Source organism: Astatotilapia calliptera, chromosome 4, assembly GCF_900246225.1.
Source record: "Astatotilapia calliptera chromosome 4, fAstCal1.2, whole genome shotgun sequence".
NCBI classification, from domain to species: Eukaryota; Metazoa; Chordata; class Actinopteri; order Cichliformes; family Cichlidae; genus Astatotilapia; species Astatotilapia calliptera.
The window spans coordinates 1,992,563-2,103,527 of NC_039305.1; the positions used below are offsets into that span (position 1 = coordinate 1,992,563).

The following is a 110,965-nucleotide window of genomic DNA, read 5'->3' on the forward strand; positions in this document are numbered from 1 at the left end:
CATTGGTGAAACACTCGTGAAACCAGCCGCGTTAAAGATGGCAAATCTGATACTTGGAACAGCGGCCGAAGGTAAATTATCACAAATTCCTCTTTCAAATGACACCGTCAGCGACAGAATAGAAGACATGAGTAAAGACATCTTGGCTCAAGTAGTCGCCGATCTGATTTCAAGCCCGGCAAAATTCAGCCTTCAGCTCGATGAGAGCACAGACGTTGCTAATCTAAGCCAGCTTACTGTTTTTGTGCGCTATGTGAAAGATGACATGATAAAAGAAGATTTTTTATTTTGTAAGCCTCTTACAACAACAACTAAGGCAGCCGATGTGAAGAAGCTTGTGGATGACTTCTTCGGAGACAACAATCTTTCATGGGACATGGTTTCTGCAGTTTGTACAGACGGAGCTCCCGTCATGCTGGGAAGAAACTCTGGTTTTGGTGCGCTAGTAAAAGCCGATGCACCACACATCATTGTGACTCATTGTATTTTGCACAGGCATGCATTGGCAACAAAAACCTTGCCTCCAAAAATGACAGAAGTATTAAAAACCGTGGTGGAATGTGTGAACTATGTGCGAAATAGTGCTCTGAGGCACCGCATCTTCAGTGAGCTGTGTAAAGAAATGGGCTCTGAATTCGAGGTACTTCTGTACCATTCTAATGTTCGGTGGTTGTCCCGGGGACAGGTGCTGAATCGTGTTTTTGCCATGCGTGTGGAATTAGCCCTGTTTTTGCAAGAGCACCAACACTGTCATGCAGATTGCTTCAAAAATCCTGAGTTCATTCTCATTTTAGCGTACATGGCTGATATATTCGCAGCTCTCAATCATCTCAATCAGCAGATGCAGGGTGGTGGAGTCAATATCATAGAAGCGGAAGAACACCTGAAGGCTTTTCAAAAAAAGCTAACGTTATGGAAACGACGAACAGAGAACAACAACTTTGCAAACTTCCCCCTTCTGGACAACTGTGTAAGTAAGGTCGAAGATGTGTCTGGAATCGGAGATGTTTCTGTATCCACGGAACTGAAGCAAACAATTGCAACGCACTTAGATGAGCTTGCAAAGTCTCTCGACAGATATTTCCCTACAAGAGAGTCATATCCAGCATGGGTGAGACAGCCGTTCACGTTTGCTGTTGAGACAGCAGATGTCAATGATGAATACCTTGACGAAATCATTGAAATTCAGCAGAGCCAGGTTCAACAGCAACTCTTCAGAACAACAACACTCTCAACGTTTTGGTGTCGACAAATGGACGAGTATCCAATTATTGCTAAGAAAGCCGTGGATTTTTTTTATACCATTTGTTACAACATATCTTTGCGAGCAATCCTTTTCGACGATGCTGGACATAAAAACGAAGAAAAGGAACAGACTTTTCTGTGAAAATGACATGAGACTGGCACTTGCCAAGGTGAAGCCACGCATATCTGAACTGGTCTCTCAAAGGCAACAGCAGAAGTCACACTGATTTGCAGGTATGTAATTTGTTGTAAGTTCATGCATTGTGTTGGTTTTGTTCTTTGAACAAGGTGATGTTCATGTACGGCTCATTTTGTGCACCAGTAAAAAAACATATCTATGTCTTGAATTTGAAAAAAAAAAAAAATTCACTAAAGAGGGGTTCGGTGAATGCGCATATGAAACTGGTGGGGTTCGGTACCTCCAACAAGGTTAAGAACCACTGCTCTATGCTGACGATGTCTTCCTCGCAGACTAATCCCAAATGGAGCTGCAATGCCAAATGCAGCAATGGAAGATGTTAGATTTATATTGTTGGATTGTCATTTATGCTAAGAAATATCTACTCATATATGCTTAGAGTTTTATAATTAATGTCATGTTGGTAGAGGTTTGATCCTTAATAGTCTGCAAAGACTTTTGTGTGCATTCCAGAGTGTTCTGCCGTTCACACCCACATCCTAGGAGCATGTGAGAGGTCGTACCTTCTCGTATTGTTTTGTGGTAGGATAAACATATCTACATCTGTTTTAGTCTAAGTGCCTTTTGTTTAGATGAACTGCTGGACTTCCAGACCACCAGGTTTAGGGAAGTCGTTTATGGTTTCACATTCTGACCCCCCCCCCCCCCACACACACACACACACACACACACACACACAATGTGTGCACAGCCTCACAAATGTCCTCCTCCTGTGTCTGGCATTTTAGTGGTATCAGCGCAATCATTTCTTCTTGTGGTGGTGCGGCTTCTAATACCTGACTATGTCTTGAGCGGCCATAAACCTTGTATACATAGCTGAATTTTCAGACTTCATCCACTTCTTGAATTGATTTTTTTCTCAGACCAGCCTTCCGCATCAGTTGTGAAACAGCTTTTTTTTTCTCTCTTCTCCCTCCGGATACTTCTCAGCAAAGGCTGTGTGTTTATTTTGAAAGTCTCTTACTAACACCGAGCAGTGCTGATTTTCTAACACTGGAAAATAATTCAAAATGTTAGAAATATTCCAGTGTTAGAAAATCAGCACTGCTCAGTGTTAGTCGTTGTAAATCTTCAGAACTGACTAGGTTACTTTTAAACATATAACACTGTCAAAAGTGTTCATTTAACACTCAACAGTGTTATATTGAACACTCAGAGGAGTGGACACATATGGACACTCTGTAGTGTTAATTTAACACTGGAGATTTTGCTGTGTAGGCAACTCTCGTCAAAAGTAAATGCAAATGAATCTGCTCAGGTATCGTTAAATGTTGTATGTTCTCTTACATTTCTCCATACTTGGGGTTGAAAGTCCTGGTGTTTCGCCCGGTACACCGGCTTCTGCGAATGTGACACTTGTTTTGAGTGCCGAAAAATAATAAAATATAATTTTATTTTAATATTTCAAGATGACAATAATGTTTCAATTTAGAACTACATTTTTTTTAAAACTAACACAAATAAAATAGACTTCAATTAAATACTTATAATTTATTTTCCCAAGCCGTGTGGAGCAGCAGTATAAGGATGAAAGAGCCGCAGGTTGCCGACCCTGCTTTAGGGTCATCAGGACAAAATCTGAATGCACAGGCTCATCAGTCAAAGCTGATAAAAATACCTTAAAATTTTCCACCAAAGGGTTTTAAACCATTTTAAAGAGTTTCATTTAGTTTCTCAACATTTGGAGCATTTAGACAACTTTGTTTAAAGCTTCTGATAAGCAGCTGAATGACAGGATGAGCTCCTTGGTCTCCACCCCTGGGCAGAGCCATCATCTCCTGCAGTCCTGCACACCTGAGGCTGATTCTGGGTTGAGGATTTGAGCTCCACTCAGACTGTCCTTCACTGCCAGTTCGTCAACGAGCTGACGTTGGTATCGGCTCTAAGTTTGATATTTGTCACATTCAGCGTCACCTCAAAGGGGTTGGATCCATTTAGCTTCAGACGCCCCAACACGACAGTCCACTCGGACGCTACAGGGGAGCTGTGGGAGGAACGAAGCACACAAACATAATCTTCATCAGCTTCAAACAAAATCTACACCTTTACGCCCTAAACTGTAATTAAACAATGAATAGTAAAAGTCTGGCTGAAAGGATGATCCCAATACATACACTGCTTAGTATGTCTCTGCACTATAGGTTCTTGGTCATTCTGGTCATGATCATGTAAGGAGAAAAAAAAAAGTTGGACCTCTTTAAGGGATAACTTCCACTAGGGCTTAAAATGTGGGACTCCATCATTTGGTGGAGAAACTTATCGGATGAGAGGTGAAACATCTTCAAGAAACTTAAAGAAGTCCAGTCGCTTTTCTTTCCAAGCTCCTTAGAATTGCTTCTTAATTCAGATCAAACTGAGGTTATTGTACTCGGCCCTGAAAATCTTAGAAATATGGTCTCTAAGCAGATTCTTACTCTGGATGGCATTACCTTGGCCTCCAGTAACGCTGTGAGGAACCTTGGAGTCATTTTTGACCAGGACATGTCCTTCAATGCACATATTAAACAAATATGTAAGACTGCTTTCTTCCATTTGTGCAACATCTCTAAAGTTAGAAATATCCTGTCTCAGAGTGACGCTGAAAAACTAGTTCATGCATTTATTACTTCCAGGCTGGACGACTGTAATTCATTATTATCAGGAAGTCCAAAAAACTCACTGAAAAGCCTTCAGCTGATCCAAAATGCTGCAGCAAGAGTCCTGACAGGGACTAGAAAGAGAGAGCAGATTTCTCCTGTTTTGGCTTCCTGTTAAATCCAGAATTCAAAATCCTGCTCCTCACATACAAGGTCTTAAATAATCAGGCCCCATCTTATCTTAATGACCTTGTAGTACCATATCACCCTATTAGAGCACTTCGCTCTCGCTCTGCAGGCCTACTTGTTGTTCCTAGAGTATTTAAAAGTAGAATGGGAGGCAGAGCCTTCAGTTTTCAGGCCCCTCTTCTGTGGAACCAGCTTCCAGGTTTCTTCCTGTTAAAAGGGAGTTTTTCCTTCCCACTGTCGCCAAAGTGCTGCTCATAGGGGGTCATATGATTGTTGGATTTTTCTCTGTATCTACTGTACAATATAAAGCGCCTTGAGGCGACTTTTGTTGTGATTTGGCGCTATATAAATAAAATTGAATTGAATTGAATAGAATAGAATTGCTCAGAAATTACTGCTCAGAAAAATTAAAGATTAGAGTAAAGCATCAAGTCAATTAAACTTGGATTATTGATCTTCTCATTTAAGCAGAGAGGGTTGTTAATCAGTTTCAGCCTCTTTGGTGTGAATGAAAGTAACAAGACGTTTTCTAGAAGGGCAACAAAGTGTCACGACGAGCTACGCCGATGTGTTTGCTAAACGTACACACTGCAGGAGACAGAACTCAACTTGAACCAAAAACGAGCCTTTATTTAGGCTGATGGCAGAAGCAAACATGAAAACTAAGGCGACAAAAGGTACAATAACTAAACTGAGAAACTGGCTATGAAAACTGTGATAACTATCGCTTGGCAAAACAGACGACCTGACAACAAGTGAATGGAAACACACTCCTGAACTAGGAAACACTGAGAAAATCTAGTCCCATAGATTAGATCTCTTTATGTAGTCACCCCTGTGTTAAGTGTTCCCTGTTGGTTTGTGTCCCCATGTTTCCTGTTTTATTTTGAAAGGTCTCGTGTTTAGTGTTACTCTCCTCCTTGTTGTCGATATGTTTCATTCTATTCAGCTGTTTTCCTCATGTGTCTCCACTTCCCCTGATCACCTCATGTGTGTATTTAAGTCCTCCGTCTTCCCGTGTTCAGCGTCGGGTTGTCTGTGTATCTCCTCTCATGTTACGTCAGGTTTCAGGACTCCGTGCTGGTCATGTTCATGTTGCTTATTCATGTATACGTTTCATAGTTCTTTCATGTTCCAGCACAGAGTCCTGCTCATAGTCGTCACAGTCACCTTGTAATTTCCTTCCTAGTCTGCTTTAGAATCAGAATCAGAATACTTTATTAATCTCGAGGGGAAATTTAGACTGTGGCTACATTGTGAATGTCAATCCACAACAAGGGGTCAGCGGGGGAGCTGGCCCCAGGGAGGGGTCACTTGCCCCTCCCTTCCTTCCCTCCCCATCTCCAGCTGCCTCCCTCTTCCCGCCCCACCACAACCACCCACACATGCAGGGCCTTGGAGTAGGGGTATGTCACCAGGGTGCAGAGGAGGCTACCCCCCCCCCCCCCCCCGTCCCCTTCTGGCTGCCTCTGCCTCAATTTTATCCCACAACTTAGACATTCACATTACTCACACTCTCATTACACATACATATAGGATCTTGGGGGTGGGCACGATACACGGAATCCAAATTACCATCAGGGTGTACACCTCACCCCTGACGTCGTTGCCCACCTCTCAATGTTAAATACACGTAGACATTGAGGGCCAGCAGGAGGGACCATGCGCTTACCTGCTGCTCTCTGGCAGGTAGCTCCATGCCCTCCTGGGTTTTAAATGCACCATAGAACACACATGCATCAACACTACAATGAGCGGGTGGAGGGAGGTTTGGAGTCTTCTCTCACCCCCGTTCTCTGCGACCTGCTGGAGCGGGGGGGCTAGGAGGAGGAGTTGGCCGTCCGACTGCGGTCTGGAGTGTGGGGCCTCCCTGCTGCTGCGGAGTCGGGGCGGTCTGCCTCTCCCCACCGCAGGGAAAAGGGTAACACCACCTGGGTCTGGGTGCAGTTCCCCCCTCCAGGGGCAAGGGTACCTAGACCCGGTTCGTAGAGTACGCTTGGGGAGTGTGATCGTGTGTACAGCGTCTCTTTATGTCTGTCTCCACGTTGGTTGAGTGTGGAGTAAGTGCATATGAGAGCATGAGGGTGGGAATGGATGTTTGTGTCTGTGTGTGCCTGTATGTCTGTGTCTATATGTCAGGCTGGGTATCAGACGCCACCTCTCTGGGGACATCTCAGGCCCTCCAAGGTTTGGAGGCCTATCTCCACCTACCACCACTTCCCCTGCCAGTGGCGGACTCCCTCAGGTGTCGGTGCGTTGGTGGTTCTTTGTGTCTGGGGGTGGGCGTCCAGGTACACACCGGCTCACTCCTTGGCGGCCGCTTATCGGGGCCTGGAGCCTGGGGCTCGCTCGGGCCCCTTCGGGGGTGGGGTGCCCCCGGCCTCTCGGCCTGGGGCTCGGTCACTCAGGCACGGCTGGCTGCCGGCGGAGCTCACGGGCGCGTCACTGCAACTCCCCCTGGCTTCTGCTCCGCGGCTGCTGAGTGAGCCCTCATCTGGGACTCTCCTCAGCTCTTACTGGAACAGTGGCGCAGCTGCCCCTCTGTTGGTCTTCCTTGGTCTCTTGTGTTCTGGGGGCCTCTGGATGTCTGGAGTTTTGATCTCCTCCATACCTGCTTCATGCCCTGGAGGACGGGGCTGTGGCCCCCCCACACTCCCTAGCAGATCGTTACATGGAGAAACCTTTGGAATGCAAGCATGCTGATCCACACAGGTATGCACACAGGTGTACACACGGGTATTCACAGACGCGGACTACAGCTTTCTTGGCTGCTGCCTCAAAGCACATTGTGCGCTGTCTATCTTGCGTGCTGCACAATATCGTTTATTATTTAGTATCTACTGATATCTACTGCTAGCTAGTTTATTGTGATGGTGCTGTTTTTTTTATTATGTTGCTCTTTGTTGTTTGCTTTCTCTTCTGTTTTTTTTCTCCATACAGGTGACCCAGGTGTTTGTTTGTTTTTTGTTTTTTTTTCTTTCTTCCCCCCCTTCTCACCGTCTCTTCTCCCCTTTGGTTTTCTCTCCCTCTCTTTCTTTCATTCTTTCTCCCTGTCCTATCCCACAGTCATGTCTGTCCCATTTGTAGCAACTGAAAATAAAATAAATTCATAATTATAATAAAGGAGAAACGAGCAACAGATGCAGGTAAGCAGATGTGTGATTGGATAATGGCAGGTCATCCTGAAACAATCAGAATCAGAATACTTTATTAATCCCTGAGGAAATTATGTGGGTTATGTCGAGATGAAATATTATTTTACATTCATAATCTATGTTACTATTCATGATCCTTATTATTACTGTTGCATCATTTATGATTTATCATTATTGTCATGTCATTGACACATTTATTGAAACTGGTGAGGTTATATTAAATTCTGTATTTCAGGTGTTAGCATAAGCATATAATAATCTTTCATTGCAGGTGCAACTGTAATCATGTTATACACATATTGCATAATTAAAGGGTTGAAGCTACGGGCAGCGCGATGTCTGGCCGATCAATGGAGCAAAGTTCAGCTATTGAAAGGTTGCCTACATGTTTACAGTATAATTTGCTACATATTGCCTGTGTGCATTCAGCAGCCTCCTGCATTGAAGTTTGCCTGGTAACAGATGACGTAGAGGGGGGTCATGTACTGAGGTTAACAACACAGACACATAGCCTGTCTGGGTAAACTGATTGCAAATGTTGTCTAAGTCTGGAAAAGTGTAATAACAGGAAGCATCTAGAGGAACAGAGGAAGTAGCGGTTCCTTTTTAGAATATGTCCTTGCTGGAGTTACTGGTCATCATAAGTATAAATATCACACCCACCTACTGTCAGGCGGGAGATGGAGCCTGATGTTTTGCAGAGCCCATCTTCACCACATATATGTGTTTTAATAAAATCATTTGTGTTGACCCACTATGGACTTTCAGTCATATGTCTCTTCCTCAAAAATTTGAACCGCGACAGTTCTGGTGCCGAAACCGGTTTGAGGAGGGACTAATGGGGTTTGGCTGAGGTGTAGTGGTGTCAAACAGACAGACAGCCAGGAGGTCGACTGAGTGATGGGCCCGAAATAGGAGGTAAGCACCACCTGTTGATTGATGTCCAAAGGTGCTGAATTGGAAATTAAGGTAAAATTAAATGTTCACTCAGTAGAGCTTCTGGTTTGTGTCCGTGGTCACTTTGGGGTGTTTATGTTAAGATGTTATGTGTTTAAATGTTGAAGTGATAAGGAACTGTTGAATAACTTGTCTTGGCATCTGGTGTCTTTTGTCATGTTGTTACAGGCCTGAGTATATAAATAAAGTGTGAATCGCCTGTGTAAATTGCTAATATTGGTTATAACTGCGTGTGCTGTGAAAATGATTTAATACAGAAGCTGAGTGTGTGAGGATTGAATAAAAGTGTGTTTGTGGTGTGTAGAAATCGCGGCAGAAGGCCGTGTCGCGAGTTGTTGTAAATAGTGAAGTCAGTTGGGGGGTTGTGTTTGGTTTTATATTTTTAAAAAGCAGAGAAACTGCAGTATTGAGTCCATGGCGCAGTTTGAGAATTTGTGAAGTGCATGAGAGCTCTGTGTCTGTGAGAGAAAGAAAAGGTGGGGGCTGAGTGCTCAGGCTGTGTGAGTTCCTGCATGACAAAAGAGGAAGGAGAAGTAGGTCCGTTGATTTTCTGTGAAATTATAATGGTTAGAAATCCTAGTGATCAAAGAGGTGATAGTGAACTGAAAATAAATAAATAAAACTAAAACAGTGGTTTAGTATTCAGGTAATGATAAATAAATAAACTTAACGGTGACATTTAAGGTGATCAGGTACTCAGGGATGAATGGAGGATTTGATTGCTGACTGCATGAGAGCTGTTGGGGTGAAAGGAAAATGAGGTTGGAAGAGTGAACTAACAGGTTAATATATGCGTGTAAAAAAAAGAGAGAGAGAGAAAGAAAGTGATGAGAGCAAAGAAAATAAAAGTGTGTAAGTGTGAGTGAGAAATTGTCTCCGACTGGGGAAGCAGTGATAGTAGAGGTGACCTTCTTCCCCGGCTGGACACAAAAAGAAAACATGATTTGGAGTGAAGAAGGTTTTTGTGTCAAATTTCATTTTTGGGGTTTGAAGTCAGTAGAGTTCAAAACAAAATAAGTAGAGATGTGTTGCTTCTTCACCACATATATGTGTTTTAATAAAATCATTTGTGTTGACCCACTATGGACTTTCAGTCGTATGTCTCTTCCTCAAAAATTCGAACCGCGACAGTTCCAGTTGCTCCAACAAATGGTAAAAATAGTAACAGTAACAGACTAAACTCCAAACAATACATTATGTTACAGATTTTAATATTAATTAGTCAGTGTCAATTGTTGATTTGTCCTGTTCTCATTGTATGACGAATTATGATGGCTGTTTGGTAGCTGTTTGCATACTATGCATACTCTCTCTCCCTCTTCGACAACAGTTTTATGTTAATGTACAATCCTTAATACGTTTTGATAGGTTAGTAGCTTAAACCTATTCGCTGGAACGTTGAAGACAATGTAATTACACAGCAAAGCAAGACACGAGTAGGCAAAGTTCTTCATGTTTCTCGTGCACGGGAGAGAACCGGACAGGCGCCGTTCCTTCGCTTGACCCCAGTCGCTCTCGTCCGCTCCCCCGTAACACTGCTCTTTTATTGAGGTTACATGAATATACATAGGTGCATTAACATATGATGTCTACATACAAACAAAGAGTACCTTGCCTGTGTGTGTGTGTGTGTGTGTGTGTGTGTGTGTGTGTGTGTGTGTGTGTGTGTGTGTGTGTGTGTGTGTGTGACCCCATGAACGACTTCCCTAAACCTGCTGGTCTGGAAGTCCAGCAGTTCATCTGAACAAAAGGCACTTAACCTAAAACAGACATAGATACGTTTATCCTACCATAAAACAATAAGAGAAGGTACGAGCTCTCCCACGCTCCCAGAGTGCTCTGGAATACACACAAAGTTTGCAGACTATTAAGGATCAAACCTCTACCAATCTACAACTAATTATAAAACTCTAAGCATATATAAGTAGATATTTCTAAGCACAAATGATAATCAACAATACAAAACCTGACACGTTTTGTGTGTGCGTGTGGGGGGGTTAGCCTGGGGCACCAAGCAGGCTAGGACCGTCCCTGGGAGGCAGTCCTCAGCAGGTGACACTGAGGTCACTGTTGATCCCAGTGGACCTGAACGTCATGAAGCCCGGCTGGTTGGAGGAGATCTGGGTCCTGATCCAGGTCTGGTACTGGGATACTCTGGTGTAGACTCCTGGAAGATTCGGCCTGGCACAACCTTCCCCAAAACTGACGACTCCCGCCTGAATCCAGCGACCGCTCTGCTTGCTCACCATTGGACCTCCTGAATCCCCCTTTGAGAGCAGAAACATTTACTGTTAGCTGAGGAGAAGAAACTGTAGAAGGTGAAAATGTGCCAAACACAGGTAACAACAATCACCTGACAGGAGTCCTTTCCTCCTGCACTTAACCCGGCACAGATCATGTTGCCAGTGATTGATCCCACTCCATAGTTACAGTTACACTTCCTGTTTCCCACAACAGGAACCTCCACCTCCATCAGGTTGGGTGAAGGAGCGGACGCTGAAGGGGTAAAATAAATATATCAGTTTGTAATAAATAACATGTGACTGATTAACCTTCAAACAAAAGGGCGGCTCCACCAAACTTAAAAACAAAGTGTAGTCATGTGTGCAAACAAAGATGGGGAAACATGTTTGTCCGCTGGGGTTGGAGCTCTCTGCAGAACACAGTCACATGACTTTGATGCCGCTCTGTCATCTTGTCCTGTTTTATGTTATTTGAGTATTTTAGATGAAGCACAACAGCTGCTGTTTTTAAACGTGATACAGAAATAAACTTGACACACAGACAGTAGATGGTCGTCATCATGTAGTAACTGTCTAACACCACCTGGGGGCAGTGTCAGATACACAGAAAATATACTTTCTTTTAACCAAGGATCATTTTGACCTGACATCATCGTGCAGACAGCATGTTTGCTGCAGGTCCAGCACTTCCAGACTGTTTAATTCACATAATTATTCTTTCTGGTTTTGAACTCTGCACAGATTTAACCTCATGGAAACATCTTATTGCTCTAAATATTTCTGAGATAGCAAACTTGTTCCCTGTATTATTGTCATCATTTCTCTAAAAACGATCAGGTGTCTTTATGACCCACCTCCTTCTCTAGTACTTCCCCAGCCGGTGACCCAGCTGTTAACACCGCTGTAGAAGATGCTGTCTGAAGCTGCCAGGCAGACGGGAGAAATGTAGTTGTTGAAAGTCACCGGTGAGGAGAGCTGCAGGAGGCAGACGTCATTGTTGAAAGTTTGAGAGTTGTAGTTTGGATGTTTGATGATCTGTGTTACTGTCCGAGACACTGCATTGGGATTAGATCCCTGTAGACTCTGAAGGCCCAGATTCACAGTCAGACCGGTTGGAGTACTGCTGAGATCATCAGGAGCGACACGAACAGTGCACAGTTGTTACAATTGTTATAGACGAGAAAACATATATAAAGTTTGACTTCCCACCCTGTTAAATATTTATCCTGTTACCCCCCCTGAGCCCCCAGATTAGCACCTTTCACAGCGTCTTTAAATCATGTTTAGAGTGCAGCTTCAGCCTCATTACTCACGTTTGAAAGCAGTGAGCAGCAGTCAGCACCCACTGACTGTTAATGAGGGATCCTCCACAGAAGTGGGACCCAGATCTTTGCAGACTGACCTGCCAGGGCCAGCTGCCAGCGCGGGCCGCCTGTCCTCCTACAATCCTGGTGTTGAGCTTTGGCTGACCACAAACTGAAGACCGACATTAAAACACAGAGTGAGCATTACTGTAGGAGCTGTAAACTCTCAGCACTACAAACTGCTGAGTGAGGACACAGTGATCCTGGAGTCTACAGTTCACTCACAAACTAATATTCATATGAAACTAAAGATTTATTAAACATAAAACTAAATCATTACACAAAGAAGCTTTTTCTTACCACCCAGCTGTGACTCAGACTCTGAAACACAGAAACAAACCATTTTAAAACTAAAAATCTTCATTCATCGTTCTGTGATTAGTTCACTGTCTGTAATTACTGTGTGAAGTTACAGTTAATGTAACCCATTTGAAAAAATGTGAGATAAGAAATTTTGAGGTTCCAAACACTACGTCCTGTGTTGTTGGTCTGTCGTAAAACCTTCTTCTTCAAAATATATATTAAAGTTATGTTTACTGAACATTGTGAATTTTAACTGAACACATCAAATTCGTATTAAAGAAACGATTTCTTTAATGTAAAGGTTATTTTCCTGCAGTGTCACTTTAAAGTGGAGCGCTGTGCTCCTGAGTGTTTTCGCCCTCTGAGTTGTACCTGATGCAGGTGTGTGCAGAGAGCTCTTACCTTGGGTCAGGAGCATCAGCCCAGCAGCCAAACACATCACTTTGTAGAAAGCCATCGCTGTAAGATCCAAACCTGCAGACCTGCTGAGGCTTAAATACCCTTCCTCTCTCTCCCTTTCGGTTTGCAGTAAAACACACCTTTCTCAAACACCTGTCTGACGACACGCCCAACACCTCACTGCAGGTTACCAGACCTGCTTCACATTACAATCATCAGATTAAACAGGAACTTTTTAATCATTTTTCTCAGATTACTCATTAATTTAACACCAGGAAACAAAAGTCTGCCCTGCTGTGTCAAATAAAAGTTATTTAAAGGTTTCACAGTATTGACTGATGTGTACAGGTGTAAGAAGGGGCGAGCTGAGCAGCAGCGTTTGTATTGAAGTGAAATGCATTAACTCGACCAAAAACTACATAAATAAATCCTGTTGCTGACGATCATTGAGATATTTAAAAAGTGGTTTTGTTTTTTTGTTGGAAACATTTAGAGATGTTTGAATCTGTGACAACAGGCGCGAAAGAGTGATGATCTAAACTGGAGGGTTTCACAAACACACTGCCAGTGCAGTGGAAACATACCTGGATTGAAACAACACAGTAGAGCACCATCAGGCATGGATGGGCCTCCCCAGAGCCAGAAGCTCAACATCACTGAAGCAGTGTGGGATCATCCTGACAGAGACCAGAACAAAAAGAAGAAACATCCAAAGAAGAGACCTGAATGTCCTTCAAGATGAAGAAGAAAGTAGAGAAAGCTCAGACTGTGCTGAGAATAAAGGCGCTCACACCAAACGAGCTCGTTAGAGTCGTACAAACTCTGTTTGACCCATCAATAAATCGCTGCACATGGTTCACATTTTACTAGAAAAACAGAAAGAAATGAGGCTCAAAACTTTTGCTCATCACTGTACAGTTTTTAAACATTAACGTCATTATTGCATTTTCATGATGACTTTCCGCAAAATAAAAACTGCTTCTCTTTAATGTGGTGTAATTACATGATGATGTTTTACTATTTCCTCAACTAGATGAAAACGAGTCAGTTCTTCAGTCTGATGAGCGTTTGTTCACTCGTTAGATCAGCACGAACATCGAGCACAGAACTGTGACAGAACTACATTCCTGTAAATCTGTGAAACAGGAAGTTTTATTCAAAGAAGCAGCTTCACAGTGAGATCATGAAGGAGAGATACACCACACATCTGCTCTGTGAACGAAAACAATACATCTCCATCATTCATTAATCTGCAATGACAGTGGGACTGGCACAGTGGGGGCTGTCCACTCGGGAAAAAACTGGTCAAACTACATCAGGTTTCGCTGAATGAACAAATGAACAGGAAGTGTTTCAGAACCAGTAGAACCACAAAACACTGACGTTTCCACTGAGCACATCACAAACATCTGTCATGTCAGAAGTATTTCTTTCCCTTCTGATGTAAACGAGAGTTACAAAAAGAGGCAATAACAAGTCAACCCCAAAGAGGCAGTGGTCCAGCAGACTACCGCCCTCTCACTGTTCTCACTGAGACTTCCCTGGTTTTAGTTTTTGTTAGTGTCTTTGACACTGCAGGTAGCATGAGAGGGTAACTGTTACTACTTTAAATTAAATCAGTGGTTGAAGTGAGCACTTCATAAGTGGGTAAAATGTGGACTCACTGCACCAACTGGACTGAACAAAGAGGGGAGGTCATCAAGTGTCCCTCATGATGTTGTACTGACAACTGCCTCCCCCTGTCCACTGATAAAGGACAAGGGGAGGCAGCGACTATATATACTATACTATATATTATATATACGGGAGGAAGTGGCTTTGACTTCCCAAATGCCTCAGCAGCGTTGGACTCTACAACAACGGGATGCTGTCATTGCCTATCCCTAGCCTGGCAGAGGAGTTTAATCAGAATCAGAAAGACTTTGTCTATCCCCAAAGGGCAAATAACATACAACAGAGCAGCATAGTGTTGAAGATAACAACAATAAGAACAGAATACACAGAATATGCAGTACGTACAGTTTTAAAATTATACAGTTCAAAATTGAAGTGACTGAAAGATGAATAAATAACTTTAAGTAAGTAAAAGTAAATAAAGTGTCAGTAGTATAAAAGAGTGTAGAGAAGTTTGTGTTTCTGGTGGGGGAAATGTTCTTATCTGCTGGAGTTAAAAAGCAGAGCTGCTTTGGGGACTAAGGTGGCGCTCCTCCTCCTCTCAGTCCTGCAGGAAATGCAGCGGAGGCGTCGCCCAGAGGGGAGCCATTAAAATGTGAGGTGAAGAATGTGAGAGGGGTCGTTGATGATTTTGGCTGCCTGTCTAAGAGCCTGTTGGCTGAAAACCTGAGCCAGAGTTCTGACAGGCCAATGATTTTAGAGCTGCAGTCTGTTCGTGTATGAAGGCTGAGGGAGTGGAACCAGCTGGTGATGGAGAAGGTCATGATGCTTTCCAGGAAGGCGTAGTGTGCAAAAGTGAGGCTTGAGATGTCACTCATGGACTCCGAGACCCTATAGTGATAGACGCTGCTCCCACCTTAGCAACAAGGAGGGAATGGACCCCAACCACATTTGTGCTACAGGCCAAATCTGCTCTTCACCATCCTGACGTGGTGGGTCACATCCAACAGGGCAGAGGAGGATTTGGTCTTGGAACAGTAACACCTCTCTGGCAACAGGTGTCTGTACCCAACGGTCGAAAAATGGTAGGGGTGGAGGTGCGTGGACAGAAGGAAACAGCCAGACATGCCAGAGCCGTAGCACTGGAAGCATCGCTGGTGAATTGGGAGAGTGTTGAAAAGAGGAAACTCACATGGAAATCTGGGGAATGGAGGCGAATAGGCTGCGTTTCATCATCAGAGCCACATATGATGTGGGAAGGACCCATCCTGTAGATCATTGGTTAAATCAGTGGTTCCCAAAATTTTTTTGCTAGGCCCCCCTTTGTTTTACAAGAAAAATGTTCGCGCCCCCCCTCCCCCATGCGCGCGCACACGCATGCACGCGCACGCACAAACACATGCCCCAACCACACACGCCCATATTTTGCTCCATTGCGGTTTATTTCACATCTCAAACATTTAGTAAACAATTAAGCAAATACAAGTAACCTGCAGATAAACTACTAACTCTTTTACGCTACGTCCGCACCTACACGGGTATTTTTGAAAACGCAGCTGTTTCGTCCACGTAAACGGCGTTTCGAATCAGCGAAAACTGAGATTTTTTTAAAACTCCTTTTTTGAATTTACGTGCGGACGAGGAATACAGAGTTCGTCACGCAGCGTCAAAGGTATGTGCCTTATTTCACGTCACGCTGTGCGCCACGTTATTGTTTACATGAGATGAACTGCCTGCAAACATATATTTGTCATTAAGTAGGTCAGTTTACATTGGTCTGATTTCATTCTCACAGCTGGGCGAGTGTCAAAAAACTGCACAACATGAAATTTAATGGCAATAAAACATGAGACAGTCCTGTGAGGTTGGAGTTATTTTTAGATACTCATAAGTCATAGTTTTAGAAACACTTCTGCAGCTATTTCCCCATGTCTTTGTTCTCCTGTCCGTGTGACGACAAACTGCATCTGCCAGTAAGAGAATAATAGCTCATCGGGGAAATGTAATGTACAGTCAGTTTACAGGCATGCAAAAGTGTCAAGTCGTTGTTGACAGTGTTGTCAGTGCCAAGAAAAGATCTGAAGATAAGATACAAAAATGTCCCTGGTTAAATGAGTTAATATATCAAATTCAAATTCAAATTTTCAAATTTGAATTTGAGAGACCATGGACGGCTGGCGACAGCAAGTGGCCGTAACTGACCCGAGGGCAGAGAGCTAGGAACTTTGTTCCGAGCACAGATGGTACATGCAGCGACATACTCCTGGACGCCCGTCGCCAGAGCAGGCCACCAGAACAAGCGTTGTAAGAACGTGACGGTACGGTTCTTACCCGGGTGGCAGGAGAACCTAGCTGTGTGCACCCAATGAATGACCTTGCCACGGACAGCTGTGGGAACATACTGTCGGCCCACTGGGCCCAAACCGGGATCAGGTTCCAGTCGCAAAGCCTCCCTGATCAACTTCTCGATCTCCCACGTCACCGCACCCACCACACAGCTGATGATATTGCTCTCCTCCTCCACCTCCCCCTACCCACTGGGAGCAAACTGGCGTGAGAGGGCATCCAGCTTGGTGTTACGCGACCCTGGCCTGTAAGTGATGACAAGATCAAAACAAGCAAAAAACAAGGCCCACCTGGCTTGCCGGGCGTTGAGGCGTTTGGCCGTCTGCAGATACGACAGATTCTTATGGTCCGTCCAGACCAGCACCGGATGCACACTCCCCTCCAGCCAGTGGCGCCATTCGTCCAAGGCCAACTTGATCACCAGGAGCTCCCGATCCCTGACATCATAATTACGCTCCGCCTGAGAAAGACGATGGGAGAAGAAGGCGCAGGGATGGAGTCTACCTTCCACTCGTTGGGAAAGGACTGCGCCCACACCAGAATCCACTTCCACAATGAAGGGTCGAGACAAATCTGTTTGAACGAGAATGGGGGCAGACGAGAACAACAGTTTCAGTCGCACAAAAGCCTGTTGGGCCTGGGGCGACCACACAAACTGCTGTTTAGGAGAAGTGAGAGCAGTCAACGGCAACACCACAGTGCTAAAGTTACGAATGAACTTCCGGTAGAAATTCGCAAAGCCCAAGAATTTTTGGAGTGCCTTCCGAGTCTTAGGCTCCGGCCACTCCACCACTGCCTTGACCTTAGCAGGATCTGCTCTCAACTGCCCCCGATCAATCACAAACCCCAGAAAAGACACAGTTGGGACGTGAAATTCACACTTCTCACCTTTGACGAACAGGCGATTCTCCAACAGCTGTTGAAGCACCAGCCTCACATGTTCAACACGCTCCTCACGAGTCTTGGAAAAAATGAGAATATCATCCAAGTACACAAAAGCAAAGTGGTTAATGAAATCCCGAAGCACGTCATTCACCATAGCCTGAAAGACAGCCGGAGCATTAGTAAGACCGAAAGGCATGACCAAATATTCGAAATGGCCCAAGTGCGTGTTGAATGCGGTCTTCCACTCGTCCCCTTCTCGAATACGAACCAAATGATAGGCACTGCGAAGGTCCAGCTTAGTATAAATGGTGGCTCCCTGGAGCAACTCAAATGCGGACGCCAACAGAGGGAGAGGATATTTGTTCTTGATGGTGATCTTGTTGAGACCACGAAAGTCAATGCAGGGGCGAAGGGATTTGTCCTTCTTGTCGACGAAAAAGAATCCTGCCCCTAGTGGAGAAGTCGACGGTCGAATGATGCCAGCGGAGAATGAGTCGGTAATATAGCGCTCCATGGACTCGCGCTCAGGCTTGGACAGGCTTGGACAGGCTGTACAGGCGGCTGGTGGCCAGTGTAGCTCCTGGAAGCAAATCAGTGCCACAATCGTAAGGTCGGTGAGGCGGAAGCGATGAGGCCAAACTCTTGCTGAACACTTTAGCTAGATCATGATATTCAGCCGGAACAACAGAGAGATCAGAAGCACAGACAGAGTCCTTCGCCACAGTCGGCGTCAGATTGGGAACAGCAGACCGTAAGCACTGCTTATGACACCACTCACTCCATCCCCCCACACTACCCTGGGCCCAATCTATCTGAGGGTTATGACGTTGAAGCCACGGGTAACCCAACACTAATGGAGTATCAGGCGCCTTAAACAGAAACAAACTTAGCTTTTCAACATGATTACCAGAAAGAACCAGCGTGATTTCATGCGTGCGATGCGTGACTTTGGCCAGCACTTCCCCATTGAGGGCAGACACATGTAAGGGAAGATGCAGGGAAACAAGCGGGACCCCCAATCTCCTGGCTAAAGTCTCGTCCATAAAGCTTTGTTCTGTGCCCGAATCCACTAGTGCGTTACAGGAATGAGTTATGGACTGAAAGATAAGCTTGGCGGGGCAGCTGAGGTGGGGTAACACATCTCCCGTCGCACCCATCAGTAACCCCACCGCTACTGACGGGCCGAATCTTTTAGCCGGGACGGGCAAGAGTCTGCAAAGTGCCCCTTCTTTCCGCATGCAAAGCACTCACCCATCTGGCGTCTCTTCCTCCACCCCGGCTTGCTGAATCTAGCTCGCCCTAGCTGCATCGGCTCCTCCCCCGTTTCCTCAAGTTTACGCTCCCCCTGTCCTCCCCCATCGGAAGAAGCGCTCAGCCAACCACCTGGGCTTCCTGTTGCCTGGCGGGCTTCCTCAGCCTGCCCTCCGTATTCTCGCATGTGGTCATCAAGGCTGATACACATATTAATCAAAGCATCCAATGATGTAGGTAAGTCGTTGGTGGCCAACTCACGTCTGATTCCGTCATTCAGGCTATTGAGAAGTGCTTTGTCCTCCCAGCCAGTTTCCTCAGCCAAGATCCAAATATCCACAGAGAAATCCGCCACACTCTTTTTGCCCTGTTTTAAAGAAAACAACCAGTGAGCAGCTGCATCCGGATTAGAACCTTTATCAAAAACACTGCGGAATTTGGTCAGAAAGTCAGGATAAGACACATTGGGGTCGGAACGCAGCACTGCCTGAGCCCATTTCAGTGCTCTCCCAGTCATGAGTTGCACCATGAGGGCAATTTTGGCACCGTCGGTAGCATAGGCTTGAGTCTGTTGGCGAAAACTCAAATCGCACTGGGTTAAGAAGCCGCTACACTTATCTAAATCCCCTGAAAACTTTTCAGGCACAGGTAAGGTGTGCTTGTGCTCACGCATGGGTGGAGGTGGGGAGGGAGGAAGAGGGCAGGCGGCCGCAACACTTAAGGAGGACAACTGAGGCGAAACATTAGCTGCTGCTGGGCCAGGGGATTGCCACATACCTTTTAGTTCCATTACTACCTGAAGCAGGGTGCCCTGTTCCTTAGAAATATGCTGAAACATCTTCTCGTGTCATTCCAAGAAGAGATAGCTCCCGTTGTACAGGATCGGAGTCCGCCGAGTCCAAGGCTGGTTGGATCATTCTGTCAGGGTGGGTGTAGAAAAGAGGACTTTATGCAGGACTCCTTTGGGAGAAGACAGTGGATTTATTTAAAGTGCGGTAAAGGTGCAACAGTTCAATAATATATATAAATATAATGATGGGTGTCCAGGTGTGGTCTCGTCCCTTTCCTCCTGGCAGTGCTCGTGGCCGTGAAGTGAAAACACACGTAGCGACTCCTTCCAAACAGTTATCCCAAGTGGCGGTCCAGCTCCCGTGATCTCTCTCTCCGTTTCCCTCCTGGTGGCAAACACACAAACACACACGGGGTAACTAAACAATCTTCAGATCAACGTAACTGCCACAAAAACCATCCGCGCTGCTCTACCGTGCTTCACACAATGATCCAGCGCAGACCGAAGCTCGATCGCCCTGTTAAGAAGGCAGCCCGGGAGATGGCGGATAATTGGCTACAGCTGGTCGGCTCCGATCGACAACAGGTGCGGCCAGTCTCTGCGCGGGAACACTCTCGGGAATGCTCGTCATCGCTCGGAGGTAAACAATCCCGTTCCGAGAGAGAGAGAGAGGGAGAGGGGAAGGGAGCGACATGCACCCAATAACACATGGGCAGGCAGCCAGGTGAGGGCTGTCGGACCATGACAGCCACTTTCATGAGTGAATCATATAAGGCTTATATGATTCACTATATGAAGTAAGCCAAATCTTATGCAAGTCTTTTATTAGTTTTTCCTATTTCTTTTCCATATGGGCTTAATATATACTAGCAAAAAGGAAAGTTTTAAGCCTAATCTTGAAAGTAGAGATAGTGTCTGTCTCCTGAATCCAAACTGGAAGCTGGTTCCACAGAAGAGGGGCCTGAAAACTGAAGGCTCTGCCTCCCATTCCACTTTTAAATAGCAATGGACCGATCTGATATTACATATCGGTATTGGTACTATACTGACCTAAATATTGGAGAGAAATAAAAATATATAATCCGATTTATTAAATATCACAAAAGCACCTCACAAAACTTGCGACATGGCATAACCCAGCACGTCGGAGCAGTATGCGTCATGTGATAGAGCGGCTTTGGCACGCGAGACCTGTTGGCGGTTTGGTTAAGCATTTGGAGCCTCGCTACCAAACCGGCATTTCATCTCTGAGGAAACTATCCCAGAGTAAGTAAATAAAGCAAGTGTGTAAGTTCATCTCTGAATGTTTGTAAAGTATTCCCACATTAAGCTTAACAACCGATATTTTAAGCGACTGGATTTATTCTGCGTCGTTATGCTGTCAGCTCCCCCTTCTCCTCTCATTCTCTCCCCTCCCTCTCCTGTTGCTACTTTAATCATGAAACTGATCAATGATCAGCTGATCGGCTTTTCTCTCTTGTTTGTTTATCGCCCACTTTGCGCCAGAAACAGGAAACCAGCGGATGTCGCGCTAAACAACAGCAGCACGTTTAAGCTTGATCAGCTGTTGTTAGAATTTATTTAATATTAATTTCTAGTATCAGCTGATGTTTGCTGGAGCCACAGCTGTAAAGCTGCTGGTCATGATGTTGGTTTGGATATGTGGTGAGAGGGAAACATGAAGATGAAACCAGGAGATGTCCTTACTGGATCATCAGAGCTGAACAGGTGATGGAGAAACAGGTTTACCTTTTAGGTGACACGAATAAATTGAAGGTAAGACAAATAACACCAGGATCCTTTTCTAAGTAGCTGACAGCTGGTAACTGTGCAGGGGCGGATCTAGTAAAGTTTTTGCCAGGGGGCCAGGTAGGCCATTAACAGGGAGAGGGGGACACAAAGAAATACTTTTCTTTCTTATTCTCATTTAAAATGTCTAGCTTTTAATAAATAATTATCTGAATCTTACAACCAAAGTTTTTATCTGATATAAAATGTATAGAAATCACACATATACCAACAAGACTGTACATCACTGTCACAACAGCATTTGTTTTCATTCAAAGGCTTTATGGCTTTGAATGAAAACCTGGTGAAATACCTTGTGGGCCGGTCTCTCTTCAAAATGCCTGGGCCGGTTTTTTGTCCCAGTCCAGCCCTGATGATTAAGAATGTATCAAGTTGTATGTCAGTATGATCAAACAGCATGTAAGTTGGCAGATTACAGGAACCACCTGAGTGAGACAACGAGGATGTGGACAAGTGGGTGAAAAATTTGTCTAATAGACAGCTCACCCAAACAGAGAAAACATCCTTGCTAAAGGACTGAATTTTGCTGTCACGCCGAGACAAATCCCACTAGTGGAGCTGATCACAGCCACAGAAACAGCAATTCGAAACAACAATATTGCAGAAGTGGAAGCAGAGCAACTACAGACGAAAGTTTCAGCCTGTCTCAGCAATGCAAAACCCCCAGCATCCAACATCACCATGGAGGAGAGGAAGGCACGCACATCACTTAGTAATGACAACAACATCGTCAACAACAACATCGTCAACAACAACATCGTCAACAACAACATCGTCAACAACATCATCAACAACAACGTCATCCTTCCGGCAGACAAGGGCAGGTGCACAGTATTGCTAAACCAGAAAGACTATCATGAGAAAATTCTGTCACTGCTCAGTAGTGGTGCAGCGGATCATGGTTGATTCGTTATCCGAACCGATCCCACGCCACGGTTTGGCACGCACGTGATCCGAAGATTCGAAAAAGAAGAAAAAAAAGTATGTGTGTGGTGCACATGGTGGATCTGTCAAGCGATAGCAATGGTCAGCGCTAGCGGTCCAAGGGGAGGAGCAGAGGAGTTCGCTGTATTTAAGCAGCCCTTTGCTGCCCAATCCAACCGGGCTAAAGCTATTACAAAAGCTATTGCGGTGTTTAGCTGCAGACGGGAGGCCGTATTCCGTTGTGCAAAACAAGGGTTTAAACTATGATGAACATGCTTGAGCCACATATGATATCCTGTTGCCCGTCCACTTTAGCGGCAAGATCGTTCCAGGCATGTATGAGCAGGAAAAGCTTAAAGTTATGGCTGAACTGTCCCAGGCATCTTCTGTTGCCCTACCTACTACAAATGGGTGGACCTCCAGGGAAACGGAAAGCTACGTGACTGTGACAGCTCATTACCCTATCTCGGAGGGAGATAGGGTTAGACCATTCATGCATCCTGAGACCATTCATGTGTGGGGTTGCTTCTCATCCAAGGGAGTGGGCTCACTCACAATTTTGACAAAGAAAACAGCCATGAATCAAGAATGGTACCAAAACATCCCCTGAAAGCAACTTCTTCCAACTATCCAAGAACAGTTTGATGAAAAACAATGTCTTTTCCAGCACGATGGAGCACCGTGCCATAAGGCCAAAGTGATACCTAAGTAACTTGGGAAACAAATCATTTTAGGTCCATGGCCAGGGAGCTCCCCAGACCTCAGTCATATTGAGAACTTGTGGTCAATCCTCAAGAGGCAGGTGGACAAACAAAAACCTGCTAATTCTGACAAACTCCAAGCATTGATTATGACAGAATGGGTTGCTATCAGTCAGGATTTGGCCCAGAAGTTGATTGACAACATGCCAAGGCCAACTGCAGAGGTCTTGAAAAAGAAGGGCCAACCCTGCAAATATTGACTCTTTGCATAAACGTGATGTAATTCTCAATAAAAGCATTTGAAACTTATGAAGAGCTTGTAATTATACTTCAATACATCACAGAAACACCTCACACAAAGATCTAAAAACACTGAAGCACCAAACTTTGTGAAAACTAATATTAGTGTCATTCTCAAAACCTTTGGCCACGACTGTATGTATGGTCAGCAAGGTATCATCTATCTTAAGTGCCCCTTGGGGATAAATGATTTTTTTTTCCCACTTTGACTGTAAATTGACTTGATTATGTGTAACCAGTTGGAAATTATATATTAGTGTTTTTCAATCAAATCAATCCTTTTATACAGTTTGTGTCTCAGACTTTGTTGGTGTAACATTTGTGTTAAATACTTGTGTATTTCACCCAAAACCCTTTTTTTAAAAAAAAAAAAATTCATTTTGCATTTTAATGTCCTGCCTGTATGATCTGAGTCTGTGTGCGTTCGTGTGTGTGTGCGCTGCATGGTTGCCCACGTCACAGCTCCTTTCAGCATGGCCGGAGGAGAGGTGTCCTGGCAGGCATGTGACACACAGATCAGAGCTGTATTTCTGTGTTGCAGATGTGCAGTAAAGAGCCAGTGCTGTCTCCTGCCTCTTACTTTCACGCCAGAACACAACACAATCACAGGCGTATCACATGAAGGGGTTACATTTACATTTCTACATTTACTTTGTTTTACTGCCACCAACTGTCAGCCAGTGGAACAGCACAGGATGACCTACAACAGACAGATGTTTCCCATCGTCGGTTACACCAGTGGTTCCCAAACATTTTTTGCTAGGACCCCTTTGTTTTACAAGAAAAATATCCCCCCACGCACAAACACATCCGCCACACACACCCATATTTTGTTTTTCCAAACACCAAACATTTTACAAGGGTATTTGTGAAAACGCAGCTGTTTCTATGCGCTTGGACATTTCGTCCACACGTAAACGGCGTTTCGAATCACCGAAAATTGAGATTTTTTAAAACTCCTTTTTTGCGTTTACGTGTGGACGAGGAATCACAGAGTTCGTCACACAACGTCAAAGGTATGTGCCTTTATTCACGTCACGCTGTGCGCCACGTTGTTTACATGGGATGAATTGCAGAATGGCAGATAGAGACAAAATACTGTTAATCTGACTGTCTGCAGGTTTTACACGCAGTTACTGTCCCTCCATTTAGAAAGGCAGCGGCGTCACGGTGTGATTATTTTACGTGTAGTTGTTTTTTTCCTGTATAATCAATACATTTTTCAAAAAATGCCTCTCTGTGCAAAATGGGTTCAAAAACATAAACAGCTGTGGGATCCTGTTTGTCCGTGATTTGAACAGCCCAGCGCTGCTCCCGACAGGGAAAACTAATTCTGCAGGGAGACCTACCTCGGCACTTGTGCAGGTGAAGCCAAAGTATATGAAAATATGCTTCACCATATTTTCTAGTCTTTGGCTTGGAATGGAGTTGGTTTGGAAACATGTTCAGCGATGCTTCATCTCCTGCTTTGCGTTTGTGTGAACCTGTCCATTATGCTAACATTGTCCAAGCGTTTTGTTTTTTTCCTTTTCATACCACGCTGGGGAGCACTGGAATAAAAAGCTGTGACGACAGCAGGGCTGTTTCCAATGGGGTCTGCTGGAGCAGGTGGAGACTGAGAAGAGCTGGATTGGCACCAAAGTGACGGAGTACCTGGCCTTGCTCGCCCCGCTGCTCTCCTTGGTTTCCTGAAGACAGCCTGCGTCAGAATCCGTTTGGCCAGATTGTTCTTTAAAAAAACCAGTGTTTAGGGTTTACCAGGGTTTATTTCTGTTTTCAACAGACAGGAGAGCTTTGACTGAGCGATCGCAGGCAGCTCCGTGGACACAAACACTGTTGTGAAGTCGAGAGGTGTTCTGAATACTGGACAGGTCCCTGCTGATGCAGCGATCTGGTGAGTAATGAGGCATCTCTTCAGCCTTAAACAACATGAAAAGCAGGTGAGATGACCAACAAACCTCCTTCAGCTGAGAATTTGACATGAGAGCAGCGAGACCAGCAGGGAAGCACCTATGAAACAGGTAATCAGAGGTAATCAGACAGGGGAGAGAAGGGAAGTGAGCAAAGGAGGCCCAAAAGCAACAGAGACGGATCAATGCACCACAAACTGGAAGCAAATTATTCACGTTATTTTGTCTCTTTAGTTTGTGCGGAGAGTAAAAAAAAACAAAGCTCTTTGTTGTTGTTTTTGTATTTTTACATTTACACATTTACAAGAAGTTTTTTAGTTGTTTATTCTTCATTTAAATAACTTTCTTTTTCAGTGCAATTTAACAGTTTTCAAAGCAAATATTCTTTAAGTGCTTAAGTGTTTGTGGCCCAGATGCGAGGTAGAAGAGGGACAGTCCGATCATGTCCCCTTGTTTCCAGCATCTCTAAATGATGCTTCTTTAAATCTGATAAAGGCTACGTCCACACGTACCCGGGTATTTTTGAAAACACAGATTTTTCTATGGGTTGGCACCTTTCGTCCACACGTAAACGCCGTTTTCGGTCACTGAAAATGGAGATTTCTAAAAACGCCTGCCAGGGTGGATATTTTCGAAAGCTCTGTTTTTGCATTTAGTGTGGACGAGAAAAACACAGAAAACGCAGCGTCAAAGGTGTGCGCCTTTTTTGACGTCACACTGTGCGCCACGTTATTGTTTCGGTGAAATGACAAAATACTGTTACTTGTACTCTCTGCAGTGTTTAAATGCTTACATATACACACAGTTACTGTCCCTCCACACATAAGACTCGGTTCTGCTTCTATGCCCCAGCTTTGTTTACTTTTTCCCACTGAGGCTTCTAGACTTCTGATTGGCCAACATTTCTACACGGTTAGGAATATATCGCCACCTGTTGCTTTGGCATGTTCCTAGCAGCGTTTTCCTTCACTTCTGCGTTTACGTGTGGACGGGACTATTTTTTAAAACGAAAACGGAAAATCTCCGTTTCCAAAAATACCCGTGTACGTGTGGACGTAACCAAAGACTGCAAGAATAACTTCAGTTCTGTCTGTAATCATCAATATGTTTGTGACTGTAAGGTTACAAGTAATCTATTCTGTCCTGAAAACAGAGTTCACAATGATGATCAGGTACAATGATCAGTATCTGATAATAAAAAAATTAAATAAATTATAAAATATGCAGATTTCACATCTTTCATTGTTGCATTAATTAAAATCTAGAGATATATATGAAACAGTAACAGTGATGCAGACACACTAATGATCTGTTTAGCTTAAGAAAACATGAACTTCTAAACATTTGAGCTACCGTTTAATGTTCAGTGCAAGTTTAAAGAACTTCTTCATTTTTACACCCTTAAACCAGAGTCCAGCTCAAAGCCCCTGTCAGTCAGAGCTCAAGCCACACATTGTACAACCAGCTTCCTTTTCTTGGAAGTGGAGCACCTAAGGCGCCGTTAGCCGACAGTAAACTCGCCCAAACGTCACCACTGAGCTCTTTGTAGATAATCAGTTCAGAATCAAGTCAAAGATTAGCAGGCAGAGCTTTAAGCCTGTAAAGTCTTAGAGTCAAAGCTTGTTCACATTCATTTGTGTCCATTACATGTCGATCAAGTCAAACTCTCTACAGGAAGAGCTGGAGACAAACGGTGAGGCTGACGAGATGGAAGAAGACAAAGATGAAGGAGTGAGCAGGACGACCCCCGCTGCTTTGTGATACGGGGCGTGAGGTAGTTGTGGTGGTGTTGGTGGTGGTGTTGGAGGCGCTGGTGGGGTTGGTGGTGGTGGTCGTGGAGGGTGGAGACAAGAGTGTCCCCAGCGTCTTCGTCAGGAAGGAGTCAAAGGTGCTCACTCTGGTGAAGGTCATGACTGAGCTTCGTCTCCTCCTGGCAGAGGAGCTTGGAGGTGTTAACACGACTGCCTGGAACCAAGAGCCGCCCTGCTTACACATCAGTGGGCCGCCAGAATCACCCTGAACAGACGGAAAGGGTCAGTTATTATTTTAATGTTATATGTTATATTTTCCTGCGACTCAAAGGAAGAGTTTAATACACCTTTGTTACCAGAAAGTTTGGACTATGATTATTATATTTACTTTTAAGCAGCTAAATCCAAGATCCAGAATAAACAACATGTCAGCAGACAGTGTTATAAGAAGAAGAATCCAGTCATTTACCTGCTGCAGTGCAAACACGTCTGTACAGATGCTCTCACTCGATGATGAGTTCCCACAGTTTACCACCGAGGTCTGAAACTGCTGCATAACTTCCTCAGCTAACATCATGAAAGATAAGAAAATCCTGATGTTTGACTAAAGAAACTGTAAGTGCAGTGGTCCACATGTGTAATCTGAGAGATGGACTGGTGCAGAGTCTGGGCAGAACTCTGTCAGCCTTCATGTTGCTGACTCACCTCCTCCTCTTCCAGGACTCCAACCGGCCGCCCAGCACGCCAAGCCCTCGGCGAAGGTTCTCCCGTTGTCCAAGCAGATGGGCTGGATGTAGTCGGTCAGGGTGGGCTGGGCAGATAGACGGAGGATGGCTATGTTGGTCCCGGTCGTGTTGCTCAGAGTGATATTTGTCACATTCAGCGTCACCTCAAAGGGGTTGGATCCATTTAGCTTCAGACGCCCCAACACGACAGTCCACTCGGACGCTACAGGGGAGCTGTGGGAGGAACGAAGCACACAAACATAAACTTCATCAGCTTCAAACAAAATCTACACCTTTACACTCAACTTCATGGGACCCAAGTTTTACAGACTTGATCCTGGTGACATTCAGGCCTGGTTCTAATTAAAGAGGTGAAGCTACAACGGCCCTGAGAGGTCAAACAGACTTCAACTGAAGAAAGAACTAGCCAATTGAAAACCTGCTACAGCACAAAATACAACGGAAGTTAAATGATGTCATGAACTGTCTCATAGGAAGTGACAAGGAAAGAGTCCACACAAGAAGTTCACCTAAATTTGAGACACTTTATTAAACATAACCAATAGACTGATGCCTATGGAAGAGAGAGGCTGAGCACTTCATCTGAGCCAGCTTTAGCCGACAGTCCTCCCGTACTAGCTAAGAAATAACAGCAGGTCATGGCTTTCTTGAGTGGGAGCATCTTGAGTGGGAGCGTCAGCATCACAGACTGCATTACGGATTACATGAACTTCTGTGTGGACAACACCGTACCCATCATAAAGGTACGGTGTTTTTCTAACAACAAGCCATGGATGAATCCTGAAATTAAGGCTCCCCCAAGGAGAAGAAGAGAGTCTTTAGATCTGGAAGTGAGCGCTGTCCAGAAGAAGCTGAAATGAAAGATAAGGCAAGGGAAGGAAAAATACAGGAGGAAGATGGAGGAGCAGCTGCAACAGGACAACATCAGTAACCCAGTGGATACTGGACTACCTCACAGGACGCCCACAGTATGTTTGGACCAGAGATGGGCAGTAACGCATTACTTGTAACGCTTGACTGTAATCTGATTACTTTTTTCAAGTAACGAGTAAAGTAAGGGATTACTATTGCAAAAACAGTAATTAGATTACCGTTACTTTCCCGTAGGAACGCTGCGTTACTGCGTTACTAAAACCGTGATTTTTTGCGAGAATGTCTCATGACAGTGACGTAAGCGAGTGCGACGTTCGTGACAACAGCTGTGTGCAGATCAACAGTGGATCACATATCGAGTGCAGAGAGAGTATGAGCGTGCAGCGTTTAAAGCGTGGAAGTACTGACCTTACTTTGAGTTTGATTCCATAAAAAGTGACAAAAACATTAGTGTCCGCTGTGCGTGGGAAGAAAACTTCTTTTTACAGCGAAAAAAACCCCTAAACTTCCAACAAGCACCGAGTAGCTACGACGTAATGGGAAACTCACAGAGAAACTCGCGGATTCTTCCACTGACCGCGGCACACCTGCACCAGGGTAAACCTCCGCCTACCCTACTCCTGCTTTACAGGTGAAAATAGAGCAACAGGACCGCTGAGTCTTTGACTTTATTTATTTTCTGCTGTGTTTTACTTGCATCTATTTGAAAGACTGAGTGTAAACACACAAAATATTTTATTTTATGTTCTGGAATGTGCAGAAAATAGGTTTCAATGTTAAACTAATTTCTTCCAGTCAGAGAATGTTGCAGATAATTACATTTTTGCTTGATGCATAAAGTTAAAAGATTAAAACTAATAAAACAAGTTTTAAAAAGAGACTTTTCCATTTGATTACATTTTGTATGATGGATTATGCAGAAAAAGTAGAATTGGGCTGAAAGATCTATCGCTTTATCACCTCTTCAGGTTGTAAATCGTGTTTTTAAAAAGTAACTAAGTAACTAAGTAATTAACTCATTCACTGCCAGCCATTTTCAAATCAGGTAACTCCCCACTGCCAGGGTTTTTGAGCATTTTTACTCATTTTTGAAGAGCCACAGAAAACTGTGTGTTATGATCATATAAACGCTGAACCTACCAAAATGAAGAACAGACTCTCTTCTTTCATCCAAAAAAAAAAGCTTGTTTCTACCATTTTCCATTCTTTAGTAATCAGCTGTAGAAGAGAGGTGGGTTCCACCAAAAATGCCTGTTTTGACCAAAAAAAGGGAGAAAACGAGCTTTTTGTGAAAAATACATTTCAAGCAGAAAAGTGCCTTTGACACTAATATTTCTTGGTTTGTGACAAGGTTGTATTATAGCCCCTCCCATTGAAAAACGTAATTGACGTCTATAGACGTCAATGGCAGTGAATGAGTTAATTACTTTTGAAAATAAGTAATCAGTAAAGTAACGGGATTACTTTTTTGGGGAAGTAATCAGTAATTAGTTACTGGTTACTTTTTTCAAGTAACTTGACCAACACTGGTGAGGACACAGGGCTGTGTCTCTGATACGCTGGTCTGCAGTACGGGGGCCCCACAGGGAACTGTGCCAGCACAGTTCCCTGTGGGGCCCCCGTACTGCAGACTTCTCCATCAACTCCCCACGCTGCCACCTACAGAAGTTCTCTGACGACTCTGCCATAGTCGCCTCATCACAGGTGAGGACGACTCAGAGTGCAGACAGTGGACTCTGGACTTTGTGGACTGATGTCAGCAGAACCACCTGCTGATCAACACCAGGAAAACCAAGGAGTTGGTGGTGGATTTCCGGCAAGGGCGTAGATTTGGCATGGACGGAAGGGACATGTCCCCACCAATATCCAGCGATTATTGAATTGTCCCCACCAATAATTTGATCTCTTCGAGTAAAGAAATCAAACCCGATAGAAAGAAAAAAAAAAGATCTGTCAGCGTCTCATTCACCCAGCGGTGCAGAAAGAGTGAAATTACATTCTCTACTGGAGTCCTACGTCATGTGACAAATATGGCCAATGTGATTGGCTGAGCCTTTCAGGGAGCTCTGTTTAGTTTTAGCAGCGGCAAACCTGCGCTGCGAGGAGGAGGACGGCAGCAAAAAGGAAGAAGCTGGATATAAGAAAGTGTTTTTCAAAGAAACCTGTAAGTCACTTAAAGCCAAGTTCACTCATAAAATGTGTCCGTCATAATAACGTTACAGGCTATGCTAGGCATTGGCCCACATGGTGACAGTGGCAGAGAAAAGGACATTAAAGAAACTGATGGACATTATGGACAATGCTGGCCATCCTCTGCACACGGCCATTAACAACCAGAAGAGTCTGTTCAGTGACAGGTTGCTTCTCCCAAAGACAAGAACTAACAGACTTAAAAACTCCTTTGTCCCACACGCCATCAAACTGTTTAACTCCTCCCTGGAGGGGAGAGGGAGGGGAAACAGGAGGACAAAGGAGGGGGGAACAACTAAGCTGTAGTGCCTCTTCACCTCACTGTGCAATACCTTGTGCAATACTTTTGTAAATAGTCAACAGTGCAATAGACTCAATACTTGAAATGTGCAATTCACTTGTATTTTTATTTTTATTCCTATTTATTCTATTTATCCCCTTCATATATTTTATTTATATTGTCTCTGTATTTATATATATGTGTGTGTGTATAACTCTGTAACTTCTGTCGGTGCTGTGCTTTTTTGGAAATCGAATTTCCCAGAGGAACCCACCCGAGGGATTAATAAAGTTCTATCTTATCTTATCTTATCTTACATCAGTATAAAAGTGTATGTAACCATGAATAACGTGTTTTGGAAACTAACTGCACAACAGGCAGCACTATTGGTTATCTCAGCCTCGAGCAGCATTTCTAATTTTGATTGAAACTGTCAGAGAAAACTGCAGCCTCGAGCAGCCAGGATATTAGTTTACAGAGGCTGTACCATGTACACCAGGAGAGGCTGGACAGTATAGATGTAAAACCAATATGCCAGCAGTTTATCTCAGTTAACGAGAGGAGCAGGCCTGTGTTTGGCTGCTTCACATAGTGAACATTGAGTTGTTGTGTCCATGTCTGTTGCTGTAACAGTAGTTCATGTTTAGAATAAAAAAAATCCAGCTCACTGAGTTGATCGGGGCAACAGTGCCTAAAATGTTGCATAATTTTGCTGAGAGATCTGTTACTTTGTGGTCATCTTAGATGAGTAGTTTTATTGACAAAGCCCACCAGGTCATTCAGTGTTCCCTTACTGCTAATGTATAAGACATGTTGGTGTACTATAACTGAGGTAATGTTGTTAAATCCTTAAAGTCATATTCTTTTATTGTCATGACTGTATTTGAAGCTGTTTTTATTTTTGTATGATACCTGATTTGTATGGAATATGGTTGAAGTAACCTAAAGTCTAAAATACTTAGTCATTTGTTTAATAGTAATTTAACATTATATAATTCACATATAAAACTATGAATTGTAATTTTAAATGGTTTAAAAGCATGTAGAATAGCATATGTAGGCAAGTATATTTCTCCTTTTATCAAGAAGCAAAAACAAAAAGGACAAAAAAGAAACAGGGCGGGGTTTGGTGGTTGAATCATCCGTCCCCACCAATGCCAAAACCAAATCTACACCCTTGATTTTCGGAGACGCAGACCCACCACACTGACACCGGTGAACATCCAGGGAGTGGACATTGAGATAGTGGACTCTCATAGGTACCTGGGTGTTCACCTGAGTAATAAACTGGACTGGAGCCACAACACTGATGCTCTGTACAGGAAGGGTCAGAGCAGACGCTACCTGCTGAGGCGGCTGAGGTCATTTGGAGCACAGGGAGCGCTTTTAAAGACCTTCTATGACTCTGGTGGCATCTGTCATTTTTTTTTTTTTTTTTTTTTTGGAAGTGACATCAGAAACAGCAGCATGTGACATCACGTGATGGCGGAGCTTCAGTTCATCCTTTGTCATCCTTTTTTTTTTTTTTTTTTTTTTTTAATAGGACAGGGGGAAAGAATGAAAGAAAGAGGGGGAGAGGAAGAAAGAAAACCAAAGGGGAGAAGAGACGGTGAGAAGGGGGGGAAGAGAGAAAAAAAAACAAAAAAAAACTCCTGGGTCACCTGTATGGAGAGAAAGAAAAACAAAAAAAACAGAGGAGACAGCAAACAACAAAGAGCAACATAATAATAAAAAAAAAAAAAAAGCACCATCACAATAAACTAGCTAGTCATAGATATCAATAGTTACTAAATAATAAACGATATTGTGCAGCACGCAAGATAGACAGCGCACAGTGTGCTTTGAGGCAGCAGCCAAGAAAGCTGTAGTCCGCATCTGTGAATACCCATGTGTGCATACCTGTGTGGATCAGCATGCTTGCATTCCAAAGGTTTCTCCATGTAATGATCTGCTAGAGAGTGTGGGGGGGCCACAGCCCTGTCCTCTATGGTATCAAGCAGGTATGGAGGAGATCAAAACTCCAGACATCCAGAGGCCCTCAGAACACAAGAGACCAAGGAAGACCAACAGAGGGGCAGCTGCGCCACTGTCCCAGAAAGAGCTGAGGAGAGTCCCAGATGAGGGCTCACTCAGCAGCCGCGGAGCAGAAGCCAGGGGGAGTTGCAGTGACGCGCCCGTGAGCTCCGCCGGCAGCCAGCTGTGCCTGAGTGACCGAGCCCCAGGCCGAGAGGCCGGGGGCACCCCACCCCCGAAGGGGCCCGAGCGAGCCCCAATAAGCGGCCGCCAAGGAGTGAGCCGGTGTGTACCCGGACGCCCACCCCCAGATACAAAGAACCACCAACGCACCGATACCTGAGGGAGTCCGCCACTGGCAGGGGAAGTGGTGGTGGGTGGAGATAGGCCTCCAAACCTTGGAGGGCCTGAGATGTCCCCAGAGAGGTGGCGTCTGATACCCAACCTGACATATAGACACAGACATACAGGCACACACAGACACAAACATCCATTCCCACCCTCATGCTCTCATATGTACTTCACACTCAACCGACGTGGAGACAGACATAAAGGGACGCTGTACACACGATCACACTCCCCAAGCGTACTCTACGAACCGGGTCTAGGTACCCTTGCCCCTGGAGGGGGGAACTGCACCCAGACCCAGGTGGTGTTACCCTTTTCCCTGCGGTGGGGAGAGGCAGACCGCCCCGACTCCGCAGCAGCAGGGAGGCCCCACACTCCAGACCGCAGTCGGACGGCCCACTCCTCCTAGCCCCCCCGCTCCAGTAGGCCGCAGAGAATGGGGGTGAGAGAAGACTCCAAACCTCCCTCCACCCGCTCATTGTAGTGTTGATGCATGTGTGTTCTAAGGTGCATCTGTCATTTTTTACAGTGTGGTATGTTGGAGCAGCAGTTTATCGGCAGCTGAGAGGAAGAGGCTGGATAAACTCATCAGACTGCACAATCAGAGCTGCTCCCAACAAACACAGATGTTTACATCAGCGCTGTAACTGCAGTATTTTATCAACTGATTCACTCTACAGCCTGGGTTTGCCTCTTATCTGTATGATTTAATAATTACCTCTAAACAGTACTCTGTTTTTGGTAACCATTGTCCTTGATATAAATATGTAAAAGAAAAAAGTGTTTCTGTCCTGTGTACTCTTTGTTTGTATATGTGTCTTTCTTGCTGCTGTTACATCCAAGTTTCCCCTTGTGGGACAATTAAAGGACTATTCTATTCTATCCTATTCTATTCTATCCTATTCTATTCTATTCTATGCCCACAGAGTTCTGGCTGATTGGGGCTGGCTCGGACCGGCTTATCAAAGAACAAGAAGCAGGGTTTGTTCAAAATCCCACAAGGCTGGCTGACATGATAGATAATGGCAGGGCTGTGAGTACTACGCAATATTGATAAGATCTTGAAGAAGAACAACGGGAATTGAGAGACCTGGTGACCAGTGATGGACATTAGACCTACTGTAAAACTGGAAGCAGTTTGTTCACACCAACCAAAACAACCATCTTCATCTCATGCCCCCCCCCCCCCGCATCCCAGAAAATTAATTACTTATTTTCAAAAGTAATTAATTACTTAGTTACTTAGTTACTTTTTAAAAACACGATTTACTGAAGAGGTGATAAAGCGATAGATCTTTCAGCCCAATTCTACTTTTTCTGCATAATCCATCATACAAAATGTAATCAAATGGAAAAGTCTCTTTTTTTTAAAAACTTGTTTTATTAGTTTTAATCTTTTAACTTTATGCATCAAGCAAACATTTAATTATATGCAACATTCTCTGCCTGGAAGAAATTAGTTTAACATTTAAACCTATTTTCTGCACATTCCAGCTCATAAAATAAAATATTTTTTGTGTTTTCACTCAGTCTTTCAAATAGATGCAAGTAAAACACAGCAGAAAATAAATAAAGTCACAGACTCAGCGGTCCTGTTGCTCTATTTTCACCTGTAAAGCAGGAGTGGGGTAGGCGGAGGTTTACAGTGGTGCAGGTGTGCCGCGGTCAGTGGAAGAATCCGCGAGTTTCTCTGTGAGTTTCCCATTACGTCGTAGCTACTCTGTGCTTGTTGGAAGTTTAGGGGTTTTTTCGCTGTAAAAAGAAGTTTTCTTCCCACGCACGATGGACACTAATGTTTTTGTCACTTTTTATGGAATCAAACTCAAAGTAAGGTCAGTACTTCCACGCTTTAAACGCTGCACGCTCATACTCTCTCCCACAATCGATATATGATCCATTGTTGATCTGCACACAGCTGTTGTCACGAACGTCGCACTCGCTTACGTCACTGTCGTGAGACATTCTCGCAAAAATCACGGTTTTAGTAACGCAGTAACGCAGCGTTCCTACGGGAAAGTAACGGTAATCTAATTACCATTTTTGCAATAGTAATCCCTTACTTTACTCGTTACTTGAAAAAAGTAATCGGATTACAGTAACGCGTTACAAGTAATGCGTTACTGCCCATCTCTGGTTGTGACTCTCCTCTCTCATTCAAGGCCACCCACGTTGACCGAAGATTGTTGACTTTTGCCTAACCGGGTGAAAGGACACTTTCTCTCAGCTGAACACAAACACACACATGTACACTGACACATACCTACACTACCACCCACCCCCTTCGAAGCTTTTGTCTTCTATGTTGTGAGATGTGTTGACTCATGTGCTGAGGGGTTTTTTCTGTTCTCAAACTGATCTCCCTGTTGAAGCTCAGTCACCAATGAGTGTGTTAGTTCTTCTGTCAGATTCACCCTTTCTCTTGATGTCTGAACTCAAAACTCTTAAAAATTGCTCAGTTTAACATCAGAAAGAGAATTTACTAATCAGAGGGTAACATACTGACTAACTCACCCATCGAACTGAATTATCGTCTGTGCAAACTTCAACTTCAGCTGCAACTCACCTTGAGAAACACTTGGCGTGGCTCAGCACTGAGTCCAAGGCCACCAGAGTCCCACCGCACACGTGACTTCCATTCTTCTGTAAGCTCGCCATCCACGGCCATGAGCCGGCTGTCGCATCTGAGGTTCCTCCCACAATCCCAGAAGTTCTTGGAGCTTGTCCACAGACCACGGCTGAGGAGAAGAACCAGGGAGAGACAGAAAGAGGCAGGAAAAACTTGGATCACACAAAACCATCACTTCAAGTTCAGGTAGTGAAGAATTCAGAAAGTGTCAGAGAGCAGCAGCTGTATTATCTAAAAGTTTAGAGGAAACAAAGTGTTAATGTGATGGAAACTCACATTGGGGAGTGGTTGGAGGCAATGTGGTTGTAGGTGTGGTGGTTGTGGTGGTAGTGGTGGTAGGGGTGGTGGTAGGGGTGGTGGTTGTGGTGGTGGTGGTAGGGGTGGTGGTTGTGGTGGTAGTGATGGTGGTGGTAGGGGTGGTGGCTTTTGCAGAGGAGGTGGTTGTGGTGGTGGAAGTTGTAGTGGTTATAGGAGTAGTTGGGGTGGTTGAAGGTGTGGTGGTTGAAGGTGTGGTGGTGTTAGTAGGTGTGGTGGTTGGCACTGGTGGCAGTCCTGTGCAGGTGACACTGAGGTCACTGTTGGTCCCAGTGGACGTGAACGTCATGAAGCCCGGCTGGTTGGAGGAGATCTGGCTGTTGATCCAGGTCTGGTACTGGGATACTCTGGCGTAGACTCCTGGAAAATTAGGCAAGGCGCAACCTTTCCCAAAACTGACGACTCCCGCCTGAATCCAGCGACCGCTCTGCTTGATCACCATTGGACCTCCTGAATCCCCCTTTGAGAGCAGAAACATTTACTGTTAGCTGAGGAGAAGAAACTGTAGAAGGTGAAAATGTGCCAAACACAGGTAACAACAATCACCTGACAGGAGTCCTTTCCTCCTGCACTTAACCCGGCACAGATCATGTTGTCAGTGATTGATCCCACTCCATGGTTACAGTTACACTGCCTGTTTCCCACAACAGGAACCTCCACCTCCATCAGGTTTTGTGGAGAAGGAAGGGACACTGAACGGGGTAAAATAAATATATCAGTTTGTAATAAATAACATGTGACTGATTAACCTTCAAACAAAAGGGCGGCTCCACCAAACTTAAAAACAAAGTGTAGTCATGTGTGCAAACAAAGATGGGGAAACATGTTTGTCCGCTGGGGTTGGAGCTCTCTGCAGAACACAGTCACATGACTTTGATGCCGCTCTGTCATCTTGTCCTGTTTTATGTTATTTGAGTATTTTAGATGAAGCACAACAGCTGCTGTTTTTAAACGTGATACAGAAATAAACTTGACACACAGACAGTAGATGGTCGTCATCATGTAGTAACTGTCTAACACCACCTGGGGGCAGTGTCAGATACACAGAAAATATACTTTCTTTTAACCAAGGATCATTTTGACCTGACATCAACGTGCAGACAGCATGTTTGCTGCAGGTCCAGCACTTCCAGACTGTTTAATTCACATAATTATTCTTTCTGGTTTTGAACTCTGCACAGATTTAACCTCATGGAAACATCTTATTGCTCTAAATATTTCTGAGATAGCAAACTTGTTCCCTGTATTATTGTCATCATTTCTCTAAAAACGATCAGGTGTCTTTATGACCCACCTCCACTTCCTATATCACCCCAGCCGGTGACCCAGCTGTTAACACCGCTGTAGAAGATGCTGTCTGAAGCTGCCAGGCAGACGGGAGAAATGTAGTTGTTGAAAGTCACCGGTGAGGAGAGCTGCAGGAGGCAGACGTCGTTGTCGTTGGTACCAGAGTTGTAGTTTGGATGTTTGATGATCTGTGTTACTGTCCAAGACGCTGCATTGGGGTTAGATCCCTGTAGACTCTGAAGGCCCAGATTCACAGTCAGACCGGTTGGAGTACTGCTGAGATCATCAGGAGCGACACGAACAGTGCACAGTTGTTACAATTGTTATAGACGAGAAAACATATATAAAGTTTGACTTCACAGCGTCTTTAAATCATCTTTAGAGTGCAGCTTCAGCCTCATTACTCACGTTTCAAAGCAGTGAGCAGCAGTCAGCACCCACTGACTGTTAATGAGGGATCCTCCACAGAAGTGGGACCCAGATCTTTGCAGACTGACCTGCCAGGGCCAGCTGCCAACAGGGGCCACCTGTCCTCCTACAATCCTGGTGTTCAGAGACGCCTTACCACAAACTGAAGACCGACATTAAAACACAGAGTGAGCATTACTGTAGGAGCTGTAAACTCTCAGCACTACAAACTGCTGAGTGAGGACACAGTGATCCTGGGAGTCTACAGTTCACTCACAAACTAATATTCATATGAAACTAAAGATTTATTACACATAAAACTAAATCATTACACAAAGAAGCTTTTTCTTACCATCCAGCTGTGACTCAGACTCTGAAACACAGAAAACAAACCATTTTAAAACTAAAAATCTTCATTTATCTGTCTGTGATTAGTTCACTGTCTGTAATAATAGTGGAAAATTGACTGTCTGTGGTTAGTTATAAACAAGCCTCTGAGAAATGAAGCCAACCCCTGCAGTTCCTCTGTTGTCCAGTAGAGGCAGCCGTGAGTCAGTCCCCATAGTTTGCTCCTTCAAAACACCTGTTTTTATAACTCACCTATTTAAACTGTACTAATAAGTTTACGTTATTAGGGGCGTGGTCTCTTTGGCTGAAAGGTGGATGGCGACACAGGCGGCTGTAGCTACTAGCTCTCTGCTAGGCCTCACCTCAGCTAACTGGAGTCCCTGAGCAGGACCTCTGGACTGTTTTTAATGACATCATCTAACCAATAATATGGCTGCTGTACGAACAAACTGTCCAAGAAGGCTGATCTCCAGTTTAGGTGAAATTCTAGGATTTTAACTGGGTGTTACTGAGCACTAATTATCAGGTGTCAGTGATGCTCCCATACAGCTAGCTTGCATTAGCTGATTATCAAATCAAATCAAAATGTATTTATATGGCATATTTAAAAACAACAATGTCAATCAAAGTGCTTCACAAATTAGGAAATAAATAAAATAAGACAAATCGACCAAACAGCAACACAAGACAAGACAAAGTTAGAAGCCAGCCAAATGATAGTCAAACTAAGTTAAGACAGCGCCAGGGTAAAAAGATTCATTCAAGCAAGATTTAAAGGCTTCATAGACTAAGAAGTGTGAATGGCAATAGGGAGATTGTTCCACAGTCTAGGTGCTGTAATAGCAAAGGCATGATCAGCCTAGACTTAGGTTGCATTAAGAGCATCTGGTTTGAAGATCTTAGTGCTTTTTTAGGATTAAACACATAGAGAAGTTCTTTAGATAGCAAGGTGCAGTGTTATTTAAGATTTTATAAGTGAGTAAAAGAATTTTAAAATCAATGCAAAATTTATTCATCTCATAATGTTGTTGGTCCAGATCAGCTCGCTCTTACAGCAGACTGGTTTTACCACCTGTTCTGAAGATCATTAACATACAGAGTTTCTGTGTGTGTGTGTGTGTGTGTGTGTGTGTGTGTGTGTGTGTGGGTTGGGGGGGGAGTTGGGGAGTTGGTTACTGTGTGACTCAGCAGGATGAAAACACTGATGATGTTTATCTCTCAGACAGAAACCACACAGAGAAATACTGTACACACGCTGCACGTTGTAATACTAATACTACTGCAGTATTACTGCAGTTCCTGACGAGATGTTAAAGGAGTCCACTGGTTATACGTAGGCAGTACCTGTGTGTGAGATCACCATCACCATCAGTGTGTTTGTAGTTCAAACATTCAGCTCAGCACAAGCGCCTGATGTTTCTACAGCTGAATATATGTTTAGCCACCCTCCATAAACACTACGTGGTTCATTAGGTTCACTCTGCTTCTGTGGATTCATTCGTTTTGCACTCATAGCGAGGTGTATTGCCATCACAGTAAGTCGCTCAATTCCTGCCCTGAACCATGATGAAGGAACCTGTCATCACTGCTTCAGCCGTCACCATAAACCGACACACATTTTTTCTTCAATAAATGTGATGACTATGCAGCAGTGCCACTTTACAGTGAAGCGCTGTGCTCCTGAGTGTTTTCACCCTCTGAGTCGTTCCTGATGCAGGTGTGTGCAGAGAGCTCTTACCTTGGGTCAGGAGCATCAGCCCAGCAGCCAAACACATCACTTTGTAGAAAGCCATCGCTGTAAGATCCAAACCTCCAGACCTGCTGAGGCATAAATAACCTTCCTCTCTCCTCCTCCTCTCTGTCTGCATTAAACACACCTCTGCCAGACACCTGTCTAACGACACGCCCAACACTTCCCTCCAGCTCACCTGATCCTCCCCCCATCAGAGACGCTCTATTAAACAGGAATTTCAGGTTTCAGGCAGCAATGTTGAACTTTTGAACTAATTATTTAATTTTTTAGGATTAATTATTGATTTCACATCAGGAAATCAAACAGACTGCTACAGACTGAAGCATTTTCTTTAATCTGTTGTGTTTACCTGAGGACCTTTTCTCAGATGTCATTTGTTTTCATCCCCTCAGCAGAATTTCATTAACATGAGAGTCTACAGGCTCTTGGCCCTTGATTTCAAAATCTTGTTTTTAAAAATAAACAAGATCACAGACATTAATTTAATGCATTTTCTTGTTTTCCAAGCTGTGGGATTAATAAAGGCTGTATCATCCTTTTTTATTATTATTATTATTACTGAAGGTCAAGTAAAATTTATTTAAAGATACGTTTAACCAATATAAACTAAAATGTAGACTCAAAGAACATATCGAGTTTGGACATCTATAATGTTTACTGAGATGTTTACACTTCTAGTTATAACTGAGACCTTTTTTTTTTTTGCCTTTCCCGTTTGGATCGTTAACCATCAAAACTGTTGTCTGAGGGCCGAGAAAGATGCGAAGTGGATTTACTTTACCAAGTGGATCATCATGGCCTCGCCATATTGGTCCATTTGATTGACCTTTATTATAATTATGTATTTATTTGATTTGATTTTCGGTTGTTACAGACGGGACAGACATGACTGAGGGATAGGACAGGGAGAAGGAATGAAAGAAAGAGAGGGAGAGAAAGAAAAATAGAAGAGATGGGGAGAAAGGAAAAAAAAAGAAAAACAAAACACCTTGATCACCTGGCCAATCGGCCACCAGGAGTGAGTCGGTACATACATGAGCACCCAGCCCCAGACACCAAGAGCCACCAACACACCAACGTCTGAGGGCATCAGCCACCAGCAGGGAGTGTGGTGAGGGGAGATGGGCCTCCAAACCTCGGAGAGCCTGAGATGTTCCCAGAGAGGCGGAGTCTGAGACCCTACCTGACATATAGACACAGACGAACAGGCGCACGCAGACACAAAGGTGCATTCCCACCCCCATATACACAAACAAATACTCGGCACTCATCCGACACATGGAGACAGACACAAATAGACACTGTGCACACATTCACACTCCCCAAACATACTCTATATCCCAGGTCCAGGTACCCCTGCCCCCAGAGGGGCAACCCGTACCCGGACCCAGGAAGTGTAACCCTTCTCTCTTGAGTGGAGGCAAGCAGACCGCCTCCATATCTGCAGTAGAGGGAGGCCCCACATCCCAGACCACAATATGACAGCCAGCACCTCCTCCTGAGACCATTTTGTAAAATATATACATATTTTGCCTTTTTGTATCTTTTAACTTGAATTATCAGACTCTTCAGAGCGGTAAGTCTCAACATGGTAGGTAATAGAGCAGGTCTATCTGGAAATTATTTTGTTCTAGTCAGACTATCTAGTGAGACTTTTGTTGTTGTGATACAGCTTGTCATATTTGAATGAAAAATTGCATTTTGAACCTGAGGAACAAAACGCACAATGAGAAAACAAGTGGGCCAAGAATGGAGCCCTGAGGGACGCCATGGTGACAACCTCTGAAAGATAACAGATAACTCTCTATCATCATTGCACGGTCATACCGAGTACAATAGTAGAAAGAAATTGGAAACTGTCCTGCGTCTGCACGACGCAGAAAACAACACGACACAGTAACTTAAAAAGTCCAGGGAGGTATCCAATCAGGTCAGCTGTTTGCATTGATTAGGGCTGTTGCTGTGTTGTAAAAGCTGTCATTGAGTCTGCCAGACAGCAGCAGCTTAAACACCCGGTGTCCTGGGTGTGTACATTCCTGTAGGATGCTGCGTGCCCTCTTGACACAGCGAGTACTGTACAGGTCCTTCAGGGAGGGAAGAGGATGTTCAATGATTTTTTGGGCCATATTGATGACCCTCTGAAGTGCAGCTGGAAAACCACACACAGATGCAGTGCAGCACACTCTCAATGGAGCAGCGGTAGAAGACGATCAGCAGCTCCTTCTTCAGAAACTGAAGACGCTGTTGGGCCTTTTTTAAAACCGTCTTACTTGTTTGTTAAGTCACTTGACACTGAATCAGAAAATAAATGTTACTTCGTTTGTAATGTGGTGTAATTACATGATAGTATTTTTAGATTTAGGTTAAACTATTTCCTGCACCGAACTGAAATAAATCAGTCAATGAGTCTTCAGCACTTTTCCTTATTCACTCAGATCAGAATAAATATTTGCACAGTTACGTAAAATAAACAGTAAAGGGTAATGGAACATTTTTAAAAGTCCTATTATCAGGAAGAACAACGACAGGCTGCTATCAGGTGAATCTCACCTGTCAACATTCTCGCTGAACGCCACACAGCCTCCTTTCAACTTTGTACGGCGCAGTTTGACCTGATGCTTCAGATAATTCAGATTTCCTTCCAAATCAACTCAGACGTCAAACTTTACACATTTACTCACAATTTTACACAGCAGACGATTGTTTATCAATAATATAATGATGTAGAAATACTCTATTTTAACTAAAGTCAGGTTAAAGTAAATTAAAATAAGCAGCAGACGGTGGTAACATTCAAGTCCGTTACACCAACATCAGATTTTCCATGTTTGCAGGTCGTTTTTCACATATATGAGCAATCTGAGAGTCAGCACACGATTATAGTATTATTATGGATTATTGCAGGCTAATTATTACAAGAAATTAATTGAAACCAACGAGAAAGGTGATGACTGAAAAACCATCTGAAGACAAGAAGCAGCAATGGCAGCAAATTCATCCTGAACAAAGAAACAAGGAAGAAAAAATTATGTTAAGGGATTAAAGGAGGACTCATGAAGGACTGAAACTGTCTGAAACAAGCCGCTTTAGTTCCTGTCTCTTTAAGAAAGTGGGCTTTCTTCTGATTGGCTGAGTTCTTGAAGGCCACTTACGAGCAGCACACAGAGTATGTGAGCTCTATTGTGTCTCTATTGTGTCTGTTTGTCGTCGGCGACTGTGAAATAAAACCAAAACAATGGGAGTCAGTTTCTGAGACCTCATTATTTCACTAGAATCGGGAAAAGCAGATAAGCCTTCCCAGCATACGTCTTTAACAGAACAACATTCCTGTAAATCTGTGGAAAGCAGGATTTCTGATATAAGGTTCAAATGTGCACGAGGATCCAGGATGGCCTTTGGGGGGATCGTTTAAGGAAGCATCTTCTGTGACTCACCCAGAGATTATAAAAGGCCAAACATCTGCTTTGTGAATGAAACCAATTAATTTCCATGCTTCATTTATCTGCAGTGACAGCGGGACCTGCACACTGGGGACTGTGAACAATAGGCCTGCAGCCCAGTCAGGAATAAACTGGTCAAACTGCATCAGGTTTCCCAGAATCAACGAATGAACAGGAAGTGTTTCAGAACGAGTGAAACGCTGATGTTTCCACTGAGCACATCGTGTTGTGTCAAAAGTGTTTCCCTCCGCACGTCTTTATCTTAAACCTCGCATGAAATTTAGAAACAGAAATATCAAACTGAGTCACCGAGAACATGAACTGAACTGAAACTCACACATACGAAATCAAATCAAATTCAAATGTATTTGTCACATACACAATCATACACAGTACGACGTGCATGTTACATAATAGATAAGAGATGAACAAAGGTCTAAACGATGTACAGAATAAATTACGAATTTAACCTAAGAAGTAAAGTCTGAACTAAAAGCTAAGAAAATGATAACTGTGAAACAAACAAGCTCACCATCCGTAACACAATGAAACAGAGACTGAAAAGAGTTCACACAGAATGACAGCAAGCTTTCAACTGAAGATGGATATGAACCAGAACTCTGGAACATTGTAGCACGAAGCCATAACTCTTCCCCACGACATGTTATTGACCTAATCTTGGTCTGTTGTGTGTGTGTGTGTGTGTGTGTGTGTGTGTGTGTGTGTGTGTGTGTGTGTTTTCTAAATGGTCTTATGTCAGAGAATGTTAATATGTTGCTTGTTTGGTTGTTTATTAGCACAATAATTACTAAATAAAAAGTTAAAAAGAATAAAATAAAATGTGCAAATAAACAGTTTACAGACGAGTTACATTATTGTAAAGAAAACTGGTGTAGCTGAAATTCAAATAATTGACGGGGGGAGGCGGAGGCGTAGCACAGGGATCTGAGCCTCTGTGAGTCCCCTTTACTTTATCGATCCACATCTCTAAGCAGCAGTCTGTTCATATTGGTGTGCTCCAGGTATTTCTTTGATGAAAATGTTCGAGGTGGTGGGGTAGTCTTCATCACCTGATGTCATCCCTCCTCTTCTTCGATTCCTCTGCCCATGTGCGATCCTCCAAGCAGAGATGTCATTTCCAGGAACAACCAGAGTACCGCGGGGTCGCTCGTCGAGTCCTCAATGAAGAGCGGTGAATGGAGCTAAAGGGTTAAAATAACTGTTCACACCTGTGTTTCCATCCATCTTCTTCTGCTTATCCAACAAAGCGATGTCATCGAGCGAGAGGCAGGGCACACCCACGACAGGTCACCAACTTATAATGGCACCATTTCTCCCACCTTTGTCTTCCTAACTCCTTCTGGAGCCTTTTAGCTTATAGACAGATAGAACTTCATTCAGAACTTCAGGTAGTTCCTCTGGGAAATATTTATCTGTACAGTTAAACTGATCTGGATAAGTCCTAAAATTTTTCCCAAAGGTTTTTAGAGATGTTGAAACTCCAGAGTCAGGACATGATTACTGAAACTTCTCTCCAAGAAGATTAGAATACGAGCCCATGACCTGCCAGAACTTCTCCACACAAGTCTGCATCCTTCAAGAAAAACATGATTTCCATGCAGGACAATGCTCCATCACACGCGTCCAAGTACTCCACAGCGTGGCTGTAAGAAAGGGTATAAAAGAAGAAAAACTAATGACATGGCCACCTTGTTCACCTGATCTGAACCCCATTGAGAACCTGTGGTCCATCATCAAATGTGAGATTTAAAGGAGGGAAAACAGTACACCTCTCTGAACAGTGTCTGGGAGGCTGTGGTTGCTGCTGCACGCAATGTTGATGGTGAACAGATCAAAACACTGACAGAATCCATGGATGGCAGGTTTTTGAGTGTCCTTGCAAAGAAAGGTGGCTATATTGGTCGCTGATTTGTTTTTGTTTTGTTTTTGAATGTCAGAAATGTATATTTGTGAATGTGGAGATGTTATATTGGTGTCACTGGTAAAAATAAATCATTGAAATGGGTATATATTTGTTTTTTGTTAAGTTGCCTAATAATTATGCACAGTAATAGTCACCTGCACACACAGATATCCCCCTAAAATAGCTAAAACTAAAAACAAACTAAAAACTACTTCCAAAAACATTCAGCTTTGATATTAATGAGTTTTTTGGGTTCATTGAGAACATGGTTGTTGTTCAATAATAACATTATTCCTCAAAAATACAACTTGCCTAATAATTCTGCACTCCCTGTACATGCTGATAAATAAACTGTAGGCAGAACAAACCTGTCGTTACAGGTAAGTTTACAGGTGACTTTCTACCTCAATAATGGTAGAGAGGACAGCTTTTGTACCCGAGCTATCGGAAGAGCGTTGGGCTTCATCCAGTTAATGTTGATGGTTGTCCTTGCAGTCTTCAACAAAATATGTAAAACAGCCCTCGCTGAGACATGAAGGGTCCTTCATTTATGTTTCACCATCATGTCTGCAGTTTGGGGCTGTAACAGAATAATGTGGGTTTGATCTCCAACCACACTACAACCTGGCATTTATTACTACCCTGCTGTGTGTAACGAGCCCTCTGTGCGGCTTCTCTTCATCATACACAACTGTAGGTTTCTAAGAACAGGTATTAAACTCTTGTGGGTTAAAATCCATCTTTTTGCTTTACTTCACTTACTGCATCGATTTGGTCCCCCAGCTGACTTTAATATTATTACATTTAATAAGGCCTTTGACTGAACTGCTCTTGGGTCCTTTTCAGTTTTTAATGTCTTTAAGCGTCATTTCTGTGTATATATTAAATCAGATTTTATAATTATGTGTTTAACTTAGAACAGAAGGATCAGGCTGCGTCTCAGGAGGAGATGATGTGACCCTCTATTAAAGTAAAAAAAATAAAAATCTGGAAACTATTTCAACTGAAAATAATTAAAAAGTTCACAAGATCTTCTGAAGATGATGACGTTCTCCTTCCTTAAACATTTTGCAGACGAGAGCGCTGAGTCAGTGATTCAAAGCTGTGCCAAGTGGACGAGCAACATCGACGGGTTGATCCAGGCGTGAAAAAAACAAACTGACAGTACCGGGAGTCTTTGAGGTGGATAAAGAAATGTTTGACACTGATCCAACATTTCTAAGAACTGGAATTGCTTCATCTGTTCGAAGCCTCTGAAACTATCAGCCTGGAGCGTTTAGTGATCCGGTTTTCTCAAAGCATCACAGTGAAAAAGAACCACAGAAGAACGAGTTACTTGGCCAACACTTTCATTTGGAAAAGCAGCACGAGCACGATACAAAAACACCAATAATAAATAGTAAAAAGTTCTTGAACACAGCTGTAGAGCCGGGGCTTCGTTTACATCGCACACTGGCCATGATCAGAATGAGCTGGCATCAGCGGGCAGGTGTGGCATCTGTGCCTCTTGATCCCAAACGGTCTGAGCCGTCGTACGTCGCTCACTGACCCTGCCGAACATCAGGAGGAGGTGCCGCGTTCATCAGCAGGGATCAAAACACCGGTAACGGTGCTCACTTTGAGCACACGTTTCTCTGAAAATCTGGACAGATAGTGACGCCAGCTGATGATCTTTATTCACGTCTCAGACATAAATATTTTGAGCTGGGAATCATGCAAAGCTACTCTGACAGAGTGAAAGCGTGAAGGTGATGATCCCGGAGAGTCGGGCAGATATAAAATCTGATCAATTAAAATGTTGAAGCTTGTTTTGGTAAACGACGCCCCGCTGAGCAGACAGTGTGGATGAATCACGACAGCTAACACTAACACAGGGAGAGTCACGTGTTGAATAAGGAGTGATATAAAAGGTGAGAGGGGCGGGCTGCACGGACACCTGTGCACACGTAGGTCGTCATGCGAGCGGCCGGGATGGGCTAATAGGGACGGCCCCGCCGCTCCTGCCTGCGGTCGCCCCTGGAAACCAAACACAAAGACATAAAACATCAGTGCAGTTTCCAGCCAGCGGTCGAGTTTCTCCAAGTCAACACAAACCACAGAGGCACTGCTGAGCTTGGACTTCAACAAGTCAATACTCAGACTAAGAAATAAATAAATGATTTCAAAATCAACAAAACAGATTTTTAAATGAAATGAATTTAAAAAATCTGATCAGTGGGACCAAATCTTAACCCGTGAAACCTGTTTCTCGTGTATTTACAGTCAAAACACTCCAAATCAGGCTAAAAGTGCTGGCACGTCTGGGAAGGCTCCGTCAGTGCTGGTTTCAGAGCGGCATGAGCTCCATGAAAAGAAGAGGGGAACCTGCAGACTGGGAAACAGGAGCTCAGATTTTATTTAAATGGTTCATTTTCAGTTTGAACATTTGCTGTGAGTAAAATTCGAGTTTATGATTGATGACATCTGTTTTCCCACGTGTGTGTGTCTATAATCATTTAAAGCAGTTCTCCTGCTGTCTGTCGTGTGTGCAAGTGTCGTTGACTCCACCGACACTGGAAACATCTGTAAGGCCAGGGGTTAACTGTCATGATTACTCATCGATTTCCAAATGAATAACCATAAAACACTTGACGTACACGCGGGCACGCCGCCTCACAGAGCTGCCGTGCATCTTGTTGCTCACCTCACATCCATCTTGCCGGGGCCAAATCCTCCCCGCTCGCCTCCTCGGCCTCCTCTGAAGCCTCCGCTGCCGCGGTCGCCGCCGCGGCCCCTGAAGCCGCCCCGATCAAACCCCCCTCTGCGGTCTCCGCCTCCTCCGTAACCTCCTGCCAGGAAACAAATGAGGTGAGCGGGAATGCATGACTCACCAAACTGAAATGTTTCTCTGCTGTACACATATAGGTGATTACAGGAAACCAGAGTAAACCACTACAGAGCAGAAGGATTCCTTCATAAACCGCACTGTGTCTGTTATGATTTAATGCAATCATTCATTCAATATCTGCAATCTTTTACTCTAATGTAAACCTACAGCAAAGTAAAATATGCTGAAATATTAACCTCACAGCTACAAGTTTATCCTCCTGAGATGTCTTAAACATTCACAGGTCACCCTGTTCTTCTTCTCCATCTTAGATAAACTATGAATGATGAAATTCCCCTTTTTTCAAATATCATTAATTACATTTACAACTCAGAAGGTCAGAGCGTGTCCAGGCTGCTCAGATGCTACGATCAGAGTTTTAACGGTTCCTCGTTCTTTGTTGAATCAAGAAGCTCCTAAACTTTGGAACAGCTTCCTCTGCTGAATCTGCAGCTTGTTTTAAACGACTGCTAAAAACTCTTTTTTTAAAAAGGTTGGGTTTTCTTTAATCATTCGTGCATCATAGAATACATTTGCATGTGACAAACGGCAGCTGCAGGTTGTTTCAGTTGCTCCTGCTATTTTCTCCTTACTCAGTATTTTTACATAATTTCTGTAAGGATTAATAAAGTATTCTGATTCTTGCTGTGTGTGTGTTTGAGCACATAACTGTGTGTCTGCGTGTTACAAAGTCATCAGAACTACGCGATCGCACAGTACAAGTCGACCATCCTGATGCAGATGTAGAAACGTGGTCGCCAGAGTCTGCCAGGATGCGCTTATCATTAAAATCACGACGAGAAAACTTTAAAAATTACCAAATGTAAACTTGTTTTCAAGTCACAAACACACTACTTCCAAATGTAACAACTACTGGAAATAGAAGACATTTTTGTCCTGCAGCCGCCTCGTGTGGAGATCAGTTATCTCAGGGAGGAGTTTACGTCACCTGAATCCTCATTCTTTTTGCTTTTGTAATCCGGTAATCCAGAAACAGCGATAAGCAGCTACGCTCCACTGCAAGCATGTGTTCTTCAGCCACATTTATGAAATAGTTCAAGATTATCTCACGAACATGACCTGCGTGAGATAAATACTGATGCTAACGCGCGTTCACTCGTCATCGCTCATTTCAGCCATCAGTAGAGCTCAGAGAGCAGATCTCAGTAGATTTTATATCATCAGACAATGACATGAAATAAAACATGATTTAATCTACAGCCCGCCCACCTATCACATATCTAACTGCAGAATACATAAAAAATAAAAATGAGCGGACACATGTCTGCGTGCTCTTCTCTTTGATCAGGTAAACTACAGCTGTGCTAAACCACAGAAAGCTCCCACAGCTAAACACACAAGCAGTAGAAGTGTACACAGAGTACATCCTGAAAGCAGCCGAGACAAAGGCTTTAGGACGAACTCCAGAACAACAAAGCAGCCGGCCGGGCGAACGTCGGGGTCGGAGGGCACACTCAGCTTCTGTTTCAGTCAGACTGAAAACAAACACTCAGAACGACTGAACAACACGAACGATAACAACATGTTCAGCTTTCTCACTCCATAATAAAAGTCTGCACGTGCTCTTTTTGTTCGTGATCCGATCGATGTGATCGCATGATTTCTGTTGTTCATCCTCTGAGTGTAAAACAACTGAGGCACGAACTGAAACTGTGATATTACAGGAGACAGTGATACCCAAACAGCGCCTCACTTAAAAACCAGCTGATCGAACAGCGTTTGGTCGGCAGGAAGTAAAGTTACCTCCAGATCTCTGGATTCATATATTTCCAAATTCCTTTGGAAAGATAAACCCCCGCGTATTAGCTTAAAAACGCTACAAAGAACCAAGGATAGAGGAGGATTAGATCTGCCTAATTTTCACCAATACTTCTTAGCCAACAGGCTTCAGTTCATCTCAGAATGGTTAAAACATACCTTCTTAGTTGAGCCCTGGCTAGATGTTGAACAGGCACTATGCAAGGATCTAGAGATTTCAGACCTACCATTTATTAGCTCAAACATCAAAAGACATGAATGCTTTAAAAGTATCAACATCAGCTTTTCTCTAACAGCATGGTGGGAGTTTCTAAAAATAACGGAGTCTTCATTAATCCCATGCAAACGTACACCTATCTGGAACAACCCTGACATATTACAAAACAATAATATGATTAATTTCCCAGAATGGAGTTGTAAAGGAATTAAATACTTAGAACATATATTAGAGGGAACAGAATTTATTCCATTTGACAGACTAGTTGAACAATATGGGATCAACAAGACAAGGTTTTTAGAATATCAACAAATTAAATCCATAGTAAAAAAGAAATTTAACCTCAGTCAAGTTGAATTACAAACACCACTAAGTGCGGCACATTTTCTTACTCTTAAATCCCCCAAATTATTATCTAAAATATACAGAACACTTTCTAAATTAGATGAATCAATATCCCTTCCTACTGCAAAGTGGGAAGCAGATTTATCAGTCAACCTAGACCAAAACTTCTGGTCTCAGATTTGCTTAAAAACTTTTAAATTAATTAAAAATCCCAGTCTGCAATTAATACAATACAAAATACTTCATAGAGTGCACTATACAGGTCATCGGATGTTCAAGATGGGCTTTACATCTTCCAACAACTGCTCACACTGTCAAGGCAATACACCAGACAATTACATCCACGCTCTTTGGTTCTGTCCACCAGTGCAAAAGTTTTGGCGCGAGATATGTGAAGACTTATCAAAGTGTCTGAAATGTAACATTCCAACTTCCCCCTTAGTGTGTTTGTTGGGCAGCTTAGATAATGTCACTTCAGAAAAGAACATCGCCCATATGATCTTCACTGCCCTATGCATAGCCAAGAAAACAGTCCTCATGAACTGGAAAAATAAAAATAATCTTAATTCTAACCAATATAGAAATTATCTATTAGATTACATTAGTCTTGATACAGCCTCTGCCACCACATCAGATCAATTGCTCTGGGCTCCTTTGATCAGCTCCATCACCTAGTGGGGGTGGGGGGTCATAGTTTGGTCCCGCCTTCACTGTTGTGATTGGTGAGGGGGTAGGGACAGGCTTAGGGCGTCGGGGGGTTCCCCGGAGGCATCTTCCTTGGGGGGCTCAACCCGGGGTAGCGGTCACGTCCGGTTGGGGGCTCTGTTGGCTCTCAGGTGACTGTTTCCTCGCGGCTGCGTGCAGCGGGGCTAGGGGAGGGTCTGTGCTGACGGACGTGGGTTACTGACCTGGCAACCTGGCTGCCCCTGGGTGGGTCCGGGATGGGCGTGAGGTTCTGGGGGCGCTCCGTCTCTGGGCTGGGGCCCGGGCCGGGCCTCGGGGGCTTGGGTCCTGGTTGGTGTGTTGCCGGGGTTGTGGGCGGGTGGGTGCATGGGGGCCCGGCCCTGGAGCAGGGTGCCGCCGGTGCGTCGAGCCGCCTGGGGGGCTCTTCAACTGGTGGGGGGGATGGTCACATCTTGCAGGAGCTTTCTTCTCTTCAGGAACTCTCTGCAGGAGGGGGAGATACAGGAGAGGTGGAGGAAGATCTCAGCCTGGGCGTTTACCGTCTTATGTAGTCTGGAAGATGAGTGGATGGTGGGGTGGGTGCAGTTTTCTCTGTGGTGGGGTTGGGTGGACTGTCCAGGGCTCTGTGGAGCCGGGGGGCGCTACTGCACTGGGCCCCGGTCTGATGGGCCTGGGCCCCCCTTCCCTGGCGGGTCGCGGAGGGTGGGAGTGCCTACTGGGGTCAGCGGGGGAGCTGGCCCCAGGGAGGGGTTACCTGCCCCTCCCTTCCTTCCCTCCCCATCTCCAGCTGCCTCCCTCTTCCCGCTCCTCCACAACCACCCACACATGCAGGGCCTTGGAGTGGGGGTATGTCACCAGGGTGCAGAGGAGGCTACCCCCCCCCGTCCCCTTCTGGCTGCCTCTGCCTCAATTTTATCCCACAACTTAGACATTCACATTACTCACACTCTCATTACACATACATATAGGATCTTGGGGGTGGGCACAATCACGGAGTCCAAATCACCATCAGGGTGTACACCTCACCCCTGACGTCGTTGCCCACCTCTCAATTTTAAATACACTTAGTCATTGAGGGCTAGCAGGAGGGACCATGCGCTTACCTGCTGCTCCTTGGCAGGTAGCTCCATGCCCTCCTGGGTTTTAATTGCACCTTAGAACACATATGCATCAACACTACAATGAGCGGGTGGAGGGAGGTTTGGAGTCTTCTCTCACCCCCATTCTCTGCGGCCTGCTGGAGCGGGAGGGCTAGTAGGAGGAGTTGGCCGTCCGACTGCGGTCTGGGGTGTGGGGCCTCCCTGCTGCTGCGGAGTCGGGGCGGTCTGCCTCTCCCCACCGCAGGGAAAAGGGTAACACCACCTGGGTCTGGGTGCAATTCCCCCCTCCAGGGGCAAGGGTACCTAGACCCGGTTTGTAGAGTACGCTTGGGGAGTGTGATTGTGTGTACAGCGTCTCTTTATGTCTGTCTCCACGTTGGTTGAGTGTGGAGTGAGTGCATATGAGAGCATGAGGGTGGGAATGGATGTTTGTGTCTGTGTGTGCCTGTATGTCTGTGTCTATATGTCAGGTTGGGTATCAGACGCCACCTCTCTGGGGACATCTCAGGCCCTCCAAGGTTTGGAGGCCTATCTCCACCCACCACCACTTCCCCTGCCGGTGGCGGACTCCCTCAGGTGTCGGTGTGTTGGTGGTTCTTTGTGTCTGGGGGTGGGCGTCCGGGTACACACCGGCTCACTCCTTGGCGGCCGCTTGTCGGGGCCTGGGGCCTGGGGCTCGCTCGGGCCCCTTTGGAGGTGGGGTGCCCCCGGCCTCTCGGCCTGGGGCTCGGTCACTCAGGCGCAGCTGGGGGCCGGCGGAGCTCACGGGCGCGTCACTGCAACTCCCCCTGACTTCTGCTCCGCGGCTGCTGGGCGAGCCCTCATCTGGGACTCTCCTCAGCTCTTACTGGGACAGTGGCGCGGCTGCCCCTCTGTTGGTCTTCCTTGGTCTCTTGTGTTCTGGGGGCCTCTGGATGTCTGGAGTTTTGATCTCCTCCATACCCGCTTCACACCCTGGAGGACGGGGCTGTGGCCCCCCCACACTCCCTAGCAGATCATTACATGGAGAAACCTTTGGAATGCAAGCATGCTGATCCACACAGGTATGCACACATGCACACGTAATGTCGCATACTGCTGTTTCTGATGTCATTTAGAGAAAAAAAAAAAAAAAAAAAAAAGAAGTGTACACAGAGTACATCCTGAAAGCAGCCGAGACAAAGGCTTTAGGACGAACTCCAGAACAACAAAGCAGCCGGCCGGGCGAACGTCGGGGTAGGAGGGCACACTCAGCTTCTGTTTCAGTCAGACTGAAAACAAACACTCAGAACGACTGAACAACACGAACGATAACAACATGTTCAGCTTTCTCACTCCATAATAAAAGTCTGCACGTGCTCTTTTTGTTTGTGATCCGATCGATGTGATCGCATGATTTCTGTTGTTCATCCTCTGAGTGTAAAACAACTGAGGCACGAACTGAAACTGTGATATTACAGGAGACAGTGATACCCAAACAGCGCCTCACTTAAAAACCAGCTGATCGAACAGCGTTTGGTCGGCAGGAAGTAAAGTTACCTCCACGTGTGGCTGCTAATTCTCTTCTTCTGTACTGTCTTCCTCCCCTCACCACAACCGGCCGCCCCTCCCTGAGCCTGGTTCTCTCTTGAGGTTTCTTCCTGTTAAAAGGGAGTTTCTCCTTCCCACTGTCGCCAAAGCGCTTGTTCATAGGCGGTCATATGATTGTTGGCGTTTTCTCGGTTTCTTTGTATTATTGTACGGTCGACCTCAAACAATAAAGCGCCTTGAGAGAACCATGATTCATATAAATAACAGTGAATGGAATTTAACTGAAGTGAACTTTTAGGGTATCGTGAAAGTTATTTCAAAACTGTGATCTGTGACAGGAAGTCAGGTCAGCTCACTTGGAAAATTCTGCTTCCGCTGTTTGGCGTTCGTGACAGCGTGGGTGAAGCAGAAACAGGAACAACTACACACTTTAATAATAACTACATGTGTTTTTATTTATTTAATGCATGTTTTGACCTTAACCCTTTAAGACCTACCATAGAACCAAGTCCGCCAGAGCTTATCTTTATACTTTTACATGCTGTGGAGCCATTTGTGGGAGCATTTCAAGTTGCTATACATCAATACAACCGTTACAGCCCAAATTTTGATAATATGTCTGCATTAAGTGCATAGTAATTACATAAATTGCAAAAATGTGCAATAAACTACAAAAATTGGAAATGGTTTTTGTTTTTTTTACATATATTTCTACTTAGAGAAATTTAAGAGGTTTATCCCTCAAAACTGTAAATGCAAAAAAGTTGCACAAAATAGTTTCTAACAACAGGAACTTTATTTTGAGTGTCTTCATAGTTTTATTTTTGAGATACACTAATTTTTATATACTGCAGGAAAAACAAAAATAAATATTATACTGCAAATTTGCAAAGAAACAGCATCTGCATCAAAATAAATGTTCAGCAGTGCAATTTGAGTTCTAAGCATCCCAGAAACTATTCAGAAAAGTCAAACATGACTTTTAAAAACACCAGTACAGGCTTATAAGGCCCCGAGGGTAAAAAACTAAAATTTCCATGAAAATGACGTCACTTCCGGTTTCGGGCAGGTAATGGCGGACATGCAAAAGTTCGCGCTGACCTATATTCCAACGTAGGAAGTGTTACGAACAGCTGATGGGATCGGCAAAGCGTGTTTCTGGAATATTATGTTTTTGTTGCTGCAAGCGCTTTTTATGCAGTTTTTGCAAAGCTTTATGTGGAAGGAAACCGTGACTGAGGACAAGCTGATGGCATCAGATGTAAGCGCAACTCCTCCGGTTTCATATGCAAAACAAATTATTGTGCTAGCTCACGTGGTCCCAGTTCTGCAGTGATTTAGAAATAGTTACGCAAAACAGAGCGTGCCCGGTTAAACGCATAAAGCCTTTTTTAAGTGTCTGAGTAAACTCTGTGAGTCAACAAATGTTCACCTATTTATTTATCTAATATTTATCCAGGTGTATCTAACCTCGCTCCATGGGGGGCATCCCACCAGCATCTTCAGCTTTCGGAGCTTTGCACTGGTTACACTCATTACGCCAGGAGAAGTTCAAGTTCCCACAGTTACTGAAGAGAAGAAAGGAAGACTTTAGAAGAACTGTTATATGTTGATAACAGATCCGTAGAAAGATTACTACATTAAATAAAGGTAAGACTGAGCAAAACTAAAACATCTGGCATCATATTTTAAGCAATCATTGTACAAGATGTTTTTGTTGTGTTTTTAATTCTAATTTATTGTCATAGAGGAGTCATCAAAACTCACGGGTTTGAACACTTCCAATCTCCGGCTCGCTGCTGCCCTCCTCCACCACTGGCACCACCTCCTCCCCCTCCATTGCCACCGTTGCCTCCTGGGAAACCTCCCCCTCGACCGCCTCCGAACCCTCCACGGCCCATCGGACCTGCACGGAAGAAAACGCCACAGCATCTGTCAGCGGGACACGTGACTGATGGTTCAGTGCGAGGCTGAAGCTTTTTAATTCACTGCAAACAGTAAACGAGCATTTTTGTTACGACTCAAAGTTCACCTGTGAAGTGCACCGTGTGGTCCGACTGCTGTTTACAAGGTTATAATTTTTCACTTTATAAAACTAAAAGTAAAAAGAAAGTGACTCGCCTCCTCGCCCTCTACCTCCCCTCATGCCTCCTCGGCCTCCAAAGTCAGCTCTGCGTGTGGCAAAGGACACCTTGATTGGGTTTCCATTGAAGTCTTTACCTGGAGTAAAGCGATGAATATCAAAGGATCAGATATGAGGTATGAAATCGATAATCCTTTCTAGCTCCATATTCTTGGACTTTCCAACAGTAGCTTTGCATGAGTTACAGTTCAACATAATCCTTATTTGTCTTATACTTTAGCAGTCAGTTCCATCAAAGCCTAGTTTCCAGATACAAACCTTATAAAACCACTTAAACCACCAACAGAAACTCAAACAGTGGGGAAGCCAAAGCTCAGAGGTAATAACTCACCATCAAACCACTCGATGGCAGCTTTAGCTGAGGGGGGGTCATCGAAGGAGACCGTGGCCTCCCCCTTCAGCTTCCCCGTCTCTCTATCCGTGTACAGGTTGATCATGGGCAGGCCTGTCTTCTTGTTTACCTAAGAGGACAGAAGGAAAGGGATGAAAGTCCATGGACCAGAACTGTGAACAGCACAACAGTTCAGGTGCTGTGTGTAACCATGGAAATCAGACTAAAGGATAGAAATTCATTTAGATTCCAAATGATGAAATTCTTCTTCTTTTTCTGAAGTGTAACATAAGATTTTATGACGAGCCAACGCGATCGGGGAACCAAGAAAGAAAATGGCTTCATTCCAGTTTTTGTTAAACTTTAACATCAAGCCGGCGCTTCTTTACCATTTTAACCAGTCATCTATACATGACACATCCAAATAAATGCTTTATTGATTACTGACCAAACACAAATCAATATGTTACCTTAATGATCCCAATCTGCTTAAAAAAGTCAGCCACTGATTCAACAGTGTAGTCGTCTCCCAGGCCTTGCACAAAGATGGTGTTGTTATCAGAGTTATCCTGGTCCTGCACTGTTAGAAAATCATATAAAGTGATGTAATTCAAGCAGTAACAATGGCGTAAAGCAGGGGTGTCCTTGAGAGCTACTGTCCTGGAGCTTTTACATGCATGCCTACTCCAACACAGGCGAATAAAATTGTTGAATTAGCTCTGCAGCATACCATCAAATTTGGCAAAGGCCTGGCAACAAGCCTTTCATTTGATTCAGGGGTTTCGGAACAAGGACGCATCTAAAAGCTGCAGGACTGCAGCTCTCGAGGACAGGGGATAGAGACCTCTGTGCTAAAGGAACTACCAAAAGGCTTAATTCTCTAGAAGTGTCTCTAAAAGTGCTCAGTAAATGTAGGCTTTATTATCGGAAGAAAACTAAAACAAAGTGAAAAATGTCTGCCAATTATAAAGCCAAGAGAACCATGTCTTGGTAAATTCTTGGCATAGGAGGAAATATTTGTAGTCGTTTCTTCTGAATTTATTGGCTTTAGTTCATCTCTCAGACTGACATCACACCAACGACTGAAACTGGCTTTTGCTGGTAGCTGAACAAAGAAAACAGGAAACACTTACTGAAGCCGGATCCTCCGTGTCCTGGTTCTCTTGGTCCTTAAGGACAAAAACAAACAGATGTTAGGTGTGGAAAAGGTCAGCTGTTCCATCACACACAAACAATGGTCTAACTAATAGTTAATTCATTTCATGCACACCTCATCCCCACAGGTATATCCAGCACTACTATCAAACTCTCTTTAGGTTTATCTGTCTGAACGTTTTTCATGTCTCGGCTCATTCGCTTCACCGTCATCGTTATCACGCTCCACTGAGGTCAGTGAGTGGCTCCAAGTCCCAGGAACAAGTGTAAAAAACACAACCGTCCACTTTATTGAGATACTGCCTTGTAGCTATTTCTGTGCATTGGCTTTGGTCCTTTTTTTCTCCAACGAGAACAAGCAGACTCTTTGGAAAGAGCCTTAAAGGTGGTTTGTTTACATGTTGGGTTTTTTAAGAATTGCTGCAGTCATGTTGAAGCGTTTTCTTTAACACCAACATTACAGAATCATTGAACCAGTCAAACACACTGAAACACAATTGTTTTAATTTCTATGGAACAGCCCTACATGTCATTAATTGATCCCATTGGATACTTCAGTTTTCCCACAGCTCAACAAAGGATTCTTGCAAACTGCTCAAACATACGTCCTGGGAACACGAACGCCATGTTTGCCATTCTGACAATTGAACCCGCTCAGAAAACCATCTTCACCTGTGCAGGTTTTCAGACATTACCTCAAACACCTTACGAAGCGCTTCAGTGCATCAGGTCCCGTCACTTTTCTGAAAGGAACTTGGGCTCAATGCTCCCTCTTTAAACAAACACGGGACTGGTTATCGGACGCCAAAGGCAAACCGCCTGCAGGAGCAGATCTGCTCGTGTCCATCTGACATTAAAAGACTAGTTTGGGGGCTTTTTTTAATATATTGTTCTAGTTTGTGGCTGTGCAAACAAGGAGAACCAGTCTTTGGGCACAACTCACTGAGGAAACCAAAATAAAAAAACCAAAATAGAAAATAAAATCTGATCCGTAACTAACATGAGCAGGCATCAGTGTCCCAAGCTAAAAATCAAGATTTCAGTTTCCAGTTTATTTTTCACTGAGCTCATTTTCAACTATCTTTGACATTAAGCAACTATTGGTTAGGGTGGAGCATCTGGCATTGGCTCCCTGAGAATCTTATGAGGAAATAATCAGGAAACTAGACACCACCCTCTCCACAATTATATCAGTAGTCGCAGATAGCTGAACTTTTATTGGCTGGATGGAAAACCTTAAGTTAATGCCCAACCCTAACAGGGGTCAATGACTTCATGACCTTTTATTTCTTTAAATAATTCAAATACAAACGTTTTTTTCTATTACATCTCTTCCACATAAGCACAATAAAAAACTTTACATTGCAGCTAAACTGAAGATTTTTCATTAGAAAGCATACGCCCTCGTTGGTGTTTGTGATGTTTGTGATGTTGTGGATCTTAAAGACATCCCACCCCAGCAATGAGTAAACTGGAAGAATCAGAACGGACCAAAACCAGAAGCCTGAACATGAGCATCTATTCTCAGATGCAGTGGTGAGAATTTTGATATGGACTTTCCTACACTAAACACATAACCAGTGATTATTTTAATTATACTAAAGCACGCCCACCTTTCTATATGATCAACCCACATCTGAGGATGTGACTAAGCATCCGTACCTCTTGTTCTATTGTTCCAAACTGATTCCAAAGTTTTCTGCAGAAAGGCGGGCAGACAATGGTGTTCGATCCCATCCACACTGAGGACGGTGCAGAATCAGAGCCTGGGAGATTAAACCCTACAATAAACTACTCAACAATCTTTAAAGAAAGTTCGAGTTAAGTAAGTATGTATTAGATTACTACAGCCCTTCTACAACAGGGTCTCGCCATTTGCAGGAATCCCAGTCAACATCTCCAAGTAGTTTGGGCAAACAAGGCCAAGCCCTACTGAAACAATCCAAAAAAAAAGAAGTGCCGTAACATCAATCTAAAGGTCAGGATTTAAAACAAACAAACAAAACTCATCCTAGAAGCAAGTTTATTATGAAGTTTCTGTCTGAATAAATAAGAGCTCTAACTTTTCCAAAAAAATACTCTCACCAACTGAATTATTCAAAAGATGTTATGAGTCTGATCACAGATTGGTGTTTGAAAAGCTTCTTGATTGGCTCAGTCCAGTCCAGTGATACAGTCAGCACTCTGATTGGCTCTATGGTGGGAGGGGTGGCCCACCGCCATATCTGACCATGCAGAAGGCTCCCACAGATTTCTGTTCAGGATTATTTGAGCCTCCTCCTGCAATGTTTTTGTAATAGTCCCCGAATCACAGAATCACCAGTAAAACCAGTAAAGAATGACTAGAAATGTGAAAACTTTTCATACTTTCAGGTTCAGCTGATTTAAAGCAGATAATTGATGGGCAGAACGTCCAGCATCTTTGCAGTTACCCAGAGATTTTTGCAAGGCATTCTTTGAACCCTGTTTTGCTCTTACAATGTCTCTAATGAAAACACCTTTCAATCAGCATACGTTTGCTTTTTCCGCAGCTGTTGTGCTGCTTCAAAATGGCCTTGGAGTGGTAATCTTTGGGTGGTGAATGACACCAATACAGACACAGTGGCCATGCGGGGTAAACACCATTTATTGCTAGAACCTTGTTGGGCGTGCTACCTGTAAATTTTAACTAAAATAATTTGGTAATTTAAATAAAAAGCCCACATTTATATAAACTCTCCGATCCGTATCAGTTTGTGCTTCTTATTAGCACGATTGTAAACAACTGAAAACATTTCCTTCAAGAAATATTGTCCAAACAGTTTGAAGGGCTTGAAAAAAAGATGATGACTGGACTTCTTTGGGTTTGTGAAGACGTTCACCTCTCATCCAAAAGGCTTCTTCAGTTCCCACTGCTGACCGTTGCAGGTGTCACATGAGCCGTCGTTCAGAGTAGGCATAGATGGCCTCTTTCAAACCAATGTTCATCTTGTCAAATTCTCAAATTTGACATTCTCAACATTCTCAAAATCTACCCCACTGTGGGTTAAATTACCTGGGACTCTCCACCTCTTGTTTCTAGAACTGAAGGGAGTTTCACCTCCTGGATGGGAGGTGAAACGTCTTTGCAAACCCAACGAAGTCCAGTCACCTTCTTTTCGAGCTCTCAAAACTACCATGACTGGATGACTGAGAATGGTAAATGGCCTGTATTTATATAGCGCTTTACTAGTCCCTAAGGACCCCAAAGCGCTTTACATATCCAGTCATCCACACATTCACGCACACATTCACACACTGGTGATGGCAGCTACATTGTAGCCACAGCTGCCCTGGGGCGCACTGACAGAGTCTACACAGACATGTAGTAGAACTACAGTGGAATGCATCAAGTTACCGCCATTACTACTTAATCTCTTTATGATCACAAAAGAACAAAAGCAAAACCCTCTTCAGCCTGAATGAGCATATTCTCGGATGCAGTGGTAAGAATTTAGATAGGGGCTTTCTTACTGTAATTACTTTAACAAAGCTAAAGCATGCCCGCCTTTCTATACGATCAACCCAGATCTGAGGGTATGACTAAGCATTCATGCCTCTTGTTCTATTGTTCCAAATGGATTTGCAACTGAACCAAGAATTTTCAGTTTTCATCACCGTGAGTTCCAGAGTCAGTGTCATGTGAAAAAAATTCCCAGTGTGTGCAACCCAACCAGTTTTTACCTTTCAACCGTCTTTGGTGGAAAGTACAACAGAATCAAAACATCTGTCAACAGGTTTTCAAGCCAAGCCTTAAAAACCATTTAGGGTCATTTCATCTATTTAACACGATTTGTCACGTTTGCACAACACGATAAGGTAAGCAACACTTATCTCACTTCAGTCACTGAGTTTGTCACCATCCACACTTCAAATTCAAACACCGAGTGCCAGAGGAGCAGTGGAAGGGCTAATGATGCAGTTTTAACTCCCTCCGATGGACATTTCAAGTCAAACACACAAAACACGATGGGTGTTATTATCTGTACAGTCATGCTAGAGACAGTATACATCAAAAGTCTTAACATTCGCCTGACCTTCACTGTTAAATAGCTGTTTTTTCTTCAGCTTTTCAGACAGAATCAAGTTTTATCCCCCAAGCCACACTTGAAGTACCAGAGTTTGAGCTTACTCCCTTTTAGCTTTGACACACCTTTTCACTCAAGTGTTGAAGTTTTTTGTCACTTACCACCAAACTTATTGAATCCTCCACGATCGCCCATTCTGATGAAGAGGAAGAGAAAAACGACACGCATTGAAGGCTGGAGCTGACAGCGATTTCTCTCAATGGGCTGAGGTTAACCTTCACTCTCACAGCGTCTTTGCTAAACCCACCCCTCCTCGCTGGCATTGTCCAAATGTACCCTTACTGCATGTTGATGTAACCCATGGACAAGAGGCCAGTGTACAAACCCTGTTAGCTGAAATTTGCATTTCTGACTCAGAAGGTGTAAAAACTTTCAAGTTCCATTTATTTCATCATAAGAGAATTAACAAACCCAAACATCAGAGCTCTGATCCCTTGGTGGGTGCTGTTTGTTTGTTTCTTTAAAGGTCTCGGAAAACCTTTATTCACTCAACACAGGGTGTCTACAGGTATGAACGACTTCAATTTAGAACCTTCAGACCTTAAAGATTTCACTTTGAGTAACACAAAGGTGAAAACACACTGACATCAGGTCAAATTTTCATTTGTTTTTATTCCCGAGTCTGAACAACACGGCGCAGACTGCTCTATCAGCATTTTCAGCCACAGGCTTTAACAGCCAAAAGTATTTTTATTCCTATTCACGTGTGTTTGACCTTCTTTCCTTTTCGATCATTGAGCAGGTTGGACAGCAGGGCCTCTCTACCGTGCTCAGGCCTGAGGCTGGGTCTCACTGGGCTTTAACTTAAAGTACTTATGTATTTTTATCCTGAGATAAAACAGTTACTGTCTGCAATGCTTTTTACACAAAGTAAAGCTAAAAATTATACTTTTAAAAGGGTAAAATTATCCATGACATGCTTTTCATTCTAAACTGCATTATATAAATAAAACCGAACTGAATGAGGCACAATTTTTTCACCCAGCGGGTGAAAGCACTTTGATATTTATACCTTTCTATAAAATTAAGCTGGTAAGAACACGCCAGTGGAAAAGTGTGTAGCAAACCCAACCCCACCCGTTTTCTCTTCAGCTGATATCTTTCCAGCAGACCAAACCATTAGCTGCTATTCACCAGGTAGATTACACATCATTTGCTCTCGCAGGTACAGCGTCGGCTTCTAAAAATTGATGCGGTCACATTGTTGTTACCTAATTATGCAGAGGAGGCCAAAATAGCAGCTTTGTGTCTTGGAAACTGTCTCAGTGACATGATTTTAAAATGTTTGAGACCCACTTAACTGAATTCAAGAAAATGTTATTCTTCTTCAGCGGTTTTTAGAGTTTCAAGTCTTTTTTAAGGACCCGTAGACACCCTGTCTTTACACAAATTGCAGCAATTCCCAAGTGTTTGAGACTTTTCTCCAAAATGACTGATTAGTATTTAAGTAATATATCCTGTGTTATTAGAAGACTATTAAATCTGACTTCCCCATAATGTGATTTTCCAAATGATGGCTTAAGAGTAGAAAGCCAGCCTGGAGAGAAGGTAAAAGCCTAGGAGAAGATTCAAAGAGTGATTAAAGCAGAGTATGGTACAGTAAACCTGCAAGGGCTGGTGGGGAAGGTGGTGGTAACAGGTGAAAAAGGCAGGTGATGGTGATATACTGAGGTGTGTTAGTTTGTAGGCAGAGTGAAGGTCACACTTTATTCTATAGAAACATTTCAGACACAAGCAAAGATGAAAAACTTGCCGTACGGCATCTTTGGTTGCCCGGTCAATGACTTGGACCAAGTAAGTAGCAGAAAATAGATCGATGGACAAAGTATTAATTACAGATAAAAAATGTATTTTAAAACAAAAAGAGTGCAAAGGGTCTGAATACTTTCTGAAGCAACTGTATACTTTACTATTTATAGCTGAATGGCATTTTTGAACTCCAGATGTGGCACAACACACATACCATTATCTTTCTTTGACGTGTTCATCCATCGTAAAACTTATAATACCCCAAAGTCATTTGTAAACTTGGATTTATCAGCTGATTAGTTCTCACTGTGGCGAATATCAAGATGACCCAGTGTGGAAGGAGATGTACAGGAAGTACACGATGGATGAGAAAATACATAATGGAATGGGAAACTAGTTTATCTGAGTCCAGCTCTAACATCATGAGGTCACAAAGAAGAAAACGAGAGACTACGTAACCTCGTAAGAAGAACAAAAACATCAACTTACCGGTTTATGCTTCACAGCTTCAAGCAATCAGTGCTGATGTTCTTTGTTCTGTACATTTAATTCATTGGCTTTACGAAGCTTTGCTCCAACCCATTATCCATTTCTGCTGTTTTAATCCAGCTTCACCCAAAACCACTGAGGCCTCTGCAAGTATTCAGACCTCTGGGTAATAACACCAATTACCCGTGGCCGTGCACTTCTCTTTTGTGCATTAGCCTTATTACAGCATCCTGCTAGTGCACCTGTAACTTTTACTAACACGTAGTTTTCCCAGTGCTGGATCAGAGCTGAGAGAATAACCAACAACAATTCACAGTAATGTGTGATGAATGAATGATATTGAATTCAGTTTTTCCTGAGCTGTTTGGAATTTTTGTGGTTGTGGTTTCTGATTTGTATCATAGCGGAGCCTTCGTTTTTACATTTGCATCTTTTCTTTTCCAAGGTTGGAATAGATGAATCGAGTCAGTGGTATTAAAACAATCATTCTATTGAAAATGACAAATCTGAATCACATCCCAGCATCTTCAGTGTGTCCCATACTTTAGGGTTATCCTAACCCTAAAAATAACCCTAACACATCCATGTAACACTACAGCCTCATCAGCATTCATAGACAATTCCTTTGCTTTTATTTTGAAAGTGCTGGCACTGTAAACATAGCGGGCCATGCTCGCGTTTTCACAGTCGATAGTTCGATGGCCGCATCACTACTGTGTGTCACCATCACTCTGGAGTTCGAGCTGGACAGACTTGAACAAGCTTGGAGTACATTTGACTCCACCTCCGCCTGACTCCACCCTCTTGGACTGCAGCTGGTGGCAGTTCTTGTTTTGTTTTTTTTAAACGGAGGTCCACACTAACCAGATTCTGCCACGACGCCGAGCTCACTGAGGCATCAGAGCTGGAGACGAGACGAAGTTCAGCCACGTGACGAGGATCTTATTGAAGAGGCAGCTGATAATAGCTTCCTTATTTATTGTCTCAAGCTGTATCTTTATTATTTATGAATTTGTTTTGGAATAGACAGGCGTGCCACCTGTTGTGCTTAATGGCACAAAACACTGAATGAACCCTGTCAGACATTATAGCTCCATAGAAATAACATCAATACTTCAATAATGAACAAATAATCCATACATTGGCAGTATGTGAGATTTACTTCATCCTCTCTGATCAGAGAGCACCGATCATTCTGTTGTGTTTGCACTGACTAAGCAGAACAGGAAACAGTACTTTCAACCCATGTTGCCACAAAGTAGCGCTGAGTAAGCGCAGATTTTCAAAATAAAAGAAACCGAGTTTGGCTGCAGTGTTGTTTTTGTGTTCTGGCTGTGAACCTCTCATTTTTGGCTTACTGATCCATTCTTGACCAGATTTTTTTTATTTGTTTTTAACCTCATCACACTGTCAGGCGGGTCTGCACAGGGTCAACCGGACCACAACGCAAACCACCATGAACCAAGAAAACCCAGCTGAGTGGACGTCCTCTCTTTTATAGGACGAGCTGATATCACAGCACAGATGTTGGCTTTTAAAACTTTTACCTTTGTGCTCTTAATGTGTAAAAAACACACCTGCAGGCAGATGAAATAAGCCTGTTTAAGGTCACACTTTCTCCTCGCTGCCTCCACCTTCTGTTTTCAAAGATGAGTTTCATTCACCTGTTCTTGTGAGTACTGTAATGTTTCAGAACACACTGCTTTTTTGTGGCCATTTCACGTTTCTTTTTGATTTGGTGGTAAGGTGGTCCAGTGGCCTCAGAGCAGCAGGGTCTGGGTTTGAATCTGTTTTATCGTGTGAGGAGTCTGCAAAGATGATTCACAGCTTTGGCTCTTTCACTTTTCAACCACATGTCGACTCACTGGACCTTTAGCAATGTGGTCTTCAGCGTTTTTGGGCTGGGTGGAGAGGCGCTCCACGGGATCTCTTGCAGCACTGAGGATTACATACTCTTACAAGCAGGTGAGGTCAGAGGTGTAAATATGAATCACTACTTCTTTTTTTTTTTTTACAGGAAAAGAAGGAAGTAGTGCGGCTCCATGTAAAACCAGATGGGTGGAGACATTAAGATGTAGCACAGCCCTGAGCTTCTGTGACTCATAAGTCAATGATTGATGACACCTACCCCATGCCTCCTCTTCCTCTTGGACCACCTCGGCCGCCTCGGTCAAAACCTCGATCGTATCCGCCACCACCGCGGCCTCCAAATCCGCCTCCACCGCGGCCCCTGCCCCCACGGCCTTCCTGACCTCCATAACCTCCATCAGGACCACCGTATCCTCCGCCTCCTCCTCCACTTATCGGCGGGCTATCGCCTCCATATCCTGAGAGAAAGTTCCAACCTCAGCAGACCAAACACTGATGTGCTTTCAATCAGTAATCAACAGCTACACAACCCCTCACCTCCACTCTGCCCGTACTGGCTCTGCTGGCTGTAGCTCGGCGGAGGAGGGGTGTTGTAGCTCGGCGGCTGGTTGTAGTGACCTCCTCCGTGCTGAGACGGTTGTGGGTGGCTTCCGCTGCCCCCGTAGTTACCACCAGGCTGCCCTCCACTGCTGCCGTAACTGCCTCCGCTCGCTCCGCTGCTCGGTGGCTGGTAGGCGGGAGCTGGCGAGTTGCCTTCATAGCTGTTAGAAAACAGGAAGTGTTAAAGACTACAAAGCAACATGGCAGCTCACATACGAGAGACTCAAACTGCAGCTGCTCAATTATGGTGAAAACCTTAATCCTGATTATTTTGTTCAATGCTGTAATCTCAATCATTCACTTGGCGGCTCATCAGCCTTTTACCGCTAAGGGCCAAAAATGATTTGACTGTAAATGAACAAACATTTACTGAACTTGAACATGTCTGAATGTCCTCAAAATGAACACAATGCAAATGAAAGCATGTTTGGCCTCCGCAGTAACAGAGGGGTAAAGAGAAGTTCAGGTGGCAGCGGACACGTGCACGTCGACACACCTGAACTAATTAAAAAGAGGCTTTGTGTGATGAAATTAGCTAAAAGGGTCACCGTCTGCAAGTCCACGCTGGCTTCAAAGGACACATACCTGGCGATCAGCAGAGAGCTGAGGTCGCCACAGAGGAAGTTTGCTCCTATAACTGGAGCGCCCCCTGCTGTACTCACATGAAACTGCAGTAACGGCGCCTTTTTAAAGTTCTATTCGATTTAAACTAGTTCGGCCTCTAGGCTGACCTATAATATAATGAAAAACAGAGCACCTGCTTTATTAGGATTAGTATCATAGAGATAAGCACTGAATTACTGAGACTGAGCTCGGCTTATGTTGTACTTTATACTGGGGACCAGTATGAACATTTGATTTTTATTACAGGAGTGTTCTGACCACCATCAAACAACAAAAACTAACTGCACTCCAAAATTATTTAAAACTAAAGACGAATGCGGCCTTTAAATTATTCTTTTTTTGACTGCTTCTATCAAGGTTCGCTAAAGTTCACCTGCCTCCATCTCCTGCTATCCCAGCATCCTCCTCTCTCACACCGCAGGTAAAGTCAGTGAGGTTTGTGGTTGCTCCTAAACACTACCGCTGTGCAGATGGGGCAGAAATCAGTGAATTAAAGGCGAGGTGAACGTGAGCATACCTCGCAGAGGATGGAGGAGGAGGCTGCTGCTGCTGCTGGCTGTACCCGGAGAATGACGACTGCTGGCTGTAGCTCATGCTGGACGGCTGATTGCTGCTGTTATAGCCACCGGAGCTGTAGGACTGACTTGAGTGACCATACCCACCACCACCACCACCACCCTGGTTGGAGGATGGAGACCCGTATCCACCTGGGAAAAGGAAACTGATTCACAGTTGACTGGAAAACGGTGACTGTGGATTTGGGCGGACGTTGGGGCTTCCTCTACCTGACTGAGGATGGCCGTAGCCGCTATAGCCTCCCTGACTGTAGGAGCTGGAGCTGCTGTCAGAGCTCTGGTTGTAGCCTCCGTAGCCCTGCTGGCCGTAACCCGGGCCAGACGACGGACCGTAGCCCTGGCTAGCACCGCCACCTCCACCATAGGATGGATAGCTGCACACACCAACCAAGAATACACCGTTTCAAATTGTTTTCATTGACTTACAAAAGAAAATCATTTCCACGGTTAAATGCAAGGACTTACTTTTCTTGTTTTAACCCAAATTCAAAACCTAAATGTATTTACTCTGAATGAGTATTAATGACTGAAAGCTTCATGAATGAATAAAGACATGATTTACATAACTTACCCCTGGCTAGATGTTTGGGAATAATCTGTGGGAAAAAGCAGAGAGGGTTAATATTAAAGTCAGTTTTGATGATAGCAATAAAACATCCAAACAGCGTCAGACATAATCTATAACCTCACAAACTCAACAGTAACTATATAAGACACATTTTAATGGTAATTATTAAATGAATAAACTATATTCTATCTGTAAAAACACTTTTTAAGAAGGCCACGTCACTGCTTTTTATCATCCAGAAATGGAAACTGGTAATACTTAGGCTCAGTTTTCATGACATGGACTAAAACTGATTCTCTTTTAGTCTGGGACTAGATTCAATCCATGTCCGGGAGATCTATCCAAACCGAACATAATTAACAAAAACAGACGATTTAAAGTGTTTCAGACTGCAACACTGTGAAACTATTTATGAATACATTAAAAACCAGACACCAAATCCACTGAATTCAAATTTGTCAGATCAGTCTGGATGTGGGAGAGAGACACACTCAGTACTTTTAAGATTATGCTTAAAACTTTTGTTTAGTGACATAGTTAGGGCTGGATCGGGTGATCCCGAACCGACAGGCTTCCCATGATGCACTGAGCATTTCTTCTTCGCTCACACCACTCTGCATCTTATCATTTGTTGTCTCTGCTCTCTTACCCCCAGCTCGGTGTTATGGACAAGCCTCGGGGGTCCTGATCCTCCCAATCAAGTCACTGTGCTGCTGAATCCTAATGACACACTTCAGCTATAAGTTACACTAAATCACATGATAATGAAAAACACCCATATTGCTGATAAGCTGCTGCAGTGCAGCTCAGTTTAATGATGCAGTTCACATCAGTCTAGAGCTTCCTGTGCAGGTCAGAAGTATCTCTGTGTCTCATCGGTGTGTGCAGCGAGCTTTAAAGCATGACACTGCATGAAAATGGCAACACAAATGGAAATGTGACAGGATATTGTGCCCTAGTGTGTGTGTTGTGAGTTCACTGATCCAATCAAACACAGTCGCCCTTTTATAACTATAAACTTTGAGTGTCCTGTGCTTATATGTTTGGAAATATTTACGGCCTGTTTATTTATTGTTTCGTGTTTTTCTGGAATAGCAAAGCCCTCCCTGTCGGTTACCCTCCAGTTCAAACACCCAGCCTGCTGCTCCCTCCCCTCACCCCCATCAGGCAGATGGCTGCTCCTCCCTGATCCTGGTACTAACGCAGGGTTCTTCCTGTTAACAGGACTTTTCCTCACAGGGGGCCATGTGACTGTTTCTGTGTTGTTGCAGGCTCTTTACCTGACAGTATTAATAATCCAGCCCACAGATGCCAAAAAATTAATAATGAAATGTCTTTCATTATTTGGGGTTGAGTTGAACCCGCCCGGTGTAGGTGAGCTGGGTTTGCTCGGTCTCCGCTCTGATGTCCTTCTAATAAACCGAGGACAGGGGTTAAAGCAGCGCGATCGGCACAGGGGGGCGGTTACTCTGCTCGAGACCGCAGTGAGCCACCAGAAACTGGGTCAGCAGCAAAACCGGGCTAACGGCGAACTAATCGGACCGCAGCAGCTTCGGTTACTCAGAGTTAACCGAAGCTAGGCGGCGGGGCGGTCGTGCAGCCGGACAAACGGTGGCGTAAGGCCTGCATGAATTAAATGTGATAATAAAGGATGGACGCCACGCCCCCAGAGAGCCATTTAAACTGCAGCTAGCCGCTAGCTGTCCTCTGTTCACCGGCAGGTGAAGGTGATGCTATCTTTAGCTAACCGGCTCCGACGCCCAGACCCCAGACAGATTTGCCCGTTTCTCTTACCGTTAGACGCCATTTACACGGAGACAGCGCCGCTTCGGCCTTTCTCTCGGTCAAACAACGCGTCGTTGGATGATTAAACCGAAGAAGAGGACGAATCGACACGAAGCTCGACCCACTAGCGCCGCCGTCTTCAGCTGCTGTTCCTCCGCCGCCCGCCAGGGGGAGCGCAGCAGTATCGATGATGTTTAGTTTTATGTCAGGTGAAAAATGGTCCATCATCACAAGATGTGATGAGATGTGACTTCTTATAACACAAAATAGTAGTAGATTAATAGTAATGATAGTAATACAGTATCATTTTAATAACAACAACAGTAAAAATCATTTTTAATCATTTCTTTTCGTTTTTTCTTCAGAAGGAAAGTGAGTGCATTTATGGTGATGGAAATAATAGTTATGACAAACCTAGTTTGAGTAGCAAACATAATTCTAAAATGCTCTATAAGTCATTTCCACCCATCCACCATGGGGTCTTGTCCTGAAGGTCAGAGATCAAAATCTTTCTGGGGGTTAAAAGCCATAAATTGGGAATCTATTTAGGTGTCAGTCCAGTCAGAAAACACACACTGTGGACTTGATAAGATAAGATAGATTCCATATAATTTAGAGCTGATTAAAATTTGTAAACACTGGATTTTATGTGTGAGGGCAGATTATTCCAGAGAAAACCTGGTCACATTTCAGGGGGTGTTTCTCTGTCCTTTAGATCTCACTGCTGAAGGAGAATCCATAAAAGTGGCCATCACTGCATTGAACATGCATGGACAAAGGAACAAGTGCCTTCATTTGGATAGCGGGAGACCTGTGAGAGCAAATAAATGCATTCAGTTTCATCAGAAATGTTTTATTCTGAAGATACAGTAAATTAATTTTTTTATTTTCCATCTAACAGTCCAGGAGTAAAAGGCAGGTCTGCACATGATAAAGCAGGATCACTTTCCTGAGAGAAAATGTCAAAGTAAACCCGTCTGTTTTCATCACCGTGGCAACATGTTTCCACAGAAACAAGCTTCATTATCACAGGTAAGTCGCTACAGAGCAGGCGTGATTCCTGCTGTAATGATCGAACACATCTCTGTCAGCTTTCTGTATATGAGAGCGTCCTGTGTGGTGACTGTGCTGAGGTCACCACATCTGTGATTTTACTACATGTTCACTGTCAACAGGAAGAAACAGGCAGTTTGTCTGCGGGGGTTGCCATGGTCGTGTCCCTTTCAGCGGTCTGGGAACTTGGACTTGAGTCACTGGTGTTTCCTAGTTTTCGATTCTTGTTTCTTAGTTCTTGTGACGCCATCTTTGCTTCCTGTTTTTACTGTGTGATCTTTCCAGAGATGTGTTTCAGGTCTACGGTTGGTTTATTCGTTATCGTTTCCTCGTATATTCCTCCCTTCTTTCCTGTCTGTTTTCACTGTTCCCTCTCCCTAAGTCTTTTATTGTTTCCAGTTTTTACTGTTTTACTTTTGGATATTTTACCTTTTGTTTCCTAGTTCTGGATGAAGCATCTTTCTGTCTTTTTGGGCCTGTTAAGCAGGCACGTGCAGAGGGGGGGGCTAGAGGGGCTTGAGCACCCGCCCCTTTCCTGATGGGTGCCCAAAGTGCCCTTTTGTTGAGGTAACTTTTTAAAAAAAAATTATTATTATTTTTTATGTGTGTGTGCGTGCAGAGTCCTGTCTGTGCCCCTCAACAATAATATTTAACTATTAATCACAGTTTTGCTAAATAAAAGGATCTGGCTTGCATCAGTCACATGATCACATTTAACCAATGATCGCCCTTGACGGCAGAACGCGCTGGTTACGAGCCGGGAACGAGCTCACAAAGAGCACGCGCATTTTTAGCGGTCCGGAGCTGCAGGAGAAACACAAGTTAACTCAGAGACACAGACTGATGCGACAAAACCAGTAAGTAGGTGCACAGCGTGCACTGTAGTGTGTAGCACCCAGGAGTATTAGCTTATTACGTACACGTTGGACTGACGAACTGAAACAAACATCACGTGTGTGCAACAGCGCGACAAACATTACCTGTCCTTTTATTAACTGCACAAGTAGTGCTGGTCACAGCTGCTGGCTACCTGTGTAAGGCTGTCATGGGTCTGTAGCTCTGTCACCGTTTTAGGGAACATATTTCGTTTTAAAGTATTTAGAACATATTTCGTTTTAAAGTAAGTTTCCTGCCTTTCTGGAGGGATTATATTTCACTAAAAAACGATCTAATATGCATGTCCACATAATAATTATTATAATTATAATATATTAAAAAACACAAGCTGTATTTTAAAGAACATACATTAAGAAGCAGATTATATTAGATTTATATTTTAAATAAGACAAAAGTTGGATGTTACAGCAGTAAAATGATTGTATCTCTACAGTTTAAACATGTAATAAGCTTTGCCCTGCACAGAGTGGATAGTGAAACAAATGGAATCATCATAAATACATTATTTCATATTTATTACTTCCCCCTCCTCATTGCTTTATTATTGTAGCTCTAGTAATGAATAATAATGTAAGGATTCTGGATCAGCACCATGATGCCCATAGTATATACAGTATTCTGAAGAAGGTCTAAAGTGTCACTGTGTGTGTGTGCATGTGTGTGTTTTATGTATATAGATTTTTTTAAATTATTACTCATGATATAACATTGTGCAGACATGCCTGGTAAGGACATGAGGAGGAAACAGTAGAGCTGTGTGAGGCTACTAAAGGCAGGGCTATAACATTTTTCTGTCATCATTTTATTATAGATTAAGTGCAAGAGTTGTTAGGTGTGGATAATTAGATTATAGTTTATTGCAATAGCAAGTTGTGCCTTGTTCTCAGATAGACAGCAAGTGGAGAGTGATATATGAAATGATGGGATGGAAGGAAGAAGAGAAGCAAAGAGTGATTCACAGGCAGAGCCTAAATTATTTCTCACAGTTTTTTGTGTCCTTATGGTTCCAAGCGCTGTCACCAATCTTTGCATTTTGTTATTATCTCATGACACTTGTTTAATCTGCTACCATCTCTCCTGTGGACTTTTTAATGTCTACAGTCTCAGATCAACACAGCCCTGCCCTTCCCATATTAGATTCTTGATGAATGTGTGTTGTTATTCAGCCTGGTTCAATGTGCCCCTTTTTAACTTTGGGCACCCGCCCCTTTAAACCTCTCTGCACGGCCCTGCTGTTAAGTTTGACTTTTTAATAAAAAGGTGGTTAAGTGTGCACTTAAAAGAAAAACAGCATTCTCACACACACACAAGCTGATGCCATGTGTTTGACTGACATTTGTCACTGAGCAGTTGAACAGGTGTACCTAACAGAGTGGCAGGGTGTGTGAATTGTTGCGATTGTGATTAGACGATTGGTTTGTACCTGTAAGATTATGTTTATCTTTTGTTATTCTAAATGTAGATGAATGACATTTTAAGTGTTAACAGTGAAGTGTTGTTCATGCTCAAAGAAGCAGGTCCTTTGATTTCTGTACAAACACAGTGAAAAGCTGCAGTTACACCTGAGCCTGACAGAGCTGCAGAGGTCTGACTGCACTGTGACCGAGGCACAGGACGAGACGATGGACGGCTTCAGCCCGGCTTCAGCCCGCTGTGGTCCTCGCTGCCAACATCAACCTCAGTGCTTTAGACCGAGACCCATGCATCAGAGCACCCTGAGCCTGGGCGACACGCCGCCCTGCTACACCACCACCCACACCCAGGTCTCCTCAGTGCAGTCGCTGTTCGTGTGGATCATCACGCATCCACAGTCTCTACCATCTTAGATTTTATGTTTTCACTAAAAATAGAATACAGGTTCTAATGGTTTTATTTTACATGTCAGTAATGTATACGTTTAAACGTCCTACAAATCCAGCTCTCGGGTACGATTCTAGCCCTTCCCTCTCCTCTTCTCCTGGTCAGAGTTATTCCGGCAGGTCGGCCGATGGACGTCCTCTCGTCTTCCGCCTCAGAGACCCCAGCTTCCCCTCCCAGCACCGCAGCCAGCTGGATCTCCGTGACAACAGCATGCCGCCGCAGAGTGTGCTGCAGTCACACAGCAAAGAGGTGTACGCGCCCCAGCACGTGACTCCGGTGAGGCGGAAAACCATCTTTCAGATGGTTAAAGACAGACTCTGGAGTATTTTAAGTCTTATCTACTTACATTTTTACTTCCATCATATTTCTATAACTCTTCTTTTGTGCCTGCATGGACCCTGCATTAGAAGCATATTTTATTAGGGGAAGAAATCAGTTAATGCCAAATCTTCCCTCAGTTATAATTAAAATTATGTTTGGGAGACTTTTCTTTAATTTCAACTTTTTATTTTAGACTTATCTAAATTTTAAAATAACTTATACATGAATTAAAGTAAAGCTACTGCCTGTCATGAAATATTATGACTATATATTAAGGACAGAACCAGCTTCTGCTTCTCTCCAGAGAGTCGACCCAAAGTTGGAAAACTGGACTCGGTATAACAGCAGCCGCGCCATCAGAGAGCTCATCAGTCAGCATCAGCATCATCCACCCGAGTGCCAGAGCACCTACAGGACGGAGCACCCGACCCCGGAGTTCGACGGCTCGTCACTGCAGGCCAGCGGCAGACAGACACAGCGGCACCGACACGACATCCTGACAGGTAACGCTCACAGCTTGTGGTCACAGTAATAACGGACCGCGCAGCGCCGTCTTTGAGCGGCACGCTCAGCCACAGTAATGCCATAAAAATCGTATCGTTTCTTAACAGGCAATGCAAACTGTTTTAGCAATCCTGCTTTGTACAGAAAAATGCAGCAAAAACAGAATATCAGGATAATTCATCTCTGCTGTGTGCAACATAATAAAAACTACCAGTAATAACTGTGCATACACTTTCAAAGTATTCCACAGAGGAATAAACTGATTTTTAGTTAGCTTTGCTGTTTGGACATTTGTTCCCTGTCTGCAGGTGAACCGACGCAGGTGTTTGAGCCGGGGAAGTCCAGCAGACGGTCCAGAGATCAGCAGCTGTGGGCGACCAGACGCTGGGAGACGGACTGTACTGCGTTCAGACTCTACTGATAGAAAGTAACGCCACAGCAAACCTCCATTAAATGTGCAAACCCTGTCAGGACTCTGTGGTCTGCAGATGCTTCTCAGAGCATTCCTATATGATGCAGGAACAGCATTTCTCCTCCAGGACTCAGTGAACAGAAACAATAAGTGAACTTTAACTGAAGGGGCTCAGATGGGCAGGAAAACACAGAAATACTAAAATCCAAAGCCCACGAGAGGCTCCAGCAGGGAGTCGACCGCCAGCTTTACAGCATAAACACGTTTACAGCCGGACAGGTGAGACACAGGTGGCTGTAGCTGCTAGCATTTTTATAGCATCATCTGACCAATGATATGGCTGCTGTGAGGTACTAACAGACACGGCAAGAAATATTGGTGAAATTCTGGCTGTTACTAATCAGCAGGTCTGTGTGATACAAGCATACAGTGTGTGGTGATTGCCAAGTTATCAGCTAATGCCATCACCCTCTCATCCAAATATCACTACTGGACCCAAAATTCTAGGGTCCTAAGCCACTAATGAAAGCCCCCCACCCAGTTTAACCAACAATAAAAGCTTCAAATCTGAGAGAAATATTCAATCCTGTACTCCCACTGTGGTCCAATAACGTGCCAATGATCAGTGGGTCGGATCACTGTGGAGCTGTGAGGTGTTTGGTCCTGAGAGAATACACGGCGCAGGTGTGCTGCCAATGGTCAGGACAGTGCAGGTCTGGAAGGAGGGCAGGGCTCACACACATGAAGACCAAGAAACAACCTCATTTAAATCACTTTATTCGTGTGTAAAGATCTCCAATAAACACAAATAATGAAATGAGTTGAAATACCAGAAATAAGAAGACTGAGGAGAAACGAACACATAAATAACAAGAAAAGGACAGACGGGGACAGAGAAGAAAGGGTGGGGCCTATTTACAGAGACGCCCCACGTCACCGACGCACTGTGGGGTTTTATCCCAGCACTAACAGAGTCCAGCTAGCAGCGGTACAGCAGTAGGCCTGTCTCTACCAACAGTTTCAGCTCCGCTTCAAATCCAGTTTTGTTTTCAGCACTAAATTCAAACACAAGTGAAGCAGAAGAAGCACAAAAACGTAAAAAGACCTGCTGTTAATCCCCCCCCCCCAAAAAAAAAATCATTGCTGTCTGAGAGGTTAAAATGAGGCAGCAATGCTACACAAACTGCTCAGTAGTCTAAGTAGAGGGAACGGCTTTGAAAGCATCGACGCCTCCAAGCGAAGCACAGCTGATCTAAGAAACAGAAGGATGATGTTTGACTGGGACATTTCCACGTGTGATCACCTTCATTTGGTGGCAGCATGCATGGCAGGTTAATTCAAAAGCAAAATAAAACCTTGTGTGTGATGAGGTTTAAATGTGTGTGTGAGAAATGAAACTGTGTGAAAATCAAAACAAAGTGCAGAGACCCGGGCAGCAGGAGGACTTTTTAAACTCCCCTGCTCCTTTTTCTTCACTTTCCTCCACTTTCCCATCGTCTTGTTGCGTTTTCTCGTCTTGCAGAGATTCCCCTCTTCACAGCGAACGCTCATCTACTCGTTCTTCTTCTCCTTCTGCTTCATCAGTTTGTTGATCTCCCTCTTGGCCATGCCGGCGTACTTCGTGATGATGCCGTGCTGGTTCAGGCCGGGCAGCAGCAGCAGGAAGCTCACTGCAACGAGAAGAACAAAAAAAAGTGTGCAAAGATTTTAAATCGGACGCTTTGAGCGCTGAAACGTTTACAGACAGCACGTGATGAACTTTGACACGCTGCCTGTGTGTGTCTGAAACCACAGTTTGCTCCTGTGAGAAAAATGAAATCATCCAAACCTGACTGTCACAAAACTGTTTGAAGGTCAAAGGTGAAAGTGGCTTTAGTTTTAATTTTCTTACTTGCCAATAATCTCATAGTGAAACACCTGCAGGCTCTTATTTTGAAACATAATTTATACTAACAGATTAAAAAAAAAAAAGAAAGAAAAGAAAATGCTCTTAAACTGCCACCAGGGGGCATCGAGTAGAGAAAGAACACCTCATGGTTGCGAGGTCAAATTAATGAAACGGTTAATTTTGCACGCGCTCAGTCTAATGACCAGAGAGGATTATCCGGGATGATCAGGCGGCACACGCGTCCGGTTTCAATCCACCAGGATCGCTTTGAATGGACAGACCGATGGACGACTTCAGCGTGGCTGCATCGAGCTTTCCAACCACCAATCACAGCAGGGATAAAGTGACGGCGTGTCGATGGTTTCAGGTTCTGCTGCATCCTGCAAGACTGACCGATATGAAAAATACTTTCACTCTGTCAGATCAGCGTTTCCCTTCAAAGCCAGCATCGGCTGAAAACCTGCGTTGGTTTTCACGGCTCACTTGGCATCACTCCCCGTGTTCATGTCAGAACAATCAGTGACTTGTTCACAGCTTTCACTCAGCTCTCTGAGCAGTGACTCACTGACACCGCACAGCCCGAGGAACATTAGCCACTGATTTAAGAAAGACTGTGAGGAGCCGCTGCTTGTACTCCACCCGATGCTGGCAGATGAAGTCTTCACATGAAAGCAGCTGCTTAACCAGACGAGCCTGAAGAGCAACCAGATTAAAACCCACAGTCACATGACCTCTGATTGCCTTTCTGCTCCGTTTCTGTCAGAGGAACACTCGACATGTCTCAGCTTATGTAAGTGGGGATTAGCCCACTCACAGCTCGCCAGACCTGCTGATCTAACCCCCCCCCCCGGCAGCTTTAAGACGTGTTCGCCCTCTGCAGCGGTGAGACATGGTTTCAAGTTTTACTGCACGTTTCTGTAAAGACTTCCACAATCAGCCCCATTAATAATGAATACCCCTGATCCACTCAGAGCCACATGCAGAGCTTCAAACATGCAAAAACCTGCCAAATATCAAAGATAAATATCAGTCTAAAGCACCATCGGCCATTAAATTAACTTGAACACAGAAGCATTTAAAACTGCTGATGAACACGAGTGCCTCTTCCTCTTCAGTCACGTACGAGTTTCTGTCCGCAGAAAATGCACGAAAGGCTCAACTTCCACATTCAGCGAAAGCAGTTTTAAAGAAGGACCCGAGAGCAGAGACGAGCATTTAAGATTTCTCATTTTAATCCCGACACTCTGCGAGCCTTTCATTAAAACCGAAATGTCTTAAAACAGAATGAAGCTGGGCGGGGTCTGCAGGCACGCCTTCAGCAAAATGTCAAAGACTATGTCCACTTCAGCCTGTGTGTGAAGGATTACACAGAGGTTTAAGGACATAAATCATTGTGTTCTGGAGCGACAGAGCAGAGGAAGCCAAACCAAGAGGTGAACAAGTCTCACAGTATTAACTGTCCGGGTTCCCCCCCCACAGAAGAACTGAAAAAAAGAAAGAAAATCAGCCCAGGACAGAAAAATAAAGAAACGGGCAGTGTGGGATGAGCAGCAAGCTCTTGTTTCTCTCTCTCTAAAAGGAGAAGAGTGTAACACCTTCTTTAAAGGTTGCTGGCATCATCCAAACAGGTCTGCAGCTGAGCGCGGGAGTTTCACCTGGAAGCCGGGAACACGGCTCACCCTCAGCTTGCTCTCCTACATCGTCTCTATCACAAACCCCTGAAGCCACATCGGAGTTTGTTTTTGACCTGATGTGGAGTTTGTGCAAAAACATCTAATGCACAACAACAAACTGTGAAGAGCACATTTAAAATAAAATCTGGCATTACAGTAAGACTTGTGTCGTTTTAATGTCAGAGTGGTATTGAAGCGTGTTTACAGTGAGACCCGATTACTGATACAAAGCCCAAACCTGACGGCACACGAGGTACGAGTGCTTTACCTTTGGTAGTCACACCGGGTCTGAACCGCTCACCAGATGTTTGCCTAATAGTATTATTAAAAGTGACTTTACAGCTCAACAATTTGAGACATGAAGGAGCGTGTGATTGGACAGCAGCCAGCAGGGGAGAGTGCAGGAAGGAAACCCACAAAGATATGAGTGAAACATGGCTGATAACAGTGGCGATAAACAAAACAGTCTTTTTGTAGTCAAGTGAAAGTATACTCACCGATCAGGTACGTCAGGAACAGGTTGTGCACCTGCTGTCCGATCCAGGCCACAGCCAGCAGGCTGCTGATCACTGAGGCAAAGTACTGTGGAGATCAGGAGGTCAGGTTACATTCAGCTCAATTTCATTAGCAAGTCATCATTCAGAAGGAAGAGTCAGAATGGCCACTGAATGAGAACGAGTCACACAGGCTGTGAAAAACTCTGTTCTGGCTGCCCGTGACCCAGTTTGAGGTCTGCTAAGTGGAGCAGCAAAGTCAGATCAGCTGATATTTTTATCTGGAGCACAGAGAGAGCTCCCTGTTGTAATAAAACTTCCATTTACTGCAGCTTATTTGATTCATTCAGGTTCCCTGTAGCTCAGGGCAAGTTAGACTTTAACTCTGCTCAGACCAAATAGGTACAGGTCTATACAGGCCAGAACATCCAGACTGGCCAACAGCCTGTATCCACAGGCTGTGAGGCTCCTGAACTCTCTGCCCCCCTCTCACGGACAATAACCATATCCAACTTCTTAATAGCACTGAACTTACTTGTCATGTTCTCATGTTGTTGCTAAGGGTTGTCTTATTGCACTGGAGTCACACTGGGTTAAATATTTACACTTGGGTTTTAAGGGGTATTTATTATTTTCTTCATTATTTTATTTACGGGTTGTACGGAAGCCCCAAATGCAATTTCATTGTTCTCTGACAATGACAATAAATAAATAAATACTGAAAAGCAAAGGTCACAGACTGTTTTTGGGACTAAACGCTTGCCTTCAGCAGCCAATCAGATACAGCCCCTTCACTGTGCACGCTAAGCTAGCCTACAAAGATCAGCTTATCAGAACTTTGTGCAAATGTGATTCATTTTGGAGCCTGGGAACATTGTGGAAAGTTTTGTGCCTCTTCTTCACCGACTGCAACACAGTCAAAAGCTTCCAACTACAAACACACAGCATGGCTGAGACCAGCAAGAGGCAGCTGATTACACTTACAACTATTATAGTGAGGTGTTTAGTTGCAACATCAGATGCAGGATTGGGAATTTATGTCTTAAAAATGCTGGATTTGGAGGGGTTGGGATCAAAGTGAAAGCTCTGAGCGTACCATTTTGGGTTTTTCCTCCTTGAGGGTGCAGAGGCGCTTCCACCAGCCCACGATGCGGCGCTCAGTCTTCACCAGGTTCCCACAGATCTCGTGGAAACGCTGCTGCTGCTCGGTGGTCCTGCAGGAGCAGAGTTCAAGGTGTTACAGACAATGAGAAAACTCACTCAACGGTCCTGGCTGCAGAGTTTCTGCTGAGTTAAAGCTCAGGCCTGAAGAAAGGTTTTCACCAACATTTCCTAATCTCACCATCAAGAGGAAGCCAGTGAGTCACACACAGCCGCCTGCAACACTTAGCTCTATTTAAACCAATGAGAGTGAGAAAAAAAAAAAAAGTGTTGTTGCATTAATGTTTTTAATGTGACCTAATAAATGTCTAAGCTCCATTAGAGCTGAAATGATCAGCTGACTCACAGATGATCAGCTGCAGCAGGCACAAATATTTCAGATCACGGGGCAAAAAACTTCAATATCAGCTTCTCAGCATATTTAAACTTCCTCACTTTCTGCTTTAGAAAATCCAACCTACAACAGGAGGAGGTCCACCTAACCTCCTCCTGTCACCAGGTAACAGCACTGAGTTGCGGCCCAGCTGACTGCAACTTGTGCTGCTCTGAGCTTAAGCAGAACCAGAACCAAGAACCTGATCAGGGGAAGAACTGGGTCTATTGAACACAAGCTACCAGCTGGATAAGAGGCAGGAGAATAGAATCCTCCATTTATAAAAACGTGTACCTGACAAAACATAAAGGACACACAGGAGAGGTGCTGCCCATCAACATCACTACAGGTACAGAGTAAACTCTCCCGGGCTGCTCGCAGCACAAACCAGCTCTGCTTGAAGTTCAGTTCCAAACTTTCTCACATTCTGGAGTTCAGTAAGACAAACAAGCAAAATCACTGACAGGTGGAAGTTTCACTGTTTGGGAATCACCCAACAACAATCTCCGACCATAATTTGCCTCACAGCCAATAAACTGGAACACCACATCGCACGCTGCACTGCTGTGAAGGCTAAAGAGATCAAACAGTGAAGGACAAGAGGGGACAGCTGGGAAGTGTGACCTCTATTTTCTGCTTCGCCATCACTCCCTATTTCAGTCCTTGTTGTCGGGGAGCCAAACAGGGACCGTGACCAGCTTCGTGTTACAGACTCGCACAGATACGCCAGCTTTCTGCCGTCTCAGTGAGATCAAAGGACATTGGTCAGGCTCTGCAGACAAATAGCTCATCATCCCGAGGCTGTAACCGAAAATGTAAACAGGCTTTTTAATCTCCCTACATAAACCAAGCCCCCAGCGGTAGATTAAAAACAAGCGAAAATCTCAAAAACTGTACATCATCACCCAGAGGCTGTGTTGAGTGTGAAGCAGTGCAGGTCACGCTCTGCTGATGCAAGCTTTTATATCAGCTGGAGGATGACGTGCAGCACACCGTGCCAACTGAAGGCTGTTATCCTATACTGTCCTGGGTGTCTGGTTGTCACCATCCAACACAAACAGCTGAATCAACGGGCTGCTCGCCGAGTACTGGCTACTGCCAAAGCTTCGTGAAGCCGTGGGACAGTCTGCCATTTACCTCGAACTGAAAATGAAACGCCCCTTTGGCTGCAGGTCTCTAATAATCTAGTTTGTTATGTTTTACTAACAAACAAAGAGGATGAGAGGACTCCAGGTGCAGCTCAGCCAACAGGCTTTACAACTCGTCTTAACCAACTAACTCTCCAGGTGAGCCGCCCTCATTATGAAGGCGGGGCAATTTTACACAGTCAGTTCTGTAGAGGCTTTCAAAACCATCGGTTTCCCTACACATGCACGTTTTGTTGGGCAGGTCGCGTGGACTTACTGATGACCATCCTCCGAAAACATACTAGGACGGTCCAAAATTCAGCTTGGACCCATTTTGATGTAAATAGCAGTAGAGCAGGGCGACGTGACCAAAAATATTTATCAGGATATACATTTGAAAATTTGCAATAACGATATAACTGACACCAGACAAAATACTTTACAACTCCACAACTTTATTTGTGCAAAAAAAACAAAACAAAAAACAACAAGTCAATGCATTTTCACTTACACAATCAGCTGTTTTTTTTATGTGCATTAAAGTTATATAAATATTTAAAGTGCAAATGAAAACTCCTCGCTGACAGTTTAACCAAAAGGCATTTCCAGTGGAAACTGGCCGACACATCCTCAGCATAACCATGTATAACATCCACAAAACTTAAAGAGGTTATACACACACACACACACACACACAATACGGTAACATTATGTTGAAGCACAGTACGTATCACTCCGCGAGGCTCCGCCTACGACAGCCGTAATGCTCCGACAATCCATCAAGCGGTGCGGCTTCGTAGCTTAGCAAAGTCGTACTGAAACATTTAACAGATTTTCGAGCGCCGTGCACATAAAATCGTTTCGAGGTCAGTAAACACAACCAGAGTTCAGACATAAGGCACACGGGATTATAAGGGGCTCTGTCGACTTTCAGACAAATCAAAGTATTGATTTTAAGTGCGCCGTATTTTCCAAACAACACGGTAATAACGACGGCCCGCTAGCATGCGCTACCAAAAATAGTGCTTTGTTGTGTGTCTGACGGAAGAAAGCTAAACCAGTTCCACACCAGTGAAGCTGCAGCATTTTTACAAACCAGTTCAGGTTCATCTGTTTCATTCAACAATCCGCTTTCGCTCTTCTCGTTCGCCATGTGCGTATGAAAACAAAGGCACAGCGCATGCGCGTTTTACCCACTTTCTATCGCCATATTTCATTTTCTTATCGTTGGCTAACATTGTAGCGGTATTACCATGAACGGTATGATATGGCCCAGCCCTAACTAGCAGTAAATAAAAACAAAACCCGTGTGAGGCATGAACTGTTTCTGGCTTCTAAAGCAGGCCAGACCACCACTGCTTTAAACCGGCACAGCTGGAGGGAACCCCCCCCCTCCTGTTTTTGTTTTTTTAAACCATACGTCTTCCTTTTCTCCGCTCACCTTTCCCCTTCAGCTTCATGTTGCCTCAGAATTTATTATCTTCCTCCTCAGTGGACTGTTTAACTGGTTATCGTCCAGTTAGACCATGACATGTGTTGTGCTCACTCACACAGCTGTTCTCATTACACCATCTGAGATCACCCTCTCTGTTGCTTCATCACTTCTGATTTGCAGAAAAAACAAGAATCAAAGACACAGAAACAAAGTCATATGAAGCTGCTTCGCTCATAGTTAAGGCTGAGTTGGAACGATCCTGAAACCCTGATAAGCATCCAGTTTCATCCTCCTGTGGAAGTCTGTTGAACGTTGCGATAATATATATCCTCCTCTTTCACAACTCAGTTTAGTCAAAGACCAAAGCTGGAGGTCATCTCTGAAGCCAGAGTGATGTAGGAAGCCTTCAGAACTGACTGACAAAACAGGAAAACCTGTCTACATAGGGGCGAAGCAAATATGACAGAGCTCTCACCACTTATTGGAGCCAAACACTCGGGGGGCGAGGGTGGGCACCAGATAGTCGGCCAGGCAGAGCAACATGACGGTGCAGGACAGGCCGGTCAGCACTGATGGGTCCAAGTAGTAGATGAGCCTGGAGGATGAACACAAAACAGGCAGAACGGGTTTGAACATTTCATTGTTTAAAATCACGCCTTCATTTTGTTACGATTGTTACGATTTGGGGATCTCTGCTCATGAACGCTGGAGCGTACAAAGCACCTGCAGCTGAAAGACATGAACACTGAGGGTGTGTGAAACAAGCAGGAAGGCATCAGAAACAGTGCAGCAGTGTTCCAGTCTGGATTCACCTTCAGTAGATTTCAGGAATAACCTAATAACGGCCCAACCGAAGCTCATTTAGCAGAAGCTAATCTGCATTGTTTTGCTTTGTGTTTCAACAATGTGGAAAAGATTAACATTAAGCTGAGTGTTCTGACAACCAGCTGGAAAACTGTAATTAGGACACTCGTTTTACATCAGTGTGGGCTTATATTACTTGTCACAGGCAATTAATTATTAACTTATTTAGTAATAAATCAGGCCTCAAGAATCAGCCTGCCAAAGCCTCCATTTCACCCCGCAGGATACAGGTTACACTGCTGTTCTTTCTGTGGTGACGCCTGCTTTACTAACCGAGAGCACAAGTGTCTGGAAGAGAGTAAGAGAGTAGTGCGACTTGTCGAGTTTGACTGACAAAATCGTCGTTTTGGATTTCTTTGGTTCATCGATCTGAAAACTAAAAACATCTGTTTGTTAGCGGTTTTGTAATCGTAGTGCTCCTCTGACAACATCACGGTCTGAGCTTGAACACTACAAGAAACAGTTCAAATGTCTACCATGGTTTTTCTAGTGGTTTAAATAAGAGACAGTGTGTGTGTGTGTGTGTCTGTGTGTGTGTGTTGACCAGAAGCCGCACACTGAAAGCGGACCTGTATTAGCTCTGCACCCTGTTCACTCATGGTTGTAATTATACGACTCATTTAAGTTAACAAAAGCAGACAAGACTCCACAGCTAACTCAGTTCCACAGGGCAAAGATAGAAATGGCTGCTGTGCACCACTAACACGTTACACATCCTAAATTACACCATCCAGAGCTGCTGCACAATTCTAGCAGTATGTTAGCAGACAGGAAGGCCTCTGTGCAGTACAGACAGTTGAAGGATGGGAAACGAGCAGAGATACTCCAAGAGAGGAGATTTTACCTGAAGACAGAATCACCTGCACACAACAGTTGTAAGAAAAAGTGCAAATGGATAACAAAAAGTGACATTACAACCAACCCAAAACCAGAAAAGACTTACAGTTATGATGTGATTATAGCCCTATGTCAAATACTTAAAGTAGTTTTTGAATAATTTATACTCCTGACTGAAGGTAAACCTACATAAAGACACACTTAAACAAAATGTACTACAAAATAATTAATCCAGGGAATCCACCAGAATCTTAAAATACTGTGATGCAAATCTTTGGTCAACCAACCATCAGACTGCTGATTAAATCAGAAAAATACCTGACCAAAGACATAACACTTTGTACTGTTAGTTTTACACTGGAAGAAATAAATCTGAGTAATTCCACCTTGGTTTACTTTGCTCAGCCCATCTGAGATCAAACCGGGCTGCTTTTAGTCGCTGGCAGATGTAAACTATAAAAATTGAATATAAGACATGGCCAGCCTCTCCCTGCTCTCCTGTAACAGATAGCTATCACTGCTGAGAGGAAGGAAATGTGTGGTGCCAGCTGTGTAGCGCCCACTCTGAAGCAGACTCACAGGAAGAGCACGGTGGTCGCGCCCATCAGCGCTCCGGGGAACCAGGGCTTCTCCCAACGCAGGACCTGATCCCCAGCCAGGATCACCTCACGCCAGCACTGCAGCTGCTCTTCCAGCTGGGCCGTCTCCTGGGCCTGAACACACAAACAAACCTTTACACATTACCTAACTGACCATCAAACTGTGCGATATCAGTGTAATCTGAGGGGATTGTGTACTCAGGAGGGCAGTCTCTCCAGGAGTTAGTATAAAGGTGACATTACTGTGCTGCCTCTGGAAGAGCAACTAGCACCTTTAAAGTCATATAATGTGGGTTTATCCTGCTGTTTCACACACAGAACACCTGAATGTAACGATACTCCTTTATATGGCTCTCAGTTTGTGTGTTTTGTGGCCTAGAAGTCTATTTGAGAAGCAAATTGATAAACAGGGTGTGTATCTTTGGTGATAAGACGGCGCAGTGACAGTGCACTACACGTAGAAATAACCGGGGACAAACACAGGCTGTCAACCCACGTCGAATGAGCGTGTGATGACTCGATCTCAGTTTGTTTTAAAGCTTTAAAATGATTTCTGCGTTAGGGCGAGGCAGCACCTCCACAAAAAGGAAGCGTCCCCGCTGCTGAAGCTAAAATAAGCATGCTAACTAGTCAGCGAGCTAAGGTTAGCTGCGGTCAGCACGGACGGACGGATAAGCGATCAGGGTTAAATCGCTTAGCTTAGACTTTTCAGCTGCCCCCATGTGCAAAGTTCACACTATTTACACGAATCTCTAAACACCACAGTAGTGTTAGTGCCGTCAGATTAGCAGCGACGTGCGAGGCTAACTCTCCTGCTGCAAACACGCCTACATCGAACACGAGCCCTTAAATTCGCCATACTGTGTTTTAAAAATGCTTCATACTTACCATCAAGTTCACGCTTTTGTTGTCTCCTTCCGCCATTATCTCTAAACTGAGCGGCCTACTTTCTAATGTGGAGTTCTTTTATGAGTTTTCGGAGAAACGACCAACAGAAGGACAGCACCCTCCGCTCCCGTTAGCTTCAGCGCCACTAACGGTAGAGCCGAGGAGGCAGGATGTTTTTAACTGAAAAACCTACGTCACACATGAGGAACTCTGGGTAATAGAGTTCCAATATCAATCCTTGCCTTTCGAAAACATCTTCTTCTTTTGTATAGGGTTTATTGGCGGTTGGCAAACAGCAAAATTGTGCATTACCGCCACCACGTGGTGTGGAGTGTGGACCGAAATGACAATTAAAAAAATAAAATAAAATAAAATAAAATATTCAAATTCTCCGGAACAAATCGGTCTGCCTTAAAAACCAAAATACAGCCTGATAACTTTCACTTATAGAGCTCATGCGAAATAAATCAAACAAGTCCAACTTCACTTTCATATCGTCCAGCTTTTTGATCAGTTGTCTCCTTTCCATTTCATACTTCTGACAATGCAATAAAACATGTTCTTTTTTTCCTGTTCCCTACTGCAGTCACACTCCCCTGCACAGTGTTTACCTATTAAAAATAATGTGCTATTTAAGCCAGTGTGTCCAAATCTCAGTCGAGATATAATCGTCTCCTCTCTCCTGTTTCGTCCAGTACTTCTCATTTCCCCACTTTCCTTTGGATGTTTACAGCCATCGCCCTTTCCTCTCCTCCTCCCATTGCTTTTGCCACCTTTCCTTCATTTTGTGTCGTATTCTGCTCTTGAGGAACTACTACTGCATCAGGGAGCATCCATGGTGGTATTGTAGGCAACGGTACTGTTTGACATGTTGATCTTGTCCAGATTAAGTTCAGCTGCTTTCTGTCCCACTGTTCAATTGCGTTTTCTCTTTTTCCCAGCATGGTTGGAAAACAGTTTTTGTCGGATGATCCTGACCATGTCCTTGTAAATTTGCCCAGTAATTCAATGTCAGTTGCTCTCTTCTTAGTTGTAATGGCATTTCCCCCATTTCTACCTGTAGTGCTGCTGCAGATGTTGTTTTGAATGCACCTGAGCAAAGTCTTAACGCCTGATATTGGATACTATCCAACTTACAAAGACTTGTTCCGGCAGCAGAATTATATACGACACACCCATAATCCAATACTGACCCAATCAACCCAGTATATAAAGCTTTTAAAGATTTCCTATCAGCCCCCCAGTCAATTCCCACTAAGCACCTCATTACATTCAACACTTTCTTGCACCTGTCTATTATTTTCTGAATATGTATAGTCCATGTCACCCTTTCATCAAACCACAACCCCCAAAAATTTAAATTGTTTTACCCTTTCCAATTCCCGTCCATACAATCTGACCCTGACGTCAACCCCACCTCTCTTTCTTGTAAAAACCATCAACCTAGTCTTATAAACTGAGAATTTAAACCCCCATTTATATGACCACTGTTCTGTACTTTCTTCACCAAAAAGTCTAACCGTCATCCTCTTGCCCACATTGCCCCATCGTCTGCAAAAAGTGAAAACCCCATCCCACCCTCTATGTTCTTAAACACATCATTAATCAGCAGTGAAAACAATAGCGGGCTAACTATACTTCCTTGTGGCGTTCCATTTTCTATTGGCAAACTCTCCGACTAACTCCTCCCAATCCTTACTATTATTCGTCGGCCTTCCAAAAAATCCTTAATCCATCTGAACATTCGACCATTTATACCCATTTCCCTCATTTTTATTAATAGACCTTCCCTCCACATACGCTTTCTCTATATCAAAAAAGACCGCCAGCACACTCTCCTTATTCACTTGTGCCTTCCTTATCTCATGTTCTAAACATAAAGCTGGATCCATTGCATTCCCCTCCCTCTTCTAAAACCACTCTGAAACATTTACGTCTAATTTTTTCTAAATCTTCTTCTATTGGCATGCCCGTGATTACCCCTCGCACCACTTTACACTCCCCCAACACCTCTCTCTCTCTCTCGCTGTCTTTCTGCAGATGCTCTCAGTATGCAACACTTTATTTTTCTCTTCTTCCGTCTTAACGATTATCAACAAATTCCCATCTCTAAGTACTTTGGCTAACGTTACCTCTCCAAACTTCTTTTTCAGCTCTCTTGACAAAACTATTGGGCTAAGTTGCACCCCTTCAGCCTAAATTTCAATATTATTTTAAACTCTTCTCTGACACTCCTTTTCCGGATAACACTCCCATTATCCGAACTATTCCCCTCCAAACTTCGTTTGCTGCCCTGAGTTCCTATGACACTTTCATCCTCCCTACCTCTTCTCCCTCTCCTCGCCCCTTTCCCACTAACCGGTGTCCAATCTCCTAAATCCATGTCATCATCGTCTTCTACCTGAGTTGCCATTCCAGTCCAGTCACACACCAGTTTATGCCAACCGCCAAAATCCGTAATCCAATCCTTCAAAACCAAGCCTTCTCCAAAGTTCAAAATCAGCGCCGCTCCTTGCTTCCCCGCCTGCTGATTACAACCTTTCGAAAACATCTTTTTTTCACAGTCATAAATGTAATCAAGATACAAAAATGATTTATTATTCTTTAAATAAGCTTTAAAGCTCATTCTACTGAGACAGCCCTTCTTAGAGTTTCCAGTGACATTCTGACGCAGGAAAGTGTTCTGTACTCCTAATGTTGGCCCTCAGCCTTTGACACCGCTGACCATCACATTTTGCTTGAAAGGCTGAAATACTGGGTTGTTGTATCTGGGTCTGCCTTAGAGTGGTTCTCCTCGTATCTCTATGAACGATACTTTTCTGTGGCGGTCTCTAAGTACAGGTCATCTTCCACGTCCCTGTCCTATGGTGTGCCACAAGGTTCTGTGCTGGGGCCCTTATTGTTTTTAATATATCTACTTCCTCTCCAGCATATTTTGAGCCCCTTTGAGGACATTTGCTACCACTGCTACGCAGACGACATCCAGCTGTACGTGTCTTTTAAACCTGAAGATGTTTCTAAGCTGCAGATTCTAAATGTGTGCTTAGAAACCATCACAGGTTGGATGGCTGACAACTTCCTCCAACTTAATGAAGAAAGGACTGAAGTCCTTGTATGTGCTCCAGACAGACACGTACCTGACATAATGAATGCTCTTGGTCCTCTTTCAACATTTGTGAAATCGTCCATCAGGAACCTCGGGGTAACCTTTGATTCTGCTCCTACCCTGGATGTTCACGTCAAATCTCTGGTTCGGTCCTGCTTCTATCATTTAAGAAACATTTCTAAACTGAGCCCCATAGTATCTCATACTGAACTGGAGATTGTTATTTATGCATTCATTTGATCACGATTGAACTTGATAGGTTTGTAGCTTGTACCTATCCGCTGGAACGTTGAAGACAATATAATTACACTGCAAAGCAAGACACAAGTAGGCTGGTTTACTCATGCATGAGGGAAATCTGGCTGGGGCCAAGTGTCGTCCCACCACCTAGCCTCCGTCAGACTCTCAGCCAGGCTCCCCATAGCACTCCTTTTATTGTGGTTACATGAATATGCATAGGGTCATTAACATATGACATCTTACATAGGTATACATGTGAACAAAGAATAGTGTGTGTGTGTGTGTGTGTGTGTGTGTGTGTGTGTGTGTGTGGGGTCCAGATGTGACCCTGTGAAGACTCCCCAAAGCTGGTGCCAGGAGTCTAGCGGTCCATCTGAACAAAAGGCTCTTATACTTAAACAGATATACGTGTGCTTGCTATACCATAAATCAGCAAGAGAAGATACGGCCTTTCCTAGGAGGTGTGTAATCTATGCCGGAACACTCTGCAGAGGGAGTGAACGCACTCCCCCTTCATGCTACACAGAGCTGTTACAGACCTTCTAGGATGAGACGTTCTTTCAACCTACAAATGATTATACACCTCTAAGCATATATGGTTAAATATTTCTAAGCATAAATGACAATCAACAATACAAATCTAACAGAACTACTGTAATTCACTGTTTACATGTCTAAACAAAAGCTCCCTGGAGCGTCTGCAGATTGTCCAAAGTGCTGCAGCAAGGCTTCTGACTAAAACATGTAAGTACTCTCATGTAACACCGTTGCTTATACAGCTGCACTGGCTGCCCGTTGAAGTCAGAGTCCATTTTAAGATACTGGTTCTGACATTTAAAGCTCTTAAAGGACAAGCACCAGCCTACATCACTGAACTTTTACAGCCCTACGTCCCTAGCAGGTCCCTGAGATCTTGTGATCAGGGCCTACTTGTTATTCAGCACACAAGGCTGAAAACCAAGGGAGACGCAGCTTTTGCCACTGTGGAACTCTCTTCCTCAGAACTTAGGATCTGCGGACTCAGTGGTGACTTTTAAAAAAGCAACTAAAAACACGTCTTTTTAGAATTGCATTTTGTTATCTTTTGTCTGTTTTTGTTTTATACCTTGTGAAGCACTTTGTGATATTTTGCTATATAAATAAAATTTTACTTACTTACTTAATAATAATTAATAGGGTGCAACCTGATATAAAAATTAAAGAGAGTTAAAGCATACTTTTAAATGAAAATATTAGGTTACTTAATGATAGAGCATTTAAAACAGTACAGCATTTCAAATTTAACAACAAATAATAGAATTTAAAATGAAACGCAGCATTTTAAATTCATTTTAAATTAACAACAGCTAAACACATTAAGAAAAAAGAAGTATTACAGGAGCTTATTTTAATTTTGCATTTTAAGAATAAAGTTAAATCCCATTTTTAAAGAGGAAAAAAGACAGAAAACTTTGAGAAAATATTAAAAACTTCTATAAGATTGTCTTTACTTTTATTACAGAAATGATGTCACCATTAAAATTAAAGGTATGCTCATTTTTGAGCTTTACTGACACTTTCTGCTGAGAAAATACACGTTTTTTTTTATTGCATTTTATTACAGTTTAAAGTTTGTAATGAAGTATGTGCAGCGCGTTAACACAGTCATTAAACAGCCCCCTCTACAGGATAAGGATCATTTTTAAATTCCAAATTCATCTCAGTCGTCTGGGACAAGTAGAAGCTTGAAATGTTATTAGGTTAATGGAAACTACTATTTTGGGGGAGATTTTATAAATTAAAAAGAAATTCGTATGTAAAATGAAAGGAAAATGGTTCCTTACAGAAAGGTCTTGCTTTGTTTCTTCACGTGATAATCCAGCTTCTTCACATCCTCTGCTGTGGTCAAGAGGGGACTTCTGTGTCTACTCCTCGGTGTTGTACCTACATTATCATTTTAATTCCTTTGTTTATATAAAACTTTCATCTGGAACAAATGGTCTGCAGTCCAAGTGTTTTCATACAATTTATCCATCCATTCGCTTCCGCTTATCCTTTTCAGGGTCACGGGGGGCGCTGGAGCCTATCCCAGCTGTCATAGGGCGAGAGGCGGGGTACACCCTGGACAGGTCGCCAGTCTGTCGCAGGGCCAACACACAGGGACAGACAACCATTCACAGCTAGTGACAATTTGGATTATCCAATTAACCTATCCCCACAAGCTGCATGTCTTTGGACAGTGGGAGGAAGCCGGAGTACCCACGCAGACACGGGGAGAACATGCAAACTCCACACAGAAAGACCCCGGCCTGATGGTGGAATTGAACTCTGGACCTTCTTGCTGTGCGGCAACAGTGCTAACCACCGTGCCACCGTGCTGCCTACAATTTATACAATAGAATAAATATATTATCAAGTCTGGTTTAGTGTTAGCCAATTTTTGGTTATTTTTTAATGCCAACTCCACGCGCAGACAACATCACTGGTCAGTTGTGACCCTGACCACCATCGTTATGATGATGTAGGAACAACGCCAAGACGGGGATTTCAGATCATGCTACTCTCAAACATAATAGTCCATAACCCCGTAATCTCCCCCACCTAGAACCTCATGTCTATAGCACAACTCGGGACACCTCATCACTGTCCTCCTTCATCCTTTTAACATGTGACATAGACAACATAAAAATAATTTATTCCAGCCTTGTGTTAAGACAGAAGGAAGGGGAAACAACAGAACTGTATAACGTTTTAAACAGGAGAGAGATGCAGCTTGTCTTCTGTTTTTTGCACTCAAAGGACACAAGCCTAGTTAGGTCTATTGAAAATTATGTTCTCAATACATTTCTCTTCATATTTTTGAAAATATTTCATAAAATAAACTCATTTTCTGATCTTTATATAAATAATGTCAAAGAGATTTGACACCCCAGGCTCATCTTTACCCACAAGTGGAGTAAAAGGAGTTAACATCCATCTCTTTATGGTTAAAGACACACAGAGTGTTAAACAGAGTATGTGATTTTGAAACAGTTAATGATTTATAATTATAATCAGAAAATAACCAAGTATAATTCTGATCAATCTAATGAATGAAAACTTAGCGTAACAACATCCCTTACAATCACAAATTTCAGTTTTTGACATGCCTGATTTTTTTCCACCCAGATTCCAGGAGCATTGTTATGACTGTGATGTATCCTTGACTCAGTGTGTGTGTGAGACAGAGAGAGAGAGAGTACAGTGGACAGAGTGTGTGTGCAAAAGAGTGAAATGTGACTCTGGCCCATCATCATGCATGATTCTGAACAAAACAAGTGATACTGAGTATACTGTGAGTCACAAACGTCGAGTCATGCAGAGAAAAAGTATTCCTGAGTTAAAAAGAGATCATGTTAGAATCATCCTACAACAACATTAAGACTGAATGAAAAGTAAAGTCTATTCATTTGTGACGAATAATGAAAGTGACTGAACTTTGCTTTAAATCATGTATTTGAAAGGCTGTAGAGAGAGAGCAGCATGGACTGATGTAGCTGTCATAGATGTCTCGTGGAGATCAAGGAGGGGAGGAGATAGAAGAAGAAACGCATAAACACCCCGTGCAGATGGAATAAGCTGTTCTTCCTCTAGTTTCAGTATCAGAAGATCTCGGATTGGGAATTCACAGTTTAAAATTACAGCAAAAAAACCAACAAAAACAAAAACCGCCAGCGGATAAAGTGCAATACTGTGGACTCACAAATTGCATTTATATATTTTTGGGGCTTTTTTCTGCTTATTTTTTGTTGGATCATAACGTCAAAGCATTTGTCTGTTTCCTGCTGGATTGCAACTTCCAAGGATTTGGCTCCCTTCCAATTTGGATTTTATCAACACGGATGATGACAGATGTATCTGAAGGACTGCACCTGACCTACAAGGCCACCCAGGCAAGCACACCTTAAGAGGGAGCAGGATCGACATTCTGAGGACTATAAAGCTGGATAAGTCCATCCAAGCTATGCAGTGCCTACTGGATGATACTCATAGGATCAGAGACTCGGACTTTGCAAACGGGCTGTTCCAGGCTTTCGTGTATTGGGGATATTTAATGCTCAATATAATAGTTTTTTTTATTAGTAATATTAATATACAAACAAAATGCACCATATATTACACATTCAGAAAATAAACATTCCTTACATATTAGCAATTTTCATACATAGGAAAAAGAAAATATAAAGATGGGGTCACATAATTTAACAGATTATTAACTCACTAAATCAAAATCTTCCACAAAGGAAACAAAAAAGCAGCCTTTTTCTTTTTAACTAAGGTCAAAGATTTAACCAACAGGTTTAAGTCGTTTTTCCAGTGAGCTAGTGTTGGTTTGGTCTTGAAAAAACGACATTAATGTATAAAATGCTTGCACAAGATTAATAACACAGTAACACCATAATTAGCTTTCTTTTCTTTCAAAAACACTCCAAACATTATCATATTTAAGGTAAACGGGGTAATTTGAATCCCACTGGAATAAAGCCAGGTATGAAAATCCAACCAAAATATTTGTATAAAATTGCACAAAAAGAATAGATGGTCCAAATCCTCCTCTTCTGTTTCACAAAATACACAATTACCCGTTTCTATTTTGAATCTATCACCAAGGAGTCTATTTGTCGGGTAAATTTTATTTTTAATTGGACTTCTTTCCCTTTAGGAGGGATAGGGAAGGTAATATAATCAGTTCTTATTTTTTAAATTTCTTCCCTTTGGAAATCTTTTAATATGTAATTACATCTAAGTAAATTTGGAGAATAAAGACTCCTTAATGACAATCTTAGAAACTTATTATTGCATTTAACATCACAAAATCGAATACCATCTATATATAATTGCCTTAACTTGGGGGAGATGTCAGAATATATTATATCATTTACAACTATGTTTTTAAGTGACAATGGAATGGAATTTATAACCCGATTAAATTTACTTTTAGAACATTGGATATTAAACTTTTGGCAAAAATCTTGATGTCCTAGAACATGTCCTTCCTCTTCTACGAAATGGGCAATTGCCCAAACACCTTTTGATAACCAATCTTGAATAAAAATAGATTTTCTGTTCATCAGTATATATCTATTGTTCCAAATTGGGCTATTATGTGGAGTGAAATTATGTTTAAATAACATTTTCCAATAAAGAAGGACCTGTTTATGGAATTCAGAGAGTTTAACAGGTAGCTTAGTAAGCTCAATATAATAGTTAACGACAGAACGGTGTAGTTTTTGTGAATATAGTTCTGTCTTTCAGAACCTGAACGCATCAGTCTTTATCCGCGCCTGCGTGCGTCTGACGTCACTGGGAGTCTCGTTCTTCCTGCGGTTGGAGACCAGAGGGGCTATCTGAAAGCAAACGGAGCTAGCAGCGTTTCTTTATCTTTGCATAGTTTTAAAGACACTGTTGTTATAATCTAATTTCTGTGATCGTGTGATTGTAAGGGACCTTATTAACCGCCAAATTATCTCAGACGCCGTTTTCTCTTCGCCCCCGCCCGGAGAACAAGCTGGTACGTATCAAATACGTTAGCTATATTAGCTTCGCTGTGTGTTGAGAGGCCTTTAGAAACATGGCGTTTAAATTCGCCAGTTGGTAAGGAAACCAAATGTCAGAGAAGCTGCATTTACTCCTTTAATTTTTTATATATAACTATAATCTGCGTGTCCCTTCGGTTCTGTTGGCGTTAGTTATCATAAATGAGTTTATTTAACAATCAGGCGCAACAGCAGGCCTGTTATGGCGCACGTGTTAGTGCGCCAAAAAATTACTGTTAGCGGTAATAAATTCAGATCAAATGAAGAAGAATTGACGTTAAACACGAGCGGAGACGCACACCGACCCACACAGCGTGTACTACCCGGCTCAGAGGCTGCTCCAGCCTTCGGTGATCCGAAGCTTCAAACAAACCCGTGTCAACAAAAAACAAAAAGAGTGCGAGAGACTGATTTAATGATACACCTGTGACAGTCTGAGGCTTGAAACAGGTAGGACTAATAATCACTGCCAGTTTTTAACGCCTACCATTGCGTCGGAATATTTGGTTATTAGCAGCGAAAGCGAGACTATGAGAAAAGTTATAGTTGTCGAACCGTAACCACATCCTGCTGTTCAGGATCAGGGAGCTGTCGGCATAATTGTTTTTCTACTCCTACCATTTTAGTTATTTATTATTTTATTTTTATCTATTTATTTTAAGCCGTATACTAGTGTTTCTATTTTACCTAAATATTGTTGTATTTTTTTTATTTAGTTTGAAGTATTTTTAGATGTTTTTTTAAATGTAATTCTACAATTACTATTATTTTTAATTTAATTTGGTTTTACTTTGATCTTTACTTTTTCTACAGTACTTTATTCCAGACACATTTTTAAAATATTTATTCTTTTGATTTTTAACATTTTATATTTACCCTTAATTGCTTTTGCAGACTTTTATTTAAGCACAAAGCACAATTTAAAAACGTTAAACATGTCCTTCAAGCGCATTACAACAAAGCCAGAACATGGAAATGACATGACACACACTAAAGTTCTTTTAAAGCTCTTTTCTACTCTACATGAGCACTCAAAGCACTTTATACAGCAGTCATATCATAGTGCTTTCTATACATTCAGGCTCCAAATGCATTAGAGAGCAACTTGCAGATCAGTATCTTGACTGTACAGTCTGTATACAGAGCAGCCAGTGATCGGCCCAACTAACCTTCCTAATAGTAGATGACATGGTGAACCCTGTTCTTTTGAAATTGTGAGAGGTAATGGCTCAAACATGCCAGTGTGGTGGTCCTCGGACAGCTTTGCAGACAGTAGTCTGCACATTGTCTTGTTTGTGCTGCTGTTGGTCCATTAGTGACCCGTGAAGAAGAGCAGAGGTCCAACATTCAAAGAGCTGAAATGAAACCAAGTGTTAAGAACAATAAACGGTGTCCTCTGCTGCCACTGTTTGTGTTTCTTTATACATTTGTTGGTCTTCTGTCATTTGTGGGGACTCCACTGCTGCTCCCTTCCCTGTTCCAACCCACTTTTTAACCAATCAGCATTTGATCTATTTGCATTTGTATTGGTCGGTGTGCATAGAGTCTGCATACACGCGCTTCAAAGTTTAAATCATTTATTTTTAGATAATGTAGGTTCTAACACTGCCTTTTCAGATGCAGGGAAAACACCAGGTGGCTTTTTGAGACACTCATTCACATTAGTGTTGCAGTGTAGGGCTGGGCGATATGGCCTAAAATTCATATCGCGATATAATTTGAAGCATGTGTGGTAACGATATATATCGCGATATATTCTTTTCTTCTGTATAGCATGTTTTCCACACTATAAGGACTTAAAATCCTTTAATTTTCTCAAAAATCGAGTGTGCCTTATGTATGAATTCTGATTGTGCTTACTGACCTCGAACCGATTTTGGCTGCAGAAATCTGTTAAAAAATGTTTTAGTACAACTTTGGTAAGCCGCACAGCTTGATGGATTGTCAGAGCATTATGGCTGCCGTAGTGAGGAGCTGCGCGGAGTAATCTGGGTCCAAAACTCCGTCTGCTTCAGCTCCCAAAGTCAAACGAACACTAAGAGTTAAAAACTGTCTAAATTCTTTTATCTTTAATAAAATCATCAGCGTTGCTGCTTTAGCAGGTGTAACAATTAAGTTTAACATCCAGACATCCATGAAAACAGAATTTATTAAATTTAACGGAGTTAGAAGTTAACAGGAAGTTAGCTCGCTAGTTTCCACCTAAACATTTCATATCAGAGATTTTTGAAACACATTCAAACGTACAGCTCTGTTATCACTTCAAACATAAATGAAGACAGAAAACTAAACAGCAGTGGCATTTGCAGGGTTACTGAAGTTGGGCTAGCTGGTATATAATGTTGTGCTACGTGATTGCTAGCGACACAGCTATGTTAGCATAACATTAGCACAGTGAAGCTGGAGGATGAACGCCAACTTTTTTCCACTCGATAAAAGTTAACGTGAGGGATTCTGGTGGTCAGGGACAAATGCAATCGCATAGCAGGATGCTATACACGGGCCAAACTTCAGTCAGGAGAACAACTGAGATTATTCATCCACAATACGAGGTTAGTTATTAATATACTGCAACAACATGGGAACAGAGCAGCTGCGAGAGAATTCCACATTAATGAATCAATGTTACCGAAGTGGAGGAAGCGCAGTTTTTGGCTTTCCCCATATTTCAAAAGTGCTTCATCTCTTTGTTATGACTGTCGCCCGCCATAATTTGCAGAAGATAATGGTTGTAGCCGCTGCAACGCTTTCGACCAAAACAGGCGCAGCTTGATGACATCATCAACATGTGCTATCGCGATAGAGCGGTATAGTCAAAATCTCTGTCGTTGGCCAAATTTATATCGTTTCTATCGCCCACCCCTATTGCAGTGAGTCTTTTTTTTTTTCTTTTTAATCTTCAGGTCGTCTCCTTTCTTGAGCTCCATATTTGTTATTCAGTGTTCACTTGGACCTCACCAGCATATCAGGTCCTTTCAATGATCCTGATTGTTGTTTGTGTTTTTTCTACTTATGTTTATTACGTTTTACTGCAGCTGATATCTGATGTTTAATCACTTGCTTCGCGTCTTCAGAGCCATGTACAATGGGATTGGCCTGACGACTCCGCGCGGGAGTGGCACCAATGGCTACGTGCAGCGCAACCTATCGAGTCTGCGGGTCAAGCGGCCGCGGGACGAGCGTGGCGGCGAGCGGGATGAGAAGGACCGGGAGAGGCTGGAGAGCCAGCTCAACAGGCAGCCCAATGCCGACATCCTGGAGCACCAGCGGAAGAGGCAGCTGGAGGTGAAGTGTGCTGAGCTGCAGGACATGATGGAGGAGCAAGGGTAAATATGGTTATTGAACTCAAAATGAATCTCTTTATCTAAGCTGCTGTGTGTTTGAAGGTCTCTGCTTCTTGAATCGTGAGGATTTCCAGCTTATTCTTAACTGAGTTTTTTTTTTCTCTCTCTCTCACAAAAATATTGAACCGTGTCTTTAGAAATATGTAATCAGTCCACCCAGATTGCTTCAGTGGGAGGAAGAAAGTACTGGTAGTGCAGCATGCTGTTACACCGACTTCTGCATATTGCTAAATCTTCTTTGTGTGAACGCTCAGGTATTCTGCTGAGGAGATCGAGGAGAAGGTGAACAGTTTCCGCATGATGCTGCAGGAGAAGGAGGAGCCTGCACCCGCCTCCACCGAGAGACCAACGTAAGCATTTATGTCCTCATTAATAACAAAAGAAATCACAAATTGATTCCTTGAAGCAACTTTGGTTGCCTGTTTTCTTTTATTGGTTTCAAGAAACATATTTTTCTATAAACCAGCACCCGGCCTCGTACTTGCTGACCTCATATACAGTTTGCACGGAGGATAATCACACCTGTCAGTTTGTTATTTCTTTTACTTACCGTGAGCTCATTTGACAGCAAGAGGGTTGCAGCGGAAGGAATAAGGCTAAAATTGTCTTGTGTCCATTAATTTAAAAGAACGTCCAGTTAATTACATTTGTAAAATCCTGCCATGTCTTAATATTAGAGCTACAGTGTGATGTTCAGGGGCACCAGCTCATTATTTGCAGAATTTACAGGAAGCTTGGTCTGCACGTGCTACCCAGGTGCCTAAACTGTGGAAAACAGCATGACAGAAACTTCTAATCCTTCAGAGCGTGTTGGTGGGTTTTTACGGTTTCTTCTCAGGGTGACAGAGACACATGCCCTCGCTGCAGCCAACCAGCAGAAGAATGACCGCCTTCGCGCTGCTTTTGGCATCGCCAGCGATTACGTGGACGGATCATCCTTCCACGCTGACCGCAAGGAGAAAGAGAAGGAAAAGAGGGAGCAGGAACGACTGGAGAGGGAGAAGCAACAGCAACAGAAATACACGTGAGGAGGACATAAAAACACCTTCAGAGCCTGAGTGCACATCAAATTAATTATTAATTAATGTTTTGATTATTATTTAGAGTCTGGTTTGTTTGTTTTTTTTCTCTCTCAGGTTGCTGGAAGATTCAGATGAATCAGATTCTCCTCCAAAGAAGCGCAGTCGCAAGAAGAAAAAGAAAAACAAGAGCAGAGACAGGTGAGACGATAAATGAGGGGAAAGCAGAAAAGGTTTTGGCTGCTGAGCGGTGGTCTGATGGTTTTATTTCTTCTCCAAGCAGCTCAGAGAGTCCCTCCCCATCACCTCGCAGAGAGAAGAAGAAATCTAAAAAGAAGAAGAAGAAACGGTATTACACCACTGGGGCTGCCACAAACGATTATTTTGATAGTCGACTAGTCACCGATTATATTTGCAATTAGTCGACTAATCAGATCATCATCCATTGGACGTAAAACTACAGCTTATTGCACCAGCAGCATCTGCTCTTATATAACTATCATTAGCTTACAGCTTTAAGTGTTTAAGGTGCTAACTAAAAATAAAGACAAGATGATAGTTTATTAAATTTTAATGAAATCTGCAGATTGTTTTGGTGAAGTTTAATAAACTCCTTGCTATCTAAAATATAACAGGACACCAGAGTAGATTCTCCAGCATCTCACACTTCTGATAATCAGCTGTCTGCTTGACGTTTATTCAGCTGTGTAAAAACTATAACTTTAATCTCAGCCAAACCGATTTACTCAGGAACAAATAAAATACTAAAAAAAGCCAAACAATAACATTTTAAGTTATCTAAGTGACTCATATATCATGTTTAACCTGAGTAGCGAAAGACAGCGATGGTTTGAAAACGATCTGCCGGGAGTCCGGTGTTCTCACGGCTCTAGTTAGCCTAGCCCCCGGCTCGCTATCGAGCTAGTGGGTAACAGACGTCTCCGAAAACGTCGGAGCACTTTTGAAAATATGTGGTGTCTTGATAAACTGAGCAGATATTTGAGGTTTACACAGCTACATTCTCCCTGAAAATATGTTAAACGTTTATTTTGTGACCCAGAAAGAATAATAAGAGTAATATTAAAACTAACTAGCTGCCGCCATTGTTGGAAACTGAGCTGGGCCGCGCTATGAATTCTGGGACACAGCTTCTTCTTCGGGTTTAACGGTAGCTGACATCCTTGTACATGCAGTGCTGCCATCTTCTGTTTCAGTCCGTTATTACACTCTTAAATCCTGCTACTTATTCCTGCGTCTTTGGGATCTTACAAAGCTTCAAACGACGCGTCGACTATTAAATCAGTCGTCGACTGTAATCGTGACAGCCCTATACACCACCATTTATTTTTTTTCATTCATATTCATTTATATCATACAGACTGTCACTGTTAACCTGAAAATCTGTTTTTCAGAGAGGTGTCAGAGGAGGAAGAAGACAGGTAGGTGTTTATCAGACTCTTGTACTTGACAGCCAATCGGCAGCGTTTGATTTTGTCGCTGTTTAAACAGCGTTGTGTCTAACTTTGTCCTTCGCCCTCTTTAAAGTTCGTCAGAGGAAAAAGAGATGGTGTCGAAGAAAAACAGAAAAAAGAGTGAAAGCGCGAGTCCTCCAAAAGCAAAGCCAGGACGAGGCAGGAGCGCTTCCTCCAGCTCTGCTCACAGGTATGACATCAAACAGGAGACATGCAGGGCCAGCTTTGAGGAACTGGCTGTTCATAATTAACCTTACAGTGCCGTTCGTACTCAGTTTGACACCACTTATCTTCCCTACTGTACCATTTGAGGGAGTTTTTCTAAGTTTTTCTCATTTTATCTTCGTTTTTGTCTTTTGAGAAAAACAAAAGCTTCGTTATTGTATTTGGTAAAATCGTGTCCTACTGGATCTAACCAACAAGGAATAGCTTTGTTTCATGTCACTCTGACCTCGACCCAATATGTGACATTCATGTTTTTAATTCCTAGTCATAAGGTCATGATCTCTTTTCCTTTTGACTTGATTCTGCTTCATGGATCATCACGAAGTATTGTTGTTCTACATGACTACAGACTGAAAAACAGATAAAAGGAACAGATGGGGGGAGATCACGTTTTTTGCTTATAGTTTCTCAGAAATGTGATGATGTGAAGGCTTTTTTTGCCACGTCACAGTAAACTGGATAGAAAGTTTTACAGACAAAGCAATACATCAGTGAATCCCTTAACTTTAAAAACAGCTTTGACATTTTGGATCAAATTGTTAATTATTAAATCCCCTCCCCCTTACATTAGCAGCAGCCCATCTCCGGCGCCACCAAGATCACGCCAACAGGACCAGACTGGAAGAAACGTTGTTGAAGGTAGAAAAGGCAGTTCTCCAGACAGGAGGAGACGAGGCCATGAGGAGCAGAGCCCAGAACAGGGCGAACGGGTAAGGCTGAGCGTGTGTGGTCACTAATACTATTTAAATATTGATCGACACCTTAAAGTGACGGAAACGCTATTTCATGTCCTCTAGAAGAGGCCCAATCTTCAGAGGGAAAAAGAGCGACCAAGCGAGATGGAGAGGACCTCCAGGAGACACAACTACTCATCCCCTTCTCCCCCACCACAGCTGGCAAAAGCCACAGAGAGAGGAAGGAGGTCCAGGAGCAAGCAGAAGGAGAGTGAGAAAGGGAGGCGCTCAAGAAGCAGAGAAGTGGAGAAAAGAAGGCGTTCCCAGAGTGTGGAGATCATGGAGAAGAGGAGGCGCTCGAGGAGTGTAGAGATGGAGAAGAGGAGGCGCTCGAGGAGTGTAGAGATGGAGAAGAGGAGGCGCTCGAGGAGTGTAGAGATGGAGAAGAGGAGGCGCTCGAGGAGTGTAGAGATGGAGAAGAGGAGGCGCTCGAGGAGTGTAGAGATGGAGAAGAGGAGGCGCTCGAGGAGTGTAGAGATGGAGAAGAGGAGGCGCTCAAGAAGCTTAGAAAATGAGAGGGAAAGATCACGACGTTCAAGAAGCAAGGAGAAGGAGAGAAATAGGCACTCCAGAAGCAGAGACATACAGAGGGGGAGACGATCAAGGAGTCGGGACATGGAAAGGAACAGAGGGCAGCATTTAAGAATAAGAGACACGGAGAGGGTAAGGAGATCGAGGAGTCGAGAGATGGAAAGGGGGAGACGATCAAGGAGCAGAGAAAATGAGGGGGAGAGAAGTAAGCGCTCCAGAAGCAGAGACATGGAGAGGGGAAGAACAGCAAGTCCAGAGATGGAGAGAGGGAGGCGTTCAAGGAGCAGAGAACAGCGGGACAAAGGAAAGGAGAGCATCCCTCAGAGGACAAGACATGACTCCTCCTCATCCCCTTCCCCTTCCCCTCTGAAACAGGAAACAAGGATGGAAAGGAGCAAAGACGGAATTAAACTGGACAAAAAGTCAAGACATGACTCCTCCTCCACGCCTTCGCCTCCCCCTGAAAAAGAGAGAATAAGGAGGGAGAGGAGTAGAGAGAGGGAGCGCAGAACTAATGATCTGCAGTCAGCAGTGCCAAACGAAAGGGACAACAGGAAGGATGCAAGGAGACTTGCGAGAGAGACGCCTCCTCGCCAGCAGAGAAATGACAGGAAGAGGGACGGACAACCATCCCGTGGCTCCTTGTCACCTGCTTCCCACTCACCTGTCACCAATGGACGTCAGAGGGAAAAGGAGAACGACAGGAGAGGAGAAACAGACAGAGAGAGCAACAAGGAGAAGGACCGGCATCTGAACAAGCAGAGGGAAGAAGACAGAGTCCAGGAAGGCAAGAGGAAGCGGGACGAGGTTCGATTGTCCTCAGAAATCAGGCGAGATGAATCAAGGCCTGCCGAGAAGGCGGTGAGTGAAAGACCGGAGGCGAGGGAGAAGCCTGCTGAGAAACGGGAGAGCAGTAGCAGCAGCAGCAGCAGTAGTAGTAGCGGCAGCAATAGCAGCAGCGACAGTGACAGTGATAGCTCCTCATCTTCTTCATCATCTTCCTCCTCCTCCTCGTCCTCATCCTCTGAAGATGAAGGCAAGTCAAAAAAGGCTGGATCCCCACAGAGGGAGAAGGACAGCCTAGGAAAAGCTGCACTGTCCGCCATCGGGATTGCAGTCCAGAGACATTTAGCCAACGGTAAACAGCAAAGCTCGGCCTCTGAGCGCGACACACCCAAAAGCTCCCAGAGGGAGCGAGGAGGAGGAGCAGGGGGAAGAGATGCACCCGAGAGGGAAAGACTGCCTCAAAGAGCTCCGACAGAGGAGTGCTCACGCCGCACCAAAGGCCAGGAACGCTACAGCCCCACACAGATGGACAGTCCCAGCCCACCTCCTTCCCCACCCAGCAGAGCAGGCACCAGAGCAGGCAGGAGATATTCTCCCTCTGAGGCTGATGGTGGGAGGGGGAGAGCAGAGGTAAAGACTGGGGAAAAGGAGAGAGGGAGGGACAAAGACACAACCAGGGGAGCCACAAGGTCTAGCCCCTTTGCCCGGAGGTCACGCTCTCCACCCCAGAGGAAAGCTACCGTCTCACCCCCCCGTCGCACTCCACCCAGGCAGTATCAGGACCCCCCAGCCCGGTCCAGAAGAGTTTCTCCACCTCCTCCAGCCTGGTCAGACCGAGACAGGCAGAGGCAGAGGGACAGAGACCGGGAGAGGGAGCGAGATAGGATCATCAGGAGGACCAGGTCCAGAAGTCCAAGGAGACGTAGCAGGTCCACTTCAAGAGGTCTAAGAAGACGAAGCCCCCCCAACAGGTAAGAGACAAGCCTACATGTAAGTGTGCAGGGTCTGCAGGGCAGCGTTGTCATGAGGCAACATCCATATTCTCTCACGTTAATGAACAGCCTCACAGGGACGTCATCATCTTATGTTTTATTTTATTTTTTTCTGTGACTGTGCTTGAGCTTGTCTAAGAGCAGTACACGGCTACAGCACGCACCAAATCCTAAGAGTTCCAGTCGTCGGCAACAGAAGGGAAAATTGTACGAAGTAAATCTTGAGTAGGTAACAGATCACGTGATGAATATTTAGGGGGCAAATTTACAACCACAGTTCCCCAATAGTTGGGACGCTGAATAAAATGTAATTAAAACAGAATCCAATGATGTGCAAATATCAAACTCTTTCACAATCGAACAAATATCAAATGCTTAAGCTGTGGACATGTGATGGCAGCTGCATGTCTCTGTCAGTCAGTGTTTTCCAAAGATGCACTAATCTTTGGAAAACACAGAGATCACTAATGTGAAACTAATGTTTCTTTCGGTCGTCTTCTTTCCTAATATTAGTCAGTTTGCAGTGCTGGTGATCAGGTGGTGGGGGGGGGATGGTGGACAGAGCTGGCACACCTAAACCTTTAAGTGAGGGTGTGTTGGAAACACGAGGCAGAGGCCTGGGTCTATGAGCTCTTCAAGGGTGGGTGCTGCAGGAGCTGCGATGATGGTTGTTCCCTGTTGCGGTAGTAATCCACGATACCAGATGGTGAGCACTGGAGGTGAAGAGATCCATCAAGCTAATGCAGTCCTGTTGGACTTCGTTAGCCTGGGGTGAGGTCACTGAGGCAGCTAACAACTCCTTGGTTTCTGGTCCTCTGGGGTGTGTAAAGTTTTCCCCTGAGTTCCTGAAAGCTCTGGATGTTGCAGGGCTGTCCTGGTTGACATGCCTCTACAAAGTCACATTTTGGGTGGTGTCTCTGGATTGCCATGTGGGCGTAGCCAGCTGGCAGGAGGCCTCCAGTTTGGCCTCAGATTCTCAACTCTGGTTTTTGCAGATGATGCTGTTAGGCTGGCTTCAGCTCACCTCCAGCTCGCGTTGCAGCAGTTCACAGCTAAGTGTAAGTGAGGATGTCTCCTGGGCGAGGTGTTTTAGGCATGTCCTGTCAGACGAAGGCCCTGGGGCAGACCCAGACCACGCTGGAGAGATTACCTCTGTCTTCTGGCCTAAAAACACCTTGGTCCTGTCCTGATGTATGAACTTCAGATCAGCCCCCTCTAATATTAATTAGGGTTCTGAACTCTTGTATGTACTAACGTGTCATTATAAATAAAAACGTAGTTTACTTCAGATGGAAGTTTATAATCTGACATCATTGTGTGTATTGTGGGCGGCGATCCAATGATGATTTCTGCCATGCTGACTGTGCAGAGTAACAGAGTAAAGTCAAATCTCTCCCCCCCAGGCCTCGGCGGTCTCCGTCTCCACAGCGGCGAAGAAGGACAAGTCGCTCGCTCTCACGTGAAAGAGAAAGGGAGAGAGAACGTGAGAGGGTCAGGAGGAGGGAGCTCGAGCAGGAGCGAGAAAGGGAGAAGGAGAAAGAAAGCCTGCAGCCAAAGGATGTTCCCCAACCCCGCAGGTCTTCTTCCTCGTCATCATCTTCTTCCAGCTCCTCTTCTTCCTCTGCGTCCTCACAGTCACCGCCGCCAGAGAGGAAAGACAGCAGAGGACCATCAGAGAGGGACAGGAGAGCAGATCAGCAGGACGAGAGGAGGGAGCAGAAAAGCCGCCCCTCTGCCTCACAGGGCGCTTCTAGAGACTCTTCTCATGCTCCACCCTCAGGTGGGAGAGGCTCACAGTCCGATTCTCGCCGCTCTGAAGTGACCCCGCAAAGATCTCTGGGGAGCAGCCAACCAGACGGCAAGCAGCTGCACCGGGGTCAAAGTGGAAAGCGGTCGCCGCCAGCCAGCCGCCAGCCACCTGAACGAACGGGCAGAAGCGAGAGCGCTGTAAACGGGAAGGAGGCAGAGATGAAGAGCAGCAGCTCCAGCTCCTCTTCATCTTCTTCCTCCTCTTCATCATCATCCTCCTCCTCATCATCATCTTCGTCCTCTTCAGACAGCTCAGATTCTGAAGCAGAGCAGGAGAACGGGTGAGCAGACTGATAATCTGAGCTGACGGTGGAGTTCACTGTGTCCGTCACACCATTAATGAACTAAGACTGTTTTCTCTCCAACAGGAAGGCAGCCAAAGCTAAGAGCTCTGCTTCCTCTTCCTCTGACAACGAGAAGGAAGCAAAGAAGAGAAGGTAAGAAGGGAGGACCACACAAACACTGTTTAATACCTTCACCACAGCAACGACACGTTTATGCTGTTGCTTGAAGTGAAAGTCTCCGGATAGATGGAAAGAAAGAAACACTCAGGAGTAGAACACGTGGAAACAGGAAGTTGCAAAATAGTTTGTTGTTGTTTGTTTTTAATTATCAGTTGTGACATCGCTTTGGGCAACAGTGGCGAGCTGACAGCTAGCTTAAAGATTTCATGAAAAACATCTCAGTGGTCCTGTAAAATGTCTGTGAAGGTTCTCAGTCATCCAGGTCACCGTAGTCAAAGGAGCTTGCAAAGAAAAGCGTCTGGACTTCTTTAAGTTGCTTGAAGACGTTTCACCTCTCATTCGAGAAGCTTCTTCAGTTGAAGAAGCTTCTTCAGTTGAAGAAGCTTCTTCAGTTGAAGAAGCTGCTTCAGTTGAAGAAGCTGCTTCAGTTGAAGAAGCTGCTTCAGTTGAAGAAGCTGCTTCAGTTGAAGAAGCTGCTTCAGTTGAAGAAGCTGCTTCAGTTGAAGAAGCTGCTTCAGTTGAAGAAAGCTTCTCGGATGAGAGGTGAAACGTCTTCAAGCAACTTAAAGAAGTCCAGATGCTTTTCTTTGCAAGCTCCTTTGGTCCTGTAAAATGTTAAACTGCATTAACAGGCAGATAAAATGAACTGTTGCCCAATGAATGTTTTTTTTTGTCCTGTGTAGTCACCACTTCTCTGGAAGTTATTGTTATCATACTCGCTGAGCCGTTAGGCGAGTACCGGCCTGCTTCAGCTTTAATGGTTACAGTGATGTTTGATTATACCGAGGTTGCAGCGCAGTAGTCTGATGACAGATTTGTGTTTTGCTCGCAGCCCCATCAGGCCTCAGCGGGTGCCGGCTGATTCACTGAGAGATTCTCGCTCCCTCAGTTACTCTCCTCCCCGACACGTGAGACCAGTGGCGTCCTCACCGAGCCGCAGGTCTGTAACCACCCGGGACATTTGAACTTGACATAGAGCGACAGCAGCCTATGGTGTCGTTTATTCGTTTTGGTTGGTTTTACAGAATTAGAAAAATTTGTGGAGTAAGTTGTAAATGTATTTTTTAAATGATGCTGAATCTAAAATATATTGAGAGCCTGCTGTGATTACATGTCCTGATTGCTTCAGCAGGCTTATATCTGAATACAATTATTAAAAAATAAACAGGTTGTGTTTAGTGCTGTTTAGTGAGATGTGCAGCAGTAAGTGATGCAGGGCGAGAAGACCAGGAGATTTGCTAGACGTGGAGACCAAACTTTGAAGCCCTTTGAAACCCTTTGGCGGGCGGTTTCAGACCCCCGGGCCACGTGTTTGACACACCTGCCATAAACTGTAAAACAAATAGGAATGAACACATCACCACTTCCTGTCAGGGTACAAAAATGAAGATGGAACATCTCAAATTAACCTCCCTGTTCATATATGCAGATATATCTGCAGAAGCTGGTGCTTTTTGTATCTAATGCACCTGTTTCACATTAGCTGTGTGCTGTTGTGAAACGATTTTGTATGAATAAAGGTTAAAGTGGAGTAGTAGTGGAAAAAGGTCTGGAAATGACTTGTTTTTTCTTAAACTCTTTGCTGGTAGAAGCAGCAACAGACGGTCACCGAACCAATCATCGAGCAGCAGACGAAGGAAGTGAGCCGACAGCAGACGCCTCCCTTCTTCTTCTGTGGTGTTTGAACTGGACTACAACACAAATGCCAGAGCCAGCAGATCTGCGTCGCCGGGAGGTCTCCAGTGTTAGTGGGGGTTTTTTTTTTGTTTTTTTTTTAAGCAGCGATGGCTCGAGGCTGGCGTGTACGTCTCTTTTTATGAGCTCAGTAAAAAGTTCACCCAGTTAAGTAAAGCGTAACTCTAGCACTGTTCCTCTGTACCTGTACTCTGTGTTGCGTTTCACCTGTAGATATGAGCTGTCTGTATTTTGGTTATCATGTGAGTTCCATTTAATGTGAGCGGAAACTGAAACGTGGTTAATTTCTTTGTTGCAAATGATTAATAACAATAATAAAAGGCAATTGTACATTTTATTTGTCTGGGAGTTTTCTGTTGCTGTGCTTTGTGTCACACTTTAAAGGTACTTTTGTTGTTTTTCTGCAATTTGTGACTTCAACTTTAACCAGGTTTGAGCAGCGGGTGTGTTGCTGTTCTTTTAACTTTTAACACCATTTTCTCAACAGGCTTCTGCTGGAAATACGAATGTTTAACAGCTCACTCGGTCCAATAACGGTCACATCGACTCACTGCGTATGAGAAGTACAACTGAGCATTATTTCAACTTGCATTTCTTAACAGTAAAAAGATGTTTTGAAACTTCCTAGCAGTCACGTTCTGTTAACGCCGAGTGTCAAAGAGGAAATGCACCTTTAAGTAGCAGTAATCAAGGTTTTGTTGTAGTGCAGAGAATTACTTCAGTTTGCTTCTTTTGACTGAACAATTTCAGTTTTTGTCCTCTTATTCAGAAAATGTAACAAGCAATTTTCATACATTAATCCTAGTTTTTAATTTCCTAACACTAAATCTAAGTCTTTCAATGTAAAAGTATTTGTACTGTAGTAACAGATTTAATTTAAAAAAATGATGCAGTGCACGTTTATTTTTATGGTGTAAACATACGGTCATAATTGCTCAGTTTTCACCACAATTGTTCTATAAAAAGCCACAAAAGTCTTTTTATACATTTATCATGAACAAAAACAGGAGCTGAGCAGTTGTTGCCTAACAATCTGTTTTCCTGAAAAAAAAAAAAAGTCCTGTTCATTCAGTTGAGTTTCACTTCATGTTTCCTTCTTGTTGCCCACGCCCCAGCGTTTGAGAACCGCTACACCACAGTTTAATAATAACGGCAACTGTAAGTGTCTTTGAGCAGGTAGGTTGTATAATTAGCCCAGGTTTTCCTGGAAAAACCAGTGACTCATTTTATGAATGCAGTAATTTTAAAAACGACAATCAAGGCCGCTTTCTGCCCGCTGTGCGCAGATGATTCACCAGAGGAGCAATAAAGCACCAAATGCAACACGACGTGTTCACACATTTTTACGTTTCTCACATGGTGACAGCAGACCAGCCTCTGGCTCCAAAACATGAGCTCAGCTGAATCTGCAAGTTACTGAAAATTACAAGTGTGGAAAAAAAAAGTTTAACACAAAGTATTAAGTGAGTAACAAGTGTAACGTTACAAAATAAAAGCTTGGAGCTCTGAATTTCAAAATAAAGAGTTTTGCAACAGGATACTGTTACAAATCATTTACAGATATAGGGTCACATGTATGTGGGTCACATGTATGTGGGTCACCCGGCTGATTTATTTCCTGCAGTCGTTTGTGACATTTTTCCTTTGGCTTCGTTTCTTAAGCAGCTTTTTAAATGTCCGTAGAATTTCTTGTGAAATACTTTTTTGTTGGTAAAAAAGTGACCTGCCAGCGGAAATCTTGGTGTGACCGGACATAAGCGGAAGCTGCTGTTGTAATACTAAAACTGGTGACACGCCATCGTTCAGTGTGTGTTTCTCACTACTTTGACTTCACACACGACACAGACAAGTTCTGATTCTGAGCTCCGTGTTTCAAATATTTTGGTTAAAGTTCAAACTGTGAATTTTAGTTTTGGTTACATTTCTTTAGCATTCACTCTTTACTGATCACAGAGGGAAAGCTCATTAACAGCATGTCATTCCAGTGGACTTGCTTTTTGCATTTTTGCGTCTTTGTAGTTTTATTATGTACTTTGTACTCACCCTACGTCCTTTTCATTTGACCTTTTTGTCTGATGGGTTTGAGCCTCTTTCCAGACTCCTCCTTTCAGTAATTTTTGTAATTCTTTTAGTTGCTTTGGGGTCATTTTAAAGTGTCATAGTGACCATTTTGCATCTGTTTTTCACCTTTGATTGTACGTTATTTGTCTTTCTGCATTGATTTTATTATTCATTTACTTCTCTCTGTCTCTCTCTTTAATTTTTCTTAATTTTACCCTTTCAAAGATAAATCAGCATCACTACCCATGTTTTAACTTTAACAAATAAATCTGTGTTATTAAGTTATTACTGTGAAATTATTGTTATTATTCTTGTAACTATGCTCCCACTGTAGAAAATAAACAATTCATTCAATGGTTCATTTGTAATGGGGGAAACAGTAAGTATTTGTCAGTAAGAAGGCTGTAAAACCTATGATGATTCAAACTCTCATGATTCTTTCCAAGTGAAGATTTTTTTTAATTGTAATATTTTGTAAAACCCTCCAAGGTTCAAGAATCTTTCTTTGTCACATCCATAGTTATACGAGTACAGCACGCAGTGAAATGTATCCTGACATGCTCCTTGGCTGTGCAGAAAGAGAGAGAACA

General features: G+C 43.7%; 6 protein-coding genes across 10 annotated transcripts; 2 read left to right on the forward strand and 4 right to left on the reverse strand.

Moving 5' to 3' along the window:
* Positions 1 to 10,266: 10,266 nt before the first annotated feature.
* On the reverse strand, positions 10,267 to 13,306 carry LOC113020188 (serine protease 27-like). Of its 2 annotated transcripts, none has more exons than XM_026163948.1 (6): positions 12,634 to 13,306; positions 12,229 to 12,249; positions 11,878 to 12,040; positions 11,419 to 11,684; positions 10,675 to 10,817; positions 10,267 to 10,588 (listed from the first exon to the last, which is right to left on the reverse strand). In XM_026163948.1, the coding sequence occupies exons 1-6, from the start codon at positions 12,686 to 12,688 to the stop codon at positions 10,367 to 10,369; spliced, it is 870 nt and encodes a 289-aa protein (XP_026019733.1). In that variant the 5' UTR covers positions 12,689 to 13,306; the 3' UTR covers positions 10,267 to 10,366. The 2 variants fall into 2 exon arrangements, with proteins under 2 accessions (XP_026019733.1, XP_026019732.1); XM_026163947.1 differs by having other exon boundaries at positions 11,419 to 11,687.
* A 13,197-nt stretch (positions 13,307 to 26,503) lies between these two features.
* LOC113020191 (transmembrane protease serine 9-like) lies at positions 26,504 to 40,533 on the reverse strand. Its single transcript, XM_026163951.1, has 10 exons — positions 40,084 to 40,533; positions 38,350 to 38,370; positions 37,998 to 38,160; positions 37,597 to 37,865; positions 36,849 to 36,994; positions 36,459 to 36,762; positions 35,925 to 36,096; positions 27,617 to 27,870; positions 27,381 to 27,478; positions 26,504 to 27,176 (listed from the first exon to the last, which is right to left on the reverse strand). The coding sequence occupies exons 1-10, from the start codon at positions 40,211 to 40,213 to the stop codon at positions 26,829 to 26,831; spliced, it is 1,905 nt and encodes a 634-aa protein (XP_026019736.1). The 5' UTR covers positions 40,214 to 40,533; the 3' UTR covers positions 26,504 to 26,828.
* A 6,261-nt stretch (positions 40,534 to 46,794) lies between these two features.
* On the reverse strand, positions 46,795 to 70,162 carry fus (FUS RNA binding protein). The gene is made up of 15 exons (XM_026163946.1): positions 69,966 to 70,162; positions 68,175 to 68,199; positions 67,814 to 67,977; positions 67,546 to 67,735; positions 66,342 to 66,565; positions 66,064 to 66,262; positions 61,799 to 61,833; positions 57,570 to 57,605; positions 56,907 to 57,016; positions 56,437 to 56,566; positions 56,084 to 56,182; positions 55,730 to 55,868; positions 55,433 to 55,530; positions 48,146 to 48,290; positions 46,795 to 47,478 (listed from the first exon to the last, which is right to left on the reverse strand). Exons 1-15 carry the CDS (start codon positions 69,976 to 69,978, stop codon positions 47,439 to 47,441), a joined length of 1,647 nt encoding a protein of 548 aa, XP_026019731.1. The 5' UTR covers positions 69,979 to 70,162; the 3' UTR covers positions 46,795 to 47,438.
* Positions 70,163 to 71,551: 1,389 nt separating this feature from the next.
* LOC113020189 (uncharacterized) lies at positions 71,552 to 75,869 on the forward strand. The gene is made up of 5 exons (XM_026163949.1): positions 71,552 to 71,576; positions 73,450 to 73,669; positions 73,872 to 74,042; positions 74,392 to 74,590; positions 74,900 to 75,869. The coding sequence occupies exons 2-5, from the start codon at positions 73,529 to 73,531 to the stop codon at positions 75,010 to 75,012; spliced, it is 624 nt and encodes a 207-aa protein (XP_026019734.1). The 5' UTR covers positions 71,552 to 71,576; positions 73,450 to 73,528; the 3' UTR covers positions 75,013 to 75,869.
* Positions 75,870 to 76,093: 224 nt separating this feature from the next.
* arl6ip1 (ARL6 interacting reticulophagy regulator 1) lies at positions 76,094 to 86,517 on the reverse strand. Its single transcript, XM_026163950.1, has 6 exons — positions 86,343 to 86,517; positions 85,435 to 85,568; positions 83,630 to 83,749; positions 80,155 to 80,272; positions 79,062 to 79,146; positions 76,094 to 76,673 (listed from the first exon to the last, which is right to left on the reverse strand). Exons 1-6 carry the CDS (start codon positions 86,376 to 86,378, stop codon positions 76,555 to 76,557), a joined length of 612 nt encoding a protein of 203 aa, XP_026019735.1. The 5' UTR covers positions 86,379 to 86,517; the 3' UTR covers positions 76,094 to 76,554.
* Positions 86,518 to 94,975: 8,458 nt separating this feature from the next.
* srrm2 (serine/arginine repetitive matrix 2) lies at positions 94,976 to 108,651 on the forward strand. Of its 4 annotated transcripts, XM_026163955.1 has the most exons (15): positions 94,976 to 95,218; positions 98,318 to 98,569; positions 98,842 to 98,937; positions 99,426 to 99,611; positions 99,724 to 99,807; positions 99,887 to 99,955; positions 101,019 to 101,045; positions 101,152 to 101,268; positions 101,875 to 102,013; positions 102,101 to 102,316; positions 102,350 to 104,325; positions 105,750 to 106,436; positions 106,524 to 106,592; positions 107,452 to 107,559; positions 108,209 to 108,651. In XM_026163955.1, the coding sequence occupies exons 2-15, from the start codon at positions 98,322 to 98,324 to the stop codon at positions 108,261 to 108,263; spliced, it is 4,077 nt and encodes a 1,358-aa protein (XP_026019740.1). In that variant the 5' UTR covers positions 94,976 to 95,218; positions 98,318 to 98,321; the 3' UTR covers positions 108,264 to 108,651. The 4 variants fall into 4 exon arrangements, with proteins under 4 accessions (XP_026019740.1, XP_026019737.1, XP_026019739.1 ...); XM_026163952.1 differs by having other exon boundaries at positions 102,101 to 104,325; XM_026163954.1 differs by having other exon boundaries at positions 101,878 to 102,013; positions 102,101 to 104,325.
* The last annotated feature ends 2,314 nt before the right edge of the window (positions 108,652 to 110,965 follow it).

Excerpts from the sequence above, each read along its gene's own strand:
- LOC113020188 (XM_026163947.1), bottom strand. The coding sequence starts at position 12,688 with ATGGCTTTCTACAAAGTGATGTGTTTGGCTGCTGGGCTGATGCTCCTG. Across the intron at positions 11,688-11,877 it reads GCTGCTCACTGCTTTCAAAC|CAGTACTCCAACCGGTCTGA; the intron begins GTGAGTAATGAG and ends TGATGATCTCAG. Across the intron at positions 10,589-10,674 it reads GAGGAAAGGACTCCTGTCAG|GGGGATTCAGGAGGTCCAAT; the intron begins GTGATTGTTGTT and ends CTGCTCTCAAAG.
- LOC113020191 (XM_026163951.1), bottom strand. The coding sequence starts at position 40,213 with ATGCAGACAGAGAGGAGGAGGAGAGAGGAAGGTTATTTATGCCTCAGC. Across the intron at positions 38,371-40,083 it reads GCTGATGCTCCTGACCCAAG|AGTCTGAGTCACAGCTGGAT; the intron begins GTAAGAGCTCTC and ends TCTGTGTTTCAG. Across the intron at positions 38,161-38,349 it reads GTCTGAGTCACAGCTGGATG|TTTGTGGTAAGGCGTCTCTG; the intron begins GTAAGAAAAAGC and ends GTCGGTCTTCAG.
- fus (XM_026163946.1), bottom strand. Across the intron at positions 66,566-67,545 it reads CCTCCTCCATCCTCTGCGAG|CTATGAAGGCAACTCGCCAG; the intron begins GTATGCTCACGT and ends GTTTTCTAACAG. Across the intron at positions 55,531-55,729 it reads GATTGGAAGTGTTCAAACCC|TAACTGTGGGAACTTGAACT; the intron begins GTGAGTTTTGAT and ends TCTTCTCTTCAG.
- LOC113020189 (XM_026163949.1), top strand. The coding sequence starts at position 73,529 with ATGGACGGCTTCAGCCCGGCTTCAGCCCGCTGTGGTCCTCGCTGCCAA. Across the intron at positions 73,670-73,871 it reads ACACCACCACCCACACCCAG|AGTTATTCCGGCAGGTCGGC; the intron begins GTCTCCTCAGTG and ends TCTCCTGGTCAG. Across the intron at positions 74,043-74,391 it reads CGCCCCAGCACGTGACTCCG|AGAGTCGACCCAAAGTTGGA; the intron begins GTGAGGCGGAAA and ends GCTTCTCTCCAG.
- arl6ip1 (XM_026163950.1), bottom strand. The coding sequence starts at position 86,378 with ATGGCGGAAGGAGACAACAAAAGCGTGAACTTGATG. Across the intron at positions 80,273-83,629 it reads GTGTTTGGCTCCAATAAGTG|GACCACCGAGCAGCAGCAGC; the intron begins GTGAGAGCTCTG and ends CTGCTCCTGCAG. Across the intron at positions 79,147-80,154 it reads AGGAGGAAAAACCCAAAATG|TACTTTGCCTCAGTGATCAG; the intron begins GTACGCTCAGAG and ends TGATCTCCACAG.
- srrm2 (XM_026163952.1), top strand. The coding sequence starts at position 98,322 with ATGTACAATGGGATTGGCCTGACGACTCCGCGCGGGAGTGGCACCAAT. Across the intron at positions 104,326-105,749 it reads AGACGAAGCCCCCCCAACAG|GCCTCGGCGGTCTCCGTCTC; the intron begins GTAAGAGACAAG and ends TCTCCCCCCCAG. Across the intron at positions 106,593-107,451 it reads AAGGAAGCAAAGAAGAGAAG|CCCCATCAGGCCTCAGCGGG; the intron begins GTAAGAAGGGAG and ends TTTTGCTCGCAG.